Below are 144,179 nucleotides of genomic sequence, written 5' to 3' on the forward strand. Positions count from 1 at the left end.
TTGCTAGCTTAATGAGGGCTGAGTTATCGTTAGCATGTGGACCAAATTTATGGTGCATCATTAATACTTTTGAAAGACAATATTCCAGGCATTGTCTACTTCTTACTTGTGCAAAAGCAGATAGGATTTAAACGTGTGTCTGGATTGTCTGCTCATTTTGAACCACAATCTAATTATTATGAATTTCTGATTTTGTCCATGGAGCTTGTAATACAAGTCTTCACGGTTAGTGTTCTTAATGCCCATGAGATTTCTCTCTGCTCTTTCCTATTGAGATGTGTTATTGAATAGCAGAGACTGTGAGAATACATATTCCTCCTTTCAAAAATTAAAATGTTTTTAATGGAAAAAGTAAAAAGAATTATTATTGTCTTAATTGTGGCATTATCGTCTCTTACTTGAGATTTACCCCTCCCCTTTTATACAAACTCAGCAGGACAAGTTTATCACAAGTAGAATGTTCCAATTCAGTACTCATCACCAAATGTGTTTTCTGTGAAAGGCAGATTTATACGAGGTTGGAGAGAGAAAGTGATAAGAGAAATATAATTGCATGTCACCTATAAGAAAATTCAAATTCAAAGCTCACAGAAAGCACCCACATTGTGTGGAGCCTCTTAAATGTATGGTTTTCTTCTTTTTCTTCTTCCTGATATTTCCCTATCATTGTTAATTTTATTGTTGCACACGTGCAAGGTTCGAAGTTCAAACTTGATTTATTTGCCTAGTGTTCAAATACTTGCTTCCCTCTGTAATTGTGCAATCTCTTTGCCAGGGGAAAATCTCAGGCTAAGTATCAAAGAAGATTCCCACTGGTCAGCACTTAGCAGAGGCCCATATACCTTTGGTTTAGAAGGAGGTGGTCAGGACTCTTGAGAGAAGTAGGCAGAGAAACCAATGAGACAAAGTCAGCTTCCTTAGTTTGTTTTGTGTACTTGGTTTTCTTGGAAGACTGGATTGGTTGGTGGACCTCAGGCTAGACTCCCAGAGAGGGCCATTGAATACTTTCGTGTTGTTACCAGAACTTTTCAAGGTGGGAAGCATAAAGGGAGTGACCTGGCTCCTTGTGTCCCAGCTCTTGACCTCCAGGCCTTTGATCTCTGGGCCCAGGGGTGGAGAGCTGGGCCACCCTGAGGCCGCTGGGGGCACTGTGTGCATCTAGAAGTTAGAGCTTGGAATCTTGGTCTCACCAAGTGCTAATACTGCAAGTGTTCCCCTCTGATTTTGAGCTACAGTTTCTTCTTATGGAAAGGAGAACAACAACCCATAGGGCTAATATCAGAAGGGTTTGTCAAGTGTGCAGCTTATAGGAAGAGTTCAAGTTATTGTTGATCTTTCTGCTTTGTTGAGATTGTGAATCCTGAGAAGTTGTGCATGTGTGTGCATGTGTGTGTGTGTGTGTGTGTGTAACGAGAGAAAACAGAGGGAGATAGATGTCTTCCATTAGAATTCCTTTCACATAAGAAGAATGAATCACAGTGACTCCTAGGAAAGAGAGAGAGGAGCATTAATGTTCAGGGGAGACTAATGCTAAGGTGAGCAGTGTGATAGAATGGAAATATATCTGAATTTATAAATCCATGGATGAGTCTGGATTAAAGAGCTGAGGATTTATCTCGAAGCTGACAAGATGATGAACCATCATCAAATCTTCCAATAGCGCATAAGGAAAACAATCTCCAAGACAGCCAGAAACACTGAAACCAGGGAAGAACAATAGAAGTTAGAAAATTAAATCTCGTTCTGTGGAAATAAAATATTTCTGAAGATTTCTGCCTGGGAGTACAACCTTGTTGATGGGTGGGTGGTGGAATGGATGCCTCTGGAAGTGCTTTTTCACTTCATATTCTCACATAAATACAGATTTCTTTTCTCTTTTCATTGGAAGCTGAAATTGATATCTTCTATCTAGCATTAGACTAAAAAAAAAAAAAGAAATTTCCAGAATCAAAGTTTCCCTTTCCTGAACAATATTAGCAGACCTGAAATGAATTTCATTCCTGGGGAAACTTTTTATTCATACACTAATTTACAGATACACACTATCAAGAAGACTTTAATTTTCACAAGGCGACAAGTAGTTTTGGTTGTTATGGCATTTGTCAATATCATTTTCAGATCCTTTATTTCTATAAAACCTAGGCAGGATTTTAATCCTACTGCTGCTACTTTTTCATTGTTGTTGCTAGTAGTGTGATGGTTATAGTATTAACAAAGCTTTTGTGGCAACACCATCTTCCTTTTTTCAGGGATTAACAATACCAGGGTGGCTGTGGCATTGCAGTTCTTTAAAATTCTTTATCAGGATTTCTGTACAGATGACAACTTTGAATGTTGGATTCTTTTCTGCCTGTCTAGAAAAGTAAACTTTTGCAAATATATTTAAGGGGAAATTAATCTGTAGTTAAGTGGAAGTAGGGGAGATATGTGACATGTTATATAAGCTTCTAAAATTTCTTCTTCCCTTATAGATATAGTTGTAAAATTCCCCTTTGGTGGGAAGGGGCTAGTGGCTTTGATTTAATTGTGGTTAGGACTTGGGGTAAGGGTGAAGGTTTCCATGCATGGGCTGAGATTTTGATGGTTTGAACTTCCCCACTGTCACCAAGGGGAAGAGGGATCACCTGAGCTTTCTTATGGGCTTTCTCAAATGTGAGGCAAAAGGAAAGGCAGAGTGGTGCTTGGAAGCTGTCAGTGATCAAACATGAAAAAAGGGAGTTAGAATCTTTATTACCATTCACCTCTGAAGTTTCACTGATGCTTGAGTTCTGCTATGTTATATTTAATTAAATTTGAACTTTCTAAAAGTAAGCCATTATAGGCTTTATGAGTCCTGCAGCCTGAGACTAGTAAGACTCTTGGTGGGCCAAGTGAACATTCTGTTGAATATTTTGTTTGCGAGCCCAGCATTGTGTATTCTGAGAAGTGAAATGAATGTCTTGTTTATTATTAGTGATGTCTGGAACTCTGAAGAGAATAAGGAGTGCCCTCCTGAGACCTTGTATTGTGACATTAAATACATGAAAGACATGTGACCTTGATTGATATTTTGGGTATCTGTGAGACAATAAATTCCCAGAACTTTTTACCCTAAAGAGGCAACCTTGGATAGGAATTGTTGTTGCCATTGGTCAGACCAGATGGCCAGACCATTGGAAGTGGCCCAAGAGTCTGTAAAAATGTGCATATAGGACCAATTGTTGGTCAGGGTATCCTCTAGTGCTAAGATGATTGCCTGAAGTTTGGCTAGTTTTGCTAACACTTGGGTCCTGGCCTTGACTAGGGACATCCAGTTTAGATGACAGACAGCAGGAGCTCTCCAGCTGCATTTCTGTCTGTAAAATATACAAATTCCCTTTTCCATTCACCCAGTTAATCCCAAGGGGCCCTTCAGCTGATCACTGAATCTGGAGGGTAATCTTCAGCATTATTGGATCTGTCAAGGGACTGAGGACAGGGATGCTACCCATTTCTGTATGTGTGATGTGCCAGAAGGCCCTGGCATGGCTTTGTCATGTAAATATCATTTTCATTTTAATAAAGAGAGGTGCTGCTTCCATAATCAAAAGCATACTGGGAAACTGGGTAGAGTTGTTGCCTGTTGAGAGTTTCCATCTTCAGAAGAGTCCTGGATGTAGCTAGTAGTTGTTGCCCTAATGGCATGTAGTATAAGGCTGAGAATAGTGTGTGTGTGTGTGTGTGTGTGTGTGTTACCAGAAAACAAGTTTAGTTTAGTTTTGTTTTGAACATACAACTTATGGTCATCATAGTTGGTCCAGAGACTCCTAGAGGTATGAGAAGAGGTGACTAAAGCCTCTACAGTGAAGGAATCTCTGTCGTCTTGCAGTTCAGACAGATTCCATAGCCTTTTGTTGGAAGGAACCTTATTCAAGATGTGCTGATTTGTAAGTAACAACATAAGTGAGTTTAAGCAAAATTTGTAAACAAGGAATGTGTTGCCTCCAGAACCCAAAGAACATCTGAAAGATGTTTGGCTTGTTTTAATGATGTGGGTACTGAGAAGATCGATAGTTGTTTCTTGACAGTATGAGAGCTAGAGTGGCCTTTGGCTGGCCCGATGATTTCCAGGAATTTAACCAAAGGGTGGGGCCTTGTACTCTGTGTGAGAAAATGGCTCATCTCTTTTGTGAGCTTCTTTGTGAATATTTATATGTCCTGAGTAGGTGTGTCAAATTAATCTCCTTGGAGGAAGATGCCATCAATGTGAGGTCACACCTGTGCTCTTAGGGAAAGTTGAATACAATTGAGATCTTACTAGCAAAGACTGTGTGCAATAGCAGGGTTGTTGCGATATTCCATGTGTAGCTGGGTAAAGGTGTATTATTCTTTTTGAAGATGAGAGCAAACTTCAGCTGAGAGACTATAAAACAGGCACCAAATAGAACATATTCATCTCATCTATAATCGAAAAACATTTTCCAGTTGTCAATTGGATGAAATCAGTAATTTCAATAAAATTGGTTACAGGAACTATGTAGTAAATAATTTAATCTCGCCAAAAGACAGATCCAGCCTTTTCCCTTGGCTACTCAGAAGTAATATCCAAGCCCTTGAAATGCCATGCCTGATTGAAATACCTTCATTTGCTTCAGGGCCTTTGGGCACACCAACAGTGTGATTTATGGTGGGGGCTTTGGTCATGGATTATCAGCTATCCTCTGGAGGGGGTGGAGGATGAGATCAGTCACATGGATAGCCAACCAGGTTTGCTGGCGCTGGAGCTGAGAACCAGTGAGTCCACTAGCTAGTAAGTCTGTATGTCGGCCCCTTAAGGGGAATGCCTGCAACCTCAGCTGTTCTCTGTCTCACTCAGACACAGTCTCTACTGGTTTTCACGGCCAGAAGTTGTGGGGACTTGTCTTCAAGGCAGTGAAACCCTTGGTTGGGGAGCATGGTGTGGGGCTGGGAACTGTTGCTTCCCTCGGGGGGATCTCTGCAGCTGATATATCCTTCCTGATTCTCAATCACCACACACAAGTGGGACCAGCCTGTTCCGTGTCTCTGCCATTCCTACCGGTCTCAGGGTGGCCTCTTCTGTGTGTCCCCAGTTGTAGAACTTTTGTCCAGCTAGACTTCTGGTGACTTCCAATGATAGTCGTGCTGTAGTTTAGCTGTAATTTTGATATGGTTGTGAGAGGAAGCGAGCTCAGTGTTTATCTACTCCAGCATCTTGATCAGAACTCCTTTTGTCCTCTATTTTATGTTTGGTAACTCCTGAGAGTATAGAGGATACTTTGTTTAAATTTGTGGGACTCCCCCAGGTATAACTGTAATTTGAATCTGAGTATAAATTAGGCCATGAAAGTTTGCCAATTGGTGCATTCCAGCAGATGTGAAAATTACTTTAGAAACTGATATTGAAATACACAAGCCATTAAGCACCCTTTTATCTTTCTGTTGCATAAATTATTTTAATAAATTTGAATAAACAATTGAGTTGAATTGCAGGCCTTTGCTTCAGTTTCTCCCTACCCCCATCATGTTTTTTTCCTATGTCGTTGACTTGTTTCTTTTTCTTTTTTTATTAGTCCTTTCTATCCTGGTCATGTTTACAAGTTTCTTCCTCCAGAGAATCTCAGATCAGTAGTATCATGGTTAGAGACCTTTCCAATGGAAGATATTGTTTGATTAGGTCTATAGACTCTGGACTTAAGTAGAGCTGAATAAACTTCTTGGAATGTTGATCAGTTGTGGCACTCAGTAGAGCTCGTAGTCTGAATTGGTCCATCTTACAATCATTCAATAAAATAAGGGTGTCCTCTGGCTCTTTAAGAGGGGTGGGTGAGGATGAAACATTTAGGGTGCTTTTTATAACATCTATCCCATGGGGATACTGTGAGTATTTCCCATGTAATCCTGAGGATCGGGATCTTTGTTGCATCAGAAGCATTTTAGGCCCTAAAGAGCTGTCTGCTTTTAGGAGTGTGGCCTTAGCCCTCCACATGGTGGCTATTCTTCCTCACACCGATGACTGCCCACGACCACCATATTGCACATGTTTTTGATATTTTTCCTGAACACTTCGGAATAGGACCAATGCTTAGTTGAAGCATACAGTTAACAATCACAGAGTAAGAGTTGTTCGCCTGAGTCTAGAATCAGTCATAACTTGCAGGAATTGAAACACATAATTCAGTCTGAGACAAATAAGTCCAGGCTGAGATACTCAACCCAGGGCCACTTTAAGGAGGGTCCCAATTCTATACTAGTGTCTCTAACAGCAAAACTTCAGACTCAGGTAGGTTAAATTAGTAACTGAGGCTCACTAGGATTTATTAAATGCAGCAACAACTCCAATGCAAGCTCACTGGCAGTCAGCAGCAGAATTCAAAGAACACATTAAGCAGCAGGAAGTAGGCAGCAGCTCAAAGTATATACAGTACTTGCCAGCAGGCTGTAGAGTGAGTAAGCTGAAAGCAATAGAAGAAAAACCTCTAAGAGATGGTGGTTATCTCTTAGACTATACTGTTTCCAGCACCAACTGTTTTGAGGGTCCTCTGCAAAGGGCAAGATCATGCCCCTTACCTGCACCTCAAAGTGATTTTTGACCTTGAGGCTGATCACATCATACATGCACCAAGAGGATGTAAAAAGATTTATGATTCACATAATGAGACTTTCTGGGGAGAGCATAGGAAACATTCAATTTTGTCAATTTGGCTTGAGTGAAGGATGGGTGTTCTTGGTTTGAACTTCCTCAACAGCACCAAGGGGGAGAGTGCTCAGTCTTTCTTATTGGCTTGCTAAATGTGGGGCAAAAGGAAGAAAGGGGAAAGGAGATCGAAAGCTGTCAGCAGTCAAATATCAAAAATGGAATTGTACTTTTTGTTACCATCTTCCTGTCACTCAATGATAAATGTGTGTACGAATACAGTTAATCAGGGAATGTAAGATCAATGAAATGATGAAACTGCCAAATTATTTCAGGGAAAATATCACATACTGAGTTCAGAGGAAATTGGTTGGGAGGCAAAAATGATCATACACCATAGAAACAAAAACAGAGCTCTGAAATAAAATGTCTTTAACCAAAGATGAAGAAAATGTAGCATTCCTTGTCTGTGCTATGGTCAGTTCCTGAGGGCTTCCAAACTGTTGAGAGAAAGTAACCACAATTCAGTTTAATACCTTTTCTTTCTTTTCTTCGGGGGGGGAGGGGGCTTTGGGGCGGGGAGGGGCGGGGATGGCGGGGAGGGCTGGGGAGGGGCGAGGGGGGGGGTGAGGGAGGAAGTGAAGGCGGGTGATGGGCTGTGGTGGGTGAGTTGGTGTTCTTCTGTTTGTTTTCTTTTCTTGTCTTTGGTCTTTTCTGTGCTTTGCGGGCCTGCCATTCCCTTGAAAGTGACCCTTCGTACTTCCTTTCTTCTCTTCTCTTCTCTTCTCTTCTCTTCTCTTCTCTTCTCTTCTCTTCTCTTCTCTTCTCTTCTCACTATGCAAAAATGTTGCCAAGTTTGTCCCCCCAGCTTTATTGAAACATAATAGACAATTAGTTGCTCATTTTTACATTGTACAATTTAATGAGCTATTTTTCAATTATAGTTGGCACACAATAATATACCAGTTTCGGTTATATAGCATAGTGATCAGAGATCCACATAACTTGCAAAGTGACCATCCCACTAAATCTAGTACCCTCTTCCTCCTTACATATTTACTATAACATTATTAACCATCTTCTCCATACTCTACATCTCCATGTCTATTCTGCAACTAACCATTTATACCTCTTAATGCCTTTGCCTTTTTTTTTTTTGCTGTCCTCCCCAACCACCACCCCCCGGTCCAAAAGCACTCAAAATATTATCTGTATCTATGAGTTTATTTCCACTTTCATTGTTGTTTATTTTGTTCTTTAGATTCCACATGTACGTGTAATTATTTGATATTTGCCTTTCTCTATCCAACTCATTTAATTCAGCACAATACCGTTTAGGTCCATCAAGGCAATATCTTTTTCCATCCCATTATTTTTGGTTTGTGTGTGTGTCTTTTAATCTGAAGTGAGTCTCTTGTAGGCAACATACTTCGGGGGCTTGTTTTCTTATCCATTCAGCCACTCTATCTTTTTTGGTTGGAGCATTTCATTCTTTTCCATTAGAGGTACTTGTTGATAGGAATGTAGATATTACCATTCTTTATTTTGATACATGTTGTTGTTGGTTTTTTTCTTAAAGAAGTCCTTCTAACATTTACTGTAATATTGGCTTGGTGTTGATAAATTCCTTTAGCGTCTTTGCTCTGGGAAGCTCTTTATCTATCCTTCAACTCTAAATGATAACTTTGCTGGATAAAGTATTTTTGGTTGTAGATCCTGGATTTTCATCACATCGCAAATTTTGAGCCAAGCCCTCCTGTCCTGCATAGTTTCTTCTGAGAAATCAGCTGCAAGTCTTATGGGTACTCCCACGTAGGTAATTAACTGATTTCTCTAGCTGCTTTTAAGATTCTCTCTTTGTATTTAACCTTTGGCATTTTAATTATAATGTGTCTTTGTGTGGGCCTCTTTGGGTTCCTTTTTCTTGGGACTCTCTGAGCTTTTTGGGGTTTTATATCTATTTCCTTCACCAGATTAGGGAAGTTGTCCATCATTATTTCTTAAAATAGCTCTTCAATATTTTCTTTTCCTTCTGGTACCCCTATGACACAGATATTTTTATGTTTGATAGTGTCCCATAGGCTCCTTAAATTATTGTTATCATCTTAGCTTCTTTTTTCTTGCCATTCTGATTGAATGTTCTTGGCTTCCCCAACCTCTATATTGGTGGTTCAATCCTCTTTTTATCCACTCTGTTGATCCCCTCTAATATAGTCTTCATCCCAGTTAATGTGTTCTTCATTTCTGATTGCTTCCATTTTATAATTTCCATTTCCATTTTTATGTTTTTTATCTCTTTATTAAAGTTCTCATGGAGTTCATCCACTCTTCCCTTAAGTTCATTGAGCACCTTTATAACCAATGTTTTGAACTCTGCATCGGTTAGATTGCTTGACCACATTATTCCTGGATCTCTGTTCTGTTCTCTCATATGGTTTCTGCTTCTTTGTCTTCCCCTTTTGGCTGCCTTTCTGTGTCTCTTTCTATGTACTAAGCAAAGCTCCTCAGTCTCCCAGTCTATTAAGTGTGGATTTGTGTAGTAGGTGTCCAGCGGCACAGTCCTGAGAGGTTTTCAGCTGTAGGCTAAGTTTAGCCCCAACCTGTGCCCCTCCAAAACCACCTATTAAGGTTCAGCAAACAATACACAGATGCTGTGCTTATAGTTGCCTCAAGAGGCCACGCCAGTTTGATGATGTCTCAGCTATGGTGCTGCTGCGTATGCACACTGGTTGAGTGGGGGCTCAACAGAGGAACAATGGATACCACTGGCACTTGTGTATAGGAGTGAGCCTTATCTCCGGTTCTCACTCTGACAACTCAGTGTCCCCCTGTAAGTCCCTGGTGCCCATGGAGCAGCCAATCTGGAGCTGGTGCTCAGAGCGAGCAGGTCCATCACTGTGAAAGTCCACTCGTGGACATGGCCCTATTAAAGTCATCTGTAGCTGCTACTGCTACTGCCACAGCCTCTGTTACACTCAGAGCTTGGGACAAGGCAGCCTCATGTCTTCACCCCCTCGACCTTCTACTGTTGCAGGGTGATTTATTATTTCTCTCCCTAGTTGTAGAGCTTTTGTTCATCCATATCCCAAGTGATATTCCTTGCTATTTGCTCCATGTTTCTGTCAAAACTTTGATTTGGCTGCAAGCGGGAAGAACAAAACCTCTATCATCTATGCCATTTTTTCCTCTTTCATTTAATGCATTTTTGAGGAAGGTAAAGGGTATAAAACATTATTACTTAAACATAATCCTCATACTCCTTGTATCTCTGACCCTTTTCCTAAGCTTATAAACTCATTTTGGGGTAGCTTAATTATTCTCTCTCAAGCTACATTCTCCAATATGGTGGCCAATAGACATGTATGGCTGTTGAACACTTGGAATTTGGTTAATAGGAATTAAGTTGAGCTGTAAATGTAACATACAAAGACTTAGGTTTTGAATTTACTTCCTAGAGCTGCTATAAAAAAGTATCACAGGTTGGGTGACTTAAATAACAGAAATTTATTCCCTTACAGTCTGGAGGCTAGAAGCCTGAGACCAAGGTGTCAGCAGGGTTGGTTCTTTCACCGGGCTGCAATAGAGAATCTATTCTGTGCTTCTCCCCTAGCTTCTAGTGGTTTGCTGGCAATCTTTGTCAGTCCTTGGCTTCTGTTACATTATTCCAATCTCTGCCTTTGTCTTTACATGGCTCTCTCTCTTTGTGTGTGTCTCTGCATCCAAATCCCCATTTTATTTATTAATTAAAAAAATAAGGGCAAACATTGCAGAGTGAGAGACATCCCCAGGTCTCTCCCCTTGAAACAACAATAAGCTGAACATCTAAAACTCAACAAAAAAAACACCCAAACTGTACACCAGCACATCTGAGCATGGGATCTGTGCATAAGAGCTAACACAGGTACTTTAAAGCTTTATATGAAGCAGGAATTTAAGAGGCTTAGACGCCACCTACTGGAAACTAAGAGAAAAACACCTTCTTGAAAACAGGCTATGGACCATTATATAATAAATTTTACTTCTGAAAAAACAAACAAACAAACACATTTCCATTAATGCCCAGGCTGAGGAATAGTCTATTAAACACCATGAACAACCAAGGTGACAAGGCATCTCAGAAAAAAGAGAAAAATCTCCAGAAAATAAGCTTACAGACAGAAATATGCAACTTAAATGACAGAGAATTCAGGTTGGTACTTATGAAAATGGATGACTATAAAGGATATATATATATATATACCCTTTACAAATTTGTAATGATAACCACACACCAAAGATTCAGAACTGAAATATATAACATAAAACAAGAAGGATCTGAGGGAAAAATCCACAAAACTCAAATAAACAAACAAACAAAAAAACAAACAAACACACAAGGACAAGGAAGATATGGAAACACTGAGATACCAGAATCAAAACATAAAATGGTTATAGGAAGACCTCACATTTGAATATATTATTATTGTTACTATTATTATTATTATTATTAATTAATTTTTATGGTGACATTGGTTAATGCAATACAATAAGTTTCAGCTGTACACTTTGACAGTAAGGCATATATATAATAAATTTTACTTCTGAAAAAACAAACAAGTACTGTATATACTTTGAGCTGCTGCCTACTTCCTGCTGCTTAATGTGTTCTTTGAATTCTGCTGCTGACTGCCAGTGAGCTTGCATTGGAGTTGTTGCTGCATTTAATAAATCCTAGTGAGCCTCAGTTACTAATTTAACCTACCTGAGTCTGAAGTTTTGCTGTTAGAGACACTAGTATAGAATTGGGACCCTCCTTAAAGTGGCCCTGGGTTGAGTATCTCAGCCTGGACTTATTTGTCTCAGACTGAATTATGTGTTTCAATTCCTGCAAGTTATGACTGATTCTAGACTCAGGCGAACAACTCTTACTCTGTGATTGTTAACTGTATGCTTCAACTAAGCATTGGTCCTATTCCGAAGTGTTCAGGAAAAATATCAAAAACATGTGCAATATGGTGGTCGTGGGCAGTCATCGGTGTGAGGAAGAATAGCCACCATGTGGAGGGCTAAGGCCACACTCCTAAAAGCAGACAGCTCTTTAGGGCCTAAAATGCTTCTGATGCAACAAAGATCCCGATCCTCAGGATTACATGGGAAATACTCACAGTATCCCCATGGGATAGATGTTATAAAAAGCACCCTAAATGTTTCATCCTCACCCACCCCTCTTAAAGAGCCAGAGGACACCCTTATTTTATTGAATGATTGTAAGATGGACCAATTCAGACTACGAGCTCTACTGAGTGCCACAACTGATCAACATTCCAAGAAGTTTATTCAGCTCTACTTAAGTCCAGAGTCTATAGACCTAATCAAACAATATCTTCCATTGGAAAGGTCTCTAACCATGATACTACTGATCTGAGATTCTCTGGAGGAAGAAACTTGTAAACATGACCAGGATAGAAAGGACTAATAAAAAAAGAAAAAGAAACAAGTCAACAGTACTTGCCAGCAGGCTGTAGAGTGAGTAAGCTGAAAGCAATAGAAGAAAAACCTCTAAGAGATGGTGGTTATCTCTTAGACTATACTGTTTCCAGCACCAACTGTTTTGAGGGTCCTCTGCAAAGGGCAAGATCATGCCCCTTACCTGCACCTCAAAGTGATTTTTGACCTTGAGGCTGATCACATCATACATGCACCAAGAGGATGTAAAAAGATTTATGATTCACATAATGAGACTTTCTGGGGAGAGCATAGGAAACATTCAATTTTGTCAATTTGGCTTGAGTGAAGGATGGGTGTTCTTGGTTTGAACTTCCTCAACAGCACCAAGGGGGAGAGTGCTCAGTCTTTCTTATTGGCTTGCTAAATGTGGGGCAAAAGGAAGAAAGGGGAAAGGAGATCGAAAGCTGTCAGCAGTCAAATATCAAAAATGGAATTGTACTTTTTGTTACCATCTTCCTGAAGTACAATCCTGAATTCTCTCTCATTTAAGTTGCATATTTCTACGTGTGTAAGCTTATTTTCTGGAGATTTTTTTTTCTTTCTTTCCGAGATGCCTTGTTACCTTGGTTATTAATGATGTTTAATGTAATATTTCCCAACCTTGGCAGTAATGGAAGTGAGCTCTGCTTTTTTCCAGAAAAAAAGATTTATTATATAAAGGTCTCTTTTTAGCCTGTTGCGAAGAATGCATTTTTCTTTTGGTTTCTAATAGGTGGCATCTAAACCTCTTGGATCCCTGCTTTACATAAAGCCTCAGTCATACCTTTTTTCTTCTTATAGATGTTTAATCATGCTCACTACTCTCAGTCTCATCCCACTTCAGTGTTAGCAAAAGTTTTGTTAGCATTTGTCACATTCTCCTGGGCTCTGTGGTGTTCGGTCTTGGAGGATATGGAGGAAGGACCCTCTGAGTTGGGTGATGGGGGCTGCTGCTCATATTTAGTTTGGCAGTTGTGGCTGGTAATAATCAACTGTTGTTTCTCTGCCATCTTGCTTCTCTGTTTTCTGCCCTTATGCCTGGCCACTGCCACTGGCCACATGGAGCCCACAACTTTCTCAGGCAGGGTGGTTCAGGGAATGTGCCACACTTTATTCTCTCTCTCTCCTCCTGAAGTGAGTTCCAGCTGTGAGAGGCAGCTTCTTTGTTTCTCTCATTCTGCCACCCGACTCCTGGGATTCAGATCTGTGGTAGCTCTCTCTTATGCGGAGAACCCACACTCAGACATGCTGGTGTGCAGTCTGGGTGTTTTTGTTGAGTTTTAGATGTTCAGCTTATTGTTGTTTCAAGAGGAGTGATCTGGGGATATTTCTCACTCCACCTTGTTTCTCCAAACTCTCAATATTCACTCTGAATGTAAATGGACTTATTTCAACAATAAAAAGCCACAGATTTCCTTATTGGATCAAAAAACAAAATACAACCATACTATGTCAGCAGGAGAAATATCTCAGTTCCAAAGACAAATACAGACTCAAAAATGAAAGAGTGGAAATGATAGTATAAGGAAATGGCATTCAGAGAAAATCAGGAGTAGCGCTACTAATAATGGACAAGTAGACTTCACAATAAAAAGGTAAAGAAAGATACTGAGGTAAATTTCATAATGATAAAGGAAATCATGCACCAAGAAGACATAACATCTGTTACTATCTATGCTCCCAATCAGGGAGCCCCGAAATATATGATCAATTACTAACAGAACTAAAGGGAGAAACAGACCTAAACACTATCGTAGTAGGGGACCTAAGAACCCCACTGTTGGATATGGACAGATCATTCAAAAAGCAAAGCAATAAGGAAATAATATCTTTAAATGACATATTAGACCAACTGGACATATTTGACATTTACAGAGCCTTCAATCCCAAAACAGCTGCATATACATTCTACTCTAGTGCACATGGAACATTCTCAATGATTGACCATATTTTGGAACACAGAGATAGCCTCAATAAATATGAGAGGGTTGAAATCATACAAACTATATTCTCTGATCATAATTCTTTGAAACTAGAGATCAACTGTAAAAATAAAGAGGGAAAAAACACAAATATATGGATATTTAACAACCTGCTACTGAAGAATGACCAGGTTAGAGAGGAAGTAAAAAGAGAGATCAAGAGATATATAGAAAAGGATGATAATGATAGTACATTATATCAAATCTTTTGGGACATGGGAAAAGTGGTCATAAGAAGAAAGCAAATATTGTTAAAGGGCCTATCTTCAAAAACAAGAATGAACCCAAATAAACAATCTAACACTACATCTTAGATAAACTAAAAAAGGAAGAAGAAATGAAGCCTTAAGTTAGCAGAAGGAAAGAAATCATCAAAATTAGAGCAGAATTAAAGGAAATTGAAAACAAAGAAACAATTAAAAAATGAATGCAACAAATAGCTGGTTCTTTGAGAAGGTTAATAAAATTGACAAACTCCTGGCTAGACTCACTAAAGAAACAAGAGAAGGGACAGAAATAAACAAAATCAGGGATTAATGGGGGAAATTATCACAGACACCACAGAAATACCAAAGATCATACAAGAATACCATGAAAAAGTACATAACACCAAATTTAATAACCTAGAAGAAATGTACCAATACTTAGAAAGATACTTTTCTAGGCTGAATCAAGAAGAACTGGAAAATCTAAATACCAGTAAAATGGAAATTGAAACATCAAAAACATCAAAAACCTACCAAAAAGTAAAAGTCCAGGACCAGATTGCTTCACCAGTGAATTCTACCAAACATTCAAAGAAGATTTAATACCTATCCTCCTCAAATTCTTCCAAAAAATCAAACAGGAAGCAATACTTCCCAACTCATTTCATGAGGCCAGTATTACCCTGATACCAAAACCTGGTTCAAATAAAACAAAACAAAACAAAACAAAACAAAAAACAAAAAATAAAAAGAAAAAAGAAAAAGAAAAAAGAAAAGAGAAAGAAAACTACAGACCGATATCTCTTATGAATACAGATGCAAAAATCTTTAGTAAGATACTAGCGAACTGAATACAGCAATGAATTAAAAAGATTATATACCATCATTAAGTGCACTTCATCTCAGAGGCACAGGGATGGTTCAATATTTGCATATCTATTAATGTGATACACCACAGGAACAATTGAAAAAGTAAGAATCATATGATCATTTTGCTAGATTCAGGAAAAGCCTTTGAAAAGATTCAGCATCTATTTATGATCAAAACAGTTAACAAAATTGGTATAGAAGGAAAGTACCTTAACATAATAAAGGCCATCTATGACAAACACTCAGCAACATTATACTTAATGGTGAAAAACCAAAAACCTTCTCTCTAAGATCAGGAACAAAGCAAGGCTGTCCACTATTGCCACTGTTATTCAGTATAACATTGGAGGTCCTAGCAAGTGCAATCATATGAGAGAAAGATATAAAAGGCATCCAAATAGGAAACAAAGAAATCAAACTATCACTATTTGCAGATGACATGATTCTACATATATGCAACCCTAAAACCTCCACAAGAACAGTACTAGAAACTATAAACAAATAGAGTCAAGTTTCTGGATATGAAATCAATATTCAAAAATTCATAGCTTTCCTATACTCTAATAATGAAGGGTCAGAAATAGACGTGGAAAAAATAATTCCTTTCTCCATTGCAGCAAAAAGAATAAAATACTTAGGAATAAATTTAACGAAACATGTGAAGGACCTATATAATGAAAACTACAAGTCATTATTAAAAGAAATTGAAGAAGATACAAAGAAATGGAAAGATATTCCATGTTCTTGGATGGCAAGAATCAACATAGTTAAAATGGCCATATTGCCTAAAGCAATATACAGATTTAATGCAATCTCCATCAAAATGCCATTGGCATTTTTTAAAGAAATAGAACAAAAAATAATCAGATTTGTATGGAAGCACAACAGTCCCCGAATTTCCAAAGCCACTTTGAGAAAAAAAGAACAAGGCTAGAGGTATCACTTTGCCTGACTTCCAATTGTACTGCAAAGCGACAGTAAACAAAATGGCATGGTATTGGCAGCAAAACACACACAGACCAGTGGAACAGAGTCGAGAGTCCAGAAGTAAATCCATGTTTATATGGGCAAATAATTTTCGACAAAAAAAGTCAAAAACATATAGTGGAGAAAGGAAAGCTTCTTCAATAAATGGTGCTGGAAAAACTGAAAAGCTACCTGCGAAAGAATGAAATTAGACTATTGTCTAACACCATACACCAAAATTAACTCAAAATGGATTAAGGACTTGAGTATAAGACCTGAAACAATAAAATGCATGTAGGAAACATAGGAACTAAACTCAAGGACCTTGGACTTAAAGAGGATTTTATGAATTTGACCTCAATAACAAGGGAAGTAAAAGCAAAAATAAACGAATGGGACTACATCAAACTTAAAAGCTTCTGCTCAGCAAAAGAAACCCTCAACAAGGTAAAGAGGCGACCATCTGAATGGGAAAATACCTTTGCAAGCAATGCCTCCAATATGTGCCTAATATCCAAAATACACAAAGAACTCATATGACTCAATAACAACAAGAAAACAAATGATCCAATCACAAATTGGTCAGAGGACCTGAATACACACTTCTCCCTAGAGGACATATAAATGGCCTAAAAACATGAAAAGATGCTCAACATCGCTAGCTATTATGGAAATGCAAATCAAAACCATGATGAGATACTATCTCACACCTGTTATAATAGCTATAATCAACAGGACAAGTAATAAATGTTGGAGAGGATGTGGAGAAAAAGGAACCATTATACACTGTTGGTGAGACTGTCAATTGGTATAGCCACTATGGAAAACAGTATAGAGGTTCCTCAAAAAACTAAGAATTGATCTACCAAATGATCCAGCAATCCCTCTGCTGGGTATTTAACTCAAAGCCTTGAAAACTCATATGCAAAAAGATATTTGCACACCGATGTTCATAACAGCGTTATTCACAGTGGCTAGGACATGAAAGCAATAGAAATGTCCTATAATAGATGATTAGCTACAGAAGCTGTGGTTCATATATGCAATGGAATCTTACTCAGCTACAAGAAGAGTTGAACTACTGCTATTTGTGACAGTATGGATGGACCTCGAAATAATCATGCTAAGCGAAATATGCTAGGCAGGAAAAGTTGAAAATCACATGATATCACTTATGTGTGAGATATAAACCTAAAAGCAACAAATGAACAGGATAAACAAACAGAGACTCATAGGCATGGACAATATGCTAGTGGTTACCAGAGCGTAGGGGGCATGGGAGAGAGGGATGGTAGATGGAGTTAAGGGGGTCAAATATGTGGTGACAGTAAGAAAGCTAACTATGGGAGGTGAACATACAATTAAATGTATATATGGCTTACTGTTAAAGTATACAGCTGAAACTTATTGGATTTCGTTAACCAATGTCACAGTAAACATAAATTAATTAATTAATTAATTTTAAAAAAGCAAATTTTAAATTCCTATATTGCTCGAATGTGTTGCACAAATTATAGTAGATAGGACTTCTCTAAAGTAGAGGTTGGCAAATTATGTGCTAAACACCAAATCTTGGTCACTGCCTGTTTTTTAAATAAAGTTTTACTGGAACACAGCCATCTACATTCATGTATATATTATCTGTGGCTGCTTTCATCCTACAATAGTAGATTTGATTAGGTGTAACAGAGATTATATGGCCTTAAAACCCTGGAAACTTACTATTTGTTCTTTTACAGAAAACAATTTGCCAACACTTGCTGTTAACAGTGGCTCCGATCCTATCACTGCTCTGCTCTAGAACTAATAATATCTCCTTTTTGGAGACCCTCTAGCCAGCCCAACCCAACCCCTTCATGCCTCACCATTCTCACTGATCATCAGACAATATTATTAGCCCCTAGCTCATCTTGTAGATCCTGCACTGCTTAGCCACTGTCTGGTATTCTAGAACCATAAAAGATGTTCATAGAATTAATTGCAAGTGTCACCTGGAGTTAGTTAGCAGGTAGGACGTATGCAGAGGTGACTCTGAACAGAGCTGAGCTTTACTGGGCTTCCATTACCTTTTATTAGATGTGCGAATGGAAGCCCATATCAAGGCAGTTCCAGGTTCCATCTGCAAGCACTGTAAGGTCCCCTAGGTTTGAGCTTTACCACTGCTTCTGATAACCACAGCTATCATTTATTAGGAGTGTGCTATGTGCCAGATCTTTTGCTAACAGTATTATTTCATGTAATTTTCCCAAGAAGAGGAGTTTGGTACAGGCAGTTCTGCTATAACTCTTGTTTTGAAAAATGTGAATTTGTTCTAATGTGATTTATATGTTAGGGAACAATTTGAACATAACATGAACTTCGTGTTTGCTTATGTGCAATTTCTTCCATGAGAAACACTAGATGAACACAGGAAAATGCACTCAGCTGAACTGAGTCACATAGAAATACAGAAAGCATGTGCACTTGTACACACACACTTACATCTGCTCTTTATCAGTTTACCATGTGCGATATGAGCCACACATGTCCACCTCTGCTGATACAACTTTCTGATTTTGGATCAACCTTCTTCCACCACTTCACAAGAACTTAAAAGCTTCAACTCTTCCAATAGCCATGCCACAAACAAACTTAAGGTGTTGTAGTATTTATGTATTACTTAATCATTTAACATGTGTTAAACGGTGATACTGTTTCTATTAGGTTCCTATCTGTTTAATTGTATTGCTGCTAAAGTTTGAGTGTTGTGCCTCTAAACTCATTTTCCCACAAGCCTTGTGGCTTTAAACACACAATTCTGCATAGCACAATGATTTTTACATATATCACATTGTTGCAGATCAGACTGTACTATAATTACTTCCATTTTCCAGGTGGTAACACTGAGGTCTTAAGAGGAAAAGTGATTTGTTCAAGATAACATGACTAGGAGGTTTTGGAGCTGGAGTTTGAATCCAGATCTCTTTGACTGTATAGCTTAATCTCTTAACTACCTCCACTGTATTGATTTACAGCCTTAAAAAGCTGTATTTTTGGCTATACGAGTTTTACAACAAAAATTGGAGCCATCTGTGGAAAGTAGGCAAAAGCCTTTAGTATACATCTTGTGATACTTTTGTTTATTTTGTTGTTGTTCAGAGGTTTAGCAAATAGATCTCAGGGTTTTGTTGCTTTCTACACTTCTCCAATTTCAGTATTGAGGGTGAGGTTGGGGGGGAGATTTGTAGTGTTGAGTGAATAGAAACCTCTTATGGTGGGCTGGAGAAGAAATCAATTATCTCCTTGCCTGGAGACACAAACATAATGAAAAGATCTGGGTGTCATAGGAGACCACAGAGTGAGTCAGCAAATCAATGCTGGTTTGTTTTATGAAAGCTAATGTGATGCTGTGATGTATAATAGTAACAAGAATACCACCTGCAGGAATCGTAAGATAACTCCTTAGCATTGATCAGGCCTTATTAAAGTGGTGTGACCAGCTTGGGGTATATAATTGAAGTGAGAAATGAAGAAGTCACAGTGAAAAAAAAGAATGCAGTTGTGGCTGGTCTCTGAGTCCTGTGTGCTGCAAGGGCTCTGCACACAGTCTTTTCTCTCCAGCTCTTGCACTTGGTGTTGCAGTGATGTCATACTGAAACTTCAGTCTCTGAGAATAATAGATAGGGTAGAACATGGGTTAGGGATGGTTTGCCAGGAGGCAGAGAGCCTAAATAGCAAAGGCAGAACAAGGGATTAGATCAATGTAAGCTAGAAAGCCAGAGACTAGGCAGGACAGCTGCAAAGGGGCACAAAGTTAATCCAACCTCACCCAGAAAGCATTGTTTACACCTACAGCTGGGAGTCTGGGTGGGTTTGGCAAGGAAGGATCAGAGCATATTGCTAGGTTAAGATGGCAGGGAGGTGAATCTGACCCAAGTGGTGAGTGTGGGGTCAGGACCAAGGGCTGAACTTGGTCGCTAAGAACTCTGAAGTCCATGGTTGGTTAAAGCTGAAATTATAGTTTAAAAATATCTGAATGCAAAAGCAATACATAATTACTGACAAAAATTTGGAACATAAAGAAAAGTGAAAGAAGAGGGAAAAAAATCTGTCGGTTTTATATTTAAGTAAGCATACACCTACCCTATGACCCAGCAGTTCCATATCTAAGCATTTTCACAAGAGAAATGAAATGGAAGCGAATCTTCACAAAAACACCTGTAAAAGAATGTTCATACCAGCTTTCTTACTTCCAACTGAAAACAACCCAAGTATTCATCAGCCGATGAAGGGAATAAAGAAACTGCAGTAAAGTCATGTATTGGAGTTCTACTCAGCAATAAAACGGATGAATCTTTGTAAAAGTGAAAGAAGTATTATCCAAAAGAGTACAATGTTATGTGTTTCCATTTACACGAAGTAGTAGAATAGGCCATGATGAGAATAATCAGACCAGTGGTTGCCTCTGAGGGCGGGGTGTGTGTGTGTGTGTGTGTGTGTGTGTGTGTGTGTGTGTGTGTGTGTTGACTACAAAAGAGAATGGGAGATTTTATGAGGTGATTTAAATGTTCTTTATGTTGATAGGGATATGATGTGTGCATTTGTGAGAACTTATCAAATTGTATACACATACGATTTGTGCCTTTCTGTAAATTTTACTTATTAAAATCATAAAGAAGCAAGGGATTGAATATAGGTGCCAGGGACGTGACTTCCATTGAGCAATTGCAATGAGTTGAGTACTGTAGAGGCTGGTTAAGCCCCACCATTATAACAGCAGCTTGGACTTACTGTTGCAACTGATGACCTCTGGGATCCCATAGTGGGAATCACCGCAGAAGCAAATTGTCTCCCTCTGGTAAGAAAATCATCTTCATTGACCTAACCAAAGAGCTACCTATTTCAGTTCAGGGAGAGCCTACAGTTCAACTGGGACACCCAAGAGCTATTATTCTTACTTAGTACTTAAAATATGGGAAGAAGCACTAGAAAATTGACTTTATTTCTGAGGTGAGAAATTTCCTGAGTAAATCTGAATCACTACAGTTATCCTTGGCTCTGCTCCTGTGCTCTCCTCCTCCCAGTCTACTGTTCTCTCCCACTTTGAACAAAGTAGTCTAATAAGACTTCTAATTTGCCTAGGGAGTTTCTATTGTGATCAGTTCAAACATGAAGAGGGAGAAAGCTCTTACTACTGATAATTATTTTCAGTAATTAGAAGGGCTGGAGAGTATGAAATGACTTGCAATGTTTGTGGCTTAGTGGCATGATCCTGCCTTATTTGCAACTCTTCTACAGTGCAAAAGTACATAGTCTTGCAGGCATACTTATTATATAAAAACAACAACAACAAAAAAACAGTTTTATGAGAAATAGGTGGGCTCATAAGAGATGCGGCCCAGGGTAAATTGAGGGAAATGCAATACCTTTAAGGGCAGCCATGTTTATCTTTGAGGTTTTTTTTTATGATATGACTGACTGCTAATGAATAATCCAAAATGTTCTCTTTTCAGTGCGTTTTTTTCTGCTTGTTCCTGAAGGGAAGCTAAGAGGCTGAGGAATTGGAGGAGTTCACAGTAATATGTTAGAAATTACACATTGTGATTATGATGTCGGGCTGGTGAATTTCAGATCAGAGTCAGCAGAAGCTGAGTTTCTGGAGAAGAGAGAAATGCTAGATTATCCCCAGCACTTTTTAGTGGACACAAAGGAATGTTCCTGTTAACACAGTGTTTTTCTTTCTTTCCAATGTGACAGTCAATATTTGCATTGATAATAGAAGGTAACATAGGAACTAAACTCAAGGACCTTAGACTTAAAGAGGATTTTATGAATTTGTCATCAAAGACAAGGGAAATAAAAGCAAAAAATAAATGAATGGGACTACATCAAGCTAAAGAGCTTCTGCACAGCAAAAGAAACCATCAACAAGCTAAAGAAACAACCTTCCAAATGGGAAAATACATTTGCAAGCAATGCCGCCAATAAGGGCCTAATTTCCAAAATATACAAACAACTCAATAACAACAAAAAAACAAATGATTCAATCAAAAAAATGAGCAGAGGACCTGAACAGACACTTCTCCCTAGAGGACATACAAATGGCCAACAAATATTTGAAAAGATGCTCGACATCACTAGCTATTATGGAAATGCAAATCAAAACCACAATGAGATACCATCTCACACCTGTTAGAATAGTTATAGTCAACAGGACAAGTAATAACAAATGTTGGAGAGGATGCGGGGGAAAAGGAACCCTCATACACTGCTGATGGGACTGCAAATTGGTACAGCCACTATGGAAAATGGTATGGAAGTTCCTCAAAAACTTGATCTACCATATGATCCATCAATCCCTTTACTGGATATTTACCCCCAAAGACTCGAAAACCCATATCCAAAAAGATATTTGCACACTGATGTTCATAGTGGCATCATTCATGGTGGCTGGGATGTGGAAGCAACCGAATTGTCCTATGATAGAGGATTGAATAAAGAATCTGTGGTACATATATACAATTGAATCTTACTCAGTCATTAGGAGAGATGACATACTGCCATTTGTGACAACATGGATAAACCTTGAGATAATCATGCTAAGTGAAATAAGCCATACAGAAAAGGTTGAAAATCACATATCACTTATATGTGGGATATAAACCTCAAAGCAGCAAATAAACAGGACAAACAGAGTCATGGATATGGACAATAGACTAGTTGTTACCAGAGGATAGAGGGGAGGGAGGAGGTAGATAGGGTAAAAGGGGTCAAATATGTGGTGACAGAAAGAAATCTAACTATGAGAGGTGAACACAGTGTGTGTGTGTGTGTGTGTGTGTGTGTGTGTGTGTGTGTGTGTGTGTGTGTGTCTTACTATTGAATTGTACACCTGAAACTTACCGGACTTCATTAACCAGTGTCACTGTAAAATAAATAATAAATTAAAAATATATATTTGCATTGACAAAATCAAAGATCTTGCCTTGGAAATGCTGCATGTTGACGATCCAGCAAGATGGGAGTCCTGCTGTGGTTGTTCTGGTAGCTTCTCTGTTTCTTATTATCTATGTTAACTGCAACTCCATTTCTTATTTAGCCACATGATACCAAATGTTTACACATCCGCATGTAGAGAGAGCACTAGGAATCAAGAATCCTGAGTTTTAGGCCTAAGCCTTTCAGTAACCAGCTGTGTTACTTAAAGCAATAAACTTCTACGTCTTAGCCTCATAATTTAGAAAGTAGAGAGAGTAGTACCTATCTTGCCTCCTCCCTCCCCGGTCATTACAACAAGAAACATGGAATAACATGTGGCAAAGCACTTCATGAGAATATAATACAGATACAAGCTGGTACTGTCTCTGTGAAATGCTGGTTTCACATACAGAATGTACATGAACAACCAATGACAATGGGTTATTAATTATTCATGCTAGAATTGAGCATAAATATTTTTTGTGGAAAATGACTAGAACAAAATTGTATAGCCATGGATTGAGTTAATTTCCACTTAGTATGCATCTGTGAACCCCTGGAGTAAATGCAATTCTATTGCCAGATGACCTCTAGAATTTGAATGGTCAATAGGTAAGTATCCAGGTGGTCGTTTGCATGTAGTAAAGGAGTCATACATATTTTACTACATTTCTCTTGTATATGTTGGTAAAAATGTTATTTAATTTGGGGAAGCAGGAAGAAGTCTGATGTCAACTGGAGGTGTTTGATGCTTGGGGAGAATAAGACAGGAACTTAGATGAGGGGGTGCACCAAGCTTTGTGTCAAAAATAGTTGGTAAACTCTTCTACTCAGTCTGATTGGAAGGTGGAGTTACTGGTTAACCAACTATTTTATCTAATAGATAAATACCACATGCATGGAAGATGCATGCTTAAAGGTATCAGAACATAACAAATTATATTTACTGCTAAATTATACCCCATACAACCAAAAGCATCTTTTGTCGATCAAGAAGCACTTTGGGATCTTGCAGCTTCTCAAGCAACCACAGGAAAATAGGTTTTCGCTACATTGCAGATAGCATCACCTTATAGTTACAAACTGCTTTAGAGTCTGTGTGCATTATAGAGCACTTTATAGTGTCCCAGTTTTTCATCTTAATTTTGAGTGTAACAACAACCCTGTGCAATAGATACCATGATTTTCTACATTCCACTTGTAGAAAACAGTACAGACAAGTGAAATAACTTGCCTCAGAATCACATAGCTAGAGAAGAGCAGAGCCAGGTATCATGGCATTTACAAGAGTCCTGGAGGCTAGTGTGCAGAACAAACCAATTCAGCTATATTAAAGACTGGGAAATATATACTCCTACTTTAAAAGAGCACATATTTTCCTAAAGAACAGGGAAAGTTATTACTCTTGGTTTTGACATTTGGCTAATATTAGGGATTTAACTAAGTTTTAGTGACTTCATTACCTCTCCTTTCCTCTCTGTCTGCCTCCATGCTCAGGTCCATCTTCTCTAAGAGTGAAGGCAGGTATCATTAGAGGAAAACTGTCCAGCTGCTTATACTGGTACATTGAGGTATTTGGGATTGTCCCAGAAACGGGGGGAAAAAAGTTAAATTGAGTGCTCCTTTCGACCAGTCAGTTTCATCATCAATAAGTAATTGAATGTTTTCTGTGAAAGTAAATGAAGATGTACTTATAGAGTACATTTCTGAATCAACAGTGAATGATAGTATTGGCAATGTCATCAGGCTGAGAAATCTCTTAGCAATGACAATAGAGCAAGACTATATCGGTTCACATTGATTTTACTAAAGATGTATACACACTTGCTCAATAGTTCTAAATACCTTATAGGCTTAGGAATGGAATTTTGGTTTATCTTATAATCATAAAAATTCAATAAATCAAAGTGTATATTCAGCATCCCCCCTCCAGGGCTGTACTCATAACTGTTACTCACAAGGTCTTTCATTAACATATGCATTAAATTGTTACCAATTCATATTTAGAAATTTTTTACTCCTCTGTAGGATGAGCACACAGGGAATTTGCAGCAATATCCACGTAGGATATTGAACTGATGAAGCATTTGACCTGAAGGTGGATTAGGTATCTGCTATACTACAAAGGAAAGGAATTTTCTAACCAAATTCCCAAGTGCCGCAGCTCTCAGGATTTGACTTGGGGGCCACCGATATGTCTGGGAATGTCATTAGAGGCTGTTTCAACTCTTGGACTTCTAAAATAATATGTGATATTTTAAAGAGAGATGCAGGAGGTAAAAAAAGAATCTTGTCTCAGGTAGTAACAGACAAGCTCTGGTAAAATTACTTTTTTTCAAACCTGAAGTTTCCACAAACTTCAGCAGGAGCAAATGCAGCCTTTGAAAGAGACTGTGTTCAGGCTCTGTTATTTACTAGTGGCAGGCAACATGCTGAAAAACGGCAAATTAGGAATGTTTTCTCTGTGGCTGTCAGTCTCCAGAGAGTGGGGGAAAATGTAAATTCTTCATTATCATTTTGAATTTTCATGGGATCTACCAAGAAGCAAAGTTACCAAAAAAAAAAATCAAGAGTCTGTATTGAAGGAAGATAATATGGCAAAGGAAAAGGGAGCCACTTCCACTGTCAGCCATTTGGCTTTATAACTTAGGGCTTCCTTAGGCAAGGAAAGCTGAATGCATTTAGGGTTAAAACACTACATTAGTATTGCTAAAACATTTCTTGATGCAGACAGATTCTGTCGATGGAGAAAAGGCGCAGTAAGTACAGGTAATTTTTTTTGGAATTTGCTCACTTTCTAGAAGTGCTTATTACAACATTTCACTGCCTTCTAATATGACTTGGATATTGTCATGTGCTCAGGATACATGTGAAACAAAATTTTCCCTTAAGTAATATTAAAAGCCAAACTGAAGAGAATGACTGAAGAACTCTTAGAGGCTTGCATAGACACTTGCACAAATAAAGAATATCTGACTGTGCCTTAACTCTAATAAAGGCAGCCTAGTAAGAGACAAATCCCTCGGGAAGAAATTGAGCACTTCCAGTTCATGTGGGAATGTGGATTTTAGTCACTAATGAGAATATTATAGACACAATTTTTTTTTTGTATAATGTGCTTTTAACACCAGATCCTCAGTTGGGTATCTGAACTGGGTTTCACTTGAATTTGTTACTTTATGAAGTTAAACACAGGTCTAAGGCAGTCACAAAGACTCTGTTAATCTAGAAAGCATCTTAGACCAGCTTCTGGATGTCTGTGAGAGTTACTTCAGATGGATATCAGAGGCTGGAGAGAGATGTGGAAGTCTGGGAATAAAAGGTGAGAAGAGGAATGTGGGAGAATGCTTCAAGAGTCCAATGGGCCTCTATTAAATTGCCACAAAATGATTGCTCCCTGGATTATTCAGAGTGCGATTTTCCATGAAATCTAAGGGCAGATGCTAGATTTCACTAATGCTTCTGATAAATGGCTCAATCCACTGTTTGCTTTACTTGAAAAGAAGATCATGAAACTCTTTCCCCCCCATTGTTTGTTGATTATAGTGCTCCTAGGCATTTTAAAGGCATTATGTAGCTCAGAGAATATGACATGAAATTTAATTACAGTATCAATCTCATTCATAATGGCTTTGGGTTTACTTTCACATTTCCTCAAGGGCTAGCCTCAGGTTAGCCCTCAGTTCCTCAGGCTATTTTGAAGTACTTTCTTCTCAATTCCCACATCCTGAGGGTCTCATTGCTTAGCCCAGGGATGTTAGTTTGGTAAAATATCTCCAGCACCAAAATAACAATTCCTCTTCATGTCCTATGTGGTACTAAAATGCAAACATCTTGACTTTATGAGAGTGTTAAATTAATGTGTTATTTGTATGAATTAATTGATCCACAAAACATATAATTTAATTAGCGATGTGGTTTAGTCTATCAAGCTTATGTTGAGATGATTACTTCCTGAGCAATAGATATGCTAGAATATTTTATCAGTAGGAGCATGAGAGACAACTTGAAATATGTATTTAAAGGTGGTGGCAAGAACAACCAACTGGTAGCTGGTTTGCTATTGCCCATTTATCTCTAAGCAGCCACCTGGTAAGGAGGCTTGCTCTCTCCTCTCACAGAGATACATCAGACATTAGGAATAGAGTTTTATACCGACAATTACTTATGAGTGGAGTAAACAGTTCCAACCAAAGGAAAGTTGCAGTGAAAAGTAGTTTCCTGTTTCACTATTGTGAAATCCGGCGTCACCCCAGCAGCATGGAGGAGGAGAAGGGCGATGGTGTTGTGTGTTGTGCATTGTCCCTCGGTTCTTCCCTGCTAACCAGTAAAGAATTACAGGTCAGTGAGATTTAGAAAAAGTAAGATTTATTGAAAGTACATTTTAGAAGGAGGTGGGCCATGCTAAGGAAGGATGCAGCTCTGTGGAATTTGGGAGGTGAAGAGATAAGACAGATTTTCAGCAAAGAGCTGTAACAACACAGAAGTGGGAAGGTCTGCATTGTATTTGGGTTGTGTTGGGAGATCTTAAATGATCCATATGTGAAGTCACCCTGACTGAGAGTTAGTTGGCTGCTATATAACTCTTTGCCTACTGCAATGTACTTACCCAGAATTCAGTATGTTATAGATAGATTCATGAGCTTCCAGGCATAAATGTAGTATTATAATGACAGTATAATGTGCATTAGATTGTAGGCAGATTAGGGTAGTACCTTCTGCACAGGCATCTGTACCTGGATTAAACAAGCTATAGATTATGGCCCTCCTGTCCTTTTTATCTGGGAATGCAGAATGAATACTCTAACTACCAATAGGGTATTCTTTGGGTGGTCTCTAGGCTGGGCCTCTATTCCTCTGTTCCCCTATTGCTTCTGTCTCACTAGCTACCTAACACTATGAATAAACCATAGGGAGCCAGTTGGATTCTGGCCATTCCAAATTAAAGGCCAACTAGAAACTGGTTTCCACTGATATCCTTTCCAGGATCTATGAATGTCTGATGGAGAAAAAAAAAACTTTCTAGGACTTATCATTACATTTAGAGGGAAAAGTTAGTTTTCCAATTCAGAAAAGAATTTAATTCCTTGTTGCCTGTTTTCCACGAAATTTGGCAAACCAGATGCTGGGTGTTGGAGAGGAGGAAGCAACCTAGTTGTCAAATTGAATTCAGAGCCTATAACACATTTCTTTGAATCCCCTCAGTGGTGACAAATCTTTGTCCTCTGAGAACAGGCTATATTTGAACAAACAGCTAAAAGTCATTAGAGCCCACACTTGTGAATAAGGTGGGTGTCATGCTTGGCAATGAATGTTTTGAATTTAGAAATGAACTATGTCTCTCTGGTAAAAAGACAAATTCCCCTGTGTGGTTTCAAAGTGAGGTTTGGAGGCAGTTCTGATTTAAAAAAAAAGAGCTGCAGAAATATTGGAATATTGGAGCAAAGTTTATGTCCTTGGAATCAGTATATGTCTTTTCATGGGGACAACTCAAAGTGTCATCATTCACTTGGATACAGAAGTCCTGGTGGTTAGTTGAAAAATAAAGACCACATTTTAATTTGTCGTCATGCATTATATGAATGTGGATTATAACATCTGGAATTCTTTATAATATTTGCCATATTCTGAAAACATAATTCCTTGTGGTGGCATGGGGAAGCAGAAAGATAACTGACTTTGGAATCAGATAGACCTAGTTCTATTTACTAGCTGTGTTAGGTCTTTGACTGCGTGTTAGGTTTTAACTTATACTTCTTTATCTGTAAGTGGGACAGACAGGATCTATTTCACAAAGCTTTTTATGAGTATTAAAGGAAACCATGTACATAAAAGATTTAGTGCTGTGCCTGACATATATTACATTGTATATATTTGTATATAAATTGTAACAATTATTATCATTACCACCATTATTATTACTACTACTACCATTACTATTATTGATATTACTATAATTAAGCAGATACTTGATGGTAGAGAAAAAATTGGGAGACTATTTTGTAAGTATCCACTGATAGGATGGCACAATATAAGCAGGGGATATGGGTGGTGAAAAGAGAGGCAAGGCCATGGGTAGATGATGAATCTAAGGACATTCTGAAGACAAAATGAAGGTGATTTGGGTTCACGCATCTCCATCTGCTTCTGAGGTCCCTATTTGTATTTATTTATTTATTTATTTATTTATTTATTTATTCATTCATTCATTCATTCATTCATTTATTCATTTTTATGGTGGCATTGGGTAACAAAATCCAATAAGTTTCAGCTATATACTTTAACAGTAAGGCATACACACACACATATACATATATATGTGTGTGTATATATATCTATGTGTGTGTGTGTATTAACATTATATGTTCACCTCCCATAGTTAGATTTGTTTCTGTCAGCACATATTTGACCCCCTTTAACCCATCCAACTCCCCCCACCCCCTTCCTTCTACCCTCTGGTAACCACATGTCTGTTGTCCATGACCGTGAGTCTCTGTTTGTCCTGTTCATTGTTGCTTTTAGGTTTATATCTCACATAAGTGATATCATGTGGCTTTCAACTTTTTCTGGGTGGCTTATTTTGCTTAGCATGATTATTTTGAGGTCCATCCATGTTGTCGCAAATAGCAGTAGTTCAACTCTTCATATGGCTGAGTAATATTCCATTGTATATATTTACCACATCTTCTTTAGCCAATCATCTATCGTAGGGCACTTCGGTTGCTTCCACATGTTGGCCACCGTTAATAATGATGCCATGAATATTGGTGTGTAACTATCTTTTCAGATATGAGTTTTCAAGTCTTTAGCATAAATACCCAGAAGAGAGATTGCTGGATCATATGTTAGATTAATTCTTAGTTTTCTGAGGAACTTTCATACTGTTTTCCAAGATTTCTATTTTTAGCAGAATATGTTTGCTATTCAGGGAAATTGGTAATGAGAGATTTGTTTAGAGTTTATTATGCAAATGGTTAGAGGTAAAAAAAAAAACATTGATGTTCTCTTCAACAAGCCTGGAAGTATTTATGCAATTAACCGCCTTGTTTACATGAACACTATGATAAATGAAAACATCCTAGACTGGCCAGAAATACACACACACGTGCGCGTGCGTGCGCACACACACACACACACACACACACACACACACACAGTGAACAATGTGAAATTTTAAGCAGAACTTAGTTTTCTTTTTTATCCCAGTCACTCTATGCTTATCAATTTTATGCTATTTGGTCACTTTTGCCTTGGAGTCCCTTTTTTTGTGATGGGTTTCACAGTAATGAGGATTTTGAAGTTAGGCTCTGGAGTTTTAAACATGTATTATGAACATATTTCATATGCATACAGTGACTCAGTTTTTCTTCAAGCTTAGTCAAAAGCTCCCATGGAGTGACTCTGAAAGAGCTACTTGTAATAAGAGGATATGGTTGAGATGAGCAACTAAAAATTTCCATTTGCCATGCCTTAGAGGAAGTTGAATATTGCTAAGTGTCAATCGGAAAGCAATTGGTGGGAAAATGCTTGTCTCATGAACTTCTGCTTCTTTAGTTTCCTGCTTGAAGTAAAGCTCACTAGCAGGATTATAAATAAGAAGATACAGAAGTCATGCCAATGGAAGAGAAACATGTGTGTTGAGTGACAGTCCTTCATTCGAAATGAAAGGTATTGTGGGAGATACTTGAGACTGTTGGATTCATGCTGCCCCGTCAAAGCTCTCTGATTACTGTTGAATCTGCATCTTCTAATATTTTTTGTGGCAAAAACTACATAATAACATTTACCATATTAACTTTTTTTAAGTGTACGGTTCAATAGTGTTAAGTATATTCACTGTTGTGCAACAGATTGCTAGAAATTTTTCTTCCTAAACCGAAACTCTGTACCCATTAGATAACAATTCCCCATTCCTTTCTTCCTCTAGCCCCTGGCAACCACCATTCTATTCTCTTTTTCTGAGTTTGACTACTTTAGATACCTCACATAAATGGAATTATACAGTATATTTGTCTTTTAGTTTATTTCATTTAGCATAATGTCCTCAATTTTCATCCATGTTGTAGTGTGTGTCAGAAATTCACTCCTTTTTAAAGCTAAATAATATTTCTTTTAAAAAATTATTGGAATTTTATTTTTATTTATTTTATTATTTTAAATTTAAAATTATTAGGATGACATTGATTAACAAAATCCAATAAATTTTAAGTGTACAATTCAACAGTATTTTGTATATATATTACATTGTGTGTTCACCACCCATAGTTAGATTTACTGCTGTCACCAAATATTTGACTCCTTTGACCCCTATCTACTTCCTGCCTCCTCCCTTTCCCTCTGGTAACCAGCAGTCTATTGTCCATGTCCATGAGACTCTTTATTTGTCATGTTTGTTGATTTTAGGTTTATATCCCACATCTAAGTGGTATCATGTGGTTTTTGAATTTTCCTATCTGGCTTATTTTGCTTAGCATGATTATCTCGAGGTCCATCTATGTTTTCGCAAGTGGCAGTATTTCATCTCTTCTTATGGCTGAGTAACATTTCCTTGTATATATGTACCACAGCTTCTTTATCCAATCATCTGGTGTAGGACACTTTGGTTGCTTCCACATCCTGGCTACGGTGATTAATGCTGCTGTGAACATCGAGGTGCATATATCTTTGTGGATAAATATTTTCAGGTTTTTTGGGTAAACACCCAGAAGAGGGATTGCTGGATCATATGGTAATTCAATTTTTAGTTTTTTGAGAGACATCCATACTGTTTTCCGTAGTAGTTTTACCATTTTTCAGGACAACAGGACAAGTAATAACAAGTGTTGGAGAAGATGTGGGGGAAAAAAAGCCTCATACATTGCTGGTGGGACTGAATAATATTTCATTGTATGGATATATCACTTTCTGTAGATATACCACATTCATCATCAGTGGACATTTGGGTACATCTTCTTATTTTAAGGAAATCTTTATTCCATTGCCCCTACCTTACATTCCTACACAGGGTAAAGTGTCAAAGGAAAAGAGATCTTGAAGGAAATTAGGGAAGTATATTACAAGGATTGGCAAAATAAGGTAAAAGATAAGAATATTACTTATTTAATTCCTCATAATTACAGCTTGCTGAGGAAAACTCACTAGCTATACTATTTTCAAGTATACGTAAAAAAAGTCTAAGTCAAAAATGTCAAAATGTCAGACTCAGAATCTCCAAATCTCAATTTTCATATACAATAGAGCTCTTCTGTATTATTAACACAATTTCTGGAAAATAAATAGGTTTTCAACCTATGTAAGGTTTAGTTGATGAATAATGTATAAAAAGGGAGAATGTGGGTGAATACATCTAGCACAAGGGGCAGAGATGTAGGAAACTCAATAAATGTTGATTAATAGTTAACATACTATTAACTATTTCATAAATATGAATGCATGCCTTCTATGTGCAAGGTTCTATTGCTCATTCATTATAAAACAGCTGGCAAGTGGAGTGAGGTACAGAGCTATGAATCACATAGCTACTATTTCTCAAGCATGTCGAAGATGAAACTAAGTCAGAGACAAAATTAACATAGTCTGTTGATTCATAAACTTTCTGCAATAACTTTTGTTTTAGTATGGGTACAAGTGTTAGAAAGTAGATTAAGTTGTATAGAGCAGGGATCCCCAATTCCAGACCCAGTACTTGTCCGTGGCCTGCACAGCAGGAGGTGAGCAGTGGGCAAGGGGTGGAAGCTTCATCTGTATTTGCAGCTGCTCCTCAGTGCTAGCATTATTGCCTCACCTCTACCTCAAATCATCAGGCATTAGATTCTCATAAGAGCACTGGTCCTTGGTGCCAAAAAGGTTGGGGACTGCCGTAATACTGAGACAGTTTCTGATTGGCAAACATTCAATTTATGGAAGAATTTTGGAAGCAGGGAAAACTTAATTGGTCTACAGGTATAGTTGGCAGTCTTTGGTTAGCTGCAAGGGGGTAAGTGAGCATTTGGGGGACATTTTAAAAAAGGGAAGCATATTAAATCTTAAGGGTGGAATATTGTCTGTGGCTGGCCATTTCCTGGAAAAAATGGGGGTTGGTAGGGTATGTTTTTGTGATTAAACTGTTTTCATGGTTCTTATGTTGAAAGGCTGTGGTGGCAGTTGGTTCTCAAATACCTTCCATGTGCCAGGTTGCTTGTATATGTTAAATCATTCTAATCAGCAGAACTAGACTGGAAAAAAGAGGTACTATTTTTATCCTCATTTTAAAATGAGAAAACTTAAGTACAGAGAGGTTAAATAACTTGCCCGAAGACATATCTGTTAAGTAGTAGAGTCAGGACTGGAACCTTCTGCTCTGAAAGTTTTTGGAATATTCTTTAGAAAACATGATCTATAGGGAAAGATGGGAAAGAAATAACATTGGTTCTGTTACAGAAGAAAAGACTAAGACATGTGTTGGGGGAGGGAGTTATTTGTTCTTATTAAATAATATTTATTAAATATCCTGATATCATATGCGAAGTGAGGCCTTTGGAATCTCAAAAGAGAAGATGTAATAGATTTGTTTTTCTCAGTGAAAAAGGGGGAGTTTGGGGATTTTTTTCCTTTAACCGTACATTTTTACCCAATTTTAAGATAATCCAACTTTATTTTTCTTCAATTGCTATTGCTTCTAAAGGGGAAAACGAAAACAATTGCAGAGCAAAATACTTCTCAGCATCAATAATCTGCATTGTTATTTCTCAGAAGTCCCAATAAGAGATTGGAAAAAAGAACTTGTCAGACCAGTGATAGAAGAGAGGGGATGTCTCTCATTTCAGGCATAAGCAAGATTTAGATGATCTTGCTTTTGAATTTAATGGGTGAGAAGGCAAAATAGCATACTTCGAAGTAATACATTCTATTAAGTTCAGTTTAAGGTCCTGAAATCCAGGAGGGAGCCAGTGGGACTTTCTCAGGAAGTTTCTGTCTTCCATTTTCTTTGGATTAAGTAGTGTGGACTCTAACAGGTGCCGAAGAGGCATGCAGCCAACTGTTCTTCTGCCCCACCGGTAGGGCATTTCTCAGGTTGTTTCTGGGGAAAAGGAAGAGAAGTTCCATCCTGAATACAACTACAGCCACAGTTTCAATCGCAACCTTAAGATGAGGAATTCAAAGCTGTATATAGCCAAAGTATCATCTGGAATCCTACGAAGTGAGTCATTGTTTGCTTGCTTTTTTTTTTTCTCTCCTTCCTTCTTTCCTTCTTTATTTTTCCACACATGGGCCTACCCCACAAATCTTGCTTCTGTATCTGCCAGCATTGTCACCATTTCTGTCTGAGGATCAGTGATAGATGCATGGGTGTGCAGGAACTTCAGGCAGACAAGGAGATATTCACTCTTACAATTGTTGCACATGCAGGAGGGCAATAAAAAGCCTGACTTTCAGAGCTACCCTTTTTTGAATGTTAGCCATGTCCTGGGAAAGGTATGTGTCTTGTCTCTTTGAATCCTCAGAAGAACCCAGTGTGTTCATACTATTATTAGCAGTCCCAGCAGATGAAGAAATTGTGATTCCAAGGAGTTATATAATGTGGTCAATGTCACGCAGTTAAAATGGGGTGGGCTTTGCACTCAAACCCATGTCTGCCCACTCTGTTGAATTTGATATTTTGGGATTTCTCTCTGGCCCAAATATTTAATACTCATGTTAAGTAATAAAGCCTGCTGATTGAAGACATGTAAGTTCTGCCTTGCCAGCATGCTTAGAACAGAGATTCTGGAGATCTTGGGGAGTTGGTTTGAAAAGGTTAAAACAAATCCATGGCTGATTACTAGCCTCCTTCCTCCAGCTTTGAAGACGTGGCCCTTTAGTGGAAAGCAGGAGTCTGAGCACAAATATATTCAGTTACAGATGCTTCAGTGACTGTACAATGACAGCTAAGAGGAAGAGAATAGCTTCTAGAGAAACCCTAGCAGGTGGAATCTGGAAGTCATCTTTGAACTGATCTTATATACTCCCCTCATTTTACCAATGAAGAAACTGAAGCTGAGAGAATGCCAGTGATGTTACCAGGTGAGTTAGTGGCAGATCTTGGATATGACTAGGTCTTCCAGCTCAGAACTCTATCCACTGAAGAGTGCTGCCTGGCTTTCCCCTGGGACATTTATTCTTTCTTGAGCATCATTTCTAGTGACCAGAACTGGTGACGGCAGATGTGGGACGTGGGAGTGGGTGGTTCTGCACTTTGTTAAGATGGAAGGCAAATAATACAAGTAAGGACTGTTTCTCTGAGCTCCTTTCTTTTAGGAGCTGGAGTCCAAAGCAGTAGTACTAATTACGGTCATTTTGCTGTGTTGATATGGTGTTATCAATTTAATTCAGTTGAAAAACTTAAGGTGTAGAATATTGTTTGTCATAAAGTGGCCACTCGATTCAGGTGCCTGATATTTAAGCATAGTCTGTAGTGCAAATTGTACTGCATATGGCCATTTCAGGCAATTCCCAAGTGACTCTTGTCTCTGTCACAGGATCTAAGCATATTTAGACATAATTATAAACATTTCTCTTCTAATGAGTCTGATTAATCTGTACATACACTTGATTATACTCCTTATTAACAATCCCCATGTGAACACTTCACAGGGTTACTTTGATTCTTCCTGTTGAATGTCATGAGATTTCCAGAGAAAGTTCAATACAACTTTGCAAACAATTGGAAAAGATGAGCTCACCAAGGTCTTTCCTGGCCATATTTGCTTTCCACTGTACATGTGTTCCCATTTCTGCTCTCATACCATCCAAAAAAACATTCCTACCTTGGAAAAATATAAGCTGACCTGGGGAGATGGGGAGAGCATTTTGTAAGGGCTTCTTCATCCTGACTTTTGCATTTACACCTCATTTCTTTTCAAGCTCTGGTTGGCTGGGCCTGTACTAATTGGTACAGTTGGTTTGACATTTAAATGAGTTAAATAGCAGGTGGAGCAGCTGATTGGGGTGGGGGCAAAACCTCAGGGAAAACCAGAAATGTGGCTGCTGGAGAAGGGGAAGAATTTTATGGAGCCTGAATTCTAGAGGTTTCTGACAAGGAGTAGTAAAGTTCTCCTCCCCTATACCATGCCAGTCTTTGATGCTCATAAAGCTCCCCAAGATTCCTTTAGGAACCCTTACAACCTAGGACCACCAAACGCCATTGGCATAGCCCATCACAAGTAACACTGATTACAAAAACCCTCTAAAATTTTAAGTTCTTCTATGATGGCAGTACCATTGTGGTTGATATATAGAAAACTGATAGTGAGAGCTAGGATGATCATGTTACTAGTAATGGATCAAAGTTTCAGATGATTCAAAAAAAGTTCAAGCACATTCAGAGTTGACCTTCTATTGGTGTCACCCTGATGTATTTACACCTGGACATACTTCCTGAAATGGCAGAGAGTGTAGGAGGTACAGCTAGATATGTGGGAACAACAAGGACCCTAGGGTTACCTATGTCCTTGTCATATGTAGGAATGTCCCATATGTCAACAGGGTATCACTATAGAGAAAAAGGTGGAGAACTGCTGCTCTTGGACACAAAGGATGCATTTTATGTTTGGTTGGAGGTAGTAGTGAAGGTGGAAATAGACAAAAGGAGAGTAGAAAAAGAAGTCAGAGCCCTGAGTCGACTCTGCTACTAATTAGCCATACGACCTTGAGCAAGACATTAATCTCAATTAGAAAATGAAAGAAATTGGATTAGACTCTTTCTACTCAAAATGTGGGCCACAGACTAGCAGAATCTACATCACCTGGCTGTTTGTTAAAAAAATGCAGCCTCTGCCCCAAACCTACTAAACAGAATTTGCATTTTTACAAGACCTGCAGGTGAATTCTACCCATTTTAACATTTAAGAAGCAATGGAATAGATTGCTGGGTCTTGACTCTTGCTGCACATTAGAGTGACTGAGGGAGTTTTTAATAAATGTTGATGCCTGGGTTCCAATCCATGACAATTAAACTAGAATCTCCTCAGCTGATTATGTTTTACTTATTTTAATAAACATTGTAGTACCCACTTATGTAGCAAACACTGTTTAAAAGCTTTGGAAATGTTAACTTGTTTAATTCTCATTAAAGCCTTATGAAGAATGTATTATCCTATTTTTCAGATGAGTAAACTGAAGGACATGTTTTTATGGTCAAATAGGCATTTTGATCTAGTGTCTGCGCACTTCACTTCCATTCTATGGATTAGATTATTTCTAAGTTCTGATCCAGCTCTAGCATTCAGCTTCTATAGGTTTCCAAAGTCTATAGCTGAGGTATAAAGTTGGAAATAAACAGAAACTTGAAGAGCCAAAATGCTGTTGGGTATTTGATACTTAAAAATAAGTTTTAAATGAACTTCTTTAAAAAACAGTGTTAGGTTTACAAAAATATTATAAAGATAACACAGACCCCATATACCCCATGCCTATTTACCCAAATTTTTGACATCTTACATTAAATTGATACATTCATTATATTTAATGAACCAACATTGGTAGATTATTAACTGAAGTTTATAATTTATTTAGATTCCCTTAGATTTTACCTAAAGTCGACTCTGATTTACATATCACCCAGGTCACCATGTTACATTTAATAATCATGTCTCTTTAGGATCCCCTTGGCTATGATCATTTTTAATGTTTGTCTTATTTTTGATGGCCTTTACAGTTTTGAGGGATATAGGTCAGGTATTTTGTAGAATGCCTCTCAATTGTTTATTTGTCTAATGTTTATCTCATTATTAGATTGGGTTATATGGGTTTTGTTTTCTTAAAAAATTTTATTTTTCAGTTATAGTTGGAAGACCATATTATATTAGTTACAGGTATACAACATAGTGATTAGATATCTATAAAACTCATGAAGTGATCACTTCAGTAAATTTAGTAACCACATGACACAGTACATAGTTATTACAATATTATTAGATTCCTTATGCTGTGCTTTATATCTCTATGACTATTTTGTAACTACCTATTTGAACCTCTTAATCCCTTCCCCCTTTTAACTGGTCCCCCAATTCCCCTCTCATCTGGTAACCCTCAAAATTTTCCTGTGTCTGAGTTTGTTTCTGTTTTATTTATTCTCTTCCTTACATTCCACATATATAAAAAATCATATGGCATTTGTTTTTCTCTGACTTCACTCAGTGCAATACCCTCTAGGTCCATCGTGAAATATCTTTTTCCATCCCTTTACTTCAAATCTGTTTGTGTCTTTTAATCCGAAGTGAGTCTCTTGTAGACAGCACATGTAAGGGTCTTGTTTTCTTATCAATTTATCCATCCTAACCTTTAACTGTAGCACTTAATTCTATTTCATTTAAAGTATTTGTTGATAGACATGTATTTATTGCCACTTTTTATTCTTATTTTTTATATTTTTTTCCTTCTTCTTAAAGAAGTCCCTCCAACATTTCCTGTAATACTGGCTTGGTGATGATGAACTCTTTTAGATTTTTTGTTTGTTTGTTTGAGAAGCTCTTTATCTCGTCTTCTACTCTAAATGATAGCTTTTCTGAGTAGAATAATCTTCATTATCCTTGCTTTTCATCACTATGAATATTTTGTGCCAAGCTCTTCTGGCCTGTAAAGTTTCTGTTGAGAAATCGGCTGACAGTCTTATGGGTGCTTCTTTGTAGATGACTAATGGCTTCTTTTCTCTTCTTTCTTTTAAGGTTCTTTGTCTTCAACCTTTGACATTTTAATTATGATGTGTTTTGGTGTGGACCTCTTTGGGTTAATCTTGTTTGGGACTCTCTGCGCTTCCTGGGCTTATATGTCTATTTCCTTCATCAGGTTAGGAGAGTTTTCAGTCATCTCTTGAAATATGTTTTCAATTCCTTGCTTTCTCTCTTTTCCTTCTGGTACCTTTATGATGTGAATGTTGTTGTGCTCAATGTTGTTCCAGAGGCCCCTTAAACTATTTTCACTTTTAAAATTCTTTTTTCTTTTTCTTTTTGTTGAATTGATTGTGCATCCTCTGCTACTCCATCCTTTAAATTGCTGATTCCATCTTCCTCTTCATCCAATCTGTTGATTTTCTCTAATGTACTCTGTATCTCAGATATTGTATCCTTCACTTACAACTGGTTCCATTTTAAGTTTTCCATCCCCATTTTATGTTTTTTATCTCTTTGTTAAAGTTCTTATTGAGTTAATTTACTCTTCCCCTAAGTTCATTGAGCATTCTTATAACCAGTGTTTTGAACTCTGCATCTAGTAGATTGCTTGTCTCCATTTTGTTAAGTTCTTTTTCTGGAGCTGTTTGTTTGTTTGTTTTTTTGTTTTTGTTTTATGTGGGACATGTTTTCTATCTTCCCATATTGGCTGTCTCACTGTGTTTGTTTCTACGTATTAGGTAGGACTTCTAAGTCTCACAGTCTTAGTAATGTGGCTTTATATAGTTAGTGTTCTGTAGGTCCCACCAGGTCACCTGAGCAAAGTGCTCAGGTGTGTCCCTTGGGTGGATCATGTGTGCCCTCCTGTTGTAGCTGAGCCTTGGTTGCTACTGGCATGCCAGTGGAAGGGATTGACCCTTGGTCTGATTTTTTGTGAGGATTAGCCAGTGTGAGACTGACACTGTGAAGCAGGATTCACTTTAGTAGGAATATGGTGCCTGCCCAGTGTGCCCTTCGGGTATATCCTTCTCAGATGCTGCCCTGGGCATTGGCTTGAGCTGGCCACTGGTGTGCCTGACCCAGGGCCTCCTGGAGGGGCCCACCTGAAGGCCAAGTTCAGATACAACCTGTGCACTTCCGGAACCACCTGGCAAGAGTCACTAAACAATCTGCTGATGGCTGACACCCATGCTGGGCTTATAGGTGCCTCAAGAAGCCAAGCCAGGATCTGAGGCAAGATGCCACTAGTGCTTGGCTTGAGGTTGCTTGGCAAGAGTTATGGGGCACGCTGAGGCCAGATGCTGTTTCTTTGGATTTTGTGAGCCTTTGAGAGATTTTAAGAAAGTCCACAGCATGAACTGAGGCAGATAATTTGTTTAGAATAAACCTCTGGAGGCAGCTTTGGTGGGCCCACAAGTTGGGAGGAGTTGGGTCTCAGGGAATCTTCTGGACGGAGAGACCTGTGTAATCCACGTTGATGGAGACTCAGATATGGCAGCCGCCTGTATCCACATGCTGGGAGGACAGAAGTCTCAACGAAGGCACAATAGGTACTGTTAGAAATTCTGTCCAAGAGAAAGCCGTTCCTTCAGCCCTTGCCTTGAAGCCCAATAGCTCTATGCCTCCCCATATGTCCCTGGCACTCCTGGAGCAGCTGCCCCGGTGCTGGAGCTCTGAGCGAACATGTCCAAGGCTGGACTTTAAGAAGAATACCCGTGACTTCCATAGCCCTCCATTTCACTCAGCCACAACCTCTGCTGATTTTCACAGCCAGAGGTTGTGGGGACTTCTCTTTCCAGTGCTGGACCCCTGGGCTGGGAAGCCCATTGTGGGGCTGGGACTTCTTGCTCTTCAAGGGGAGGAGGTGGCTCTGCAGCCAAGATACCCTCCTGATTTTCAACCACCACACATGGTTGTGGCACTGGGCCATTTCAAATCTCTGCTCCTCCTACCAGTATCAAGGTAGCCTCTGATATATGTCACAATTTGTAGGATTTCTGTTCAATCAGACATTAGGCATCTCCCAGTGATGGTTGTTCTGTAGTTTTGTTATAATTTTGATGTGATCACAAGAGAAGGCATCACAGTATCTACCTTCTATGCCATCTTAACATGAGATCTGGGTATCTGATACTTTAATATGGCATCTTGTATAGCAGCAACATGAAGAGGCTCTCCTTGGGCTGCTTCTGCTCTTCATTCTCAGACTTCTTAGTGGATTAACTTTTCATTTTTTCTTAAATGTTAATGTTCCCTAGGGCTTTATCTTCAACTTCAGCTTCTTCCTGAGTCTCAAAACTATACAGACAATTTCCTACTTTACATTTCTATCTGGATGTCTTATGGTGACCCCAGACTCAATGTATCTGAAATGCATTTCATTTTTTCTTGAAAACTGTTCCTTTTCTTGTGGACCATATCACAGTGAATGACATCAATCACCCAAACTAAAAATATGGGACTTAAGGCTCCTTCCTGTCACTCATCTCTCAATTTTTAAATTTGAGATGATTCCCAAATCTCTGGTTGAGATCTTCATTCCTCAGCTACAAATCCAAAAATCCAACTGTCTACTTAACATTTTACCTGGGTGACTGGCAGGATACAGGATTCAACAAGTCAAAAACAGGATTTGCCATTTATTGCCTTCATAAAATTCACATCTCTTATTCAGTGTTTGGATGTATGGAATGAAGGAGAAAAGGGACACAAGGATAAAATTCAGGTTTCTTAGACCATTTGGCTTAGAGTTGCCATTCACTGAGAATGGGAAGATGAAGGGAAAGGCAGGTTAATTGGTATAGTTGGGGTGGGAGTGGAGGTGGAGATTGAGAGCTTAGTTTAATTTGAGATCCAGTTCCAGTCAAGATGGCAGGCTAAGTAAAAGCAGGGTTCACCTCCTTCCACAATTACATTAAAATTACAACCAAATTATAAAACAAACAACTTGGAGAACCACCTGAAGTCTAGCTGACCATAACACGTACATCTGAAGATATGAAGAAAAGGCCGCATTGGGAATGGTAGGAGGGGCAGAAAGATGAAGCAGGCTAGTCCTGTACCAGCGTTTGGAGGTTGAGCACTGGGAAGGAGAACACAGCTGCAGAGGCTTCCCTGGGAAGAGGAGTTCCAAAAAAATCTAACTGTAAAAACCAGTGGGAATTCCGGTCATCCAGTGAGATGGAAAGACACTGAAAATCCAGACATCCCCTTAAAGGGCCCGAGCACAAACTTGTTCATTTGCAGAAACTCACCTTGGGGTCTAGTGGAGGGTCAGTGGCTCTGGAGGTGCAAGAGACGTATAAAGAAAGACTGAGTTGTGTAGCATCAGGGCAAGGGCTACAGGGACAGCCACCATTGCTCCTTTGTCAGGCACCCACTAGAACAGTGTACAGACAAGCACCATCTTGCTTAAGTTGAACCCTCTCCCTGCATGGCCAATTATGAAGCTGCATTGGCCCAGAGAGAGTAGCCTACTCCACCCAGAGTCTCCTGAGACCCCACCCCACCCAGTCCACAGATTGCACATGGTGGCATATTGCCTGGCAGCCAGCCCTATCCTGTCGCTTCTCTGGGCTATATATTTATTGAAAGGCAGTAGCCCTCAGCTCATGTGGCCCGCATATGGCGTACGCATTTTAGGTGAACCACTGGTGCCAGCCTGAGATGCAATAACTTTTTGGTGGATCACAGAGGGCTGAGAGCCTGAGGATGGCAGTGAATGGCTTTGCTGTAATCTGAGACTTTTACAGGAAGCCATAGATTCAGCACAGAAATAAAGCTGGATTCTGTATTGGCCAGGTAAAGTATGCACACTGTACCCCAATGACTCCCTGTGTCACTGCCCCACTCAAATTTTGTAACAATCAAAGGCTCTTACAGCTACAAAGACTTATATGCAACTGGCAGACAGCCTCAGACCTTGAGGCGCACTGGTTCTTTGGCTGAGCAGTCCCAGGCCCAGTACTGAGGGGTAACTAACCTCAGCTTGGAGCGTCATTTCTTCCACTTGCCTCTAGATCCAGAAGAGGCAGCAACCACTTGCAATCACGTTGTAACTTCTCCTAGGGAGCCCTGAACAATCAAAGGCAGCAACTGACCTTGACATACACAGGAGTCTCTCCCTAGGAACCTCAGAACCAACATACACAGAGGCTTGTATCAGACTACAACAGAGCAGCACCTGACTAGCCCCATAAGTGGTACACCAAAGGATGGACTCAACAAGTACATGAGACTGCTGGGGCCAACCCACTCCACAGGGTCAGCCCCCACACAGCAGCTCATACCCTGTGGGCATGATTTTTCTCCACAGCCAGTCAGCCCAAGAGTAAATCCCATCCACTGATAAGCTAATGAAAGTCAAGGATTAGCTACAACAGGAGAACACATGCAACCTACACAAAGAACAAGCCCAGAGCACCTGGCGCAGGTGATCAGGGAGACTGTGCCACTGAGCCACCCAGGACACCTACTATATAACGCCACCTAGACAAGACTGGGAGATATAATAAATCTTTCTAATAGACAGAAACAAATACAAAGAGGCCACTAAAATAAAAAAGAAAAGAAAAGAAACATGCCACAAATGAAACAAGGAAAACCTCTAGAAATAAAAAGTAAATGAAATGGAGGCAAGCAACCTACCAGAGACAGAGTTCAAAACAATCATTATAAGAATGCTCATGAACTTATGGGGAGTATAGATTATCTCAGTGAGAACTTCAACAGAGAGATAGTAAGCATAAAAATGACACACAAATCATAAAAAAGAACCAGTCAGAAATGAAGAGTATAATAAGTGAAGTAAAGAATACACTAGTTGGTATAACATTAGATTACATGAAGCAGAGGACTGGATCTGTGAAATCAAAGAGAAAGTAGCAGAAAACACTCAACCAGAACAGCAACAAGAAAAAAGAATTAAAAAAAATTGAGGAAAGTTTACAAAAACTCTGGGACAACATCAAAACATACATCTGCATCTAGGGGTATGAGAAAGAGAAGAGAGAGCAAGGGATTGAGAACCTATTTGAAGAAATAATGACCGAAAACTTCAGTAACATGGTGAAGGAAATAGACATACCAATCCAGGAAGTACAATAAGTCCTAAAAAAGAGTAACCCAAACAGACCCACACCAAGAAACATTATCCTTAAAATGTCAAAGATTAAAGAGAAAGAGTCTTAAAAGCAGCAAGAGAAAGGTGGCTATTTACTTACAAGGGTACTCACATAAGAATGTCAGCTGAATTTTCAATAGAAACTTTGCAGGCCAGAAGGTATTGGCCAGAAATATACAACGTGATGAAAAGCGAAAACCTACAACCAAGACTACTTGACCCAGCAAGGCAATCAATTAAAATTGAAAGAGAGGTAAAGAGTTTCCCAGACAGGAAAAAACTAAAGAAAGTCATCACCAACAAGCCAGAATTATAAGAAATGTTAGGAGGACTTCTGTGAGAAGAAAGGGGAGTAGATGTGGAGGGGCAAAAGCAGGGTCTAAATTTGGCCTGTAGTTGAACCCCTCTTAGGACTGTACCACTGGACACCTATTATACAAAGCCATGCTAATAAGATTGAAAGACTTGGAGCTTTGCTTAGTACATAAAAACAGACACAGGGGTAGCCAAAAGGGGAAGACAAAGAAACAGAAACAATTTGAGAGAACAGAACAGAGATCCAGGAATAATGAGGTCAAGCAATCTAACTGATGCAGAGTTCAAAACACTGGTTATAAAGATGCTCATTGAACTTAGGGGAAGTGTAGATGGACTCAGTGAGAACTTTAACAAAGAGATAAAAAACATAAAAATGGAAGTGGTAATTATAAGAAGGAACCAGTCAGAAATGAAGAACACATTATCTGAGATGAAGAGTATATTAGAGGGAATCAACAGAGTGGATAAAGAAGAGGATCGAACCACCGATATAGAGAAAGGGGAAGCCAAGGACACCCAATCAGAATGGCAAGAAAAGAGAAGGCAAGATGATAATAATAATTTAAAGAGCCTATGGGAAAAAATTAAATGTAAAAACATCTGGCTCATAGGGGTACCTGAAGGGGAACAAGAAGTTGAAGAGCTATTTGAAAATAATGATGGAAACCTTCTGTAACCTGGTGAAAGAAATAGACTTATAAACCCATGAAGTGCAGTGTGTCCCAAACAAGATGAACTCTAAAGGGTCCATACCAAGACACATCATAATTAAAATGCCAAAGCAGCAAGAGAAAAGCAGTTAGTTACTTATAAGGAAGAACCCATAAGACTGGCAGCTGATTTCTCAAAAGAAACCATGAAAGACAGAAGGGCTTGACACAAAATATTCGATGTGATGAAAACCCAGAAACTGCAACCAAGAATACTTTATTTAGCAATGCTATTATTTAAAGTTGAAGGGCAGACAAAGAGTTTCCCAGACAAAGATAAGCTAAAGAAACTTATCAACGCCAAACCACTATTACAGGAAATGTTGGAGGGACTTCTTTAAGAAGAAAAAAAAAACCATGAATAAAACCAGGAATAAAGAATGGTAATAACTACATTCCTATCAGCAAGTACTCAAATGGAAAAGAATTAAGTGCTCCAACCAAAAGAAAGAGTGGCTGAATGGATAAGAAAACAAGAACAAGATCCCTCTATATGCTGCTTACAAGATACTCACTTCAGATTAAAAGACACACACCGGCTAAAAGAAAGGGGATGGAAAAAGATATTGCCTTGATAGACCTAGAGGATATTGTGCTGAATGAAGTTAGTCAGATAGAGAAAGACAAATATCATATGATTTTGTGTACATGCTTAATCTAAAGAACAAAACAAACTACAACAAAACCAAAAATGGAAACAAACACATAAATACAGATAATATTTTCATGTCTACTAAATGAGAGAGAGGTTGGGGAGATGGTAAAAAAGGGCAATGGGATTTAGAAGTGCTAATGGATAGTTGCAAAATAGACATGGAGATATAAAGTGTAGCATAAGGAAAATAAATAATGTAATATGCAGGGAGAAAGAGGCATACTAGATTTAGTGGGGTGATCACTTGGTGAGTTATAGATCTCTAATCACTATGCTGTACAACTGAAACTAATACAGTATTATATATCAACTATAATTGAGAAAAACTTATTGGATTGTACAATGTAAATACAAGAAAAAAGTCTTATATTTCAGTAAAGTGGAAAATATTTTAAAAAGTAAAAAAAGGAGGGAATCTCATTAATATGAATAATAAAATGGTAATAATTATATGTACCTATCAATAATTGCTTTAAATATAAATTGATTAAGTACTCCAATCAAAAGACATAGGGTAGCAGAATGGATAAGAAAACAAGACCCATTCATGTGCTATCTACAAGAAACTCACTTCTGATCAAATGACACACACAGACTGAAAGTAAAGGGATGGAAAAAGATATTTCGTGCAAATGGAAATGAAAAAAAAATCTGGAGAAGCAATACTTATATTAGACAAAATAGACTTTAAAACAAAGTCTATAATAAGAGACATATAAGGCATCTCATTAAGGGGAGTGACGTCAGAAACATGGCAGAGTAAGAAACATCCCCAGATCTCTCCCCTTGAAACAACAATTAGCTTAACATCTAAAACTCAACAAAAACACCCAAACTGCACACCAGCACGTCTGAGCTTGGGACCTGTGCATAAAAGCTACCACAGGTCAGAGCCCCAGGTGTCGGGTAGTGGACTGGGAGAAACAAAGAGGTGCCTCTCACAGCAGGAGCTCCATGTAGGAGGAGGGAGAAGGGAGAAGGTGCGGCAACTTCCCTGAACAGCCCTGCCTGGGAGTGCTGTGAGCTCCACATGGCTGGTGGCAGTGCCCAGTCATTAGGGCAGAGTAACGGGGATAGCAGAAAAGTGGGGATGGCAGATAAACGACAATTGATTTTTACAAGCCATGGTTGCAAAACCCAGGTTGAGCTGCAGCCCCCAACCCCCAACCCAGAGGGCACTACCCTACATACCCTGCAAAACTGAACACCGTAGAGTACCAGTGGAATCTGAGCAAATGCTATGAAAACTGTCGCTAACACTGGCAGGAACTGAGAATGAGGGTAGCGAGCATAATCAAACATCTGTAAGGAAAAAAAGACATTATTAAGACTTTATATAAAGCACAGATCCAAGAGGCTTAGATGCCACCTATTGGAAACCAAAAGAAAAATACCTTCTTTGCAGTAGGCTAAAAATAGACCTTTATATAATAAATCGTCTTTCTGGAATAAAAGCAGAATACACTTTCATTAATTCGCAGGCAGAAAAATAGTCCATTAAACACCATGAACAATCGAGGTGACAAGGCATCTCAGAAAGAGAAAAATCAGAAAATAAGCTCACAGACATAAAAATATGCAACTTAAATGACAAGAATTCAGGATAGTACTTCGGAAAAAACTCAGTGAGTTCCGAAACAAGTCATATCAACGATTTCAGGAATTGAAAAAACAGCTAGATGAGCAGAAGTTCTTTAGCAATGAGATTGAAACCCTCAAAAAGAACCAAATAGATCTTCTGGAGATAAAAAACACAATGCAAGAGCTGAAAAATGAAATAGCAAACTTGGGAAATAGAGTCAACCAAATGGAGGAAAGGATTAGTGATATCAAAGACAGAAATCTAGAAATAAATCTGAAGGAAGAAGAGAGAAAACGAAGAATAAAAAATAATGAAAGAGAAATACAAGAACTAGCTGATACCATCAGGAGAGGAAACATAAGAATAATGGGCATTCTTGAAGGGGAGGAAAAGAACAAGGACCAGAAAGTATTTTCAGAAAAAATGGTTGATGAGAAATTCCAAATCTAGAGAATGAACTGGAGCTTGGAATTCAAGAAGTCAACAGAACACCCAATTATCTCAACTCCAAAGGCCTTCACTAAGACACATTGAATTAAAAATTATCAAAAATCAATGACAAAGACAGAATTCTCAGGGCAGCCAGGGGAAAAAAAGATGGTAACCTAAAAAAGAAAACCCATTAGATAATCGTTGGACTTCTCAGCAAAAACATTACAAGCCAGAAAGGAGTGAAATCAAGCATTCAAACTATTATATGAAAGGAACTATCAGCTGAGAAAATGTATCCATTTGAGTTCTCCTTTAGATATGAAGGAGAAATACAAACTCTGCCAGATATACAAAAATTAAGGGAATTCTCCACCATGAGGCCTGCATTACAGGAATTACTGAAAGGGTCAGCTCACCTAAAACAAAATGACAAAAAAAAATAATTAGGAGTAAAGTGACTATTAAGCCAATAGAAACAGAAGAGTGCAACTCTTAATAAAACAGAACATTATAAGCTTACAAATAAGAAGAGATTTGCTATAGCAAAATAGTAATGAATGTTGAGCATAAATAGGGACAAATTGAGATAACAATGACTGAAAAAAAGAGAATTCAAAGATCCGAATTTGTAAAGGAGGGTGAAGAAAAGACACATGCAGAAGAAAAGGGACGACTGTATATATATATATATATATATATATATATATATATATATATATATATAACTATCCTTTTCATATTGATGATAACCACAGTCCAAAGATTCAGAACCAAAGTATATAACATAAAAAAGGAAGGAACAGAGGGAATACTCACAAAAGCGAACCAAAATAAATAAAACAGAAACACAAGGACAAGGAAACAATGGAAACACCGAGCAACCAGAAAGCAAAAGATAAAATGACTATAAGAAGACCTCATATTTCGATAATCACCCTAAATGTAAAGGGACTGAACTCACCAATAAAAAGGCGCAGAGTTGAAGAATGGATCAAAAAACAAAACCCAATCATACACTGCTTCCAGGAGACATATCTCACCTCCAAAGACAATATAGACTCAAAGTGAAAAGGTAGAAAATGATATATCAAGGAAATGGCATTCAGAGAAAAGCGGGAGTAACAGTACTAATATCAGAGGAAATAGACTTCAAAATAAAAAAAGGTAAAGAAAGATACTAAGAGGCACTTCAAAATGATAAAGGGAATCATGCACCAAGAATACATAACAGCTATTGATATCTATGCTCTCAATGAGGGAGCCCTGAAATATATAAAGCAATTACTAACAGAACAGAAGGGAGAAACATATCAAAACACTATTATTGTAGGGGACCTAAATACACCACTCTTTGATATGGACTGATCATCTAAACAGAAAATCAATAAGGAAATAACATCCTTAAATGACACATTACATCAACTGGGTGTAATTGGCATTTACAGAGCCTTTTGTTCCAAAACAGCTGCTTATACATTATTCTCTAGCGCACATGGAGCATTCTTAAAGATTGACCACATACTGGGACACAGAGATAGCCTCAACAAATCTAAGAGGTTTGAAATCATATCGATCATATTTGCTGAACATATTGCTTTGAAATTAGAGATCAACTTTAAAAAGAAAGTGAAAAGAACTACAAATACATGGAGATTAAACAGCATACTACTGAAGAATAACTGGATCAGAGAAGAAATAAAAGGAGAGATCAAGAGATACACAGAAATAAATGATAATGATAGTACAGCATATCAAAACTTTCGGGACATGGCAAAAGCTGTTATCAGAAGAAAGTTCATATCATTATAGGCCTACCTTCAAAAAGAAGAACAAGTGAAAGTAAACAACCTAACGCTTCAGCTTAAAAACAACAACAACAACAACAACAACAAAAACTAGAATAGAATGAAGAAATGAATCCTAAAGTCAATAGAAGGAAAGAAGTAATCAAATTAGAGCAGAATTAAAGGAAATTGAAAACAAAACATAACAAAACTAAATGATAGAAAAAAATAAATGAAACAAAGAGCTGGATCTTTGAGAAGGTTAATAAAATAGACAAAACCTTTGCTAGACTCACTAAAGAAAAAAGAGAAAGACTATAAATAAACAAAATCAGAGATGAAAAAAGAGAAATTACGACAGACACCGTAGGAATACAAAGGATCATACAACAATACGATGAAAATATATATAATACCAAATTTAATAACCTAGAGGAAATGGACCAGTACTTAGAAAAATGCAACCTTCCTAGACTGAATCAAGAAGAACTGGAAAATCTAAATAGACAGATCAGCCAAATAGAAGTTGAAACAATCACCAAAAACCTACCAAAACGTAAAAGTCCAGGACCAGATGGCTTCACCAGTGAATTCTACCAAATATTCAAAGATTTAATATCTATCCTCCTCAAATTCTTCCAAAAAATCAAACAGGAGGCAATACTTCCCAATTCATTTTATGAAGCCAATATTACCCTGATACCAAAACCTGGTAAAGACAACGCAAAAAAAGAAAACTACAGATGCAAAAATGCTAAATAAAATACTAGCGAATCGAATACAGCAACATATTAAACAGATTATACACCACGATCAAGTAGGTTTCATCTCAGGGGCACAGGGATGGTTCAATATATGCAAATTGGTTAATATGATACACCTTATGGATAAACTAAAAAAATAAGATCATATGATCATATCAATAAATGTAGAAAAAGCCTTCAACAAGATACAGCATGCATTTATGATCAAAACACTTAACAAAATCAGTATAGAAGGAGAGTACTTTAACATAATAAAGATCATATATGACAAGCCCTCAGCCAACATTACAATTCACGTGAAAAACTAAAATCCTTCCCTCTAAGATCAAGAACAAGGCAAGGCTGTTCACTATTGCCACTGTTATTCAATATAACATTGGTGGTCCTAGGGAGTGCAATCAACAAGAACACTTCTTGAAACAATAAGCAAATGCTACAGTTTCTGAATACAATATAAATGTTCAAGAATCCATAGCATTCCTATACTCTCATAACGAAGTGTCAGAAAAAGAAGTGGAAAAAAATCTTTTTGCAATTGCAACAAAAAGAATAAAATACTCAGGAATAAATCTAACAAAACATGTGAAGGACCTATATAATGAAAACTACAAGTCCCTATTAAAAGAAATCAAAGAAAATACAAAGAAATGGAAAGATATTTCATAGTCTGGGATTGGACAAGTCAACATAGTTAAAATGCCCTTATGACCTAAAGCATTATACAGACTTTATGCAATCCCCATCAAAATTTGATCAGCTTTTTTTTTTTAAAGAAATAGAACAAAGAATCATCAGATTTGTATGGAAGCACAAAAGACCCAGAATTGCCAAAGCCATCCTGAGAAAAAAGAATTAGACTGGAGGCATCACTCTACCTGACTTCAAATTATAATACAAAGCAGCAGTAATTAAAATGGCATGGTATTGGCAGCAAAACAGACACACAGACCAGTGGAACAGAATCGAGAGTCCAGAAATAAACCCATATTTATATGAGCACATAATTTTGACAAAAAAGCCAAAAACATACAGTGGAGAAAGGAAAATGCCTTCAATAAATGGTGCTGGGAAAACTGGAAAGCTACCTGCAAAAGAATGAAACTATTCTGTTGTCTATCACCATACACCGAAATTAACTTGAAATGGATTAAGGACCTGAATATAAGACCTGAAACAATAAAATACATAGAAGAAAACATAGGAACTAAACTCATGGATTTGGACTTTAAGAGGATTTTTTGAATTGCCCTCAGAAGCAAGGGAAGTAAAAGCAAAAAATGATGAATGGGACTACATCAAACTAAAAAGCTTCTGTTCAGCAAAAGGAATCATGAACAAGGCAAAGACACAACCATCCGAATGGGAAAATATATTTGCAAGCAACACCTCTGATAAGGGCCTAATATCCAAAATATACACAAAGAACTCATGCAACTCAATAACAACAATAAAACAAAGGATACAATCAAAAAATGGGCAAAGGACCTGAACAGACACTTCTCCCTGGAGGACATAGAAATGGCCAACAAATACAAAAAAACATGCTCAACATCGCTAGCTATCAAGGAAATGCAAATCAAAACCACAATGTGATACCATCTCACAACTGTTAGAATAGCTATAATCAACAGGACAAATCATAACAAATGCTAGAGAGGATGCAGAGAAATAGGAACCCTCATATACTGCTGGTAGGACTGAAACTTGTTACAGCCACTATGGAAAACAGTATGGAGGTTCCTCAAAAAACTACGAATTGATCTACCATATGATCCAGCAATCCCTGTGTTGGGTATTTACCCTAAAGACTTGAAAACTCATATCCAAAAAGATATTTACACACTGATATTCATAGCAGCATTATTCACAGTAGGCATAACATGGAAGCAATCAAAGTGTCCTGCAATAGATGATTGGCTAAAGAAGCTGTGGTACATATATATAATGGCATATTACTCTGCCATAAGAAGAGTTGAACTACTGCCTTTTGGAACAACATGGTTGGACTTTGATATAATTATACTAAGAGAAAGAAGCCAGACAGAAAAAGTTGAATATCGTATGACATCTCTTGTATGTGAGCTATAAAAGTAAAAGCAACAAATAGACAGGACAAATAGAGACTGAGAGACATGGACAATGTACAAGTGGTTACCAGAGGATAGGGGGTATGTTGGAGGGGAGAGGAAGATAGGGCAAAAATTTAAATCATTTCTTCAATTTAAACAAATAAATAAATAAATAAATAAATAAATAAATAAATAAATAAAACAAAAACAAAAATTTTTACACACACACAAATAAAATGCTGTAAGACTTCAAAATAAAATAAAATACAAAAGAATGACATTACACAATAAGAAAACGATCAATTCAACAAGAGAACATAACTCTAGTATACATATACACACCCAACATAGGAGCATCTTCATATATAAAGCCATTATTGACTTATATAAAGGGAGAGATTGACAGTAATACAGTCATAGTAGGAGACTTTAACACTCCATTGACTCTAATGCACAGATATTCCAGACAGAAAATCAGTAAGTGAACAGCAGCCTTACGTGACACACTAGACCAGATGAATGTAATTGATTTTTTTCTGGGTTTTTCTCCCTAAAGCAGCAGAATATGCATTCTTCTCAAGGGCACTTGGAACATTTTCTAGAATAGACTGCATATTAGGCCACAAAACAAGTGTCAATACATGTAAGAAAACTAAAATTATATCAGATGTCTTCTCTGACCACAATTATATGAAACTGGTAACCAACCATAAGAGAAAAAAACTGAAAAATATACAAACGCATAGAGGCTAAACAACATGCTCCTATACAATGAGATCAAAGAAGACATTAAAAGATATTTTAGAGACAAAAAAAAGATGGAAACACAATGACTCAAAATCTATGGGACACGCCAAAAGCAGTCCTAAGAGGGAAGTTCGTAGCAATACAAGCCTACCCAAGAAACAAACAGAAAAATCTAAAATAAACAAACTAATTCTACACTTGAACAACTAGAAAAAGTACAGCAAACAAAACCTGAAGTGCGTAGAAGGAAGACAATAAGAAAGATCAGAGCAGAAATAAATGAAATAGAGTCTACAAAAACAATACAAAAGATCAATGAAACCAAGAGCTGGTTCTTGGAAAGAATAAACAAAATTGATTAACACTTAACCAGACTCATCAAGAAAAAAAGAGAGAGGACTCAAATAAATAAAATCAGAAATGAAAGAGAAGTAACCATGGACTCCACAGAAATACAATAAATTATAAGAAAATACTACAAGCAATTATATGCCAACAAATTGGACAATCTGGAAGAAATGGACACATTCCTAGAAACATACAATCTCCCAAGACTGAGTCAAGAAGAAAGAAAATCTGAACCGACCAATTACTGCCAATGAAATCGAATCAGTAATTTAAAAATTTTCAAAAAACAAAAGTCCTGGACCAGATGACTTCACAGGTAAATTTTACCAAATAAGAATTAACACTTATTCTTCTCAACTATTACAAAAAATTCTAGAGGAGGAAAAGCTCTCTACTCTTTTTTTGAGGCCATCATTACCTCGATTCAAAAACTAGACAATGATGGTCCAAAAGGTAAGAAAATTATAGGTTTATATCCCTGATGAATACTGATGCAAAAATCCTCAACAAAGTATTAGCAAACTGTATTTCACAATACATTAAAAATATCATGCACCATGATCAAGTTGGATTTATTCCTGGAATGGAAGGTTGGTTTAATATCCACAAATCGATTAATGTGATACACTATATTAACAAACTAAAAGATAAAAACTATATGATCATATCAATAGATGCAGAAAAAGCATTTGACAAAATTCATCATCCATTTATGATAAAAACTCTCAACAAAGTGTGAATAAAAGGAACATATCTCAACGTGATCGAGGCCATATATGACAAACCTACAGCTAACATCATATTCAATGGGGAAAGGCTAAGAGCATTTTCCCTAAGATCAGGAACAAGTGGACAAGGATACCCACTTTAACCACTTCTATTCAACATGTAATGAAACTCCTAGATACAGCAATCAGACAGGGAAGAATAAAAGACATCCAAATTGGAAAGAAAAAAGTAAAGCTGTCATTATTTGCAGATGGTATGATACTATATAGAGAGAACCATAAAGATTCCACCAAAAAAAAAAACTGTTAGAACTGGTCAATGAATTCAGTAAAGTAGCAGGATACAAAATTAATATTAAGAAGTCAGTTGCATTTTTATACACCAAGAATGAACTATCAGAGAAATTAAGAAAACAATCCCATTTACAATTACATTGAAAACAATAAAATATCTAGGAATCAAATTAATCAAGGAGGTAAAAGACCTGTACTCAGAAAATTATGTCATTGCAAAATGAAATTGTAGAAGATACAAATAAATGGAAGCATATACTATGTTCTTGGCTAGGAAGAATAAACAGTGTTAAAATGGCCATACTACCCAAGCAGTCTACAGACTCAATACAATCTCTATCAAAATACCAGTGGCATTTTTCACAGAACTAGACAGATATTCTGAAAATTAATATTAGCACCATAAATGATCCAGAATAGCCATGACAAACTTGAGAAGAAAGAACAAAGTTGGAGGTATCATACTACCTGATATAGAACTATATTACAAGGCTATAGTAATCAAAACAGCATGGTACTGGCATAAAAACAGACACATCGATCAATGGAATAGAATAGAAATCCAAGAAATAAATCCAGACTTATATTGTCATTTAACCCATGATAAAGGAGGTAAGAATATACAATGGGGTAAAGATGGTTTCTTCAACAAATGGTGTTGGGAAAACTGGACAGATATATGCAAAAAAAAATGAAACTATTCTAGAAAGAAGTCCTGTGTCAGATATGTGGTTTGCAAATCCAATATGTGACTTGTCCTTTTATTCTCTTAACAGTATATTTTGCAGAGGAAATGTTTATAATTTGGATAAAATTCTATTTTTAATATTTTTGGTATAGATCATGCTTTTGGTGTTGTATCTAAAAACCAATTGCCAAACCCAAAAGTCACAAAGATTTCTCCTGTGTTTTCTTCTAAAAACATTTCTAGTTTATGTTTCATATTTAGGGTTATGATCTATTTTGAGTTAATTTTTATATAAGGTGTGAGGTTTAGGTATAGGCTAAATTTTTTTTGCATATGGATGTCCACTTGTTCTAACACCATTTGTTGAAAAGACTATCCTTTCTCCCATTGAATTTTTCTTGCCCCAAATTAGCCATCTTAATGAGTCTATTCCTGAAATCTAAATTCTGTTCCATTGATATATACATACATATATATATATATATATATATATATATATATATATATATATATACACATAACAAAATACCACAGACTGGGTGGTTTAAGCAACAGAAATTTATTTTTTCACAGTTGTGGGAGCTAGAAATTCAAGATAAAGGTGCAAGCAGGATTAGTATCTTCTGAGGCCCTTTTTATTGGCTTGGAGATGCTTACCCTTCCCACTGTGTCCTCACATGACCTTTCTTCTGTGAATGAGCATCCATGGCTCCTCCCTCTCTCTTCTTTTAGAGATACCTGTAACAGTGAATAAGGGCCCCACCCTTATGACTTGATTTAAATTTAATTACCTTTTTAAAGACCCTGTGTACAAATATATTCACAAGCACAAGCAAAATACATTAGACATTAAAGCTTAATCATAATCCTCTTTGGCTCAATGTTCTGCCCTCCAGGCCCACTGGGATAGCAGTGTCAATGAACAGTGGCCCTGTTCCTGAGGCACTGGGAAGGAGCATCATGGACTACTGAGACTGAAGAGAAAATAGCTTTATCTTCTGAAACCTAGGAGGAGATAGTCTTATCCCCTTGTCTATGATGGCACTGGTAGCCCTATTTATTTCTGAATCATGTTCAGGGTCATTCTTCCCTTCTCTTGAAGGACAAAACTTATTTGCTGCTAGATAACTCTATTGTCCTGTTCTATAGAATCCCAGAAGTCTGAAACCTTCCTTCATTTTGTCCCTTTTAGTACAAGCTGGCAGTATTTTTTGCTCATATAATCCCAATACGATTCCTAGCTTCTGCTGAGATGGCTGATTAAATCTATAAATAGTATCCATAACTTTTTAAATATATTTTTTCAATTATAGTTGGAATATAATATTATATTAGTTTCAGGTATACAACATGGTGATTAAACACTTACATAACTTACAAAGTGATTCCCCTTGATAAATCTAGTACCCCTCTGACACTATACATTCAGTATTACTGACTATATTCCTTATGCTATACTTTACATCCCCATGATTATTTTGTAATTACCAATTTATACTTCTTAATCCATTCTCCTTTTTTACCCAGCCCTCCACCTCTTCACATCCAGCAGCCGTCAAAATGTTCTCTGTATTGTTATGGGTGGACAATTTTCCAGTAAGCCAGTATTAAATATTTACTTCTGATTCTGTTAACCAGGGTGTGGTAATCTGATCAAGGAGATGCTCTTAACCAGGGTAATCTAATCAAGGATATGCTAATGGCCAACTGTTAACCAGGGTGTGGTGATCTGCTCAGGGATGTGCTGGTGGTTACATAAACTGCCTCTTCTGGGAGCTCGGGGCTGATCTCTTCTAACCCTGCGTGGTAGAGAGTCAGTCACTGGCTGGCTAATAAAGGCTCACAATTCATCTTGATTGGCTCCGTGGGTCTTGGATTTGATCGCACCACAACATGTTTAATTTTTTTCTTTCTTCTTATTGCAGAAGTCCCTCTAACACGTCTCATACTACTGGTTTGGTGATGATGAACTATTTTAGCTTTTTCGTTGTTGTTGTTTGGTCTGGGAAGCTCTTTATCTGTCCTTAGATTTCTAAATGATAACTTTGCTGGGTAGAGTAATTTTGGTTGTAGGTTGTTGCTTGTCATTACTTTAAATATTTCAACAATGTGGAATGTTTATATAAGAGTATAAAATACATATTATAATATCTCTTATATTACTGTATGAAATATATTCTAAATAAATATATAACAAAATGAATAAATAAATAAGCAAGCAAATCAATAAGTAAGTAAGTAACTAACTAAATAAATAAATATTTTATGCCGATACCTTCTAGTTTGCAAAGTTTCTACTGAGAAATCAGCTGATAGTCTTATGTGTGCTCTCTTGTAGATAGCTAACTGTTTTTGTCTTGCTGCTTTTAAGATCTTCTCTTAGTCTTTTACCTTTGGAATCTTAATTATGATGTATCGTGGTATGGGTTGCTTTGGGTTCATCTTCTTTAGAAATCTCTGCACTTAATGGGCTTCTATATCTATTTCCTTCACCAGGTTAGCAAAGCTTTCAGTCATTACATCTTTTTTAAAAAATATTTATTTTTAAGTCTTTAATGTCACCACATATTTGAACACTTTTACCCCATCTACCTCCCCACTCGCCACTCCCACCTATCGTTTGGTAACCACTAGTCTATTGCCCATGTCCATGAATCTCTGTTTGTTTGTCCTGTTTGTTTGTTCTTTTAGGTTTATAAGTGATATCATGTTATTATCAACTTTTTCTGTCTGGCTTATTTTGCTTAGCATGATTATCTCGAGGTCCATTCATGTTGATGCAAGTGGCAGTATTTCATCTCTTCTTATGGCTGAGTAATATTCCACCGTGTGTGTATGTATGTGTGTGTATGTGTGTATGTTTATATATATATGTGTGTGTGTGCGCGCGCGCACACACACACACACACACACATATATCACTGCTTCTTTAACCAGTCATCTATTGTAGGACACTTCAGTTGCTTCCATCTCCAGACCACTGTGAATAATGCTGCTATGAACATCATTGTGCAGATATCATTTCGGATATGGGTTTTCAAGTCTTTGGGGTCAATACCCAGTAGAGGGATTGCTGGATCATATGGAAGATCAATTCTTAGTGTTTTGAGGAAGCTCCATCCTGTTTTCTCATAGTGGCTGTACCAATTTGCAGTCCTGCCAGCAGTGCATGAGGGTTCTTTTTTCTCCACATCCTCTCCAATATTTGTTATTACTTGTCCTATTGATTATAGCTATTCTAACAGGTGTGAGAAGGTGTCTCATTGTGGTTTTGGTTTGCACTTCCCTAATAGCTAGTGATGTTAAGCATCTTTTCACATATGTGTTGGCCATTTGTATATCCTCTAGGGAGAAGTGTCTGTTCAGGTCCTCTGCCCGTTGTTTGATTGGATTGTTTGTTTTTGTTGTTATTGAGTTGTATGAGTTATTTGTATATTTTGGATATTAGGCTCTTATCGAAGGCTTACTTGCAAATATATTTTTCCATTTGGGTGGTTGTCTCTTTACCTTGTTGATGGTTCCTTTTGCTGAACAGAAGCTTTTTGGTTTGATGTAGTCCCATTCATTTATTTTAGCTTTTACTTCCCTTGCTTTTGAGGTCAAATTCATAAACTCCTTTTTAAGTCCAAGTTCCTTGAGTTTAGTTCCTGTGTTTTCTTCTATGCATTTTATTGTTTCAGGTCTTATATTCAGGTCCTCAATTCATTTCGAGTTAATTTTGGTGTGCAGCGATAAGACAGCAGTCTAGTTTCAGTCTTTTGCAGGTGGTTTTTTAGTTTCTTAGCACCATTTGTTGAAGAGGCTTTCCTTTCTCCACTGTATGTTTTTGGCTTTTTTTTTTTTGTCGAAAATTATTTGCCCATATTAATATGGGTTTACTTCTGGGCTCATGATTCTGTTCCACTAGTCCATGTGTCTGTTTTGCTGCCAGTACCATGCTGTTTTGATTATTGCTACTTTGTGGTATAATTTGAAGTCAGGCAGAGTGATACCTCAAGCCTTGTTCTATATTCTCAGAATGGCTTAGGCAAGTCAAGGTCTTTTGGGCTTCCATACACATCTGATGAGTTTTTGTTCTATTTCTTATAAAAATGCCAATGGGATTTTGATAGGGATTGAATTAAATCTGTATAATGGTTTAGGTAATAAGGCCATTTTAACTATGTTGATTCTTGCCATCCAAGAACATAGAATATCTTTCCATTTCTTTGTATCTTCTTCAATTTCTTTTAATAGGGTCTTGTAGTTTTCATTACATAGATCCTTCACATGTTTCATTAGATTTATTCCTAGGTATTTGATTCTTTTTGTTGCAATTGCAAAAGAAGTTATTTTCAACTTCCTTTTCTGACACTTCATTATTAGAGTATAAGAACACTGTATTTTTGAACATTGATTTTGTATCCAGAGACCTTACTGTATTTGCTTACTGTTTCTAGTAGTGTTCTTGTGCCATTTAGGGTTTTCTATATAGAGAATCATGTCATTCGCAAGTAGTGACCACCTGACTTCTTTGTTTCCTATTGGATGCTCTTTATATTTTTCTCTTGCCTGATTGCACACGTTAGGACCTCCAATGTTATATTGAATAACAGTGGTGATAGTGGACAGCCTTGCCTTGTTCCTGATCTTAGAGGGAAGATTTTTAGTTTTTCTCCCTTAAGTATAATGTTGGCTAAGGGTTTGTCATAGATGGCCTTTATTATGTTAAAATACTTTCCTTCTATACCAATTTTGTTAAGTGTTTTGATCATAAATTGATGCTGCATCTTGTCGAAGGCTTTTTCTTCCTCTATTGATATGATTATATGATTCTTTTTTTTAATTTGTTTTTGTGGTGTATCACATTAATCGATTTGCATATATTGAATCAGCCCTGAGCCTTTGAGATGAAATTCACTTAATCGTGGTGTATAATCTTTGTAATATGTTGCTGTTTTTGGTTCACTAGCATCTTATTTATGATTTTTGCATCTATGTTCCTGAGAGATATTTCTGTAGTTTTCTTTTTTGCGTGTGTTTTCTTTACAAGTTTTTGATATCAGAGAAATATTGTCCTTATAAAGTGAGTTAGGAAGTATTGCCTCCTCTTCAATTTTTTGAAAGAGTTTGAGGATAATAGGTGTTAAATCTTCTTTGAGAGTTTGGTAGAATTCACTGGTGAAGCAATCTGGTTTTGGACTTTTACTTTTTGGTAGGTTTTTGATGATTGTTTCAGTTTCCATACTGCTGATCAGTCTATTTAGATTTTCCAGTTCTTGATTCAGTCTGAGAAGATTGCATTTTTCTAAGTACCGATCCATTTCTTCTAGGTTATTAAATTTGGTGTTATAAATTTTTCATAGTATTCTGTGTATTTCTGTAATGTCTGTCAAAATCTCCCCTCTTTCATCCCTGATTTTGTTTATTTGTGTCTTTTCTTTTTTTTTCTTTAGTAAGTCTAGTCAGGGATTTGTCAATGTTATTAACCTTCTCAAAGAACAAGCTCTTTGTTGCATCTATTTTTCTATTGCTTTTTTTGTTTTGTTTTCAATTTCATTTATTTCTGCTCTAATTTTGATTAGTTCTTTACTTCTTATGACTTATTCTTCATTTGTTCTTCCTTTCCTAGTTTTTCAAATGAAGCATTAGGTTGTTTATTTGGGTTCATTCTTATTTTTGGATATAGGCCTGTAATGATACGAACTTTCCTCTTATGAACGCTTTTGCCATGTCCCAAAAGCTTTCATATGTTGTGTTATCATTAGCATTCATTTCTATGTATATCTTAATGTTTCTTTTTATTTCTCTCTGACCTAGTTATTCTTCAGTAGCATGTTGTTTAATCTCCATGTATTTGTGGTTCTTCATGATTTCTCTTTGCATTTGATGTCTAGTTTCAAAGCATTATGATCAGAGAATAAGGTTGATATGATTTCAACCCTCCTTTATTTGTTGAGGCTGTCTCTGTGTCCCAGTATGTGGTCGATTGTCGAGAATGTTCCATGTGCACTAAAGAATATATAAGCAGCTGTTTTGGGATGAAAGACTCTGTATATGTCAATTATGTCTAGTTGTTCTAATGTGTCTTTTAAGGATGTTATTTCCTTATTGATTTTCTGTTTGAATGATCTGTTCATATCTAAAAGAAATAATTAGGTTCCCTACTATGATAGTGTTTTGGTCTGTTCCTCCCTTTAGTTCTGTTAGTAATTGCTTTACATATTTCAGGGCTCCCTGATTGGGAGCATAGATATTAATAGCTGTTATGTATTCTTGGTGCATGATTCCCTTTATCATTATGAAGTGTCCCTTAGTATCTTTCTTTACATTTTTATTTTGAAGTCTATTTTATCTGATATTAGTACCACTATTCTCACCTTTCTCTGAATGCCATTTGCTTAAAATATCATTTTCTACCCTTTCACTTTGAGTCTATAATTCTTTGCAGCTGAGATGAGTCTCCTGGAGGTAGCATATGGTTGGGTTTTGTTTTTTGATTCATTCTGCAACTCTATGCCTTTTTATTGATGAGTTCAGGCCATTTACATTTAGGGTGATTATTGAAATATGAGATCTTCTTATGGCCATTTTATCTTTTGTTTTCTGGTAGCTTGGTATTTCCCTTGCTTCCTTGTCCTTGCATTTCTGTTTTCTTTATTTTGGTTGGCTTTTGTGGATTTTGCCTCTGGTTCTTGTTTTATGTTATATACTTCAGTTCTGAATATTTGATGTGTGGTTACTATTACGATTATGTAAAAGATAGTTTATACACACACACACACACACACACACACGCACGCACGCACACACACAGAGTCATCCATTTTCTTCTGTGCATGCCTTATTTTCATTCCCCTTTGTGAATTCGGATCTTTGAATTCTCCCCTCTTCAGTCGTTGTTATCTCGATTTGTCCCTATGTATGCGGAACGTTCATTACTATCTTTCTATAGAAATTCTCTTCTTATTATTTAAGTTTATAATTCCCTGTTCTTAGTAGGGGTTGGACTCTTCTGCTTCTATTTGTCTAATAGTTACTTTACTCCTAATTATGTATTTTTTGGTCCTTTTAAAAATTTTTTTATGTGAGCTGACCCCTTTCAGTATTTTCTGTAGTGCAGGTCTCATAGTGGAAAATTCCCTCAATTTTTGTGTGTCTGCAAAGGTCTTAATTTTTCCTTCGTATCTAAATGAGAGCTTAGCTAGATGACACAGTATTCTAGGCTGGTAGTACCTTTCATTAATAGTTTAAATAGTTGATTCCATTTCTTTCTGGCTTGTAAGGTTTGCTTTGAGAAGTTTCACAATAATCTAATGGGTTTTCCTTTATAAGTAATCATTTTCTTCTCCCTGGCTGCTCTTGGTGAAGGTCTTTTGGGTTGATATATGTGGGTGTTCTGTTGACTTCTTGAATTCCATGCTCCAGCTCATTCCTTAGATTTGGGAAATTCTTGTTCACTATTTGTCTGAAAATTGTTTCTAGTCCCTGCTCTTCTTCCTCGCCTTCGATAATGCCCAATAAGCTTATGTTTCCTCTTCTGATGGTATCAGATAGCTTTTTAATTTCTCTTTTATTATTTTTCTTTCTTCTGTTTCTTTATTCTTTCTTCTGATTTATTTCTGAATTTCTGTCTTCGATATCACTGATCCATTTCTCCATTTAGTTGACTCTATTTCTCAGGCTTGTTATTTTATTTTTCAACTCTTGTAGTGTTTTTTTTTCTTTTTATCTCCAGAAGATCGATCCTTTATTTTTGAGGGTTTCAGTCACCTTGTTCTGCTCATCTAAGTGGTTTTTCAATTCCTGAAGCTGTTAATAAGACTCGTTTTGGAACACACTGAATATTGTTGAGAAGTACTATCCTGAATTCTCTGTCATTTAAGTTGCATATTTCTTTGTCTCTAAGCTTATTTTCTGGAGATTTTTCTTTTTCTTTCTGAGCTGCCGAGTCACCTTGGTTGTTTGTTTATTTATTTTTTATTTTATTATTTTATCTTTCTTTCTATCTATCTATCTATCTATCTATCTATCTATCTATCTATCATCTATCTATTTATTTAATGTTCATGATGTTTAATGGACTATTTTTCCACCTAGGCACTAATAGAAATGTATTCTGCTTTATTTTCCAGAAAGATTTATTATATAAAGTTGTCTCTTTAGTCTGTTACTAAGAAGGCGCTTTTTTTTTTTTTTGGTTTGTTTTTCAGTCGGTGGTGTCTAAGCCTCTTGGATCCCGCTTTATATAAGGCCTTCATAAGGCCTTTTAATTTTCTTATAGATATTTAATCACACCCGCTATCCTCATTTTCAGTTCCTGTCAGTGTTAGGAACAGTTTTAGTAGCGTTTTCTCATATTCCCCTGGTGCTCTGCAGTGGTCAGTCTTGGGGTCTGGAGGATGGGACCCTCTGAGTTGAGGGTTGGGGACTGCCACTCAGCCTCAGTTTTACAACCATGCCTGGTAAAAATGAACTGTTGTTTTTCTGCCATCAACTTCTCTGCTTTGTGCCCTGATGATTGGGCCCTGCCACTGGCTACATGGAACTCACAGCACTTCCAGACAGAGCTGTTCAGGGAGGTCACCACACTTTCACCCCTACCCCTTCTCCTGCAGGGAGCTCCAGAGGCTATGAGATACAGCTTCTTTATTTCTCTCAGTCCACCACCTGAAACCCGGGGTTCTGATCTGTGTTAACTCTTATGTGAATATCTCATGCTCAGATGTGCTGGTGTGCCGTCTGGGTGTTTTTTGTTAAGTTTTAGATATTCAGCTTATCGTTCTTTCAAGGGGAGAGATCTGGTGGGGGGGGTGAGTCTCTCACTCCATCATGTGTTCCAAAGTTCTCTATAATTAAAATAGACACAAAAATTTAGAGACTACGGTCCTGTCCGAACACACAGTCAAGTATAGGACAAATTAACCCTCCCCCCCAAATACTTAAATGTGTAGCTTTCAAATATATCTAGACAAAATTGATGATTAAAATCTGTGGCTACCATGTTCCTATCGCTAGACCTTGCCAGAAGATTACCTGAGACTCTTGTTTGAAGACAAATAATCCAGTCACCTACAAAAGGAGTCAGGACACTGGAGGGAAGAGACAAAAATGGATGCTAGATTTTTCTGAATGTATTTTGTTTTGTAGTTTTGCTTTGGAATCACATAAACACATTACATGATTTTTAAAAATTTCATTTTAAAAAGGTGGTTGCGAAAAACATCTGAAAAATACCTGAGAAAACGGAACCTCACTGTTTATCAATTTGAAGGCATAACCTCATAAATAATTATGTTAGGCGAATTTGGTACATAGTATTTGAGTGTCACTGGTCTTGGGGGTATATCCTAATATGCAAAGAACCACAGAGAGATCTTAAACTGCATTTAACACAGTGAAACAGAATGGCTCACACATCATTCTAGTTCCTTTGGTTTCTCATTCATCTCTGACCAGAGAACTGCATAAATTTGACAGCTAACACAAGCTTGCAGGTGCTGCTACCCTTGTAGGGGAGGTTGCATGCATTTCAGAGAAAAAAACTGATCTAAGGGAAATGATAATATACAGAATTACAAAAAAAATCATATACTTACATTTATAGAGGCATTATTAATACCACTAAAACAGTCAAAACAACTCAAACGGTCACCAGTGGAGGAATAGATAAACAAAATGTGGTGTTTCCACATGATGGAATATAGATAATTCAGCCATAGAAAGGAATGAAGTCCTGGTCCATGCTACACCATGGATGGACCCTGAACATAGTATGCACAATGAAGGGAGCCAGACACATAAGATCACCTGCTGTATGGTCTCATTTATAAGAAATGGCCACAAATACACAACTCTGTAGAGATAGAAAGCTGATTAGTAGTTCTAAAGAGTTGGTGGAAGCGAAGAAAGAAGAGTGAGAGGGTATTGGGTTTGCAATTTCTTTTGGGGGTAACTAAAATGCTCTAAAAATGATTGTGGTGTTGAGTGTACAAGTCCTAGCCTCCTGTGCCTGGGCTCTCAACAATTCCAGTCTCCTTGAGGTCCTTGCAGCAAAAATCAGTCATTCTTATATCATCCACTCGCTGTTTCTGCTCAGTTTGTTCATTATCAGTCAGATATTCCTTGTCTTTCTTCCCTTTGGTTCTCTCTCTCCTCTCTTCTGCTTACTCAGAGTAGGTGCTCTGTATTTGCTTCTCAGTCCATTGCATTCTAGTTCCTGTCCTCATTGTTCCAAGGAGATGGCTTTCGCCATGGTGACCAATGCCCTCACTTTGAGCACTCCAGCCAACACATGTCAGTCTCTGTCTTATTCTGTCCCTTGGTAACAGTGTTCTCAGGGACCACCTTGACCTCTCCTGACCTGCCTGGCCAGTATTTGTCTGGTTCTCATCCTACCTCTTTGGTCTCTGTTAACTGGTGGCACTCCCCAGGCTCTTGTCCTGTATCCCAGGCTCCTTGTAGGCCACACAAGCCTCTCCTGCAGTCCCAAAGCAGTCTGCCTATTGGGAAGCTCCCCTAGACTGTGCCATTTCACCTCTCAGGCTTGTCTTTTTGGAGCAAAAACATGACAAAACTCCTCTCCTTCTCTTATCACTACTTCTCTGTTCTCCCATTTATGTGTCAACCAAAGCCATACACCAGGAATTTTTCCATAGCCTTCCCTGGCTTTCCAGCACCATTGATTTTAAACCTCAAATACTGTTCTTATTGAATCTCTCCTCTCACCTCTCACTGGCATAAAATCTATCTAAGTAAAAGCCCTGATTTTCAGCATTTGCTAATTTCAGTGATGTATACTCTCCTATCATGACTAATTGAAGGCTGTCACTATGAGGTCACTGCTGGGATAAGATGTTCAGTAACACACAATTATGTAGTATTTCCACCATACATACTCAATAATGTAAATAACCTACAACAGCAAACTGTGGGAGAATAATTTTGAAGTGATGAGTTTTGAATATTCACTACCATTATTTTCAATATAATTCACTGAAGTGTAAATGCCTCCACTGTGTAACCATGGTCAAGGTACCTAAGCTGTTGGTGACTTAGTTTAACTGTTCATAAAATGGGTCTAGTGACAGGCCCAGCCTACTGAGATTCTTGCTCTGAAAGGCTGCTTTCTGGGGCTCAGATCCCTGGTCTGCTCTGACTCCTGGCTTGTGGGCTCTTCCTGGGAGCTAGCTTATGCCTTTCCTGTCTTCCAACTTGTCACCCCAGCCACACATCCCTTAAAATCACTATAAGCTATAATTGTAGATTTGCTGGGTATAAGACTGTTTATCAGTTCAAATGCAGTATTTTATATAATCCTATTGACAAGATGAATATTGTCAATCCATTTGACCGAAGAAATAATGGGTACTCAGAGACATAACTAGCCTAAGCCCTTGTTGACCTGGCATTAGAACCCAGGTCTGTGTGACTCCAAAACTCCAGATCTTCCATCCTACAGCTGCATCTCCCTATAAATACACAATAATAGGACCCATTTGAGAGAGTAAGCTCTATCTCAAGGGGCAAGAAAGCATCCACATAAATAACATATTGGAGAAATATAATATTCCTTTATAAAAGCAAATGAGGGATGCCATTATTTGAGATGTTTTTTTTTCCTGTCAGCTATGTAGACATGTAGACACGTCCAAATCCAGCCGGAGTCTAGTAGCAAATCTTGGCCACCAGTTTAGAATCGCCATACCCTACTGTCACTTGAGGTAAGAGAAAGAAACATCAGGGATGAAATAGCCTAAGAGAGTCGCAGAAAAGCTGAGGCAGCTTCTGAATTGTGTTTTGGCTTAGCCTTCGATACCCTGTGGAGGGGGCTGCTTCCACTACCGCCTGAATGCTTGGCCTCTCCAGGAGAATCTGGGGGGATCTCGCTTCAGGTGTCTGTCCAACCACGTATTCAGGGTCCACCTTCATGTTCAAGTGACACCAAGGCCATCAAAGGCAGCGGTCCTGCACTTCCTGCCCATGTTTCCACCACACTCTCCCAATTTGGCCTTGGCGGTTGATGTAGCAGGTCTCCACTTTGTTAACTTTCAACTACCATCTGTCTGCAAATGGATTAGCCCCATCGAAAAATAAAAAAAAATAAATAAAGCAAACCAGAAGCAGTTGGCTCCGCCTAGTGTGGCCCACCCTCTATTACTTCATGTAAACTCTAATCTCCAGGCAGTGCCTGACCCCAATGCCAGTGGCCTCTTGGTGGGACCTACTCTAATTAAAGAAACTTGGTGAACAGGAGTGACATGTCAAACTGTTGTCATTGGTTCTCTAGTTTGTAGATTTAAGCCACTCAGGTGTCCTGAGGGTATGGCTCATCCAGGCCTGTGCACTCCCTTCTTTGGCAGGGGAGAAGGCATCTAAAGTCAGACAGTCACAGAGGAGAAATAGACTTCCTACAGAAGACTGGGATGCTAGACACAATCAGCCATCAGTCTCCATTGCTTTTCAGTTGCCTGCTTCTCTGACACATACTGGCCCCGGGGCAAGGGGACCCACATAGAAAATGTTTCAGACCTGTGTGAGCAGGGGTCATGAGCCCTTGGGCACACCAGGGAAAGATACGTGGCAGTCCTAGCCCCTCAGGGTCTTGAGACTCTTCCTTTGGGGCTTACTGGGTGTCCCTGAGTATGGCCAGACCGGAAGTGAGGGGGCCTAGAGCTGAGAGAACAACAAGGAGCCAACAGGGCACCCCAAGCTTGGACCCTGGGTCTGGAGGAAGACTAGACTGGGAGCAGTGCCCTTCTTCACCCGGACTTACCCCAGAATGTCCTGAAGGACTGATCCTGCTCTTCTCATTGGCACCTTGGGAAAGCATATAGCAGTGGAAGGCATAAGTTAACCAACTCTACACCCCCACTTCCATCCCCCGCCCAAGAGTGCACAGACATTGTCCTGAACACAATGACCAGTTCTGTACTATTTCTCATCATCCTTTAGGTAAAACTTTAAGAGGACTCCAGCCAGAGCCACTTGACCAAATCCTGTGTCTTCTGAAGGACCATGAAGCATACCCAGCATCAGCCCAAAAGAAGCCTAAGACCTGCTATGGCTGCTTTTTTTTCCCTCAAATACACCTTCCTCTCCCCAGGAAGGACATCAGGTTGCTTATTCTTGGGTCAGTTTTCCCAACTCTGACTTCCTTCCTCCACTATATCATCCACTAGTGGTTATGGATCAACAGCATCCACATCATCTGTGAGCAGATTATGAACTCAGGATCTCAGGCTCACTCAGCCCTACAGAGCAAGAACATACTTATCAACAGGGTCCCCAGGTGACGGGTACATGTTACTATTCTCACAGTGTAGCTTATTGGTGTTTGGTGCCTCTGTCTTCTGTAGTCTGTGACTCACTGATTTCAGGATTGGATCTTCAATAGTCAGAAGTAATCAGGCAGGATTTCCTGAGTGGAGATTTTAAGAAGCACCTATTACTGAGCACATTCCACATAGCAGAAGCCGCTTTCCACTTTCCAAAGTAACCACGTTTTTTGCAGTCTTACATTCCAAAAAGCAATATATAAGACTTCTAATTTCTCTACATCCTTGTCAACACTTAGCATTACTTTTTTTTTTGAGATTACACTTGGCATTCTGGTACATATATTACCTGTCTTTTTGATGGTAGTCATCCTAGTGGGTGCAGAATGGTATGTCATTGTGGTTTGGATTTGTATTTCCCTGATGAGTAATGATGTTCAGCACCTTTTATTAATGTGCTTATCGGCTATGTGTACACCTTTGGGGAACTGCCTATTCAAATCCTTTGTTCCTTTTTAATCGGTTCTTGGCCCTTTTATTGTCATTATAAGTATCCCTCATGAGTTCTGGAGAGAAGTCCCTTATCTGGTATATGACTTGCAAATTTTTTCTCTCATTTGGTGGGTTGCTTCACTTTCTTGAGCACAAAAATTGTCCATTTTGATGAAATCCAACTTATCATTTTTTTGTGCTTCTGGTGTAATAGCTACCACTCTGTGTAACCCACTATCATAAAGAGTTGCTAATGTATTTTTTCCTAAGAGTTTCAGCTTTTACATTTAGGTCTATGGTTCATTTTGAGTTAATTTTTATGTATGGTGAGCGGAAGGAGTCAAAAGTCATTCTTTTGCATTTGGATATCCAGTTGTCCCGGCCTTTTTTTGAATTACCCAGGCATGCTTGTAGAAAACCAATTGATCACAGGTGTCAAGGTTTATTTCTAGACTCTCAATTCTATTCGATTAATCTATGCCAGTATCCCACTGTCTTGATATAGCATTGTAGTAAATTTTGAAATTGGCAAGTGTGAGTCCTCGAACTTTGTTCTTTTTTATTTGGACTATTCTGGGTATCTTTGAATTTACACACTAACGTTAGAATCAGATTGTAAATTTTTGAAAGAAAGGCAGCTGGGAGTTTGATAGGGATAGCAGTGAATATGTAGATCAAATTGGGCAATATTGTCATCTTAACAATATTAAGTCATCTGGTCCATGAATAGAAGATCTTTTTTTCATTTTTTAAGTCATCAACTAATTATTTCCTTCCACAATATTTTGTAGCATTTTCAATATACAAATTTTGCATTTCTTCTCATGAAATTTATTCCCAAGTATCATATTCTTATTGATACCATAGTAAATGAATTGTTTTCTTAACTTCACTTTGATTTTGTTTTCACTCGTGACCTGGATATCAACATTTCCAGAAGAGACTGGCTTCCTGTGGCTTCCCAGGGCCTGACCATGTTTGTCAATGGGAGGTACACTGAAGCACTACTGATGAGTATGTATGAGGCTACCCCAGAGATTCTAAGGAGAAACTGGGCCATGTTTTCAAAAAGTTAGAAGGCACATATCATTCTGAGGTGAGCACAACCATGAAGTTTAAATGTTTTTGTCAACACGATTCCAAAAGAGAAAGAATGCTGACTGTATTCATAGACGATACAATTGCATATAGAAGAAATCCTAAGGAGCCCAACAAAAACTACTAGAACTAGCAAAACAGCTAAGCAGGTGTTAAAATATAAGATTGATAAACACAAATCAATCATCTGTCTATATTCCAGCAGTGAACAATCCAAAAATTGAAATTAAGTAAACCACTTCATTCACAATACCATTAAAAGAAATAAAATACTTAAGAATAAATTAAATAAATGAAGTGCAATACTTTTACACTGAAAACTATAAAATATTATCAAAGGAAGTTAAATAACACCTCAAGAAAGGGAGAGATGTACTGAGTTCATAGATCAGTGGGTGCAATACTAAAATGTCAATAATCCCTATATTGATCTGTAGATTTAACACAATCCCTATAAATATTCCAGCAGATCTTTTTTCTCTTTGTAAAAATTGACAAGCTGTTTTCATATTGAAATGTAAAAGATGCACAATCATTGAAATGATTTGGAAAAGAGTCATGTTAGAGGATTTTTACTTCTTAATTTCAAAACATAATATAAAGATATAGCAATCATGACCATATGAGTTTTGTATAGGGTAATCATAGAGATAATCATAACTAAATTGATAGTGCACAGGTAAGCCCATGTATCTGTACTCACTGGCTTTCAACAAAGGTGTTAAGGAGCTAGTTCAATGGTGCTGGGACAAATGGATAACCACCAACAAAATGATATATTTACACCCTTACCTCAGATCAGAACCGAATAGTAGTTCCTAAGAAAAATTTTTCACAGCCTTGGATCAGGTAAAGATTTCTTGATTGTACATCAAAACCACAATCTATGAAAGAAAAAATATATCAACAAATGAAAACTTTTCTCACATTAAAAGGAAAGATTAAGAAAATGGAAAGCTACAGACTAGAATAAAACATTTGCAGATCATGTCCCTGATAAGGAAGTTGCTTCTAGTATAAAGAAAGTAATCTCAAACTCAGTAGTAAAGACCAACAATCTGATGTTTTAAAACTTTTCAGATAAAATTGTCACATTCCAGCAATTCCACAACCTGAGAGAAAAGAAAATGTATGTTCAGTCCACGATTTCTTCTTGGGTGTAAAGAGGATCATGTTCACAATTACTAAAATGGAAAGCAACTCTAACATCCATCAACTGCTCAATGAATCAACATGTGATATATTACATGTGATATATCCATGTAATAGAATACTATTCAACAATAAAATAAATGAAATAAAAACAAAAGGACTATTGATACACGCTATAACAAAGATCAACCAAATAAAATGTAGGGGAAAGTGGGCAGTCAAGGAAGACTCCAGGAATTTTGGCATGAACACCTGGAAACCAGAGTTTCCACGTATTGAAATTTGGAAGTGTGCAAGTGGAGGCATATGGGAGAGGGGAGAAAGAAAAAGAAACAATTCTAATTTATTCATGTCATCTTTGATATTCTGCTAGACAACCAAGAGAATGTGGGAGTCTGGAACTCAGGAAAGAGTTCATGATTGGAGACAGAAATTGAGACTTTCCAGGGTACAGATGGCATGTGAAACCATGGAACTGGAAGTGCTCTCTGGGTAAGAGAAGAAAACCAAGACCCGAGTTGAAGGTTCTCAGCAATCTAGAGGTCTGGCTCGGTCTTTGGGAATAGTCAATGGGAATAAAGGAAAGCCAGTGTAGTTATTGTAAGGCCCAGGGAAGAAGTCTCTAGGAGCATGTGGTCAGCTCTGTGCAGTACTACTGAGAGGTTGACTAAGCTTAATTCTGAGAATAGACTCAGTATGTGAAAATATAGACAACTGGTTACCTTGAGAAGAGCTACTCCAATGCAGTGGTGGAAGTAGTTGTCTGATTGGAGGTAACTAACAGAGAATTTGGAGGGGAACATGGAGACAGTTTTGCAAAGAATTTTGCTCGATATTTGAGTAAGACATGGAAGAGAAGGGCAATGTGAGGTTAAGGAAGACAATTTTTTTTAGGTTTAAAGTAAGTCAAATTGTATATAGGTGTAAATGATCCAGTAAATAGTAAGAATTAGCTGCTGAAGGGTAAAACTTGAGAGCATTTTAAGAGAAAATTCCTTGAGAAAGAATGGGCTGTAGGGCCTTAGAGAGCTGCTGGGAAACTTGGTGCCTTGTAAGAGAAAGGAGGACAGAAAATGCAGGTATCTGCTGGGACCAGTAGTAGGATAAAGAGGGAGATGCAATTCAAGAGTGGCTATTTGCCTTATGAAAGAGGCAGCAACGTCATCAGATACAGGTTGAGGACAGAGTGCGTTGGAGACTTGAGGAGAAAGGTAAAGATCCTTTTGAGAGTCAGGAGGTAAATTCACTAGAGAAGTAAGATCTTCACAAGTAAGAGGCTTCATAAGACATCATCAAGACATGGAAAAGACAACCCACAAAATGGGGGAAAATATTTGTCAATCATATATACGGTAAGGATCTAATATCCAGAATATTTAAAAACCACTTACGGCTTGGCAGTGAAAAGATGTATAAACTGATTTGAAGTAGGCAAAGGATTTGAACAGATGTTTCTTCTGAGAAGCTATATAAATAGCCAGTAGACAAATGAAAAGATGCTCCACATCTTTGGTTATCAGGGAAATGCAAATCAGAACCACAGAGAGATGCTATTTCACATCCACTAGAATGGATAAAATGAAACAGACAGATAATAACAGTGCCTGGGAGGATACGGAGAGACCGTAACCCTCATACATCACTGGTAGGAATGAAAAATGTTGCAGCCACTGGAGAAAGTGAATACGAAGCATTATCTTATGAACAAACAAGTAATTCCACTTACATACATGCAAAATAACCTAAAATAGATATTTCGACAAACTCGTACCGGAAAGTTAACAGCAACATTATGCATAATAGCCAAAAATAGACACTACCTAAAAACAAAATATGGTATTTACATACAATACAATAGTTAGCCTTGAAAAGCAAATAAATACTGATACGCTACAATGGGATGAACCTTCAAAATATTATGTTACGTGAAAAAGGATCAACCCTCCCACTCACACTCACACACACACAAACACACAGTGTGTGGTTTCTTTCCTATTAAATGTCCAGAATAGACAAATCTATAGAGAATGAAAATAGACTAATTCTTGGCTAGGGTTATGGAAAGGGAGAATGTGAAGTGACTGGTACTGAGTAGGTGGATTCTCTGGGGGATAATGAAAATGTTCTGGAATTAGACATTGGTAATAGTGAATATAGTCAACCTAATGAATATAGTCAAAGCTATTGAACTGTAAGCTTTGAAGTGGTGAATTTATTATATGTATATTTAAAAAAGAAAGTGAAATGAAAACACAGAATTGGAATGAAGGTGGGGAATGAGCACTGATCGGGATCCCCTCTTTGGTGCAGCAGTGTTGAGACTGCTGAAAGCTGGTGGGAGAGCAGAAACTCTGGGAAAACACTTCAGTATCATAAGCCTCATACTATGTCTGGGGAAAGCCAGCTCACCACTAGAAGGAGATGGGTCTGGGAATACAGGGAAGCAAAGATGGCTAGGGACAAAACAATGCAGAAGAGAAAGCTGTGAGGAGAGAACCCAGGGTTGTAAATACTTCCTATTCCCATCATTCAGAGAGGAAAACCTCATAAATTGTGAGACATCAGTTAGCAAACACAAAAGAGTTTTGCCTCAATAATGAGACAGTATAAGTTACAGACTAAGCACTACTCTAATCTCACCTACCAAAGTTAAAAGAAAGACTTGAAAGGATTTGACAGTTTCCAACTAACTTAGGTATTCCTGGGACAAAGTTAAAAAAATGATTTATAGAAATACAAAAAAAATCCAACATTCAAAAAAGGAAAATTCATAATATTAGTCATTTTCTTCCTATATTTCTTTGCTGATACTCTCTATTGTTTTCAATTGTTTCAAGGTGATTCATAATAGAAACATTTTCATGATGACTGTTTTAAAATCTTTTTCAGACATTCTAATGTGTCTGCCATCGGTATTTTTTAAAATCGGTTAGAGATTTTCTTGTTTCTTGTTATGAAGAGTAAGTTTTGATTATGATCTGACATTTGGGATCTTGTATTCCAAAAGGAGAAGGGGAGCAGCACCTCATTTTTGCAAGCTTGGGGATGGAGGAGGGTCCTCACTCAGACTGTGTTGACACCTAAGGGGAGTGGTCTTCATTGCTGCTGAATATGAATGGGAGTTCTGTCTCCATATAAGGCTTCCACTGATAGCTATCAGCTTGGGAATCACACATGTGCCTCATTACTGTTCCCAATGTGACCCCACTAACACTTAGGGAATTGAGGTGGCCTCCTTATTGCTGGACATTGGTGAAAGTCCTCACTTTCCACTGGGCCTCCTCTCAAACCACCCTGACTGTGGGTGGAAGAGGAGACTTGTTACCTGTGGGTGGTAGCCCAGACTCCAAAACTGGTGGGTAGGGAGAACTTGTTCCCTCCTGGTGGGGATGAAACCCTCAGCTCTTTACTCAGTCTTTTCCGATACCACCCTGGCAGTGGTGGTGATGGGGGAGAATAATTGGAGCACCTTGGTATGGCCTTGTAAGCTGGAAATCTAGGTTCCTTGTTCGGTGTTTGCTGGCATGGATCAGGGTGGTCCTCAGATGTTTTCACTGGTGTTTAGTGGCTGCAGAGCATTTATTGTCTATAAATTTTCTGTATTGTTAGGTCATCCTTTCCTAGTCCTTTGGCCAAAGATGGCCAGAGAGAACAGACTTTTTTTTCTTCTGCCTATGCCTGTTGGCCTTACCATGCTGCTAGCATCTTCAGGCTCGTGTCTGGGATATATGAGACATAGAAGAAAAAAACCCAGGGAATAAACTCACCCCTATATTAATCCTTGGGTCACAATGTCTTTGCCATCTCTCCACTGCTCAGAGCCTTCTTTTGTTTGCTTTATATATAATATCTTTAGTGTTAAGTTACTCTAGCAGGAGAAATAGAGGAAGGTACATCTATGTTCCATCTTCCTGGAACTAGAGGTTGAATCCTTACAAAGAATTTTCAAACAACAATAAAACTGATTTGAAGCCAGTCTTGATTTTTATCACCACTGTTGTCCAGCTTATCTCTATATTTCTAGTGATAAACCACTCTGCTCCCAAATCCTTTATCTCTATCCTTTTCACAAGTTGAGTTTCTTCCTGCAGAGAATATAATTTTTAAGACAGCTTTTTTTGAGGTATAACTAACAACAAGCTTTTCAAAGTGTATAATTTGATAAGTTTTCGCATATGTATACAACAGCAAAATGATGGTCACCATCAAAATAATGAGTATACGCATGTTCTCCACAAGTTTCCTCACACATCTTCGTAAATCCTCCCTTTTAATCCCTCCCTTTATCCCCACTCCCCAGGAACCAATAATTTGCTTTCTGTCATGATAGATTTATTTGCCTTTTTAAGTTTTAAGTTTTGTGTTATATTAATAGAAGTGAGAGGCCTGCATCCTATGGTAGCTGTACATTTAAAATGTTAAGAATCTGCCAAACTGTTTTAGAAAGCAGTGTTACAGTTTATTCTTTCACCATTAGGGTATGAGGGTTCCAGTGTTATACATCCTAGCCAGTGTTTGGTATGACCGCTGTCATGATTTTAGCCATTTTAATAGGGGCGTAGTGGTATTTCATTGTGGTTTTTATTTGCACTTCCATATGGCTGATGATGGTGAGCCTCTAATTTTGTGATTATTTTTCACCACAGTGCCTGTTCAAACCTTTGCCCAACTTTTAATGATCTGTTTGATTCCTTCTTATGGAGGTTTGAGAGGTCTACGTATATTCTTGATATAAGACTTATATCAGATATGTCATTTGAAAATATATTCTCCTACTGTGTGGCTTGTGCATTTACTATCTCCAAAGTATATTTTAAAGAAAAGAAGTTTCAAGATTTGATAAAGTCCAATTTGTCACTTTTTTTGTATTATTGGACTTTTTGTTGGAGTTAAGAAAGTATTAATTGTTTTATAAATAAGTCATACATGGCTCCTATGTACTGGTCTAAAATGGCCCCATGTTATTCATTTCTTCATGGCAGGTTAAGGTTAGTATCTTAAAATCCACTGAGGCGAAATTCAAATTATTAGACATCCAATTGCTTCAAACATAGTCCAAAGAAACCTATTTCTACCCATTTAGAGCCTAATCTGTGTTGCATATGCCACAAAAAATGAAACCAATATCTGCTAAAAATTAGGTGATTTGGGAGAGCCTGTAGATATAAAAAGACTTAAGGGACATGAAATATCTAAATGTATAGAACATATTTTGACACTGATTCAAAAAAACTGCATTTTAAAAGATGTATTTGCCTGCTGGAAAAGTGTGAAATTATGTTAACATTTCACTATATTAATGACTTACTTAATAATAATCATGTTGGCTTTATGTTTTCTCAAAGAGTACTTATCTCATGGAAAGGTATACTGAAAAACTTAGAGATGAAACAGTATGCTTCATAGATGTTTTACAGTATTCCAGTGGCTCAGATAAGGAGTAGGGGTAGAGTCAGAACCAGATTGGCTATGTATAGAGGATTGTTGATGCTGGGTTTCAGGTATATGAGGATTATTGATTGCACTTTTCCCTACTGTTTACATGTTGGAGATTTGTTACAATAAACAGTTTAGATTTGTAAATATCATGCCATTTGATTTGAAACTGTAAGTAAAATGGATGACTAGAAATACACAAACACTTACATACGACCAAATAGATCCATAAAAAAACTAGAAAATCTTAATTGTACATTATAAGCTGAAACTGTCTCTTAAGCTCAGGCGACCTTACAATGTGTCAGGACAAGGCCATTTGCAGACTATTTCTCACAAATGGTCAGGAGAATCCATCGCCTTCTTAGGTAAATTCTTTCAAAACATAAAAAATGTAGGTAACTGTTCAACTCATTTTCTCAAGCTGACTCTTCTTGATTTCAATACCAAAGGAGGATCCCACCATGAAAAGAACACTTAGGCCAAAATCATAAACATAACAGCAAATATTCTAAATGAATTAATAGCATATTCGACATAGTTGTAAATTAAATGGACAAATAGATGGTGTTCAATGAATGAAAGTATGATTTAACATCAGAATATAATTCCCTACACAAATCATTTAGCAGAAGAAAAGAGTTTGATCACATTAATTGGTACAGAACAATCCTTTGAAAGAAATGCAATACAAAATTATAGAAAGAACTGTTAGTAAAATAAGAATACAAGGGCACTTTCCTTTGCTGAAATCAACAGCAAACATACTTAGGTGTAAAATGTTAGATGCGTTCTAGTCAGAGACATGTCACAGATTTACTCTATTACCTCTACATTTTGAAGCTGTACTGGAAGACAAATCCAGAGCCATAGATACCAAAACGAAGGACAGGAGGAGTATGGAAAAGAACGCCTTCATATTTGGCATGACAAAATGATCACCTTTCTAGAAAACTGAACAGAATGGGCATAGCAAGTATTCAAATGAAAAAGAGACTTCAAAAAAATAATGGATAGAAGATCACCAGAGCAAATCAAGAGCCTGACAAACAAAAGTAAACATTATTTAGAATATGTGATAGGAAGTACTCCATGCATAACAGCAACAAAATCCAAAACTTAACAGAGAAGCCTAACAAAAATATACAAACTCTATAAATGTGACCATATAACTCTTTTTTTTTTTATAATTTCAGGTCAAAGTCCCCAAAATAGAGCAATAAGCTATAGTCGTAGAGAAGAAAATATTTCAAAGATATCATTTGCATAAATATTGGCAGATTTCGTGTCTTATCTGTGCCTGCCATGAGGACAAGCTTATGTATTCCATTCTCAAAATCGACCATGGAACACTACAGAATAGAGAAGGAATTTAGACACACACACACACACACACACACACACGACTACACGACTATTTAGGTGGCCAAAATCTGGTACAGGGAGAACACCAAATGCTGACAAGAATGTGGAGCAACAGGAAGTCACAGTCATTGTTGGTAGGAATGCAAAACGGTACAGCAGATTTGGACGGCAGCTTGGCAGCTCCTTACAAAACAGAGCATACTCTTACCATATCATCCAGGAGTCGTATGAGTATTACCCAAAGGAGTTGAAGACTTGTGTCCACACAAAAACCCACACGCAGATATTTACAGTAGCTTTATTAGTAATTGTGAAACCAGTAGTGACATAAATGTCTTTCAGTAAAGGAATGGATGAACTGCTGGAATCCAGATATTGGAATATATTCAGTGCTAAAAAGAAATAGCTATCATGGCATGAAAAGACATGGGTGAGCCTTAAATGTATATTACTATGCAAAAAGAGGCAATCTGAAGAGTTTATATACTGTATGATTCAAAGGTAAAATTATAGAGATGGTACAAAGACCAGAGGTTTCCAAAGGCTGTAGGGAGAGAAATGAATAGGCATACCACAGAGGACTTTTAGAACAGTGAAGATACTCTGTATGATACTATAATGATAGATACATGGCGTTATACCATTGTCCAAACTCATCCATGCACAATACCAAGCGTGAACCGGAATGTAAATAATGGATGTTTGGTGATGAGGTATCAACATGGGTTCATCAATGATTACAAATGTACCTGTCTGCCGGGGGTGTTGATAATGGGGGAGCTATGCAATGTGGGGACAGATGCTTACTGGGAAATCTCTGTACCTTCCTCTTTAATTTTTTGTGCACCTAAAAGCGCTCTGAAAAATGAAGTCTTAAAAAATACGCCATATGAACAACAAAATCTAAACAACAAAATAGAGAAAGCCCTGGGGGAGACTGAAGACTGTGGTGAGCTGGTACTTGTGTTTGGGGTAGGATGTGAGAGCAGGTAGCTGGGAGGGGTGGTAGGCTGCATGGTGCAGATTACAGGATGGTAGGAGGGAAGATTTTAAACTCCTGTCCCTACTTCACTGCACAAATCTGAAGCCCTCAGACCACACATGCCAGGAACACTGGGACAATACCAGGACAGCAGGGATGATAGGAGGTTTGAGGCATTTGTTTCCAGAGACAGCCAACGAATATGTGAAACCATCTGAGTGGGTGTGAACTGGCCTTTCAAAATTATTATTTCAATAGAATATAAAGAATAGACTAGAAGTAGATGAGTGAGAATCAGAGAGGTTCGTGCAAAACAAGTGCAGTTATTCTTTCATCAAATAACTTACATAGTATATCAGATATAATATACATGACAAATATGCATGCATACATACATGTTTATTACATAGTATGCATATATATGGGTATATAAGAACATTTAATCTATGTTGTTGAGATATGTATAGATATATAGATAGATAGATAGATATAGATATAGATATAGATAGATATAGTACACACACTAGGTAGAGAAGTAAGACATATTACTATGAATGAAAATAAAAAAGCGAAACCCCTGCACTCCAAAGGCAAAGGTAGATTACTGCAAATCTTCAGCACCTCCCAAATTCCTTGCAGCTGCTGAGCATCTCCAGTAAAAAGGAAACATTTAGGACACACTGTTTCTAAAGTCTCAGTTGGACAAAATGGTGAAGAGAGACTATGAGAAGGAGGTTTCGCCTCTGACCCTCCCCCAGGGTCACAGGCGCTGCAGCTGCCCCTGTGGCATCTGTCCTGGGACTGCAGTTCTCCTCCAGGGTTGAGAGGACCCTCGGAGTGAGGACCTAGGTGTCCGCCCGCCCCAGAATCTCATCAGCCACTAAGGCCAGCTCTGAGAACCCCGGTCAGGGCTTTCAGGCTGAGAACCGCACCAACACCTCCCCCGCCAACGCGGGAAGTCAGGGACTGGGTGTGAGGGGCACAGACTCAGGACCGCTGAGGATGCGGGCCCAGGACCTGCCGGGTCAAGGGCAAGCCCAGGGGCAGGACTGCAGGAACACTCCGGAACCAAGTGTCGTCGATCCCGTCAGGCCTGGGGGACCCCAGAAGAGCAGTCCGGATGTGACGTCCACCGACTTCCGTCCAGGAAGTGTGAGAGAGGTGAGGACCGCCTCTGGGAGGCGGATATCAGGTCGGTAGGGGAAAGGAGCCCAGTCCGGCAGAGATTCAAGGTACGACCCTGAGGGAAGACTGAGGGCCCCCCTAGAATCCTGGTTGCCCCCACTGTCAGCGCGGAGAGTCCCCAGGGCTGGGCTGTGGGATGGAAAACTACCCCACCCCCACCAAACCCCACCCTCCATAGAGACCCCTGGAGTCAACGACAACATCTGAGGGTAGCAACCACAAGTCAGCAGGGGGAGGGCCCAGGACCTGCCCGAGACAAGGTGAGGACCTTAAGTGAGATTGAGGGACCCTGGATGCCAGAACAGTGGCACATATAGCAGGGCTTACTGGGGTGTTGGGTGAGGCGGGAGGGGGCATGAGCACATGTGGCGGTTCCAGATTTCTGCGTTGGGGACTTTGGGATTAGGGGTGGTTGGAATAAGGAGCAAAGCCTCTGGCGGCAGAGCGGAGGATCCCTGGTCCCACTGGTGCCATGGTGAGGACATTGGCGGAGGACTAGGGGATCCTCAACCTCAGAATAGTCAGCCCTGGGAGGTCAAGAGGGATGACCCCAAGTGGCATGTCCTGCCATCCATATCCAGTGTGTGAGGCTTGGGGGACTCGGTGTAGGAGCAGGGCCTTGGGTCGTAAGAAGGAGGGTCCAGGATTTTCCAGGTGAAGTTGAGGGCCCTGAGGGAGGACTGAGAGGTCCCAGGACCCACAACAGAGGGTATTCCATAGAAGTCCGCCCCTGCTATGAGCCCTGGCAGACCCCAGGGAAAGAGGATCACATGCCTTGTTTTTCTGACTTCTACATCCCTTTCTGAGAGGTGACAGGACTTGGTGTAAGTAGCAGGGCCTCAGGTTGGCAGAAGGGAGTGCCCAGGCCCTGCCGGGGTTGAGGACGAGGACACAGGGGGAGGACTGAGCCAGTCCTGGATGGCCCATGGTGGCATGAGCATGTGAAGCATGTCTTGGATTTCAACACCGGGTCTGGGAAAGACTGGGGACTTGGTATGAAGAAGAGGATCTCAAACAGACAAAGGAGTGGGCCAAGGTCCAGCTATAAGTCAAGGGGAGGACCCTAAGGGAGGAGGAGGGGCACTGGCTCCAGAGGTCTGAAGGATCAGCATCCAGGTAGGCAGAAGAAGTGGACCCAGACTTGCCAAGATCCAAGGTGAGGACTGGGGAAGGACGGAGGAGGGCCCCAGCACTCATTAAAGAGGCCCCACTGTGCCCTGTCCCTGCCATCAGCACGGGGGAGCCTCATCACAAGGGGGTGCCTTTGGTTGTTTTTATGCTTCTGCCTGAGGTGTGGCTAAGGGAGATGAGGGCATTTGTCTGATGGAGCTGGACACAGGGCAACAAGGGGTGGGGTCCCAGGCTCTACCAGTAAACACAGTGTAGGTTTTGAGGCAGGCATGAGGGCCCCACCCACCCAGACTCCAAGGGACCAGTGGGCTCAGGTCCTAAGGACATAGCTTGGTTGTTAGGGGCATGGGAGACGGACAATATGATGTGTCTTGAAACCCACCTGGCATGTCTCAGTGAGATGAGGGCCTTGGTGTGTGGGGTGCCGAGTCCAAGGCCTCAGAGTCTTCAAGGTGAGTATACTGAGGTAAGACTCGGGGTTCCACAGTAGGCAGAAAAACTCCCCTCAATATATATCAGAAAACCCCTGCAGTAAGCTCTGGGAGGCCTGGCAGGAAGTCTGAAGGAGTCTCTTCCTCTACTTCCCCAATAAGTGGGGATCTAAGCGACATGGTGCCTTGGCCTCCGCTCTGCATCCTCAGGGCAGCAGAAGGGAAAGGGCCCAGGCCCTCTGTGAGTGACAGGGATAGCTTGGGGTGGACCGAGGTTACCACGACCCAGGACCACGGGGACCCACAGAAACCCGCTCTGTGCTGCTAGTAGGCCTGGGAGACCCCTGACATGGGTGTGCGGAGGTGGTTCCCCCTCACGTTCCCAGGGTCTTCGGAAGGTGGCGGCCTTCATCAGATCAGATGAGTTCAAGTCGTGAATAGAGGACTCGAGGTTTTGCCAGGGTTGGAAGGGTGAGAACATTTATTTGGGGAGAACTGTAGCTACCCGCTCTCTGAGAACGAATGAGACTCTACAGCATCTGGGTATCCCCATCCTCATTCGGGAGGCCCCAGTCAGGGGTAACAGGATGTGACACGCTTCACCTTTGTGACATGCTTCATCTTTGTGACATGCTTCACCTTTGTGACATGCTTCCTGTGAGCTGTCCTTATGCAGGACAGTTACTCAGGGTGAAATCAGGTCAGTAGGGAGTAGATCCAGGACCAGGAAGGAATAGAGATAAGTCTCTGGTGGACAATGTAAAGGGACTCCATGCCCCAGAAAAGGTAGGCTAGCATGCTGTTGGTCGCGGGTGACCTCGGGGCTGTGGAGTGGGGAGCAGTTGTGGCTTCATCTCATTTTGTCTCAGAGCTCTCAGGAAGGTGAGGACCTTGGTCTGTGAGGACGACGTCAGCCCACCTCCAAAGGCGACATCTGGTCCACAGAGGGAGGAGGACCAGATCCTGCTCAGAATCAAGGCGATCAACCTGAGGAGCGAGTGAGTTCACCCCTGTCAAAGGGGGTCCCCACAGAAGTCTGCCTTGCTCTGACCCTCAGCCCTGGAAACCCTGGGCAGTGCTGTCAAGCTGAGCACTTCCTCAGTCCCAGATCGGTGGTCTCAGGGAGGGGAGGGCCCTGGTATGGGGCCTGGACTCAGATCACCGTGGGAGGGTCCCCAGGCCCTGAAAGGAATCAAGGTGAGCACTGAGGAGAGCTGGAACACTGGGGAGTCCAGGCCTGGCCTGCCTGCTCTGTCAGCTGTGGGGAAACTGGGAACAGTGCGTGGATTGGCTCTGCTCAGTTCCTCTTCCAGTGTCTAATGGAGAGGAGGCCTTGTTCTAAGTAGAGTGGGCTCAGAGAATGGAGGGTGTTGTCTAGGACCTGCAGGGAGTCAAGGGGCCATATGATGGGAATGTGTCCCAGGATAATTGGCTATAGCCCTTCAGTGATGCCTCATAGACCCCTGGGGTGCTCTGGGCACGTGCAGTCAGATGTGAGGCCCCACACTTCCTTCTGTTCAGTCTCAGGAGTGTGTGTACCACTTCTCAATGTTTTGCCTCAGGCCAGCAGGGAACGGGAGGCCAGGCCCTGGTGGGGGAAACATGGGCACCCTGAATGAGCAAGGAGAGGACCACCTTCCTGGAAGAGAGGTTATTTCACAGAGTCTGGAATTTACTCCTGACAGCATTAGGGCCCCAGGCTTTGCTTGACATGTGCACATTAAAGTCTCTGTTTTGTCTTGCAGGGGCTGCTGGATCCAGTAGGTGCAGGCCTTGGTCTGAGGTACATGTCCTCATGTCACAAAGCAGAGGCAGGCCAGACAGTGCCAGGAATTAAGGTGAGGCACCCACCCTGAATGTGTACCCAGTGGGTCCCCAACCCCCAAGAAAGGAGACCCCACAGTCTCCAAATCTACCCATCATACTGTCAGCCCATGAGCATGAACTGTGCCAGCTGCACCCTGAGGAGCCATCTCACTAGTTGCTTCAGGTTCTTAGAGGCCAGGACACCCAAACAGGAGACCGCTGTGAGGCCCCAGAGCACCCTAAAAAGGAGATCTGTAAGTCGCCTTTCTCAGAGCCGCCCAAGGCGCATTTCTGAGGTGAGATTGCTCACTCTCTTTCTCCCGCAGGCGTGGGTCGCCACTGACCACCGTCCGCCCACACTTCTGTTGCCGTCTCATCAAGAGTCACCATGTCTCTCAGTCATATGAACGAGCTTTCCAAGCAGGGGGAAGATGATGTGGATCTAAGAGAGAGACAGGGCTTGCTGCAAGAGCAACTGCTTGGGGTTGAGGAGGAGGAGGCTGTATCCTTCTCTTCCTCCTTATCTTCCTCTTCCTCTGTCCTGTCAGACAGCCCAGAGGAAGTTGCTGCTGATGTGGCATCTAGTCCTCCCCAGAGCCCAGAGGGTACCTGTCCTTCCCCCACTGCCAGGGAGGCCATTATGTTGAGCCAAACCAAGAAAGAGTGCCCTAGTAATGAAGATGAGGAGGGGCGGAGCACCAGGGAGGATCATGAAGACTCTGAGTCCTCCCAGAAGGAGGAACTGCATTTGAAGATGGTTGACCTGGTGGCGTTCCTTCTCCTAAAGTATCGCACAAAGGAGCCAACCACCAAGTCGGAAATGCTGAGTCGCATCATCAAGGAGCACCAGGACCACTTCCCTGAGATCTTCAGCCAAGCCTCGCGGTGTCTGAGGCTGCTCTTTGGCATTGAGGTGAAGGAAGTTGACCCCAGCAACAACATTTATTTCCTGGGCACCACTCTGGGCCTCACCTATGATGGCGGGCACTGCTTGCCCAAGACGGGCCTCCTGGTCACGATCCTGTGCTTGATCCTCCTGGAGGGTGACTGTGCCCCTGAGGAGGAAGTCTGGAAATCCTTGAATGTCATGGGGCTGTATGATGGCAGGGAGCATTGCATCTACGGGGAGCCCAGGATGCTCATCACCAGTGTTTGGGTGCGGGAACAGTATGTGGTGTACCGGCAGGTCGCCAACAGCAATCCTGTTCGCTACGAATTTTTGTGGGGCCCCAGGGCCCATGCTGAAACCAGCAAGCTGAAGGTCCTAGAGTATTTGCTCAATCTCAAAAGTAAGAATCCTCTGTCTGAAGAGGCTCAGAGCAATGAAGAAGAAGAGGCCTGAGCCACACTTACAGACAGGCACATTTCAGGCCCACATCAAACATCATCTCTTGCTGGGCATGAAGTGAGGCCTATTTTTCACTCTGTGTTTGAGGAGAGAGCTGCTGGGACCAGGGAAAATTAGGGAAACAAGTTGTAGTGTTATCTTTGGCTCCCATGATGATTTAGAAATTCATCTTTCTGACTCTAAAGAATTTTTCAAATGCCATTCCTTTCAATACAAGGTTTAAAATCACTAGCCTCTAAGTTTGTGCATGACATTGACCATACATGTATTTGTACTAAGCTGTTCAAGAGTGAAAGTTTTGCTATTGTGTAACACAAATTGAGACACCCTCCATCCCAGTTTGTGATCCTGAACTAGATCACATGGCACTGGAACAGGATTTCCATAGAAATGTGAAAGAACTCACTAGGAAATCCAAGGTGGTCAAGAAGTACAGAAATAAAAGTAAAACCTTGTAAATTCCTGCATCTCATCTTTTCTTGTCTGTCATTCTATAAAACATTTTCATATACCTGGATTTGCTTGGTTCATTCAAGAAAGTGGGAGACATTTTTGGGAATAAAAAAGACGTCGGCTCAGAGGTTCACTTATTCCCCACACGTTCACTGAGCCCCTGTCCTCTGGAAGGCCCTGTGCTAGTGGTGAGGAGACGAGGATAAGCAGGAGAGACCCACACACAGAACGATTGTGTAGGGACTGCAGTCATATAAGGAAGGTGCTGAGGTGTCCCCTAAGTCCTACAGAACACGTCAAGGAAGAGGAGATGAGGTAGGCCTCCAGGGGAGAGCACTCCAGTGTAAACAGGCCAAGCCAGGCTAGTTTGGGGCTTTTGGGATACTGAGCTTTTCTCATGGGAGTTGATTGTAATGAAACTGGGAGGTGGCATCTGCCAGACTGGACAGATGGTGTGTCTTGGTTTTGAGAGGATTGTCTGAAATGGAATTTCTCTGAGAAGTGCCTTTGGATCATGGAGAAATGTCCACCTGTAACAGGGAGCTAGCATCCTGCAGATTTCTCCCAGCACGTTTGACCACCAAGAACAAGGTGTTTTATCCCCATCATCTGAAAGGATTTCCTGAGAAATCAGGGTCCCTGTCCTTGAGGGAATGAGTCACTGGACAAGTACTCTTCCCTGAATGGTTGGTGCGCTGAGACTCAGGCATGGCCATGCTCCCCTGAAAAGCCCCCATTCCACTGCAGGGTTTAGAACTTGCCCTGAACTCCAGCCTCCTTGGCAAGGAGCTGACCTTCTGCCAGATTCTCGCTTGCCCTCCTGTGTGGAAAAAATCCCTGGTAGCATCCTGCAACCTCTGGGAGAAAATAATTGGTACTGGATCTCCCCCGTCCTTGATCCCTGAGCTGTGGGTGGGCATAGGAATTGGGCTGGGCTGGTGGCAGTCTCTAGGGTGTGATGCCAAGGAATGTCCACGAGGCAGAATCAGAGGCAAAGCCATGTTTGTCCTGCACTGAGACAGACATTCTGTCCAAAAGGGCCCCACAGACCCTCACCCAGTGTGGACGCATGAGAGTCACCGGCCCAGAGGCACTGTGCTGTGAACTGCTGGCCAGCCCTGTGCCTGACGTCCAGCCTGTCTAGCAGCTTGAGCCATAGGACAATGTCCAACCATCCAGCCAGCTTGGAGGGAAGGGACCAGACTGGGCAGGTAAATGGAAGCATTGGGCCCGTGCCGGACACTAGAGTCTTCTGAGAGCCATACCTCCATCAGCCACATCCTAGTAGAACCTTCTCTACCCTCACAGAGTCTTGTTGAAAGACCTCTTCTTCCTCAGGGACCTGGCCTTCAGCTCAGGACAGAAGGGGACCTGACGGTGCTGGCAGAGGCCACGTGGTAGGGTCGGGTGGAGTGTCAGACACTCGCTGACCTAGCTGCATGGGTTCATGCAGTCTATGAATCATGGGGCCTGAGGCGTCAGGCATTAGGTCACCAAAGAAGACAGCTGGAATCCTCTTCACTGTGGGGGAGGCGCCCAGACCAGTGCAGGGCCAGGGCGCTGCACCATATGCAGCTCCGTTTCGTGGAGAGTCCACTGCTCCTAAGCCTAGCAAATCATGTGAACTCTCCGTGCCTCGATTTCTTAACCTGCAACATGGGCACAGTAATAGATCAAGTTCAGAGAGTTGGTGAGTATATACGGGACGTGACCTGGGTGCAGAATGCGTGTCCCCACTGAGTGGTGAGTCGGCATGGCTAGTGCTACTGCGTGTTGGAGATGTGCCTTCCCCAGAGGGCGAAGATTCTGAAGCAGTATACGCATTTCGATCCCAGTGCACACTGACTGATGCGGTTTATAGTTCCTGCTGTAAATGTTATAGAGGATGGTCCGTCTCACACGGCAGGATCTCATAAACATGTTATAAGTTGTTGTCCCCCTGATTGGAGTGAGGCTCAGGCCTCCTGCACCATGGCAGGCAGAATACATTAGGCTGTGGGAGTTGGCCCTGGGGGAGGCGCCCAGACCTCCTCAAGTCTCATCACTCACTTGGAAGCCCATGCTTCAAAGCCCTGCAGGGAACTGTTGCCCCAGTGGTGTACTGAATACCTAGGGAAACACCCTGCACCAGGCCTGGCCTTTGGCCTCTCAGGTGCATGTTTCCTGGGAAGTTAGGGTCACATTCGTAATTCTCCCTGACATGGCTTGGAATTGGAGGGTCTGCCCTCCATGTGGTTATTTTGGAGCCATCCTTGCTCACACAACCTCTTTCAAGGTGTGAAACACCTCGACTTACTCATCGCCAAGCCCAAACCTCTTTTTACCTATAATATTTCAATTTCCTCTTTTGCATTTCCTCCAGAGAGCAGCCAGAAGAGGGATTATGTCCCCAAGGAGGTGATTTCGCATGCATATTGAGTAGGAAGCTGCTTCTGGATGTTTGCGTAAGACCCTAAAACGTTAGGTAGGCCAGCTGTGTCTTTTCCCAGATCGACCCTAGTGATCCCCAGGCCTTGTGATGTCACTCAATGATGTGCTTTGACAGCCAGGAACAGCATCAGTGCTTCAATGACTTGGAAGAATCTGGTAGGTGCAGGGGAGTGTCAGTGCCCATGGATAATGTCTGTAGCTACCAGAACCTTCTAAAGGAAAGATCATAGGGTAGGGAGAAATGTTTCTCTGAAGGGTCCCATGATGATCTGACTTTTGCCCTCTTTTCATGAGGGCTCCGTGAGGAAAACTGTGTGCCCCCTGAGCACCAACTGTGTGCCAGGCTGCATGGATGCAGGTAGGTGGCAGGTGGCTCCTGGGCCTCCTGAGCTGAGTCCTCAGGTCGCAGAGGCCTGAGGAGACTGACCACCTGCCCAACTGCAAGTAGGCCCGGGGAGGGCGGAGCTGTGAGTCCATGAGGCTGTCACCATGTGGTCTTCCTGGCCAAGCCCTGGCATTGGGGTGCTCCTTCCCCTCTGGGTGATGCCAAAAAGCTTTGTGCAGACAAACGACACCATCACACTTCTGTTCTCACAAGGCAACTTGGGAGACCTACAGTGTCGGGCACCAGTTGGAGGCAGACCACCTGTAGGGGCTGCTGTCTTTGTCCTGACATGAAATAAGAGGCTGAATTAGACTTTGGCCTGGGGTGGGAAAGGAGGTTCGGTGTGTGGAGGTGTTAATGATGAAGATAAGGCCTGATTTGTGGAGGAATCAATTTTGGAGGCTTAGGGTGAGCAAAGAGCTGAAGATAAGTCAGGAAGGTTTTGCTTCAAGCTGCCTCATTCTGTGTGCTTGTCTTTGCTTTATATTTTGCTTTACTTAAACATACCCATTACCTTCCATAGGTCTCATGTGTCCTTTTAATTTAACAAATTTCAATGGACTTTATGTTGAACAGTTTTGTAGTTATGGAAAATTTGCCATTGTTGTACAGAGCATCCTCATGTACCCCACACCCAGTTGGCCCTATTATTAACAGCTAATATTAATATGCTACATGTGTTAGAACTCATGACCTAATATGGAAGAATTATTATCTAACGTTCATGCTGTATTCAGATTTTCTGTTTTCTTTTTAAAGCTGATGTCTTTTATTCCCCGTTTTTCTGTTCCAGCATCCAGCCCAGCATCCCACATTACATTGAGTTGCCAAGTCTTCTTAATAACCTCTTGGCTGTGAGAGTGTCTCACACACTCTATGTATTTGATGACCTTGACCACGTTCAGCAGTACCAGTCAGGTGCCTTGTAGGGTGTCCGTGGACTGAGGTTTGTCTGATGAGTTTCCCATGCTGAGATTGGGGCTCCATGGTTATGAGAGGAGGGCCTCAGAGGTAAAGACCATGTTCATCAGATCGCATGAAGGACACACACATGTCATGAACAGGGCTCATCACTGTAGATGCTGACCTCGATCGTGCGGCAGAGGTAGAGTTTGTCAGGTTTCCCCGCCTAAGGTGGCTCTTTTCTTTTCCCTTTTCATATTTTCCTCTTTTTAAGGCAGTTGCTCTGTGCCTTCACCTCTCTCAGACTTCCAGGACAGTAGTCAGTGGATGTCACATCTGGACAGCATTTCTGGTATCCACCAGAGCTGCTAGCTGGGGCAGAGTTCAGTCCTAAAAAGGGGGGCCCAAAGTCTTTCCTCTAGTCCTCGCCTTTTCCCAGCTATTCTCCACCCTTTTCTGTCCTGAGTGTCTGCTCCATAGCCCAAATCTCTGATTCCCAGAGTTCCCTGAGGAGGTGTGTGGGGATGCTCAGTCTGACAGCCCTGCCTGGAGTCCCAGAGCTGACTGTAGCTCCTAGAGAAGGATTCTGCAAAGCCTTTTGTTCTATGGTGGGTGGACCCCTCAGTCCTCACTCCGAGGGTCCTCACAACCCTGGCAGAGAATTCAGCTGTCCCAGGACAGATGCTAGAGGGTCATCTGCAGCACCCAAGAGCATGGGAGAGGGTCAGAGGAGAACCCCTCCTTCTCATGTTGTCTGTTCACCAGACTGAGCTTTTGGGAGCAGTGTATTCTAAAGATTTAGTTTTACTGAAGACCCCGAGAAGCAGCAGGGAGTTGGGGATGTCCTGAGGCTTTGCAATTGTCTCCTTTGCAGTGTTTCCCAAAGCCCTGAACAGCCCTGGCTCAGGTTAGTTACACCTGAGCGCTCTCCCATGGAGCCCCAATTCCTCTCTCCTTCTTTTGCTTGTTTTGGAGGACTTAGGGGACACCTTGGCACCTTCGTTGTATGACTGCAGGTCCTTTATTATCATTCTATTCATGAATGTGTCCACCTTATCCCAGTGTCCCTGAAGAAGGCCCTGATACAAAGAACCCCTATCTGGAAGACTGACACAAAAAAAAGTAAATGAAAGAGTTATGTCAGGGTAGAATATAGAGTCGATTCAAGAATAGCCTCTCCAGGTACTCAGAAGATAGAAAAGATTTCCCGGTCATCAGCCCCAAGGAACACAATGAACAAAGGACTCTGTGGGCAATGCCTGCTCCCAAGGACATTTCTGCTGTTCCCATGGGCACTGTATGCTTCTCGGGTATTCCCATGGACATTATCTGCCTGCTCCACTTGAGAAGGCATTCTTAAGCAGCATAATTTGCTCCCCTCGCTGGGGAAGTCAGTTATTTCCTTGATGAGCTAGTTTTTCCAAGGAGCAAGATCATGGGATGACGCAGAAGCTGATTCCAGGACCGGACACCCAGTTCCTCTCACCTCCCCTCCAGGTGGCCCAGGAAACAAGTCTGGGCTGAAAAGACAAGCTAGATGATCTTGGCCATCCCCACACCCTTAATTTCTGTGACTGCTGCTTTCCTCATGTGATCGGGGCTCCCAAACGGCTCAGGGAGTCAGGCTTTTGGAGCGAGAGCCAACCGTGTCTATGGGAGTTGCGACCCTCTAATAAACGCTTACTCTATTTAACCCAACTCCTGTGTCGGGCTTTTAGCTGTGAGTGGTGCAGGTTGCATGAGCCCTGGACTCAGTTTCCCTCCTGTTTCATCCCCACCACTAACACGGAGCCTTTCAGAGGAGAGACTCAGTAAACTGAGCAGGGATGTTCTCCATTCAGATAAAATGTCTCCAAGTTTCTGAAAGGAACCAAGCAATCTCAGGTACACATACAGAATTTATTTCATAAAATGACAGACGAGAAGGGATAAACAGCAAGGATTAATAAAATTTTACTTCATTTGTCTAATTATTGACTACCTCTATTGTACTGCTAAGTTCTTTCACATTTCCAAGGAAACCCTGTTTCGATGCCATGTGATCTAGTTCAGGATCACAAACTAGGATGGAAGGCATCCCAATCTGTGTCACACAAAGGCAAAACTCTCACTCTTCGAGTGGTTAGTACAAATACATGTATGGTCAAGGTCATGCACAAATAGATTCCGAAGGTTACTAAACCTTCTATTAAAAGGAACAGTTGAAAAATTCCTAAAAAAAACAAAAAAGATCAATATCTCAGTCATCACAGAAATTTAAAGATGCGATGGCCCATATTCCCACTCCTGGCCCTCACTAGCTAGAATGCTGACAACTCTCCTCAAACACAGAGAGAACTGGCCTCACTTCATGCTCAGCAGGAAAAGATGCTGGATGTGAGCCTGAAACGTACCTGGCTGCAACATTAACTCAGGCTCCCATTTCCTCATTGCCCTCAACCTCTTCAGACAGGGATGGGAGGGCATTAACATCCCTTGTACAGACTTTGAGCAAATGTTCCATGATCTTCAACTTGCTGGTTTCTCTGGGACCTCACAGGAACTCATAGCGAGCGGGACAGCTGTTGGTAACCTGCCGGTACACCACATATTGCTCCCACACCCAAACATAGGTGATGAGCTCCCTGGGCGCCCCATAGATGCAATGCTCCCTCCCAACATACACCTCCATGTCACATAGCTCTTCCCATATGTCCTCCTTGAGGGCGCAGTTGCTCTCCAGGAGGATCAAGCCAAGGAGCATGACCAGGAGACTGGTCTTGGGCATGCTGTGCCCATCACTCACCATCCCATCATAGGTGAGGCCCAGGGTGGTGACCAGGACAGAAGAGTGGTCTCTGGCATCCACTTTCTTCACATCGATGCCAAAGACCAGCTGCAGAGACACAGAGGCTAGGCCAAAGATTACAGGGAAGTAGTCTTGGTACTCTTCGATGATCCAACTTAGCATTTCAGCCTTTGCATTGGCTCATTTATGCATCTTTAGAGTCCTCGCTGCTGCTGAAGCCCTCATCTTCAGATTGGCTCCATGGAGGGGTAGCCATAGCAGGGGGAGAAGGACAGGCACCCTCAGGGCTCTGGAGAAGGCTTTATGTTGCAGCACCACCCATCTCCTCCAGGATGACGGGTAACAGGACAGAGGGGGAGGAAGATATGGAAAAAGAGGGAGGCACTGAATCCCGTTCCATCACCTCAGCTCCAAGCAACTGAGACTCCAGCAGGCCATACTTCTCTCTTGGGTCCTGATGGGCTTCTCCCAAGCTTGGGGAGCTCATGGATCTGACTGAGATGCATGGTGACTATTGTCAGGCTGCAACAAGAGTGTGAGCAGAAGGTGGGTGATAGGGCCCCACAGGCCTGGGGGAGAGAGGCACTATAAGTGCTTCAGCTCAGAAATGCTCCCTAGGTGTCTCTTCAAAAGATTACCTTACTCATATTCTCTTTAGGGGTACTCTTGGGCCTCAAAGGGATCTCTCCTCAGCAGTCTTTCCTATAAGATCCTTAAGGAGGAAGTGAGACAGCTCCTCGGGGTGCAGCCAGCACAGCCCGAGGATCAGACACTGACAGTGTGGTCTGGGGGGATCAAGTGCTGTGAGGTTTCGTCTGTCCTGTTCGGGTGACCCCTTCAATGCTCACTCAGCATCCTCACCTGTCCCCTGGCAGGGCCTGCCTAACCCCCTCTGCTGGCCTAAGACAGAACACACAGAATAAGACCACATACCCATGAGAATGCCCAGGAAAATGTGGGGTGGCTCCACATCTGGCCACATCTTCTCAGGGTCTAAGAGGTGTTGCCAAGTACACCAGTGTGTCACTATATTCTATAAGGTCCATCTGTTCCGAAATGGGATGGTTCCATGCAGTCTTCATCTTGTCACTCTGCTGTGACTGCGAAAACTCCATTTGTTGACTTGAGGCCACCTTACTTAAGCCAAGGCTTCATCTTCATAAGACATTACAAGAGGAAGTGAGGGGAGCCATCCACCCACTGATACCAGATCTCCCCATCCATGATGAAAAAGGCTCGGCAGGTCAGGACTCCATGAGCCCTGGTGTGGGGGGCCCACTTGGTCCTCACTGTGACCCCTGCCTGGGCCTGGGAACCTGCACCAGCTGACCTGGGTCCAGACCCTCAGACCAAGGCCCTCCCCTCCTTGAGACCACCCTTCTGGAAATGAGGAAGGGTTCAACCTGACAGTCCTCCAGGGGTTTCCAGAGCTGACAGTAGGAGCAGACTGGGATTCTGTGGTGCTCCCTTTAGTTCTGGATATTGGGTTACACTCGCTCTTCCCTTCTGGTCCTCACCTTGACTCCCAGCAGGACCTAGGCTCTCCCATCCTGCAACTTCAGGCCCTGTCCCTTATATCAAGACCCCAGACATTCTCAGACCCAGATGGGGAAGTCGAGAAATGCTATGTGGGGATAAACTCGACATGGAATCTTCCAGGGGCGAACAGTGGGAGTGGTCTTCTGTTGGTTCTCGTCTGTTCTGGGTACCGAAGTCCCTTCAGTCCTCACTGAGGATCCTCACTTTGCTCCCACAAGGAACCGTGTCCTCCTCCAGTCTTTCTGAGATGCGGATGCGCAAGTCAGGAAATGCGCATATGGTCATCTGATCACGAGGCTTTGCATCTCTAACAGCATGGGCGAACTCTGTGGGGTCTCCTCTGTCCTCCCTTGCAGTCCTCACCTTGAGCTCCGGCAAGTCCCGGGATCCTCCCTTTGCTGACAGGAGCCCAGGCCCCTTGGACCAGAGCCCTCACTGCCCATAGAATCCCTTGGGGGAGCTTGTGGATATCACATCAGGCCGCTAAACCCAGGGGATTAGAAGAGTTGACCAGAAGTCCTCAGATGGAATCTATCAGCTTCTTCAACCCTCTGGTCCTCAACTTGACCCCCAGTATGATTGTTCTTTATCTTTTGCCCACCTACTTTTGTTCTCTTCATCCTAAGGGCCTAAACTCTCTTTATGCACTGAAGGCAATTTCAGTGAACACCACTTGTTACCACCATATCCTGAGGCTCAGAGGGCTGAAAGCAGGGACGGTATGGATTTTGTCTTGTGTCCTCTATCCAGGGTGGCTGAGCCCCTCAGATTGCCCTCAGCATCCTGACACCCATGCCACAAAGATCTTGGGTCCGTATTTGTGTTGACCAGGGTCCGCGACCCTTCCATCCAGGTCCTCAGGAACTGAGTCTTCCGATGAGGAAGCGGGTGAGGGGCTCAGCCTCCTGACCCTACCCTGGACTCTCAGTGCTCACAGCGGGGCCAACCAGTGTTCTGTGGGCGCCCTCATTCCTCCCCTCAGGGTCATACCTTGAATCCCTGTGGAGCTGGGCTCCTTCCCTCTACTGACCTGCAGCCATCCTCACACCACCGGCCCTCATCTCTGTCAGACTTCAGAGATGGAAGTCAGTTGATGTCATATCCGGACTGCACTTCTTGAGTCTCCCGGCGCTGACAGGAGGGGCGGGGATTCGTTCCTGCGTGGGTTTGGCAGTCCTCAAAGTTCTCCCTCTGATCCCCACTTGACCCAGCGGGACCTGGAACCCTGCCCTCTTCCTACTGCAGTCTGTGTCCCTTCATACCAAGGCTGTGACTCCCGAGTGCCTTGAGGAGGTGGGGATGGAGAGGGGGTCTCAACATTACAGCCCTGCCCTGGTTGTGCACAGTTCACAGTAGCACCCCAGGATGAATTCTGCAAAGTCCTCTGATCTGGGGCAGATGGGCCCCTCAGTACTCACTCCCAGGGTCCTCACATCCCGGGTGGAGAATGCTGCAATCCCAGGACAGATGCTAGAGGGCAGCTATTGCTCCCGTCTGTGCCATGGGTCAGAGAAGAAGCTCCAGTTCCTATCGTGTCTCTTCGCCAGGCAGCCAAACAATGGAAACATTTTGTCCCAAAAGATTTATTTTCTCTGAGGAAGAGGCTGAGCAGCGGGAAATTGGGAGGTTCTACTTTTTTGAAGTTATTTATTTTACATTTCATAATCTAGAGCACTGATTTTCCCTTTTTAAAACTCTTCTTCAACGTCTGAAATTTATTTTACATCTCACCAAATTTCAGACATACATACCTACCCTTCCTCTGCCTGATTTATTCTGATACTTCACATTCCATTTCTCCGCAAGTCTTTCTCTTTCATTAAAATGATGGCCGGTCCTCACCCACGAAGGTGGTTTCATGTCATTATTAGTACAACCTCTGGAGCCCTACTGGCTCAATCATCTCATCATTCCTGCTGTACAGCTATTACTGCAGAGCTACTGGCATCTGTGGCATGAGATGTTGCCTCTGATTTCCACAAGGAAATATGGGCAGAAATGTAAACTTCTCCTTCCCATCTGTCATCTGCATCTATGCAGGCCATATGGAGACTCTCCCAACTTCCTACCACCCCCACCCTGAAAACAAGTTCCAGCTCACCACAGTCTTCAGTCTCCCTCAGGGGTTTCTCCTGTTTTGTTGTTTAGATTATATCGCTGATGTGTATGCTTTTAAATTTCATTCTTTCTTCTATATTTTCGGGATGGATTTTTTAGAACAGAGGACAAAAGCTCAAGATGGTCTGTTATCTTGGCTTGGCCTTAAATTTAAGGTACCAAGTCTGTAAATCTGTTTAAAAAATTTGTGATATTCGTGACATTCTGGTCTCTCTTCAATGTATATGGTATACTGCTCTGTTTATTTGAGGACTCTTTAACTTGACTGTATCAGTAAAATTGTATAATTGCCTCTATAAAGACCTGTACATTTTCATTATGGTTCTTCCTAGGTACCTTTAAATTCTTCTTGCAGTTTTGAATGGATGTATTTTCTATTATATGTTTTAAGTAGTTATTGCTTTTGCATGCGAGACTCTTGATTTTGCTCTTGTCGTCTTTCAGCCACTGTTTTTCTGAACTCTCTTATTCATGTGACTGTCCCATGGGCCAATAACTGAATTTGCTAGATTGACAAACATGTCTTAACCGCAAATATTTATTTCTTCTTTTCAATAAGCAGACTTCTTTATTTGAGTATCTCTGGCTCAGGCTTTATATTTCCATGCAGCTTCAAAAAGTAGACATGATAGTATATATCTATGACTGTCCCTGACAGGCATGCTTCTAACATTTCACATTTCAGTATATTTGCTGTCAATTATAAAAAGGGAAATTTTCTTCTAATCTAATCATGCTATTATTTTTTAATTATAAATTCATGTTGAAAATTTCTCAAAGGCTTTTACTGTATTCATTGTTTTTCTATTTCTTTCCCAATTTGTTTGTGCAGGGAATGATACATAGAAGTATTTGCTAATGTTAATCTTACTTTCATTCATTAAATAAAGCCTGAGTCTGGTCTGAATTTTTGTGTTTCCCTAAATTCATATTTGAAATTCTAATGGGTAGAATTTCAAATTATAAAGGGGAAGTCACAGAGATCCCTGGCTCCTTCAAGCATGTGAGATAAGATGAGAAGTCTACTAACCAGAGAAAGGCCCTTATCCAAGTTGCCACTCTGATCTCAGACTTGCAGCTCCCATAACAGTGAGAAATAAATTTCTATTTCTTATAAGCCAAGTATTTTCTTATAGCTGGCAAACAGACTAATACAGCCTGTTTGTCCATTTAAGTCACTGCTATGTTTAATATGCTATACATTTATAGGACATTTGCTTCTATGTGAGCAAATATGGCCTGGGCTTCCATAAAGCTTTTGATTCTTGATTCTAATTTCAAAAAATATAGCCCTCAAGCAAACATCATACTTAATGATGAAATTTTTTCTCTCTCTAAGATTGAGAAAAGGCCAGGATGGCCAATCTCAAGTAAACTCTTTCTAGCCATATAGAAATATGCATTTTCAGGGAATGTAATGAAGCAGGAACAAAAAAAGGTATACATTGAGGAGAATAAACAATTAAAGCAGTCCCAATTAGCAGATGATATTGATGACTACCAAGAAAATTTCTAATTGACTTCAGCAAGGTCAGTAGATACAGAGACAACACAGAAACATCACAGAGAATATATATTTCTGAATACCATCATTGCTGTTAAAATTGAAGATTAGAAAATATCAATGTCATTTACAATTGAAGGAAAACATGAAATATAGCTTTTAGCATAAGTCTAACAAAAAATCTGTGATATGTGTATGTTGAATACTATGAAACATTGATTAAAGTAATCAAAATAGAAATAAATACAGATGTTATTTTCATTAATCAGAAGACTCAACATTATTAATTATCCTCACACCATCCTATAGATTCATCCTTATCACAATCAAAATCCCAGCAGGAAGAAAACGGCTTGGTAGTACCTCAAAAATTTAAACAGAAATATCATGATCCCCCAATTCCAGTCCAAAAGGACTTGAAAATAGGTTTTAAAAAACACGTGTCCACACCTGTTCATAGCAGCACTATTCATAACAGCCAAGAGGTGAAAATAGTCCTAAGGTCCATCCACGAATGACAAATTATGTCATATACATAGAAGGGAATGTCATTCAGTCATAACAATCAATGAAGTCTAGTACATACTACAACATGGATGAATCTCAAAAACATTACAGTAAGTGAAAGAAGCTAGACACAAAAGGACACATACTGTATGATTCTGTTTATATAAAATATTCAGAAAAAATAACCCCCTGAAAACAGAATGTAGATTTGTAGTTGCCAGGGACTTGGAACCGAGAGGAATGGAGAGAAACTGCTTAATGGGTAACAGTTTTCATTTGCGGCAAAGAAAATGTTCTGAACCTAGGTTGAGGTCCTGGTTGCACAACTAAATGCCACTGAATTGTTTACTCTAAAAGGGTTAATTTTTTTATATGTGAATGTTACCATAATACATTAAAAAAAAGATTTCCACAGGAAGTTTTTTCAGAAATTAAAACGCGGACTCTAAAATGTAAAATAAACAATGCCTTTAGGTGAAGACAATAAACTAAAATAGCCAAAACAATTGAAAAAAAAGGGCTACATTGGCCATCTCACACAACCTGATTTCAAGACTACTATACAGCAGAGGTTGGCAATCTTCTTGTGTGGTTTTCTTAGGTTTTGTGGGTTGTATAGTTTCTGTTGTAGCTATTGACTTCTATATCTATAGTGCACAAGCAACCATAGATATGTAATGAGAGCAATGTTGTGTTCCAATAAAATTTTATTTATACAACCTGGTGGCAGACAGAGTTGGTACCATGGGCTCCAGTCGGCCAATTTCTTGTGTTAAGCTCTTCAATCAGTATAGTGTGGTATTAGCAAAGGGGAAGACACATAGACCAAATGAATATAATGGAAAGTTCAGATAAATAGACCCAGACAAATTTGCAAAGCAATTTGAATGCTGTTAGTAAAACTGGAAATTTGTATGGCCAATATAAACAAACAAACAAAAAACAAACAAACCAAAAAACCTCAACTCTTACCTCAAAACTGAAAATAGACTTAACTGTCAGACCTAAAACTATAATACTTGTATAAGAAAACAGAGAAGAAAAACTTTGAGATCCTGGATTATGCAAAGATTTCTGTAAACTTTGTAAAATGAATGCAAAATGATAAAAATATTCTGGAATTAGATAGTGGTGATGGTTGTAAATTCTTGTGTAGATAAGGAAAACCACTTGGAAATCATACTCATCAAAGAGTGAATTTATGATACGTGAATTATATCTCTACAAGAAAAAAGTGCCCAAGACTCTAGCGATGTCTAACAAGTGATGTCCTGCTCAGTATGCACCGGAAATGTGTATCGGACAGAAAGGAAGGGCATTAAAAGCTTCTAAATCTTCACTTATGACATTGCACATGACAGCAGGTGGCAACTCCAATAACCAATCTATCTTAAAGCACAATGCCGTGAGCATGTTTACACAAGCTATGCCTGCTCTTACAGCAGAGATACTTCCAAACCACTGCCAGAAGCCTCCCAGAACAATAGGACAGTAGACTTGGCTTCTGTGGTGGGCACCAAACTGGGAAAAACTCTCCCCTCATATAAAGTCTTGCAGAATTGTACCAGCTCTGTGTGAGACTAGGTGACATCACAAAGCCTGTGTATATCATCTTTGCAACACACAAAATACTTTTGAAAAACCAAACTTATCCTTCTACTGTGAGCCCTAAAACTTCTACATGTATGCACGCATGCATGAGCAGACACACAGGCTCACCCACACATGCCCACATTAACACTGCTGTATCACATGCATCAGTTGCACTGGACTGCATTATTGATTGCAGAGATATAGACATAGTGGTAGCTTATTGCTCACCACTTCCCCCAAGTAAGTATGCCATGCAGTAAATAAAAAAACACTAATTTATAGGGCATGAAACCAAGTATCTCTTTTGAGCTTTGACTAAACAGATATATATGTTTTTCTTTTTAAAAATTAAGTTTATTGGGGTAACATTGGTTAACGGAATTATATAATTTCTGGTGTACATTATAATTTGACATCTGTATATTCTATTGTGTCTTTACCACCCAAAGTCCAGTTTGATATCTGATCCCATTTACCCACTTCCCCCTCCCCTTTCCCCTTATATTTGATCCCTTTTACCTCATCTACCTTCTCCATCCTCCTCCACCCTCTACCCTCTGGTAAGCACTAGTCTATAGTCCATGTCCATGAGTCTTAGTTTGTTTGTCCTGTTCATTTTTTTCTTTTAGGTTTACATCCCACATATAAGTGATGTCATGTGATTTTTACCTTTTTCTGTTTGACTTATTTCGCCTAGCATGATTATCTCAAGGTCCATATGTGTTGTTGCAAGTGGCATTATTTCATCTCTTCTTATGGCCGAGTAATATTCCACTGTATATATATACCACTACTTCTTTAACCAGTCATCTATCATAGGACACTTCCATTGCTTCCATCTCCAGACCACTGTGAATAATGATGCTATGAACATCGGTGTGCAAATATCTTTTCTTATATGAGTTTTCAAGTCTTTGGGGTAAATACCCAGTAGAGTAATTGCTGGATTTTATGGCATATCAATTTGTAGTGTTTTGAGGAAACTCCATACTGTTTTCCATAGTGGCTGTATAATTTGCAATCCTACCAGTAGTGTATAAGTGTTCCTTTTCCTCTGCATCCTCTCCAAATTCGTTATGACTTGTCCCGTTGATTATAGCTATTCTAACAGATGTGAGATGGTCCTTATTATGATTTTGATTTGCATTTCCCTAATAGCTAGCGATGTTAAGCATCTTTTCATTTGTTTTTTGGCTATTTGTATGTCCTCAAGGGAGAAGTGTCTGTTCAGGTTCTCTGCTCATTCTTGATTGGATCATTTGTTTTTTGTTGTTATTGAGCTGTATGAATTCTTTGTATTTTTGGATATTAGGCACTTATTGGAAACATTACTTGCAAATATATTTTCCCATTCAGATGATTGGTTTCTCATGCTGAGCAGAAGCTTTTTAGTGTGATATTGTCCCATTCATCTTTTTTGCTTTTACTTCCCTTGCCTCTGAGGTCAAATTCAAAACTCTTCTTTAAGTCCAAGGTTCATGAATTTAGTTCCTCTGTTTTCATCTAGGTATTTTATTGTTTTAGGTCTTATATTAAGGTCCTTAATTCATTTTGAGTTAATTTTGGTGTGTGGTGATAGATAATAGTTTAGCTTCATTCTTTTGCAGGTGGCTTTCCAGTTTTCTCAGCACCATTTATTGAAGAGGCTTTCCTTTCTCCACTGAATGTTTTTGGCTTTTTTGTCGAAATTATGTGCTCACATAAATATGGGTTTATTTCTGGACTCTTGATTCTGTTCCACTGGTCCATGTGTCTGTTTTGCTGCCAATACCATGCCATTTTGATAACTGTTACTTTGTAGTATAATTTGAAGTCAGGCAAAGTGATACCTCCAGCCTTGTTCTTTTTTCTCAATATGGCTTTGGGGATTTGGAGTCTTGTGCTTTTGTACAAATCTGATGATTTTTTTGTTCTATATTTAAAAAAAAAGGCCGATGGGATTTTGATGGGGATTTCAATAAATCTGCTTTAGGTAATAAGGTCATTTTAACTACGTTGATTCTTCCAATCTAATAACATGGAATATATTTCCATTTCTTTGTATCTTCTTCGATTTCTTTTAAAAGGGTCTTGTAGTTTTCACTATATACATCCTTCATATGTTTCATTAGATTTATTCCTAGGCATTTTATTCTTTTTGTTGCAATTGCAAAAGAAATTATTTTTCCACTTCTTTTACCGACATGTTGTTATTAGAGTGTAAAAAAGCTATGGATTTTTGAACATTGATTTTGTATCCAGAAACTTTACTGAAATTGCTTATTGTTTCTAGTAGTGTTCTTGTGAAAACTTTAGGGCTTTCTATATAGGGAATCATGCCATCCGCCGAAATTGACAATTTGATTTCTTTGTTTCCTATTTAGATGCCTTATATATCTTTCACTTACCCAATTGCACTCGCTAGGTCCTCCAATATTATATTGAATAACAGTGGCAATAGTGAACAGCCTTGTCTTGTTCTTGATCTTAGAGGGAATGTTTTTAGTTATCACCATTAAGTATAATGTTGGCCGAGGGTTTGTCAGTTATGGTCTTTATTATATTACAGTATTTTCATTGTATACTGATTTTGTTAAGTGTTTTGAACATAAATTGGTGCTGTATCTTATTGAAGGCTTTTTCTGCATCTATTGATATGATCATATGATTTTTATTTTTTGATCGATTAACGTGGTATATCACATTAATCAGTTCGCATATGTTGAACCATCTCTGTGCCCCTGGGATGAAGCCCACTTGATTGTGATGTATAATCTTTTTAATATGTTGCTGTATTACATTCATTAGCATCTTAGTAGGATTTTTGCATTGGTGTTCATGAGAAATATTGGTCTGTAGCTGTCTGTCTTTGTGTTATCTGGACCAGGTTTTGGTATCAGGGTAATATTGGCCTCATAAAATGAGTTCGGAAGTATTGCCTCCTATTCAACTTTTTGGAAGAGTTAGAGGAGAATAAGTATTAAATCTTCTTTGAATGTTTGGTAGAATTTACTGGTGAAGCCATCTGGTCCTGGACTTTTACTTTTTGGTAGGTTTTTGATGATTGTTGCAATTTCTATAGTGCTGATTGGTCTATTTAGATTTTCCAGTTCTTCTTGATTCGGTCTAGGAAGGTTGTATTTTTCTAAGTACTGGTCCATTTCTTCTAGGTTATTAAATTTTGGTGTTATATACTTTTTCATAGTATTCTTGTAAGAATCTTTGTATTTCTGTGGTGTCTGTTGTAATTTTTCCTCTTTAATCCCTGATTTTATTTATTTGCATCTTTTCTGTTTTTTCTTTAGTGAGTCTAGCCAGGAATTTCTCAATTTTATTAACCTTTTCACAGTACCAGCTCTTTGTTACATTTATTTTATTTTTTTCGTTTTCATTTCTCCTTTTTGTTCTGTTAGTAATTGCTTTATATGTTTTGGGGCTCCCTGATTGGAAGCACAGATAATAATAGGTATTAATTCTTCTTGGCGCATGATTCCCTTTATCATCATGAAGTGTCCCTCAGTATCTTCTTTTACATTTTTATTTAGAAGTCTATTTCCTCTGATATTAGTACCACTTCACCCACTTTTCTCTGAATGCCATTTCCTTGACATATCATCTTCTACCTTTTCACTTTGAGTCTATATTCATCTTTGGAACTGAGATATGTCTCCTGGAGGCAGCATATGATTGGGTTTTGTTTTTTGATCTATTCTTCAACTCTGTGCCTTTTATTGGTGAGTTCAGTCCATTTACATTTAGGGTGATTATTGAAATATGAAATCTTCTTATAGCCATTTTATCTTTTGCTTTCTGGTAACTCAGTGTTTCCATTGCTTCCTCATCCTTGTGTTTCTGTTTTTTATTTTATTTTTTATTTTGGTTGGCTTCTGCGGGTTTTCCCTCTGGTTCTTCTTCTTTTATGTTATATACTTCAGTTCTGAGCCTTTGGCATGTAGTTACCATTACAAATGTGTAAAGTATATTCATACACACACACACACAGTTGTTCATTTTCTTCTGCATGTGCCTTATCTCCATTCTCCTTTGCAAATTTGGATCTTTGAATCCTCCCCTTTTCAGTCATTGTTATCTCAGTTTGTCCCTATGTATGCTGATCATTCATTACTATCTTGTTATAACAATTCTCATGTTATAGTTTAAGCTTATAATGCCCTGTTCTTATTAAGGGTTGCACTCTTCTGCTTCTATTTGCCACTTTACTCCTAATTATGTTTTTTTGTCATTTTGTTTTAGGTGAGCTGACTTCTTTCAGTATTTCCTGTAGTGCAGGCCTCATAGTGGAGGTTTCTCTCAATTTTTGTATGTCTCGAAAATTCTCAATTTTTCCTTCATATCAAAAGGAGAGCTTACCTGGATACATTATTCTAGGCTGGTTTCTAGAATAGTTCCTTTCACTTAATAGTTTAAATATTTGATTCCATTGCTTTCTGGCTTAAAAGTTTTGCCCTGAGAAATCCAATGACAATCTAATGGAGTTTCCTTTATAAGTTACTGTTTTCTTCTCTCTGACTGTCCTGAGAATTCTATCTTTGTCATTGATTTTTGATAATTTTAATATAATGTGTCTTATTGAAAAACTTTTGGGTGGGATAATTGGATGTTCTTTTGACTTCTTGAATTCCAAGCTCCATCTCATTCTTTATATTTTGGAAATTCTCATCAATTATTTTCTGAAATTGCTTTCTAGTCCCTGCTCCTTTTCCTCACCTTTGAGAATGTTCTATTTCTTATGTTTCCTCTTCTGATGGTATCTGCTAGTTCTGGAATTTTTCTTTCATTATTTTTCATTATTCGATTTCTCGTCTTCCTTCTGATTTATTTCTAGATTTCTATATTCAACATCCGTGATCCTTTCCTTCATTTGGTTGACTCTATTTCCCATGTTTGCTACTTCATTTTTCAACTCTTGTAGTGTGTTTTCTTTTTTTTTTATCTCTAGGAGAGCCATATTGTTTTTTTTTGTGTGTGTTTCAGTCTCCTTGCTCTGCTCAACTAGTTGCGTTTTCAATTCCTGAAATTGTTGATATGACTCATTTTGGAACTCACTGAGTTTTTTCAGAAGCACTATTCTGAATTCTCTGTCATTTAAGGTGCATATATCTATGTTTGTGAGCTTATTTTCTGGAGATTTTTCTCTTTTGTTCTGAGCTGCCTTTTCCCCTTGGTTGTTCATGGTGTTTAATGGACTATGTCTTCACCTGGGCATTAATGGAAGTGTATTCTGCTGTTTTTCCAGAAAGAAGATTTATTATATAAAGGTCTCTCTTTAGCTTGTTGCAAAGAATGCATTTTTCTTTTGGTTTCTAATAGGTGGCATCTAAACCTCTTGGATCCCTGCTTTACATAAAGCCTTAGTCATGCCTTTTTACTTTCTGATAGATATTTAATCACACTCAATACTCTCAGTTTCAGTCCCTGTCAATGTTAGCAACAGTTTCAGTAGTGTTTGCTCAGATTCACCTGGGGCTCCACAGTGTTTGGCCTCAGAGGATATGGGGGAGGGGCCCTCTGGGTTGGGAGTTCTGGTCTGTGGCTCAGCCTCGGTTTTCAACCACCACTAGTAAAAATCAACTGTAGTTTCTCTGCCATTCCCACTTTTCTGCCATCCCTGTCTCTCTGCCTTCTGCCCCGATGACTTGGCCCTAATGTCTGCCACATGGAGCTCATAGCATTCCCAAGCAGGGCTTTTCAGGGAAGACACCGCACCTTCTCTCCTTCTTCCTCTTTTACAGAGAGCTCCAGCTGTGAGTGGCAGCTTCTTTGTTTCTCCCAGTCCACCACCCAATACTTGGGGTTCTGACCTGTGGTAGCTCTCATGTGCAGATCCCACACTCAGATGTGCTGGTGTGCAGTTTGTGTGTTTTTTATTGAGTTGTAGATGTTCAACTTATTGTTGTTTCAAGGGGAGAGATCTCAGGATGTCTTGCACTCTGTCATGTTTTCCCAAGCTATTTTTTTTATAATCATTTTCCTTAATTTATCTCTCATTTATTTTATTTTACTAAAAGCAGTTAGCAGTAACCAGGCTGCACCTTCAACACTTTGCTTGAAAATCTCCTCAGTTAAATATCCAAGTTTATCATTTTTTAACTTCTACTTTCCACAAAACACTAGAATACAATTTGACCAAATTCTTTGCCATTTTATAATGAGGATTACTGTTCCTCTAGTTTCAAATAGCATGTTACTTATTTTCATCTGATATTTCCACAGAATCACCTTTAATGTTCGTATTCCTACTAACAATCACTTCAAAGCAATGTAGGCATTGCTTTTGTTAAATTTATTCCTAAGAACTTCATTTTTTTAAATGTTATTTCAGTTCAAGTTATTTTTCTGATTTCTTTTTTGAATTGTTATTTTCTAGTGTATAGAAATACAATTGATTATTATATATTGTTCTTTTATACAGAAATCTTGCCGAACTCATTTATTTGTTCTAATAGGGTTTTTTTGTATGTGTATGGATTTCTTTGAATTTTATGTACACAGAATATTGTTATTTGCAAATAAAGATAGATTTACTATTTATTTTTTCTAGTCTGGATGCCTTTTATTTCTTTTTTTGTTGTTGTTGCTTAATTACCCTGACTAGAACCTCCAGTACAATATTGAGTAGAAGTGGTAAAATTAGTCATCTCGCTTTGTTCTTGATCTCATAGGAATTCAATTTTTAGTATTTCACTATTAAGTATGATGTTCACTGTGAAATTTTCATAGGTTCATAGGTGCCCTTTATCAGACTAAGGAAGTTCACTTTTATTCCTAGTTTGTTGAGTATTTTTTAATTACAAAAGAATTTTGGTTTTGTCAAATAACCTTTCTACATCTACTAAGATAATCATGTAGTTTTAATCCTGTATTAATATGGTATATTACATCAATTGATTTTCTAATTTTGAACCTACCTTACATTCTTAAGTTAAATCTCAGTCATGGTGTATATTCTTTTGTAGTTGCTGAATTAAATATAGTAGTATTTTGTGGGGAATTTTTGCATCTATATTCATAAGGGATATCAGTTTGTAGTTTTCTTTTGAAGTTTTTGTCTGATTTTAGTATCAGGGTAATACTAGCTTCATAGAATGAATGGGTAGTATCTTATTCTTTTCTATTTCTTGGATGAATTTGCAAATTACTGGTGTTACCTATTTAAAGTTTGGAAGAATTCACCAGTAAAGCCATCTGGACCTGGGCTTTTCTCTGCGGGAAATTTTTTTATTACTAACTTAATCTCTTTACTTGTTATAGGTTTACTCAGATTTCCTATTTCTTCTTATGTCAGTTTTGGTAGTCTATATCTTTCTAGTAAGCTATACATTTCATATAAATTATCTAATAATCTGCACATTCAAGATATCCAACAAATTTTAAGTAGAGAAAACTTGAAGAGAGCCACGCTTAGACATATAATAATCAAACTGTTGAAAACTAAGGACAAAAGAAAATCTTGAGAAGAGCAGGAGACATAAAAGGGATTTTCAGTAAGAGCCGATTTCTCATTACACATGCACTTTGCCTTCTAGATTCCCTGGAATAAGTCAGAGTTTTTCAAAGCCCCCAGAAATCTCATCCCCCACATTTTCCTTTTAACCTTGTTTCTTAGCCTATTGTTTGGCCCCACTGTTATCCACTCCTAAAGGCAGCCTTGAAGTTAATCAATTGCCTCTACTTACTTTCTACGATTTTCCCAGGGGACAAGGTTTTAGATATTTGACAAGCTCCTAGTCAGGACAAACCTTGTGAGTGGGGTGTTTCAAGGAACCATCAGATAGGACTGATGACACTTCTCTGGGAATGAGGCTTTGAAGACTATTTAACCTAATTCTCCCCACTCCTGCCAAGCTGCTGTTATTCACTGTGATGGCAGCAATGTTGAATCTCAAGGTGACTCTAGAGCTAGGGAGAGCAATATGGGAATAGGATAAGTTAACATGCCTGAAAGCTTACTCTTGCACAGAGAATAAGCCGTTTTTCTAAAATAAGTGTTCCCCAGATTGCTGCAAGCATTTTGTTAATCTTCAAAGTTATTAAAATGTTAATTTTAACCATTTTTTCCAGGGTTCTTATTGTTATATGGAGGATAACTTTTTTGGAGGTCCTTACTCAACCATTCCTACTCATGTCAATATGAAGACTTTAATACACAAATTTTATTATGTTTCTTTCATTTTCTCTAAGTCTGAATACTCTCATTTCTCTTTTGTTCATTTAATGTTGTAGACCTTCCTTAAATTTATTCATTCATTCAACAAATATTGAGTGCTTAAAATGTTCCAGGCACTGTTCTAAATGAAGACCCAGACTTCATGGAGTTTACATTTTTAGTGGGAATGGTAATTATATGTCAAATGATGATTGATGAGTACTATAAAGAAAAATAAAGCAAACAATGCAAAGCAAGAGAGGGATTCAAATGTTTTTTTTTTCTTTCATAGAGTAGGTGCAAAGGCACTGATGTTAGATGTCTGGTATAATTGAACATCTAGGAGGCCAATGTGGATAGAATGTAGTAAGCAAAGGGAAGAGCAATAGGAAGTGTGTTGTAAGGCAAGGGCTTTTGCAGACCTAGAAATGAACTTTGGCTTTTATTTTGATCAAGATAGGGAACCACCAGAGGGTTTTATAATGAAGAATGATGTGATCTAGGTAGGTCTTGAAAGTATCACTCTGACACCTCTGTTGAAAATAGGCTGTAATGGAACAAGTGTGAAAACTGAGAAACCAATCAAGAGATTATTGTGATAATTTAGATGAGAGACGGAAATGGCATGGGTGAAGGTAGTGGTAATGGAAGTGATAACAAATAGAATTCAAATATCTCATGATTCTTGACTGGCTTTATATGTTTAAGAGTGAGGCAGGCACAAAAACAATTATTGAAAATCTGTGTATCATGAAGATCATTCACTGGTAGTGTGAAACAATGCGTGCTTGGTCAAGGAGCCAGATTTTTCAACTGGAACCCTTAAATCTCAGATGTAAGTATGTGGAGATTTTGTTGCTTGAATAGGCTAGTTTCTCCAAAATAATTCTTTCATATCTTGGAGGCAGAGTTTGATATAAGCTTGCCTGCTGTTATTTTTGGAGCCTACCAGGGGTGAACCTGTGTGTGGCCTGATGATAAAAATGGTCTCAAAGTTTCAGGAGCAGACTTTTAAGACATCTTATTTTAAGACTTAACCCTGCTCTCCAGAATACCTGGTGTCCCTTAAGTCCTGACCCTATCAAGTTACTGTTTCCATAGATGAAACCTCTAGTTTCTTACCCAACTACTTGGGATAAGGGTGAGGACTTCATAGAGTATTCAGTTCATGTACAGATATTCAACCAATCTCTTGTTTTCAGTTATGAACTTCACACTTGCCTTATAGGTTCCTCTCATGGGTTTTACAGAACAGATTAGCTGGCTTATGTCCAGCATCCTCCTCTACAGGCATTTAAACTTGTAGCTTCCTCCTTTCCACCCTACTTCTAAAAATTGTTCAACTCCTTCTCACCTGCTAATGTCTCTTCTCCTTATCCTTTTGGTACTTATAAGTTTATGACTTTTTCTGTTCCTTTGTTATCATTTTGGAAGTACTTGGGAAGGAAAAGAGATAAATGTATTCTGTCAACTCAGCATCCTTAACAAGGTGAATATACTTTTTCACACTCCGTATGACCCTCGGCAGATTCCGATTTCCTTTTTCCACACTGAAGACAAATGGTCTATAATACTTGACATCTATCATGGAGTTTTAGGGCTCTAGTTTAGAGACAGATGGATCTGAGTTAAATTTCTAGTTACAGTATTTACTAGTTGTGTGACCATGGGAAAAAAATCACTTAAGTTTTTTAAGCTTCAGTTTCATCATGTTGAAAATGAGGGCGATGATTATTATATCATGTCAAAGAGATGTCATAAGTACTTAATGAGATAATTTATGCAAAACTCTTAGAACAAATTTTGGTCCACGTTCAATAACTATTGTATATTATTATAGTCTTTCCTTGCAAATACTCTTTGACTTTTTAAAAATTTAAATCAATCTTTGTCCTGCTGAGGAGGAGAATAATGTGATGAAAATAAAGTATGCTTAAATTCTATAGGTCATGACCACATTAGGCTATGATTCCATAAGTTGTATCTGCTGTTTATAAATCCAAGAAGACATGCTCAGTAGAAGATATGAAGATTGCCTAGTTAATCTTACTACATAGTAATACTGGTAATCTTTATTCACTGAGTAGATTATTTCTTAATTCTCTAATTCATTTGTCTAACATTAGTTGGGCTCTTCCCATGTGCCAAATACTATATTAGATACTGAAAAGTAATGAAGATGAATATCAGCAAAGCAGGTAAACAGAGTTTCTGTCTTTAAGAACATAACATGATGAGATACATGCTGCTGTGCTTACATAACTGTTTAATAACTGTCTTTTTCACTATAAGAGCGAAGACCTCATCTATCTTGTTTATCACTGTTGATCCAGTGCCTATCATCATTCTTGGCACATTTAATATACTCAATAAAAATTTTTGTTACTGAATGAATGATGTACAGTGAAAACCTTTCCTTGACTAGGTTACACAGTAAACATTGCACGTGAACAATTTTCTTTCATGTTCAGAAAGAAGAGCATTTATTTAAAATAATAAATGTATGTTCAGTTAGTAAGTGAATGAATAAATATTTGGCAAAGTGAACAAAGTGTAAGAAGAAGTACATCCAAGTTCAACAAAAATTGTCTCAGTGCTAACTATGTCCCAATGCAGGATGCTTAGCATGGAAGATACAGAGATTAATAAGACATGGTCTTTACCCTTGAAAACATCCAAGCCTAGTTTGTAAACAAAAAAGAGAAGAGTTAATTATAGTACACAATGATAAGGGTCATAAATAAAGCTCAAATCAGATGTGAATCATAAGCTTGAGGGCTTTGGGTAAGACTAGAGTCATTAAATATGATTCTGAAGACATGTTCCATTTGCTACCATAAGATGCAGAGGAGAAAAATTGCTCAAAAAATCTATTATATATTTTTTTCAGAGAAAGTGCGGAGATCTCATTATTGTTAATGACAATAGGATAGAGAAGAAAATGGAATGATGAACAATATCTAAATAAGCTATCATTATATAAGAAATAGAGCAATTTAGTGGTTAAGTGATGTTTGTTAGGAAGTTCTCTTGGCAGTCACATTTGGAAGAAGATGATCGAAAGCACCCTAAGAATACCAGTTAATGCCATCATTATTTACTTAGTATAAATTTACAATAACAGGGAAATATGTTCATGAAAATAAAACATCATATAAAGAACTGAGTGTGATTTTCATCTTCATTGTTGTGTATCAGTTTTATTAAAAAACATAAATCTGTTTATCACTTTACCATAGGAAATAAGGACTGAATTGATTAACAAGGTATAATTAAGTAGAAAAAAGAACTATGGCTTAGAAGTTGCCACTCTGTCCTAACAACAAGTAAGAAAGAACAAATTGAAAAATCAACAGCTTTTCTTAGATCTTTTAGAGAAGTGAGATCACAGGGCAAACTGCTACACCCAAATTGGAGAGACATAGATTTATATACAGAGAATCACAACTTAATGAAGCAAACATCCACAAGGAGCAACTTCTATGGGAACCAGTACCATGGTAGGAAAACCTGAACTATAATTGATAAATTACAATTACAGTAAACTGAGTTAGAGGCTCAGTGTAGGCTACTCTAAGAATTAAAAATTTCAGAGAGACCCAGTCAGTCATAGAAGAACTCCTACACTTTTGTGAGTTTTACTTCCAGGAACTTAACCAGGTCTTCATAGTGAATATCAGAATGAAATCCCCACATGCTTCTGTTAGGTAGAAGGGGAAAAAAACAATTTTGAAATACACTAGAGCATTCTATTATTCTTTTTTTTTTTTAAAAAAAATTTATTTAAACTAGTTTCAAGTACACAGTACATTGGTTAAACATCTATATAGTTCATAAAACAATCCCCTCAATTGCTCCCTCCCTCCCATGGCCCTCCTCTTAGCCATCATATTAATACTAACTGCATTTCCTCTACTGTGCTCCCCATCTCCGTGACCAACTATCAACTACTAATTTGTACTTCTTTAACCCTTCACCCCATTCTCCCAGTCCTCCAAACCCCCTCTCCTTTGTCCATCACCAAATTGTCCACTATACTTGTGAGTCTGTTTTTGATTAGTTTGTCCTTTTTGTTCCTTAGGTTTTGAAAATAAGTGAAATCATATAGTATTTATCTTTCTCTGTCTGACTTACTTCACTCAACATAATATCCTCTAGGTCCATCTATGTTGTTGCAAATGGTAGGATTTCATTTTTTAATGGCTGAGTAATATTCCATTGTATATATTTTTAAATAGAAGCATAGCATACCTGATGCTTTGAAACTTAATGTTTTCAATGAACAATATATCTACAATATCTTTGACTACCAATAAATGTAAATCTGTAGTTTTGTTATTAATGATTATAGTATTCCATTTCTTGGAAATAAAAAAATAATTATACTTGTCGTTGGGCATATAAGTTTCTTCCAGTTTTTCACTCTTATAAATGATGCCTCAATGAATATCTATTTGTAACTAAATCTTTTTACACATTTATTTTTTTAAGATTATTCAAAACGGTTGGTCACAGAGTCAATGAACATACACATTTTAAGTTTCTACTCGAAGCCAAGCTGTCTAGGTCCTCCCCTGTTCTGTATGAAGTGTGCAGGTCTCCTGTTGGAATGTGCAACCAATTGAAGAAAAAGATTGAAACCAGACCATCTTGAGAAGTATCAGGATGAACTTTGTGTTGGCATGAATGCATGAAATTCTAATTGAATCTAAATCCCCTGAATCAAATCAGAAGAGTCTATATTGCATTTCTCAGACTTAACGTGAATGAATGACTGAACACTTGAATGATGGCCCTTAGAGAGCAGGGTGATATCAAGTCTGGGAAAGAACATGCTATTACGTTGAATGGCCAAGGTGCACATCAAACTGAATTCATGTTCAGACTGAAATCACGTGTGCCTCATGAGAAGACTCTCAATAAAAACTGAGGCCAGTGTTCCCTGGGAGAATCTGGGATTCAAGAGAAGAGGGAGATGCAAGTAGCAGGTAAGAGCAAGGCACCAAAGTGAGATAAAAGAGGATCCCAGGAAGGGAATTTAAGACTTCTCATTCCAGATACCCTGCATCCCACCACCTTCAAGGGAGCTTGGGCTATTTATTGATCACTGACAGCCTCACTGCACATGGCAACACTGAGTGTTAATACAAGGTCTAAGAGGGACCACGCTGGAGCGTGCATGTGCACAAGGTTGCCACCTCTAATCAATTTATAAATAAGCATTCTTTGTTGATGATTAGGTCTAAGCTCTGAAACCCCATGAAGAAGAGTATATTTGCTTTGACTTTTGATTAGACAGCAGGATAACCTGCACAATGAACTGCTAAACCTGTAGGACCGTGACTGTGTTAAATCCCATTATAGCTAGATTTTATTCTAGCTGCAGTCCTCGATCTATAGAAAATTAAAAAAAAATCAAGCTTTGCAAGGGCAGTGGGACTAGGGCACCATTAGGTTTTCTTCCAGCCTCTAGGTTTTATGAGTCTATGGAAATATCTACATATGGTTTGATTAAAAATTGAGAATATCTGGCAAGCTCAAGGCTTTTCCATGACACTGATGTAGATTTGTTGTGTGCATGTGGATGTCTGTTCATTGATTAGAGAGGGAAAAAATTCCCTTGAGGCTGAAACTAACTCTTCACCTAGAAGCAAAGCTAAAATAAGGAATGAAAAAATTAAGAGGAAAAGGAGTACTTGAGAGTTGAGGGTAGAGGTCTGTGAGAAAGAGCCTTGCCTCCCAGCAAATGAATTTAGCAATAGGAGTTTGAGAGTTAGTGAGGCAGTGTGGCTCATAATTGTAACAACAGGTGATCTCTATGTGGTCCCCAGATCCCACAAAGAGATGATAGGTCAAAGGATTAAAGTGAGAAAGTCCAGAGAGCATAGAGAAGTAACAAAGTCAGAGCGAAAAGGCTCCTGGCTTATAAGAACAGAAATTTGGCAGCTTGAGGGGTAGGGAGCATGCCAGCTTCACATACCAATTACTGAACAAATGTTGTTAAATATTGCTTGCTGTGAATTAAACTTCTCGATATAACTTTATGCCAAGAATGTTCAACAAGATATGGTACATGCGCAAAGAATATTGTTTGATTTAGTGTAATAGTTATGCCCAGGTTTTACACAATTAAAATAGAATATTCATAGAATTCTTACCCTGGGTGATTTGTGGTGGTCAAAGGCAGCCAAAAGTGAGCGAGAAAGAGGGAGGGAGAGAGAGAGAGAGAGAGAGAGAGAGAGAGAGAGAGAGAGAGAGCGAGCGCGTATTGCTTCTTGAGGGGGTTAGGAGCATATGTTAAAGGAGCCCATTACCCCAAGGTTGAGGCTACTAATGAGAAAGAAGAGTCAGAAATCTTGTCCAACAACATTAATTTAAGTAACAATTTTGTACATCTACTGTGTATGAAATGTCCTGGGATCCATTATTCACACAGATGATTAAGACCTGTTCTTTCCGGCTCTTGAGGGATGCACAGTCAGTGGATGAGACAATGGCAATACGGTGTTATAAATAATGACAGAGGTTAGCTCAGGTGCTGTGGGGGTTTAATCCACCCTGGAGATGGTGGAGTAAGGGAAAAATTTTCTGGGATGTTGGGGCAAATAAAAAGCTTTTAATGAAGAAATGACATAACCCATCGGAGGGAGAGAACCTAACAGGGCCAGCCACTAGGAGGTGTGTGAGTTGGAGTCTCTAAGAATTGAGGAAAGGAGATCTTGTTGCTGGATTCTGGTAGCAGAGGAGAGATTGTTTTCCTTAAATAGGGAACCAGAGAGAGGAGAGTTTTTCTGCCCTCATCTCTCCATTAGAAAAAGTAGTTATTTTACAGGCAAGTTGACAGGTATCTGGTAATTGCGAGGAAATGCTGAAGATGTTTGTGAGGTGAGAGATCACACTGTGAGTCCCAGTGGAGTTAGGCTAGGGACACATGGCTGGAGATATTGATAAGGGGGGAGAGCTGGCAGCAGGACATGTGACAGAGATCACAGGGATCCCAGCACAAGAGACTCTTGCTTCTCTGGTAATCAGAGAACACATAAGGGATCAGTGTTAATAAGGGTTTCATTTCCATGTATAATCTAATTTTTATCAAAGTAACTCATTTTATATCCTGCTATAATTTTAATTTCTCTAGGTTTCTCGAGTGTGTACTAATGAGATTATATTAACAGAGATGATTTAAATGTCTTTGTCTGGGTCTCTGTCCTGTTCATTTGTTGCTTTTAGGTTTATATTCTACATATAGGTGATAAGTCAATTTCAACTTTTTCTATCTGGCTTATTTTGCTCAGAATAATTATCTTGATATTCGTCCATGTTGTCGTAAATGGCAGTATTTCAGTTCTACTTATGGCTGAGTAATATCCCATTGTATATAAGTACCACTGCTTCTTTAGCTAATTATATATGTCGTAAGACACTTTGGTTGCTTCCATATCCTGGCCACTGTGAATAATGCTGCCATGAACATTGGTGTGCAACTATCTTTTTTGGATATGGGTTTTCAAATCTATGGAGTAAATACTCAGTAGAGGGATTGCTGGATTATATGGTAGATCAATTCTTAGTTTTTTGAGGAACATCCATACTGTTTTCCATAGTGGCTGTACCGATTTGCAGTCCCATCAGCAGTTTATGAGGGTTTTTTCCCCCCACATCTTCTCCAACACTTGTTATTACTTGTCCTGTTGATAACAGCTATTATAACAGGTGCGAGGTGGTATCTCATTGTGGTTTTGATTTGCATTTTGCTAATAGCTGGTGATGTTGACCATCTTTTCACATTTTTGTTGGCCATTTGTATGTCTTCTTGGGAGAAGTGTCTGTTCAGGTCCTCTTCCCATTTTTTAATTGGATCATTTGTTTTTTGTTGTTATGAATCTGTATCTTGACATATTTATGGATGAAGCTATATGATGTATAAGATTTACTTCGAAATAATGTGAAAAAGTGAGGCAAGATTGAGAAAATACCCAGAAGTCATCTCTCCTAACTGATGCCGATGTCAAGGAAAACTTTATTGCTCTAGTGCAATGTTAAATGCTCAGGTGCAAAACTGCTATAGCAGCAAAATAGTATAATGGCTAATTGCAATTTTATTTTATGTGTGGACTGATCAGCCACCCAGAGTAAACCTAAGGACTCTATCGAGGACACGCATTTAATTCTTACCACTAGAATATTGGTGAGCAGGTGAAGTTCCCAGTGCACCTTCTTTCAAATGCTGCAGTTATCTGCCGTGCTCAGGGCCAGACCTCATGTTGCTTGCTCCAGCACAGGTGGTAGTATCTCTCTCAGTATCTTAGGTAGAGTAGATGTGTCCCAATCTCAGCATTGAAAGATTCCCTGAAAGTGATTTCATGACCACTGAAAGTTAAGATTGCAGATGTTCACATGATTTGTGTGATTTGTTTGTCCAGTTCCCAACAACAGCTGTGTAGAGGTGTTGGCATGGTGAAGGTGTAGCTAAATTCCAAAGCAATGTCTGTGATAAGAAAATAAATTTTAAAAATGTTAAACACTTGGTAAAAGTAACTCTTTTGTTTCTTTGGGCCTATGATGAATGCCACTTGGGTCTTCTCTCTTCTCCCTCCATTGCTGACATAATTGCCCTCCCACAGCATTTGGAAGCTCTGAAGGGTCATTCCTATATATTGAAGGGTTGGTAAACAAAGAGGTTTGCATAGATAAAGCCTGTGGTGAACTGAAATTTATAAAACTACTAGTTACAAACCGGGACTAAGGAAAGGGAAGTAGCACTCTAAGTTGCCTGATCTTCCATATATCTTCCCTGTTCAGGTTCCTTATAATAGCTGTGAAGCAAAATCTATTTGACATCTCAGTCAAGTCACACTTGCATATCAGAATACAGTTTAGCCTTCTACAAAGTAGCTTTACAGACAAATACTTCAGGTCTCAACACATCATCCAACAATATTTCAAACAGAAGCTCATTGGAGGATGAATAATTTGACAGAAGTCCCTAGTTGTAAGATACTTTGAGTTTCCTGCCTAATTTCATAGCTATTCTTTTCCATAAAACAAGGCTGTGCGAGAAGGAGAAGTGTGCTCCCCTCTCCTGAGATGACTTAGGAGGCAGTAGACAGCTGGTGGAGGAAAAGAGGGTTGGAGGACCCACAAAAAGCTGGAAGAAAGAGTCAAGACATGAATCTTACTCCTGAGAAAAGGATTCTGAATCAAGGAAATTACAACAGCTTCTGGTCATGATGGAGGAGTAAGTAAGGACTGTGCTTTCTTCCCCTCACAAACACATTGAAATTACAACTAAATTACAGAATAGCTGTCATTGGGAGTCGCCTGAAATCTAATTAACAGAAGTCGTACAACTGGGGACACAGAGAAGAGACCACCTGAGGACTAGTAGGAGGAAGAGATGAAAAACAGACTGGTCCCACACTAAAGTGTGGCTTTCGAGAATCAAGAGAAATATCTCAGCTGTGGAGGTCCCCCTGGAAGAGTATGGGGTCCCCATCTCACACCAGGCTCCTCAGCCTAAGGTTCCAGTGCCAGGTAGAGAGGTCCCAATAACTTCTGGCTGTGAAAACCAGCTGAGATTGTGGCAGAGTGAAAATGAAGGCTAAGGGAGTTGCAGACTTTCCTTTTAAGGGTCCCTTGCTTGGTGAAAAACTCACTCACTCAGCTCAAGCTCTAGGGCAGAGCTCAAAATGTGCCAGGGGCATACCAGAAGGAATTGAGTTGTCTGGCTTCAGGGTGAGGGCTGAAGGGGCAGTTTCTTTCCCAGACAGAAGTACTGGCAGAAGGCATTGCTCCTTGTTGAGCCCTTCCCCACTTGGCTTGCAGACCCAGGAAAGCACCATATCTGAGTCTCCATTGATGTAACTAACACTGGTCGCCCCACTCTAGTGATTTCCTGAGACCCTGGTCCCGCCCAGTGTGAGGGAAATGTGAAAGATGGGCTTGATGGAGAAAAAGACTGGAAGTAGGGAGATTGGTTGTCAGAGGATGAACCTCTTGCACTTTAATTTTGCTTCAGCGAGTAAGAGTTAACTCTCAAAGAATAAAAACTCAGGTTATTAAAAAAAGAACCTTAGGAAATGAACTAAGCAAAATGAAGTTGATTATCATTATAGCACTTGTGTACACACACATATACACAAAACAATGTCACACCAGAACTTTATATGAACACCCTCAAAACTATTCTGTATCTTGTTTTAGGTCATTTTAAATGTTCTTTACTACAGTTATTCTTAAAATAAAATTAAGATCTGGCTCCTTCTTTTCCTCCCCTTTGTCTCTTTCCTATTCTATCCCACAGGCCTTCTTTTTTTTCTTTCCCTGCTAACACTAAAATAGGGTTACTAATTCAGGGCAAAACAGAGTCAGGTCTTAAGAAGGACCACTCCCCTCTCAATAATCACAATTTGTATGGAAATGTCATTGTAGATTTTAATGTCACAAAGGTCAGATCACCTACTATCCAATATATAGAGTTGAATCTCAAAATATAGAAAGAAATCTAAGATTACTAATGAGCAGCCTTGGTCTGCCAAGAAGCTAACTTGATATCAGGAAAAAAAATCTATTGCATGGCATCTGTTGATAATGCTAGGTATAATGGGCAGTCACAATTGAAAATGACCTTCATTATGCTGAATTCATTTATCTAATGTGTCCATTTTCCCTCATCTTACATCTCGACAGTAATAATAGACATGGAAATAAATCCAAATTGTGATTCAAATTTCAGAATGTGGGATTCACAGGTGTGGTGGCTTTTCTCAGCTGAATGTGGGGGGTAGATGAGTAAGAAACCCAAGAGGATTTAACAAAGTGAGGAGCATTGTTCAGAAAATCAGACATGGACACAGCATGGGCAAGACTGTCTGTCTTACTCAAACAAGAATCTACATAATACATCAAGAATTTAAGTGAGGAATATGTAATTCAGGAAGAAAAGTTAACTCTAAGGAACAAAACCCTGGATTTACAGACAAGCCCCAAAATATCTTGAGTACCTGTTTCTACCTTCTTAGTGTTGTATCCATGTTGCCACAGGGCTCACAGAACTATTTGGCTGTTGTTCGTTTAGACTGGATATGTAGTTAGAAGAATGAGTGTTGGGCTCAGAGTCAAAAGACCTAGGGTAGAACACTAGCTCTGCTACTTATTGTCTGGGCCATGTTGAGAAGTCACTTACTCTTGAATATTAGTTTCTGCAACTACAATAGGGACTATAATCACTCTATCGCCTACTTTGTGGGATTGTTAGGATCAAATGACAGAATGGGTGTGGAGGGACTTTGTCAATTGTTAAAGATTTTATTGTTGTTGCCAGAATGATTTGTCTTTCTTATTTAAGAGACATTGAAATAGCAGAAAACCAGTGCCATGGGTAGTAATTTCCACTCTGTTCAGATTCCTACTTGCCCATAACCTGATATTTTTACACATTAACACGTCTCTCTCTCTCTCTCTCTCTCTCTCTCTCTCTCTCTCTCTCTCTCTCTCTCTCTCTCTCTCTCTCTCTCATCTTTGTCCTGATAACTCTCAGGTTGGGTTGCATTGGCTCTCTTTCCTCTCTCTTTCTACTAAAGTGTGTGTGATGTGTGATTTGATAAAGCAGCTTTGGGGTTGATTGGAAGACCTAGGCTGGGTCAACAATATACCAAATCAGGATCAATTTAGTGCACAAAGTCATCAAGCCCCTTGATATTTGTGTACGTAGAGCCTCATTCTCTGACCTTTTCCTTAATGCAATATCTTGTTGCCCTCTACTACTCTTGGTATCAAAGAAAACTGCCAAATCAACCTGAAGGAGTAACTTCTTAATAAGATCCCTGAAAACATATATGAGTGGAGAGTGCTGTCCTTTCCATGCAAAGAGGGAATCCATTTCCTGTACCTAATAACTCATTCACTTGCTGATGGGAATGCCTTTTGTCTTTAGTACAGAATAGCCCTTGCTTAATGAATAATAACTGTCCTGTGCCTTTTATTTTTGACAGAGCTTTTATATACATTATTGTACTCAAACTTCTTTTATTCTTACAATTACCTCTTTGCTCAGTCCCTTCACCAAACTTTCTAAGTATATTTCATCATTGCTATATCTTCATAATTGCTTTCCAGGCACTTTTTAGCTTTCTCCTTATCAACTGAAATTATCTTAAACCTGGCCATGACCAGATACTATTTAATTGCTAACTCCAATGGTCTTTTCTTTTATTCTTGTCCTATCTAGACTCTTGGAAGTATTTTTTTTAATTTCCACCTGCTTCTTAGAACTTTTATCTCAATATTCTTCCCCATAATTCTGTGCCAGTCTCATTTGTGTGTTATTTCTCCTCTGCTCCTTGAAAACTCTTGTTCCTCAGCACTTACTCCTGACACCTTTTCTTACTCTGTGTTCCCTCAATAAACTATTTCATCAGCTATTATGGTTTCATATATAAGCTCTAGGTATCTATAATTAAATCCAGTCCAGATATCTTGCCCCTCATCTTAAAACTATAAATCCCTACTTTTAAAGACTTTATTTTTTATTTTATTTTTTTAGTTCTGGAATTATGCAGTGTGGTTACCACTAAATTTATGTAAAGGACAGTATAGTCCATTTTTTTCAGTGTGTCCCTTATTTCCATTCTCATTTGCAGATTTGGATCTCTACTCCCTTGTTTTCTCTGTTTTGTAGTCTCAAATTATTGCTACATACACTAAATGTTCACTACTAATTTGCAGTAACAATAGTCTTGGTTTTTTTGTGTTTTTTTTGGGGGGGGGAGCTTTAACAATTATGTAATACCTAAGCTTATAATACCTTGTTCTTTTTTCAAATTTGTATTTTATTATTAGTTTCAAGTATATAGTACACTGATTAGACATTTATACAGTTCATAAAATGATCACCCTATTTGTGTTCTTTCTTTTGGCTCTCTACCTAGCCATTATATTAATGCTAACTGCATTCCCTGTACCATGATCTCCACCCTCTTGACCATTTATCAACTACAAATTTGTACTTCTTTAACCTTTCACCTCATTCTCCCAGTCCCCCAACTCCCTTCCTATTTGGCTATCCCTAGATTGTCTTCTATATTTCTGAGTCTGTTTTTGATTAGTTTGTTCTTTTTGTTCCTTAGATTCCACAGATAAGTGAAATTGCACGGTATTTATCTTTGTCTGACTTATTCCACTCAGCATAATAACCTCTAGGTCCGTCCATGTAGTTGCAAATGGTAGGATTTTATTTTTTTTAATGGCTGAATAATATTCCATTGTATATATGAACCATACTTTCTTTATATAATCATTTATTGATGAGTATTTAGGTTGCTTCCATATCTTGGAAGCTATTGTAAATTGTACTGCCATGAACATAGGGGTGTATAGATCTTTATGAATTGTTTTCATTTTTTTTTGATAAATACCCAGAAGTGCAATTGCTGGGTCAAAAGATATATCAATTTTTAAATTTTTGAGAAACCTCCAGACTGTTTTCCATAGTGGCTGTAACAATTTGCAATCCCACCAACAGTCTACGAGAGTTCCCTTTTCTCCACTCCATTGCCAAGATTTGTTGTTATTTGATTTTTCGGTGATAGCCATTTTGACAGGTATGAAGTGATATCTCATTGTGATTTTAATTTGCATTCCTCTGATGATTAGTGACTTTGAGCATCTCTTCATATGTCTATCGGCCATCTGTATTTTCTCTTGGGAGATATATCTGTTCAGGTTTTCTTCCCATTTTTTAATCGGGTTATTTTGTTGTTGTTGTTGTTGTTATTGTTGTTGTTGTTGTTGTTGCTGAGTTGTATGAGTTCTTTTTATATTTTGTATATTAACCTCTTGTCAGATGTACCATAAATGAATATCTTCTACAATTCAGTTGCTTGTGTTTTTGTTTTGTTGAGGCTTCTTTTGCAGTACAAAAGCTTTTTAGTTTGATGTAGTCTCATTTGTGTATTTTTTTCTTTTGTTTCCCTTGTACAAGGAGGTATATACAAAAAGAAATTACTGTCAGCAGTATCAGAGAGTTTGCTGCCTATGTTTTCTTCTAGAAGTTTTATGGTTTTCGGTCTTACGTTTTAGTCTTTAATCCATTTTGAGTCTATTCTTGTATACAGTGTAAGAAGCTGTTCTTATTTTTACATGGATTTGTCCATTTTCCCAGGGCCATTTATGAAGAGACTGTCTTAACCCTATTGTATATTTTTGCCTCCTTTGCTGTATATTAAGTGAGCATATAGGTGTGAATTTATATCTGGGCTCTCTACTTTTTTCCATTGATCAATGTATGTGTTTTTATGCTGGTACTATGCTTTTTTGATTACTGTAGCCTCATAGTATAATTTGATATCAGGTAGCATGATACTTCCAACTTTGTTCATCTTTCTCAAGATTGCCATGGCTATTGATGGTCTTTTATGGTTTCATTTAAATTTTAGGGTTATTTGTTCTAACTCTTTGAAATGACATTGCTATTTTATAGGGATTACATTGAATTTCTATATTGCTCTGTGTATTATGTACATTTTAATGATGTTGATTTTTCCTACCCATGAGCACGGTATATGCTTTCATTTATTTCTATCTACTTCAGCTTCTTTTTTCTTTTTTTCTTTTGGCTTTATTGAAATATAATAAACAATTAGTTGCTCCTATTTACATTGTATGATTCGATGAGATTTTTTTCAAGTATAGTCCACATACAATATTATATTAGTTTTCATTGTACAGCATCGTGATTAGAGATCTATATAACTTAAAAAGTGATCACCACATTAATTCTAGTACCCCTTTCCCCCTTATATATTTATTACAGCATTATTAACTATTTTACATTTGGTACACTTTATATTTCCATGTCTATTTTGTGTCTATCCATTTGTACTTCTTAATTCCATTGCCCTTTTTCACCATCCCTTCAAACTGTCTCCCATCTTGTAGCCCTCAAAAAATTCTCCGTATCTATGAGGTTATTTCTGCTTTTGTTGTTGTTGTTGTTTATTTTGTTCTTTAGATTACATGTGTACGTGAAATCATGTGATATTTGTCTTTCTCTATCTGACTTATTTCATTCAGTGTAATACCTTCTAGGCCCAGCAAGGCAATATCTTTTCCCATCCCCTTCCTTTTAGTCCGTGTGTGCCTTTTAATCTGAAGTGAGTCTTTTTCAGGCAGCATTTGTAAAGGTTTTGTTTTCTTATCCATTTAGCCACTCTCTCTTTTGGTTGGAGCACTTCATTCTTTTCCATTTGAGGTACTTGTTGATAGGAATGTAGTTACCATTCTTTATTTTTATTTTTGATACATGTTTTTTCTTCTTAAAGAATTCCCTCCAATATTTTCTGTAATGCTGGCTTGGTGTTGATAAATTCCTTTAGCTTATTTTTGTCTTGGAAGTTCTTTATCTATTCTTCAACTCTAAATGATAGTTTTGCTGGATAAGTATTCTTGATTGTAGACTCTGAGTTTTTATCATTTTGACTATTTTGTGCCAAGTCCTTCTGTCCTGCATAATTTCTTTTGAGAAAGCATCTGCCAGTCTTATGGGTGCTCCCCTGTAGATAACTAACTGCTTTTCACTTGCTGCTTTTAAGATTCTTTCTTTGTATTTAATCTGTAGCATTTTAATAATGATGTGTCTTCATGTGGACCTCTTTGAACTCCTCTTTTTTGGGACCCTCTGAGCTTGCTGGGGTTGTGTGTCTATTTCCTTTAAAAGATGAGGGCAGTTTTCCATCATTATTTCTTCAAATGGCTCTTCAACATCTTGTTTTCCTTTTGGTACTCCTACGACATGGATATTTTTACATTTAATAGTGTCCCATAGGCTCCTTAAATTATTATTTTAGTCTTGGCTTCTTTTTTCTTGCCATTCTGATTGTGTGTCCTTGGCTTTACCATCCTTTATATAGTTCATTTGCTCCTCTTCTTTATTCACTCTGTTAATTCCCTCTAATATACTGTTCATCTCAGATAATGTTCTTCATTTCTGACTGGTTCCTTTTGTAATTTCCATTTCAATTTTTATTTTTTCAATCTCTTTGTTAAAGTTATCACTGAGTTCATCAACACTTCCTCTAAATTCATTGAACATCTTTATAACAAGTGTTTTGAACTCTGCATCTGTTAGATTGCTTGACTCCATTATTCTTGGATCTCTTTCTGTTTTTTTCATATGGTTTCTGATTCATCATCTTCCCATTTTGTCTACCTTTCTGTGTCTGATTCTATGTACTAAGAAAAGCTGATAAGTCTTCCAGTCTTATTAGTGTGGCTTTGTGAAATAGGTGTCCAGTGGCAAAGTCCTGAGAGGGTTTCAGCTGCAGGCCAAGTTTAGACCTAGCCTGTGCCCCTCAGGAAGCCACCTGCTGAGATTCAGCAGGCAATCCACAGATGCTTTGCTTATAGTTGCGTCAAGAGACCATGCTAGAAACTGAGGCTAGCTGTCATCAGTGTGAGACTTGTCTCTGCTCAGCAAGGAGCACTGGACTCAGCAAGGACAAAACTGGATGTGGCTTGGGTAGGGCCATGAGTTGAGGAAGGTGGAGTTTCAGGGAATCCTCTGGGTGGAGCAACCTCTGTTACCCAGTTTGATGAGAAGAAGTATTAGTAGGTCTGTAATGAAAGTATTTGGCAACTGCAGAGACTGTTGTAATTAAAGGAAAGAAGGAGGGGTGTTGGAACAGTTTTAAGAGGTTGCAAGGAATGTAGGGTAACCTGTGGAGTGAATGGGTTGTAGAAAATGGACATTAGCCTCTGGAAAGAGTTGGCAGTCTATCCATTAATTCCAGTGTTTGTTGAGGAGCTGGGTTGTGACTGTCTGATTGCGTAGGCTGGAAGGTAGGTGTCCTACAGATGTATTGTCATTGGTTCTTGTGAAACAAAGGGGAGTTTTGGAAATCAAAGGAGTACGAGGGTAGTGGGTCCTAGTAATGGTATGGAGGGGTGTGCTACCTTTGCAAGGGATTGGGTATAGATGTGGAAGAAATCAGCGGGTTGATTAGCCTGTGCTGTGGAGTAACTTCCAAGGAATGTATCTGCTATTTCATGGAAAATGGAGCCCTTTTTTATTTTCGATATGAAAATGTCATTGTATATGTTCCCTTTTGGTGAGGGGAATGGAGAGGGCATAGTATGCTGAGGAAGAGAGGTAAAGGCAGAGCCAGTATAGGGTTAGAATTATTGAGGAGTGAATGGGAGAGATTGAGAGCACATTCAAGATGAGTGAGAAAGCTCTGTAGGGAAGCATAAGAGGAAACATGTGATCGGTGGGAGATATAAGTAAGTACAATTAATAGGGTGGAAGTGGGAGGTGTTCTTGATCTACATAATGAGGAACCTTGTCCCATGAATCTACTAGATGAGTGATACTGGTCTATGAGAAATCAAAGTGTCCCCGTAAAAGTGAATCCCATATAAAAAGTTAAAATCGCAAGACAGAGAGAAAGGGGAGACTGTGCTAAGGCTGAAAGAATTTGTTGGGGTAGTGGTGTTGTCTGTTCTGGAAGAAGGGGAGAGTCTGAACCTGAACAGAAGGGACAGAGACAGTAAAGATTACTCACTTGTCCTCTTCTTCAGGAATGTGGATTAGCCAAAGCTTTGTAGGTCCGATGGAATAACTGTAGTATTTTAGGGTATCTAGTCATACCTTGTCCTTTGGTGAACTTTTGGAGACTAGTTTTAGCCTGGAAAGATGGAACCAGGTTGGCTATTCAGTAATCTTTGCAGCAGTTGGGGTGCTTAAAAGTACCTGGCAAGGGCCTTGCCATTTAGGTTTAAGATCATCTGAGTGTAGATTCTTAATTAGGACCCAATCACCAGGGATTACAAGAGTAGGTGAAAGATCTCATGTGAACAGTTTTAGCAGGACTTGGTCTGCATGTTCTCTTAGTTTTTATCTAATAGATTTAGCGTGGGTACATAATATCCTAATGGGGACATTGTGGTTGAGATGTTATCCAGAAGAAAAGGCCTCCTGTACATGAATTCAAAGAAGCTGAGGAAAGAAGGGGCCCAAGGGGAGGCCCTAATGCACATGAGCGCAAGAGGTAAGAGTGAAGTTCTAGGTTCCTTAACCTCTAGTCTAAGCTTAGTTAATTGGGTTTTTATTAAAGAGTTAGCTTTTTCAACTTTTCCTGAGTACTGAGGTCGATAAGGACTGTGTAAATTTCATTAAATATCTAAGGTGGAACTGACTTCCTGTGTTATTTGAGATATGAAGTCTAGGTCATTATCTGAATAATGAGGCAGGTAATCCAAAGGAAGGAATAATGTCTTTGAGCATGACCTGAGTTACTTCATAAGACTTCTCAGAGGTGGTGAGGAAAGCTTCAACCAATCCAGAGAAGATGTCTACAAGAGTTAGTAAGTATCAGATTTTCCTGATGGGAGGCATGTGTGTAAAGTCAATTTTCCAATCCTGTCCAGGGATGCTGCCCCTAGCCTGATGGATAAGAAAGGAAGGAGGATGTAAAGACCATTGGGGAGAGACTATGGAGCAGATAGAGCAATTTTTTTGTAATTTCTCAGAGAGTATTAAAGTTATTGTAGATAATGAGAAGTTTAGGGAGTTGTAAAAGTGCTTTAAATCCAATGGATAAGGAATTGTGAATTTCTTACAGGATATTTTGAGCTTGGTCCTGTGGTGAGAAACACCTTCCTTGCATCTATAGCCACAGGTCTTCCTTATCTGCTCCAAGCCTGAGGAGAGAATGAAACTCTTTAGGAGAGTATTGTGGCATGAAATGAGGAATAGCTAACAGTTGGGAAGAAATGGGTGATTACTGCCCTGTCCTTTTGGCTCCTGTATCTGCTTTATTATTGCCCTGTATAATGGAGTTGTTTCCTGCCTGGTACCCCTTATAGTGAACTCTCGCTGCCACCTTGGAAAGACTAGCGGCTTGAAGAAGTTTAAGAATTAAGGGGACATTGGTAATAGAAGAGACTTTTGTACTGAGAAATTCTCTTTCTCCCCAAATTGAGGCATGTGAGTGGAAAATATGAAAGGTGTATTTGGAATCTGTATAGATGTTAACTTGTCAAGATGCTAAACTTAACACTCTGGTGAGGACAATTAATTCTGCTTTTGAGAGGTAGTCCCTACAAGAAAGGTCTAGATTCTATGGCCTCTGTGAGAGAGACTATTGCATAGCCTGCCAACACTTTCCTATCCTGGGAGAAAGAACAACCATCAATAAACCAAGCGTGTGAGGCATTGAGTAAAGAGGGGTCTGTTATGTTTGGGAAATAAGGAGTCTTAAGGTTGAGGATTTCTATACAGGAATGTGAAGACTCTTTTTGGGGCATGGGTAAAAGAGTGGCAGGATTGAGTGAAAGGCATTTGGCTAGGGTAACATGGAGAGATTCAATAAATGTTATGTGAAAAGTTTGTATCCCAGAGGGAGGAAGATTTGGGGCAGCTTTGTGTTTTATGAAGTCAGAGATGTTATGTGAAGAATAACCATGATGAGTTGTCTGAATGTGAGTTTCTGACTTTCAAGAGTTAGAAGAGTGGTCACTGCCAGGGTTCTTAGGCAGGCTGGCCAACCCTCAACTGTAGTATCTAATTGTTTTGATAGGCAGCTGCTGCCCAAGTGTCAGCCCCCTGGACTTGTCCTAAGAGTCCAAGTGCTATTTCTTTCTTTTACATAGTGTGAAGTGTTGAAGGTTTGGAGAGATTGGGAAGGCAAAGAGCTGAAGCTGATATAAGGGCCTGCTGTAACTTCTAGAAGTAAGGACTAATATTAATGGTGGGACCTATTGGCTCAGTCAAAGGGTCTTCAGAGGTCAGATATAAAAGGCAGGCTAGAATGCTTAAGTTAGGGACTCAAATACAGAGAACCCCTGCTCATCTGAGGAAAGATAGAAACTCTTGTTTTGAGGTGGGAGGTGAGAGGAATGCGATGAGGTCTTTTTTGTCTAAGTAATGGCACAATATTCTGGGGTAATAGAGAGACTGAAATAAATGACTCGAGGGGAAGAAAGTTGGGACTTGAGGGGGTAGATAACAGTCGACTTTCCACTGCCTCTACCAACTGTTGATTATCTTGCTGGTGGGGGATATCAGCCTGACCCTGAGTGGCTAGGAAGATTCTTTTCTTTTTTCTTTTTCAGGGGAAAGAGTGGAGGAAAGGATTATGTAGAGGTCATGCCAAGTAAGATCATAGGGTTGAGTTAGGTATTCAAATTCCTTGACATAAGTGGCAGAGTCAGTGAAGAAGGACCCTAAATTTTTTTTCAGTTTGAGAGAGATCAGCCAGAGAAAGGGATATGAACGCAGACTATACCCTCAGCTCCTGCAACTTCCCTTAAAGGGAAAACAGTAACAGGCTCCTGGGGGTGAGTCCAATAATACATATAAAAGGTGGAGAAGGATGGTTTTGAAGGATCTGAGCTGGATTCATCACGAGCTGAGGGGTTAAAGGAGGAAGAACAGGGTGAGTTGGGAACCAAAGGGTTAAGGGAGAAAGGTGTGAGAGAGTTGGGAGCCAAAGAGTTAAGGGAGGAAGGGGGGGAGTTGTGAGCCGAGGGATTTAGGGGAGGGGAGTAGGGGAGTCATCTGGGAGGTCAGCTGAAAGAGGAGCACATGGGTGTGGGGGTCTAGGGTGTGGTGGTCCATGGTCAGTGGAATTAAAAAAGGAAGTGTCAGTTTCAGAGTTAAGGGAAGGAAACTGTTCGGAGTGAAGAAGTAAAATCTGATAAGTAGAACAGAGTTTAAAGAGAGAGAGTCTGGAGCAGAGAGTAAAGAAGGCCTGGACATAGGAAACTTCAAACCACTTTCCATTGCAGTGACAGAAGTTGTCAAGGTCTTCTAATGTGTTATAATCGAGGGTGTCATTCTCAGGCCATTGAGATCCATTATCCAATTTATATTATGGCCAAGCAGTGTTACAATATAAAATGAGATGGTAAGGTCTGATATCACCCTTGACGTTGAGGTTGTCTAGGTTCCTTAATAGGCAGCCAAATAGGGTGGTTTTGGAAGGTGTAGAGAGTGTGTTCCCCATGATGAAGAGGATGAGAAAGACAGAGAAAGTGATGAAGGTGAGTGACAAACCACAAGGGAGGGAGAGGCTTTTTGGGTGGGCATCCCTACCAAAATTGTACATCCAATAGAGCAGAGGGGTCCTTTCTGAGTCTGACATCCTCAGTTCAGAAATACCTCAGGCCAGGAGGCTGAGGAGTCTTCTGACCTATCGCTAGGATTTATCAGAGAACAAGAGAGACAGAAGATCTGAGAAGAGGTGAATTACTACTCACCCCAAAATTAAGTGACCGATGTGGACTTGCAGGTCAGCAATGAAAAGGTGAAGCTTCCGGTCTGGAATTCTCCCTGGCTGGATTCCAGAAGGATTTGGGAGGTTAAGGTTAAAACCCTTAGAGCCTGACATTAGGTAGGATCCAGAGGTTATTCCGGGTGAGCTGCTGCAGGCCACTGCTCTCCGGGTTGTAAACCAATAAATAACCTTGGGGCTTAGAGGAGTGGCCACTGGATTGAACCTGCACCAAACCCTCCTAGGTTTCAGCACCAGATGTTAGGTTCACCAAAGAAGGAACACACAAGGCTGAAGGGGTTAAGGCAAGGTTTACTGTAGCAGAGTGACAGCCTAGCTGAGCCAAAGATGGCATCAGCCCCCAATGCAAGGGGACCTGAAACTTATTTGGGGCTTGAGGTGGACTTTTTGGTGGGAATATTTTGGGTGGGTAAATTGGTTGGGAAGGGAGGAGAGTCCAGAATGCAGGAGATGAGCATGTAGCGTTGCTAAACTGCATGCAAGGTCCGGTTTCCACACAAAGGTAAGGGAGAACTCTGGTTCCCACATTATATGGCAGGGTAGGGATTGGGCACTTTTGGACCTAACAGTACTGTCTGGGGTTTCAGTCTCCTTCTGACTTATCCAGACAACTAGAATCCCCTCTGATTTTTACAGTCAGTTTTTGAGAATTCCTCTTCCTGGGCTGGGACCCTGGGTTGGGAAGCCCCTTCATGAGGCTAGGACCCCTCTCTCCTTAAGGGGGACCTCTGCAGCCTTGCTCTCCCTCCCACTGTTCCTCCGCCACCCACAGGTATGCATCCAGTCCAATTCACGACTTTCCCTCTCAAATGGGCTTCATTGTGGTCCTTCTTTGTATTATCAGACATATGTGCTATGATCAGTTGGACTTCAGGTGATTCTGCACACTGATTATTTATAATTTGGTTGTAATTTCAATGTGGACCAGGGAGGAGGCAAATCCTGCTTTTACCTAGTCTGACATCTTCCTCTTGAGTCCTATAATACTCTGTTCTTAAATAGGATTGCACTTTCCTACTTCTGTCTGCTTGTTAGTCGTCTTACTCATAGTTATGTATTTTTCGACCTTTTGTTTCAGGTAGAGTGACCCCTTTCAGTATTTCCTGTAATTCAAGTTTTGTGGTAGAGAACTCCCTCGGCTTTTGTATGTCTGAAAGTTCTTTTTTTCTCCTTCATATTTAAATCAGAGCTTTGCTGGATGTTATTTTTGGCTCATAATTTCTTTCTTTCAATAAAGGAATTCCACTCTTTTCTGGCTTGTAAGGTTCGTGCTGAGAAATCTGATGATAATCTAATGGGTTTTCCTTTATAGGTTACCGTCTTCTTTTCCCTGGCTGCCCTGAGAATTCTTTCTTTGTCATTAATTTTTAACAATTTTAATATAATGTGTCTTGAGGAAGGCCTTTTTAGATTGAGATAATTGGATATTCTGTTTGCTTCTTCGATTTGAAGAGCCACTGCTTTCCATAGATTTGCAATGTTCACGTTGACTGAGTATGCTCTCTGTTCCCTTCATCCTCTCTTCTCCTTCTGGTATACCCATTATTCTTATGTTGCTTTTCCTAATAGTGTCAGATAGTTCTTGTAGAGTTCTGCCATTTTTTTCCATTCTGAAGTCTCTCTTCTTCCTTCTGTGTGATTTCCAGATTTCTGTCTTCGATATCGCTAAATTTTTCATCTACCTGGTCAGCTCTATTCCCTAAGTTTGCTATTTCATTATTCATCTCTTTTAATGTGTTCTTCATTTCCAGAAATTCTATTTGGTTCTCCTTTTTTAGTGTTTCAATCCCCTTGCTAAAGTATTTACTTTGTTAGTTTATTTTGTTTCTAAATTCTCAGAATTATTGGTCAGAATTTTTTTTTTGCATCTGATAGTTTTTTTAAAAGTGCAATCCTGAATTCTCTGTCATTTAAATTGTATTTTTCTATGTCTTTAAGCTTGTTTTCTGGAGATTTTTCACTTTCTTTCCGAGCAGCCTTGTGTCTTTGATTTTTCAGAGTGCTTGATGGATATTTTTCTATTTGGGCATTAATGGGAGTGTACTCTGTTTTTTTTTTTTAAATTATTATGTAGTACTGTCTCTTTAGCATGTTGATAAGAAGAGGTTTTTATTTCAATTTCCAATAGGTGGAATCCAAAGCTCTTGGGAATCTGCTTTGAGGCTAAAAATGCTCCTTTCTCTCCAGTAGGCTGTCTAGTTTCTTTGTGGTCAAGTGAGCTTGGTCCTAGGGTTCCATCTCAGTGAAAGGGTGTGAAGGGCGATTGGGATCTGGAACTCTAATAAAGAGGCCCTGAAGTCTCATTACTGCCCCAATAGTCAGATGCAATGTTCTGCAGCTTCTTTCCGACTCTGTCTGACTGGGTGGGGTAAGGATTAATTGGGAGGGGCCTGGGTGTATGTAGCCACTTCCTTTCCTATAGTTCTGTCCCCCAGGTTTTAGCTGTCCTGTTTCGGTATCATCATGCCTGTCTTTGGTACTGGTTGTAGTGTATATTTCAGTACCGGTTATGCAAATTCTCCTGGGACTTGGTGGTGCTAGTTCTGAGAGGATTTGGGGTGGGAGGAGGGTATGCTCCAATTTGTGGCAGGAGAGAGAGGCATGGCCAGTCTCCATATCTTAGTCTCCTGCTTGGCAACTACAACTACTAAGACACAGCTGTTGCCCCTCTGCACTCAGTTCCTGCTCAGCTCTCTGCCCTGATCCCTAGGCTTCACTGTGTGAAACACGCTGATTCCGCAGGCAGCACTGTTCAGAGAACCAGCTATGAAATCTCCCATCCCTCTCATCCTACAGGGAGTGCCAGCTGCATATGGCAGTTTCGTTATTTCTCTGAACCTAACCCCACAGACTGGAACGATTCTGATCTTCTGCTCTGATGTGCAGATCTCTCAGATGTGCTTGTGTGCAAATTTGGTGTTGTTTGTTGAGTTGCAGATGTTCAACTTATTATTTCAAGGGAAGAGATCCAAGGAGATCCCTCATGCCACCATGCTTCTGATGTCACTCCAATTTTTTTTGATTACTGTTTGTCTCCCCTGCTAGAATGTAAGCTCCAAACTAGATCATTTCATAAAAATTGACAAATGAATAACTTTTTCATACTATGTGTTTCATAAGACCCAGAAGATGTTTACTTTCCCATACCAGTGAGAATTGTACTTCTATTTATTAACAAGAAACTGAAGTAAGGAGCAGCTTATGTGTAAGCCTCTAAAGACTTTCTAGGCCTCTCTAGATGGATGGGCTGTGAGCATTCTGAGCTCAACAGGTCCCCCCAAAATTATGTTCTCTCAAAACTTTTGTGTCCCCACTTGTTAATGATTCTATCATTCACTCAATTGCCTAAGTTAGAATTATTTACTCTTCTCCCTCTTTTCCCCTCAAATTGAATCAAAAATCAATTCCTTTCTATTCTTCATAATTATCAAACAAATTTGCCTTCTCTCCACAATAACTAACAATATCTTAAGTTCATGTCAGACCAACAATAGCTTCCTACTCATTCCTAATTGTTATCTCTCTCTTTCCTCCTGCTCATCCTTACAAAGATATGCAAGTGGCTAACAAACACATAAAATAATGCTCAAAATCATTAGTTATCAGGGAAAAGAAAATCAAAACCACAATGAGATGTTACTTCACAACCACTAGGATGCCTGTAACCAAAAAGTCAGAGACAATGGCAAGCATTAGCAAGGATGTGGAGAAACTGAAGCCCTCATACATTTCTGGTGATAATGTCAGATTATACAGCTAGTATAAAAAACAGTTTGGCAATTCCCCAAATAGTTAAACGAAGAGTTATCATATGATCCAATAATTCCACTTTGGGAATATACTCAAAGTAATTGAAAGCAGGGTCTCAAACAAATATTTTTACACCACTATTTACAACATCATTATGTACCATAGCCCAAAATGGAAACAACTCAAATGTCCATGCACTGATGAACGGATAAAGTAATATGGTATATTTGTACAATGAGATATTATTTGGCCACTAAACGGAATAGAGTACTGATTCAACATACATGAAACAATCTTGAAAACATTATGCTGAGTGAAAAAGCTAAACAGAAAGGCCTTATATTATGTGATTCTCTTTGTATGAAATGTCTAGAATAAGCAAATCTATACAGACAAAAAGTAGACTAATGGTTGTTTTAGGACTTGGGCTCAGAGGCAATAGGAAATTGAGGGGTGGTAGTTAAAGGGTATGAGATTTCTTTTTGAGTCAATGAGAACATTTTAAAACTGATTATTATTCTACAACTCTGTGAATATACTAACTACCATTGAGTTATACACATTAGATGAATGAATAGTATGGTATGTGAATTATATCTCAATAAAGCTATTACAAAGAAAATGCTCACTGGCCCTGTTTCCTGTGCCTGGTGCTGTTCCGGAGCATGGGTACAGAGATAATTAGGACTCAGAAGCATTCAAGGAGCTTATGATAGAGGCAGATAGCAAAGTAAGAAACTATCATGATAGAGTAAAAGAAAGTGCTCTAATAGAGCTAGGGGCTTCTGGCAAAAATAATGAATAGTTATGACTGATGCAATTAAAGAATGCTTCAGCTAGGAGGCAGAATTTAACCTGCATCTTGAAGTATGAATAAGATTTCAATTTAATAAACAAAACCTCAAGATGTTGTTGGGGCAAGGGTGGAAAAGGAAGGTCATTCCATTGAGGGATCGGCACATGTGAGAGAATGGCAGTCTACGGTTATCTAGCACAGTCAAGGGACAACCAAGAATTTGGATAGTGCATAGGAGTGTGGAGGGGTGTTATGAGAGATGAACCTGGAAAGGTAGCCTGGGGTCAGATTACTGAGGGTCTGGAATTCCCTGGAGCTTGGAATATTTCCTGACATAGGAAATATTTCACACCACAATGGTGTGGTAAAACTTTCAGTAGGGATCATAAAGTGGCATCTATGACTCTGCCTCTGACTAGCTGTGACCTTGGGCAAACCACCTAAACTCTCTGGACCTCAAAATCCTTAACCTGAAAGTGAATATAATCATCTTACCCATAAGGTTGTAGAAATGATCAAATGAAAGGGGAATGTGGCAGACACTGTGCTGAATAACCCAACATTTATTCCCAGTCCCTTTCTCCCTTGACTGCACCTACAACAGAGGCTTGAAAAGTCAAACATATGCTTAGTCTCCCTTGAAGCTCAAGATGTCCACATGACAGTAATATACTTATGTCTAATAATACATAAACAAAATAATGTTGAGGGGCTACTAGCAGACTTTTTCTTTCCTGAAGAAAATACACAGACATTGCTAATGCTGTCAACTTCATCCAAGTTTCTGCCTTGAATGCAGACATGACATTGACAGGGTAGGTAGTTATGAGTTGGAAGTAGAGGGACAATGAAGGGTTAATGAAGCCCCAAGACTAGCTCAGCAGAAGGAAGTGTACAATCAAGGGTCTGGCAAGCTTGTGGAGCCTCCCTAATTCCCTAAGGTCAGAAGCCAGATAGGTAGACCAAAAAGCAGAGTAATGCCTGGCACCATCTTCACCCCTTTCTCCTCACCACGGTCCCTTAGTTTAGTTAACTGCAAATAACCATTATATGACCTTACTCCTGGGGTGCTCAACTGGTATGAGCAAAATTAGTTAACTGGGCATGTGCCTATCCTCAAAATCGTCAGGGCGCAGGTGTACAACTACTTGTCTAAGAGCATAGACTGCTCGTGCCCAGGACAAGAGTAGGAGGATCTAAGGGAGGAACAGAAAATTCATGCCATTTGAGGTAGGAGGGACAGAGGGAGAACAAAGAAACTCTATGGCCCATATAAACGCCAACCCTCAATTTGTCTGGGCACTCTATCCTTGATCAAGCTGCCCACTTGGACTTTCTCCCAACTATAACCTCTGCTGGCTTGCCTTACTTAGCACATTAGTTTCTGCTTGCTACTCCTTGCCTGCAGTCTTTCTTCTCCAAGCATTGGGCCGCCAGGTAAAACTTTCATGGGGGAATTCAAGGACCAAGCCCTGACTCTCATATGGTGCTGACACCTGATTGCTGGTAACAATACCTGGGGCCCTAATAGCCATCTTGAAGCTGGATTATTGGCAGGAATGAAGATGAAAAGCCAACATATTGAGGATGGATGATAGTGCAGAAGTACCAGAAAAGACACTAGGCTATTGATAGCACCAATAAACGAATGCCAGTGACTACTTACCTCTGCACTTACTCTTATGTGAGAAAAATAGACCTCTATTTGTATAAGTTAGTTGGGGTTTCTGTTACCTGCAACCAAAATCATTCTTAACTAATGCAAGTTTATAAAATAAGCCAAAAAGTGATTTATAAAAATAAAAAAGAATGATTTTTGGAGGAGACATACGATTTTCAGTTTTACTTTGATAACAGGGTGAAAAATAAATGAGATGATTTGTAGGAAATGCTAGTGAAGTAGTAATTACAAGAATCCAGGAAATAAACAGTGAAGGTGCTGTGGCAGTGAGGATGAGGGATAGGAGACAGATATCAGTGATAATAGAGAGAAAACTGATGAGACCTGGCAACAGATTGTACTTTGGGTGAAGCGTGCAAGAGTGGGAAGTGTTGAAGATGCCTTAGAAGGTTTTAGCCCTAGTGACTGAGGAGATAGTGGGACTGTAATCCTGCATTCATAACCTAGGAACATATTCATATAACTTAAGGAGAAAGATAATGAGTTCAGTTTTGGACATATTGACCTTGAATTGCCTGCAACACACCTAGGCATGGTCCTATAGGCAATAGGTCCTATTGGAAATATGGGGCTTTGAGGACAGATGGAAATATGCATTTGGGTGTCATCAGTGTATAGGTGGAAGCTGAAGCCATGGGAGTGGATAGGATCACTCATTAGGAGCAAGTATAGTAGAAAAGAAAAGAGCTAAAAATGGAGACATGAGTGAGAAGATGGTTACCTTTAAATATTGGATGAAAACAGAAAAGTTGTAGAAGAGAACAAGAAGCATTCAATCATTCAAAAATATTTATTGAGTGCCTACTATGTTCCAGACCCTGGGCTTGAGGCTGAGCAGTCAGAGAGCAGGAAAAGAACTAGAAGAGTATGCTGCTGGGTAGGGTGTAGAGCGGGGGTGGTTGGTCAATAGTGTCACATGTTGCAAAAAAGTCAAGTGGGGTGAGAAATGAGGAACTCCTTTCCTCAGCCACATTCATCTGAATTCCTTTAACAGGAGTTTATTGTTAGCTGTAATAGCCTGTCTGGAAGATAAACACTAAATTAATTTGGGAACTGACTTGTGAAACTCTCAAGTGGCCTAAATTATTTAAAAGAAGTTAGTTCAAATCCTATTATGTGAGATTAAATTGGTTTCTGCAGGTGCTTGTGCAACCTTCTCCCCTAGAGATATTGTTTGTCAGACATGGTTTCTGTCCAGTTCCTTTCAGGAGCAAGAATGATGGTGCTGTGAGAGTAGGAGAACTCTATCAAGTCTTTTCAGTGAATGTACATGAGAGTTCTTTGCTCAGAATTCTAATAGACCTTAGGGCCCTATGCTGTGCTATATATACTATTCGTGCGGTCTTGTTTTGGTTTTCTTTACTTGTGTCATGAATGTTAGTCTTGTCTCTAAATAGATGAAAAGTTCCTCAAAGGTAAAAATCATATCTTTTGCTCTTCTACTATTCTCCACAGGGCTGGACACAGAGTAGGCATTTGATAAATATTTAAGTCATAGAGATGTGGTCAAATTATTTTTATAAAATGCCAATGTGCATTTTATAAAATGGATATTTTTTTAAAAACAACTTATGTTATTTAAAATTCTAATAGCAGGAATCTAACTAATTTCATTTGGTACAGGTTATAGTTTGGAAGAGTATAAAGAAAGTACATGAAGTGGGATGCTGGCGGGGAAGGTGCCCCAATACCAGTCTCATGTCGCTGTCTCTCAGTGCCAGGTCACAAGGCCATGGGAGCTCAACGATGTAGACCCTGGACAGCACAGGAATAGCCAGCCCCTCTCTGATGCTCACTGATGCTTACCTGGCCACTGCTCACTGTGCTCTTCTGCCGCCTCAGCTGCTGCTTCTAGGACTCTGTTCACACGTGTCTCACTTCATTCCAGTACTGTGCAAGTGGCTTTGGGTTTATGTTTTTATTTGACAAAAATGAGCCATTACACAGCCATTGACACTTGTATTGGGGAAACATAGCTTCCAAGAAGCTTACAGTCTCAGTGGCAAAATTTTTTTCATGTCAGAGACCAAGAACTCTTGTAGCTGTTTATGTCATCCTTTCTTCAGACAGAAGATACCAAAAAGTTGCAACCAAAAATCTTTTCATCTTACTGATAAAACCACTAATAAGCCAAAACATTTGTCAACATCAACTATAGTGTGTCAGACCAGTTCTATCATTACAAGGTGTTCCATCCAACTGCCAAAGTTGAGGGCAAAGAAAATGGAATCAAGACATGGTCAACATGGTTGACATTGCAAAGGTACTTAATTGGCCTCCAGTGTATCCTGCCAAATATTTTGGTTATGACCTGGGAGCATAGATCCGGTTTGATGTTGAGAATGACTGTTACATTGTCAACGGATCTCATGAGGAGAATAAGCTGCACAATAGATAGATCCATTAAAAAGGTTGTTCTCTGTCCTGAGTGTGAGAATCCTGAAACAGCTGCATGTCAATCCAAAGAAAGTAATTCTTGTAAAGCCAGTTACCCAGTCATGCTTGACAGACATCATAAACTCTGCACATTCATTCTCAAAAACTCAACTGAGAAGAGTGACAGTGGTACAGGAAAGAAAGAAAAGGAAAAGAAAAATAGAAAGGACAAAGGCAAGGAAAATGGTTCTGTGTCCAGCAGTGAGAACACACCACCGCCGCCGCCACCACCACCACCACCACCACCACAACTGCATAGTGAAATTAGTCCTTTGCATGCTGTGGGGGAAAAAAGAGGAAGATGATTGGGGGAAGGGTAAAATTGGGGAAGTTCAAAGGTGCAGAATGGATGAAATTCATGACCATACAAAAATTCTGATACTCAGTGATGATTTGGAAAGGACTGTTGATGAGCAAGTCAATATCTTGTTTGATTTTTTAAAGAAAAAATAAAGAAGAGGGTATTATTGACTCATATAACAAAGAAACTGTTTCTGAAGCAGGAAGACTGGATATAAAATCCTGTTTTGACTGAAGTTCTTTTTACTGAGAAGATTAGAGAACAGATTAAGAAATATGGGTGTCATTTTCTACAATTTTGCCACCACAACAAAAAAGCTCAGTGGTAACTTCTTCATGGTTTAGAGTGTGTAGTAACAATACATCAAGCTCAGCTTATCTCCAAGAGTCCACATATCTTATTTATTTATTTTTTTCAGTTCTTGGCAGTATTTATTATGTCAAGTGTAATTTCACAATTTTTGAATTTTATTTTTGGAGATTTGCGCTTTTAATGGGTTGAGGATATTTAAGATGAGATCTACCATTTAACAATGTTTTCCTTTATTTTTTTCAATTGTAGTTGACATTCAATATTGTTTTATATTAGTTTCAGGTGTACAGTGTAATGATTAGATATTTATATAATTTATGAAGTGATTCCCCCCTGATTAGTTCAGTACCCACTGGCACCATATGTAGTTATTACAATATTATTGACTACCATTTTGTACTTCTTAATCTCTTCAATTTTTTCACCCAAATCCCCCTAACCACCCCTCCCACTTGGCAAATATTAGTTTACTCTCTATATCTATAGGTCTGTTTCTGTTGTTTGTTTGTTGTTGTTGTTGTTAGATTCCACATATAAGTGAGATCATATGGTATTTGTCCATCTCTATCTGATTTATTTCACTTAGCATAATACCCTTTAGGTCCCTCCATGTTGTCGCAACTGGTAAGATTTTATTATCTTTTTGTTTTGTTTTATGGCTGAGAAATGTTCCATTGTATATATGTACCACATCTTCTTAATCATCTATTTATGGGCACTTCAGTTGTTTCTATATCTTGGCTATCAACAAAATGTAAATAACGCTGCAGTGAACATACGGGTGCATATGTTCAATTAGTGTTTTGGTTTTCTTTGGATAAATACCCAAAAGTGATATTGCTGGGTCATAAGTTAGTTCTATTTTTAGATATTTGAAGAACTTCCAAACTCTTTTCTATATTGGCTGCACCAATTTGCAATCCTACCAATGTTTCACATGGGTTCCCTTTTTTTCACATTCTTGCCAATACTTAGTTTTTGATTTGTTGATGATAGCCATTCTGATATTAACATTACATTGTTAAGCTGAGGTGATAGCTCATTGTGGTTTTATTTTGGCATTTCTCTGATAATTATTAATGTTGAGCATCTTGTCATGTCTCTTGACCATCTGTGTGCCCCTTTTGGAGGAAGTCTATTGAGGTCCTCTGCCCATTTTTAAATTGGATTTTTTTTTGGTGTTGCGTTGAATGAGTTTTACATAAATTATGGATATTAACCAGTTATTGGATGTATCATAATCAAAAATCATCTTCTATTCAATAAGTTGTCTTTTTGTTTTCTTGATGGCTTTTGTTTTGCTGTGCAAAAACTTTTTAGTTTGATGTAGTCCCATTTGTTTGTTTTTCTTTTGATTCCCTTGCCCAAGGAGATATATCAGAAAAAAATTACTAATAGCAATGTCAGAGAGTTTAATGCCTATAGTTTCTTTTAGGAGTTTGATGATTTCAGGTCTTATATTTAAGTCTTTAATCTATTTTGAGTTTATTCTTGTATATGGTATAAGAACATGATCTAGTTTCATTTTTTTTGTATGTATTGGTCCACTTTTCCCAACACCATGTATTGAATAGACTATCTTTACCCCATTGTATATTCTTGCCTCCTTTGTCATAGATTAAGTTACCAGATAGGTATAGGTTACTTCTGGGCTCTCTAGTCTGTTCCATTGATTAATGTAACTGTTTTTATGCGAATATCATGCTTTTTTGATTGCTATGGCCTTGTAATATAGTGTGATATCAGGTAGTGTGATACCTCCAACTTTGTTCTTCTTTCTCAAGATTGCTGTGGCTATTCAGGGTCTTATAGAAACTGTTGCTAACACTGACAGGGACAGAAACTGAGAGTAGTGAGTGTGATTAAAATTTACAAGAAAATAAAAAAACGATAGGTTTTATATAAAGCAGGGATCCAAGAGGCTAAGATGCCACCTACTTGAAACCAAAAGAAAAGCGCCTTCTTTGCAATAGGCTAAAGAGAGACCATTATATAATAAATCTTTTTTTTTAGGATTATTCATTCTAGAATTGTGAAAAATTGCATTGGTATTTTGATAAAAATTGCAATGAATCTATAGATTGCTTTGGGTAGTATGGACATTTTAAAGATGTTAATTTTCCTATCCATGAGAATGATATGCTTCAATTTATTTGTATCTTCTTCAATGACTTATAATTTTCTGAGTACAGTTCTTTTACCTCCTTGGTTAAATTTATTTCTCGGTATTTTATTTTTAATGCAATTGTAAGCAGGATTATTTACTTTCTCTTTCTGGTAGTTTGTTATTGGTGTATAGAAATGGAACCAATTTCTGAATATTAATTTTTATCCTGGTACTTTACTGAATTTATTTATGAGTACTAATATTTTTTTGGTGAAATCTTTGGAGTTCTCTATATATGGTATTATATCATTTGCAAATAATGACAGTTTTACTTCTTCCTTTTAAATTTGGATGCCTTTTATTTCTTCTTCTCATCGAATGCTGTGAATAAGACTTCCAATACTATGTTAAATAAAAATGGTGAAAGTGGACATCCTTGTCATGTTCCTGACTTAAAGAAAATGCTTTTAGCTTTTACCCATTGAGAAGAATATTAACTGTGGGTTTGTCATAAATAGCCTTAAAATCCCACATATCTTAAAGTAGATGTATAATGCAAAACATTTGAAAGAAGAAGTCATAGAGCATGGGATCTGTGCATAAGAGCTACCACAGGTCAGAACATCGGGGGTCAGGTGGTGGACTGGGACAAATAAAGAAGGTGCCTTTCACAGTCTCCAGAGCTCCTTGCAGGAGGAGGGGGAGGGATGATGGTGTGTCAGCTTCCCTGATCAGCCCTGTCTGGAAGTTCTGGGGACTTTTATATGCAGCCAGCAGCAGGGTTCAGTCATCAGAGCAGAAAGTAGAGAAGCAGGACAGGACAGCAGAGAAACAACAGTTGATTTATACTGGCCTCGGTCACAAAACTGAGGCTGAGCCACAGCCCCAATCCCCAAACCAGAGAGCCGCTCCCCCATACTCTCTGAGACCGAACACCACAGAGCCCCAGGGGAATATGAGCAAATATTATTGAAATTGTTGCTAACACTGACAGGGACGGAAACTGAGAGTAGTGAGTGTGATTAAAATTTACAAAAAAATAAAAAATGATAGGTTTTATATAAAGCAGGGATCTAAGAGGCTAAGTAAGATGCCACCTACTTGAAACCGAAAACAAACAAACAAAAACAAAACAAGACAAAACCTCCATTTTTGCAGCAGGCTAAATAGAAACCTTTATATAATAAATCTTCTCTCTGGAAAAACAACAGAATGCACTTCCATTAATGCCCAGGCAGAGAAATACTCCATTAAACCCAATGAACACCCAAGGTGAAAAGGCATCTTGGAAAGAAAAATAAAAATCTCTAGAAAATGAGCTTACAGACATAGAAATATGTGATTTAAGTGACAGAGAATTCAGGATGGTACTTCTGAAAAAACTCAGTGAATTATAAACAGTTGTATCAACAATTTCAGAAATTGCAAAAACAGCTAGATGAGGAGAACAAAGAGATTGAACCCCTCAAAAAGAACCAAATAGAACTTCTGGAGATAAAAAAGCATACTGCAAGAGTTGAAAAATAAAATAGCGAGTTTGAGAAATGGAGTCAACCGAATGGAGGAAAGTATCAGTGATATCGAAGACAGAAATCTAGAAATCAATCAGAAGAAAGAAGTGAGAAACTGAAGAATGAAAAATAATGAAAGAGAAGTACAAGAACTAGCTGATACCATCAGGAGAGAAAACATAAGAATAATGGGCATTACCGAAGAAAAGGAAAAGGAGCGGAGACTAGAAAGCATTTTCAGACAAATAGTTGACACGAATTTCCCAAATCTAAGGAATGAGCTAGAACTTGGAATTCAAGAAATCAACAGAACACCCAATTATCACAACCCAAAAAAAGCCTTCACCAAGATACATTGTATTAAAATTATCAAAAATCAGTGACAAAGGTAGAATTCTCAGGGCAGCCAGGGAGAGGAAAATGGGAATGTATTAAGGAAAACTAGGCTTCTCAGCACAGACCTTACAAGTCAGAAAGGAAAAGAATCAAATATTTAAACTATTAAGTAAAAGGAATTACCAGCCTAGAATAATGTATATAGCTAAGCTCTCCTTTAGATGTGAAGGAGAAATAAAGACCTTTTCTCTACTATGAAGCCTGTACTATAGGAAACTCTGAAAGGGGTCAGCCCACCTAAAACAAAATAACAACAAAAATATATGATTAGAAGTAAAGTGACTATCAGGCAAATAGAAGCAGAGGAGTACAACCCTTACTAAGAACAGAGCATTATAAGCTTAAATAATAAGAGAATTGCTATAACAAGATAGTAATGAACGTTCAGCATACATAGAAACAAATTGAGATAACAATGACTGAAAAGGGGAGGATTCAAGGATCCAAACTCACAAAAGTTAAAGGAGATAAGGCACACACAGAAGAAAACGGATGACTGTGTGTGTGTGTGTGTGTGTGTGTGTGTGTGTGTGTGTGGTGTGGTGGTGTGTGTGTGTGTGTGTGTGTATATATTTTTCATATTTGTACTGGTAATCACACACCATAGAGTCAGTACATAAGTACATAACATAAAATAAGAAGAATCAGAGGCAAAACCCACAAAGCCAACAAAAATAAAGAAAACAGAAACACAAGGACAAAGAAGCAATGGAAACACCGAGCTACCAGAAAGCAAAAGATAAAATGGCTATAAGAAGATCTCATATTTCAATAATCATCATAATTATAAATGGACTGAACTCACCAAAAACAAGGCATAGAGTTGTAGAATGGATCAAAATATAAAATCCAATCATATACTGCCTTCAGAAGACACATCTCAGCTCCAAAGACAGATATAGACTCAAAGAGAAAGGGTGGAAAATGATATTTCAAGGAAAGGCATTCAGAGAAAAGTGGAATAGTGGTACTAATATCAGATGAAATAGACTTCGAAATAAAAAAGGTAAAGAAAGATATTGAGGGACACTTCATAATGATAAAGGTAATTATGCACCAAGAAGACATAACACTTATTGATATCTATGCTCCCAATCAGGGAGCATCGAAATATGTAAAACAATTACTAACAGAACTAAAGGGAGAAAAAGACCAAAACACTATCATAGTAAGGGGCCTAAATACCCCACTGTCAGATATGGACAGATCATTAAAAACAGAAAATCAATAAGGAAATAACATTCTTAAATGACACATTAGACCAACTGGACATAATTGACATTTGCAGAGCACTTCATCCCAAAACAGCTACTTATACATTCTTCTTTAGTGCACATGGAACATTCTCAAGAATCAACCACATACTGGGACACAGAAATAGCCTCAAAAAATATAAGAGGGTTGAAATCATACCAACTATATTCTCTGATCACAATGCTTTTAAACTAGAGATCAACGCAAAACAAATCAGGAAGAACCACAAATAAATGGAGACTAGACAACATGCTACTGAAGAGGAACTGGGTCAGGGAAGAAATAAAAAAAGAGAAATCAAGAAATACATAGAAATGAATGATAATGATAGTACAACATATCAAAACTTTTGGGACACGGCGAAAGTGGTCTTAAGAGGAAAGTTCACATCATTACAGGCCTATCTCCAGAAACAATAACAAGCCCAAATGAACAATCTAATGCTTCATCTTAAAAAACTAGAAAAGAAAGAACAAATGCAATCTACGTCAAACTAATAAAAAAATCCTTAATGCCCAGAATTAAAAACTGAGATGTTAAAAGAATTCATATAAAAAATTTTTGGTTAAAATTTGAAAACTCTAATGTTCTTGTAATTATACATCTGTCCCCCACCTTTTCTTCTGAATAGAGAATAATCTTAATCCTGCTACAAAGCAAGAACTGTCACATTTTATTTCATACACAAAAAATTCCATCTACTCTAATCAAGCAACATTACTCTTTTATGGATTTTCAAAGTGCTGCTACTAAAACACTTTTTTTTTTAGAACAACAAACATTTATGGTCACCTATAAAAATATCTCTGGGTAAATAGCTAGCCCTAACAAACTTCTGGAGGGTTTTTCTTTGTTAAGGAAGGGCTTTTAAATCTCTGCACGATAAGGCCTCTATACTTGGTATTCATCATTTCCCTACATGAATTGCTTGGTTTCAGCCATGCTAAAACTCCACTCAGTTCTCTATTATGTGAGAAACCATGTTCTCTTGTCTCTATGTTTTATGAATATTGTTGCCTCTACTGGGAACTCTCCTGTCCTTTCCCCTTGTCACCTAGATAACTCTTATTTGTTTTTTTAATGTTAGAGTTAATTTCTATCTATCTATCTATCATCTATCTATCTATCTATCTATCTATCTATCTATCTATCTATCTATCTATCATCTATCTATCTATCTATCTATCATCTATCTATCTATCTATCTATCTATCTATCTATCTATCTATCATATATCTATCTATCTATCTATCTATCTATCTATCTATCTATCTATCTATCTATCTAGTTTATTTTTATTATGGTGATATTGGTAAATGAAATCAGGAAAGTTTCAAGTGTACAATTCATCAGTAAGTCATAAATATTGT

At 39.1% G+C, this 144,179-nt stretch overlaps 2 protein-coding genes, 1 long non-coding RNA gene and 1 pseudogene across 3 annotated transcripts; 3 read left to right on the forward strand and 1 right to left on the reverse strand.

Annotated features, from left to right (window-relative positions):
* Positions 1-27,303: 27,303 nt before the first annotated feature.
* Positions 27,304-77,586, forward strand: LOC107497094. The gene is made up of 3 exons (XR_001593718.2): positions 27,304-27,401; positions 69,613-69,771; positions 71,299-77,586. It is a non-coding gene; the product is annotated as an uncharacterized LOC107497094 (long non-coding RNA).
* Positions 77,587-83,649: 6,063 nt separating this feature from the next.
* LOC107508096 (melanoma-associated antigen 10-like) lies at positions 83,650-85,068 on the forward strand. Its single transcript, XM_036227299.1, has one exon. The coding sequence runs from the start codon at positions 83,650-83,652 to the stop codon at positions 84,601-84,603; it is 954 nt and encodes a 317-aa protein (XP_036083192.1). The 3' UTR covers positions 84,604-85,068.
* Positions 85,069-91,313: 6,245 nt separating this feature from the next.
* Positions 91,314-94,147, reverse strand: LOC118607753 (melanoma-associated antigen 9-like). The gene is made up of 3 exons (XM_036226564.1): positions 94,138-94,147; positions 93,312-93,505; positions 91,314-91,736 (listed from the first exon to the last, which is right to left on the reverse strand). The coding sequence occupies exons 1-3, from the start codon at positions 94,145-94,147 to the stop codon at positions 91,314-91,316; spliced, it is 627 nt and encodes a 208-aa protein (XP_036082457.1).
* A 30,775-nt stretch (positions 94,148-124,922) lies between these two features.
* LOC107497105 lies at positions 124,923-140,251 on the forward strand (annotated as a pseudogene).
* Positions 140,252-144,179: the final 3,928 nt, after the last annotated feature.

Source organism: Rousettus aegyptiacus, unplaced genomic scaffold, assembly GCF_014176215.1.
Source record: "Rousettus aegyptiacus isolate mRouAeg1 unplaced genomic scaffold, mRouAeg1.p scaffold_m13_p_9, whole genome shotgun sequence".
NCBI lineage: Eukaryota > Metazoa > Chordata > Mammalia > Chiroptera > Pteropodidae > Rousettus > Rousettus aegyptiacus.

Bases quoted from the DNA above. Each gene is read 5' to 3' on its own strand.
- LOC107508096 (XM_036227299.1), top strand. From the start codon at position 83,650: ATGTCTCTCAGTCATATGAACGAGCTTTCCAAGCAGGGGGAAGATGAT.
- LOC118607753 (XM_036226564.1), bottom strand. The intron at 91,737-93,311 runs GTGAGGATCCTC...GCCAATGCAAAG, and splicing joins CGGTTCCTTGTGGGAGCAAA to GCTGAAATGCTAAGTTGGAT.